The sequence below is a fragment of the Lissotriton vulgaris genome, chromosome 1_1 (genome assembly GCF_964263255.1).
Source record: "Lissotriton vulgaris chromosome 1_1, aLisVul1.2, whole genome shotgun sequence".
In the NCBI taxonomy this organism is placed as follows: Eukaryota; Metazoa; Chordata; class Amphibia; order Caudata; family Salamandridae; genus Lissotriton; species Lissotriton vulgaris.
The window spans coordinates 1,898,693,416-1,898,837,594 of NC_141685.1; the positions used below are offsets into that span (position 1 = coordinate 1,898,693,416).

Here is a 144,179-nt window from a genome sequence, read left to right on the forward strand (position 1 = left end):
ATATACGCTGCCTAATGTAAGGGTTTCCTCCCCAACTTTGCCCTGAATAAAAATGTACCACCCTTGGGTGTCCGACCAGTGTTTCTCATAGATATAGGGGACCCTGTGGTGAATCAATATCGCTACCCCCTCCGAGCCCAGCGTGAAGCCTGAATAAAAAACATGCTGGTACAGGTATCTTTGCAGACACAGGACCTTCGTTCCCAGTAAGTGAGTTTCCTGTAGCAGAAGCAGGTCGGCCCCTGCTCGTTTGGCATAGTAAAGCAAGGCCCTGCTTAGTCTTGTCGAGGGCCCTGTGAGCGTTCCAGCTAACTATGCGTAGAGCACCCGGGGTCACCGGCTTCCCAGTCATTGTGCTGGACATCCCGATAGGCTTGTGCAATTATGGTTGGTGCGTGTTGTGCTACTATATGTCATCATGGACGCTCAATCTAAAAAAAAACCAAACAATGAATGTGGAACCTGAAAATTAAAACAATCACTTCCACCCAACAAGCCCTCCACCCCCAACCCATACCTCAAAAACACTGAAGTGCATGTCGCGGCGGGGTTGGCAGTCCTCTCCCAATGGGGAGCCGAAGGCCTTCCCCGCCAATGGATCCCCAACTGACAGCCCATTACTCGTTGGGCCCGCCCCCCACAGGTGTCAAACTGAAGGGGAAACAGCCCACACAACAACTCCCTCCACCACCCAGATCAAGCAATCACTCAGTTCAAACAAAGGAAGCCCTCTGCACCATTCTGATAGCAAGAGTCAAGGATCCACCTTCTGCTGTCCAGGAGCAGATCCCCCCCCCCCGGGGAGGGGCTCCACAAGATACGAGACTCCGCCGGGATCTAGATCGTGTGTTCCCTCTCCGATGTTGCCCACGGGAACCCTTCGAAGGCACCTCACTCTGAGAGGAGTCCAACTCCAGCCCTGGTGGAGTGTGCACCCGCACTCGTACAGTTTCTTCCGTCCATTTAAATATTTTCTCAGGAGTATAAAAGAAGTGGGTGCATGATTGGAACACTACTCGCAGGCGAACTGGGAATAATAGGGCATAAGGCAGCTTGAGGGCTCTCAGATGGGCTTTGGCGGCCATGAACGACCGGCGTTGCTGCTGCACTAGTCACGTGTAATCTTGGAAGATCAGGATACGATGATTGTCGCACAGTAGTGGTTTCTTAGCCCGGGCCTGCTGCAATATAGCGTCACGATTGTGGTAGTTCATGAGTTTTGCAATCACTGCCCTTGGGCGGGCTCCCACCGGGGGTTTCTGGACAAGCGCCCTGTGGGCCCGTTCCACGACGAGGCATCGGGACATGGCGTCGGGGGGAGCCAACTTTCCAGCCATTGCGTGAGGAAGTGCTCCATACTGCCATTCTCGCAACCCTCCGGAAAGCCAACAAAGAGCAGGTTGTTCCACCTGGTCCGCCCCTCCGCATCCTCGACCCGAATTGCAAGGTCCTTCTGGATGTTTTCCATGTTCGCCACTTTTTGCTTCAGGGCCGTGACGTCGTCCTCCATGCCAGAAATGCAGGTCTCTGTCTCGGTGATGCGGGCCACTGCATTCCGCAGGTCTTGTCGCAATAGCATGACGTTCGAGTCCACCGCGCCAATCTTGGCGTCCAGCATGTCCCTTGATTGGCCATCAAAGCCGCGTTGTCAGGCCTGGTCTCCTGGGACAGTGAATTTATCAATAGGCCCATGCTTGGTGGTGCGGCCGCTGCCCTTGTCTCTTTTCATGGCTACGTGCCACAGGCGCTCCCCAGATCTGAATCAAGCTGAACCAGCTGCCAAATCGGGGACCCCCACCGCATGCTCAGCCTAGCAGGCACTGACCAACTGGAAGAGAGGCAGCCCCGATCTGAGGCCCGCTCACCTCCAACGCTGGTCCCCAGGTACACCCAAGAGTCCATCGAGCACAGTCGTGGGCGTCTTCCCCCAGGCCCCTTCCCGGCTCAATGTACCATCAAGACGAACACCGCCCGGGGGGAACCGCAACCTCCACTGGCACTCACCCCTGCGGCCCGAACCTGCCGCCGATCCCCACAATGAGAAGAAGGGGGTGTTTCCCTCATCTTTGCTGTATAGATGGGTCCCCCGCCACCACAACCGGGCTTCCACTGCTCCCGGGGGACCGGCCGCCCACAAACAGCACTCACAAATGCAGGGATGCAATTGCGGGGCCACGCACCAGCCCCCTCACAGCACACCTCACCCGCACTCGGTCCGCACCAACCGTTGGAGCGTCACGCAGCAGCCACCAGGTCCCGCAGCCGAAGTCTTCGTGTCACCAGGTCCCCGGGCAACGCAGTCCGGGGCCACCCGCACGGTCACGGCTGTCCGTGTTGCCGCAGGAAATTGTTCAGAGGGAGGGGGCCTGCGTCCGCCCCAGAAAATGGTGCCAGGCCACCACTAGTCCATTGCTGATCTCCCCGTAGGTTCACCACGCGGCTCGAGAGCGCTGCCGATCTATGGCCACTGACACAGGCCGAGAAGGGGGGAACGCCCCAGAGGACCGCTCAACAGACCGTGCCTCTGCCTGCTATGCCCCCGTTGCGCACTTCAGCCTCCAGGCTCTACGGCCGCGGGTGGCCACTCCTGCACCAGGGCTCTTCACCACACCAGCACAGCCCAGGCAGCAGCCTCTCGCAGCCCTCCACTCTCTCTGGGGTCGGTTCACCCCCCGACCTCCGCCCGCAGGGATGCCCTCCCAGAGGGCTTCCAAGGCCGTTCTCGGCTCCCCCCAGATAAAGGCACACAGCGTTCGCAGCGCCCCACTATCTCCCGGGGCGCGCTCAACTCCACGCCCCGGTTCCTTCTCATGACACCTGGCCTCTCCTCGTGGAACCCCGATCTCCGGCTCCCGGGCAGCGTAGGTGCTGAGTCTTTGCGTCAGATCACAGCTGGCAACGATAGCGGCTTGAGTGTCACTCCCAAGACCTCAAGGGGGCAAAGGGAGTCAGGATATTAGAAGGATATCTGGCGGGCTGGACGGAGCTCAGCTAGCACAAGTTCGCCATCTCAGCTTGCTTAGGCACGCCCCCTAAATTGTTGCCTGTTTTACTTGATCCAATAACATAAGAATGAGTGGCAAAGGATACCAGTTCTTAATTGTAACATTATTTAAGGCTCTATGATCTATACACACGCGTAATTCTCCGTCCTTCTTCAGTATAAAAAATAAAGAAGATGAAACTGTAGACTTTGAATGTCGAATAAAGCCGTTCGCTAGGTATTCATCCAAATAGTCTTGAAGATGTTAATTTTCTTTTTCTGTAAGAGCATATATCCTACTGCACGTAAGGTAGCACCAGGTACTAAATCAATCCTACAATCAAAATCCCTGTGTGGGGAAAGAGTATTAGCTCTTTTTTTGTCAAACACATCTGTTAAGTCAGAATAGTCTAGTGGTACTCCTTCTAATAATAAAATACTCTGTAATTCGTTTGGAAAGTCATATCTTTGAATTGTGTTTTCTTTCACTGGTTCCTGAAAACAGTGGGTGTTGCACTGTGAGGAAGTAATGTAGTATGTAACAGTTTTAGTTACCCAATCTATACTAGGATTATGTTGTATTAACCTGGGGATTCCTAAAATCAATCTAAATTGAGGAGCATCTATGACATCAAATGTTATATGTTCTCTGTGAATGGGGGAGCTGTCCATTTCCAAAAGTTCTGTCTGATTTCATATTGGACCTGATGTAAGTTCTATACCGTCAACCGCCCGTACTATTTCTGGATGACTTTTGGTCTCAGTCTTTAAACTTAACTTCTTCAGAAATTCAAAATTGCCAGTAGCCCCCGAATCAATAAGAGCGTCAAATTTCCAGGAGCGCAGGGAATTGGCCAAGTCTTTTAATTTTACTTTAATACATAGATGTCGACACCCTAGAGGTGGCCCAGATGAGGCCAAGCTAGAATAGGCACTTGACAAACTGACCTCATCTTTTATCGAGCGTTATAGTTTTCCGATTGAACTTGTGCTAGTGCTACATCTGAAGTCTTCTGTTAATTTTATTGGGACATGTTGGACATTCTTTAATGAAATGTCCTGTCTTGCACAATGGAGACATTGGTTTAACTTTCGCCTCTTTTCTTTTTCCACTTTTGTAAGAGGACCACGGATAGTGCCAATCTGCATAGGTTCTACAGGATCTGATTTGGTAGCTACTTATTTTTGGTTATACAGTTTATCTTTGAACAAAAGCAATTTATGATCGGAATTCCCTCTTTCTCCCTTTCTCTCAGACAATCTGTGATTTCGTTTTTCTACCAAATCTATGCATTCGTTAATATCATCCGGAGGTTCTAAAATCTGCATTACCATGTCTTTTAAGTCTTCTTTTAGTCCTCTATAAAAGAGTGAGACTCTCTTGTCATAAGGCCAATTAGCTTCTTAAACTAAGCGATTGAAACCTGAAATGTAATGAAGTAAAGCAGAAGACCCTTGTTTTAAATTCAGCAGTTCGTTATCTGCTGATTGCACAAATACATGTTTTGCAAAAATCTTTTTCAATGCACGTTCAAAATTTCTGAAATTATACAAAATTGGATTGTCTCTTTCAACCAGAGGGACCAACCAAAGAGCTGCATCCCCTCCTAAATATGACAAAATAAAATCCACTTTGGACGAATCATCTGGCAAGGCTGTAGTTTTGGCAAAAAAATGTAAATGCCATTGATTCATAAAAATGGTGAACTTATTGCAGTCACCATATTCTGGTTGAGCAAGAGGGACAAGCACAGGAGTGGACTACCTGAATCTGTGTAGGCGTACTAGTTGAGGAAGAGGAGGCAGAATCCGTAAAAGTTGGATGAAAGATTGCAGGTTTAAGCACTGGCTTTTGAATTGCTCCTTGCAGGGCTGATAAATCTCTACGTAAATTCGCATTTTTGGCTTTAATATCATTTAACATGGTAGCTATATCTTGCAGGGAAATTTGCAAAGCCGTCCATTGTTTCCAGGCGAAATAGTTATTATGGGCTTAGCCTTCTATCAAGTTACAACGTTGTCTCCTACCTTATCTTGCTTGCGACAACGTAGTTGAATTCGCAGGGATGCAAGGGACCAGCTTCCCAAATAACTAACTTAAAACTTGTGATTATTACTTATTACAAGTTACAAATTTAGGAATAAGGGAGGAGGGCCGGATACTGGACATGGTGGGATTCTTGCTGTCGACCTGCGAAGCAACAAGTGAAGGTCAGGTCAGACTTCTAAGGTTTGCTTTATTCAAAAGCTATCAGTATTCTTTCACATTCTAGAAAGCCCTTTTTAAATCAACTGTTTTTTAGCCTACCTGCGATCAGTACTTGTCTGGCCTGCGTCTCAGTATTTCTTGTGTTGATAGGTGAATCGGAATTTCAGGCAAACCTTATGTTATGCATTATTATTCATGCATAAATGATTGCTGAAGGATAAAATAGGTAAATTACTCCTCTCTCCCAAAAAGCTTGTATCCTCTCTTATCAATCAATCAATCAGAGCACTTGTAAAGGATGCTACTTACCCGTGAGGGTCTCAAGGCACTGGGGGGGAGCTGCTACTGTTCGAAGAGCTAGGTCTTGAGGAGTCTTCTGAATGCGAGTGGGTCTTGGGTCTGTCGTATGTGGGTAGGGCGGGTGTTCCAGGTCTTTGCGGCGAGGTAGGAGAAGGATCTGCCTCTGGAGGTAGTGCGATGGATGCGGGGGACGGCGGCGAGGGCGAGGCTGGAGGATCGGAGCCGGCGGGTGGGGATGTGGAAGCTGAGTCTGCTCTTCAGGTAGGCTGGTCCGGCGTTGTCGAGTGCTTTGTGTGCGTGTGTGAGGAGCTTGAAGGGGATCCTCTTGTCAACGGGGAGCCAGTGTAGGTTTCTCACCTCTTAACCAATAAAACGTACTTAATTAAGACGCAGCTTTTCTTGTAATTGAGTGATGTTGTCTAACAGAGGAAAAGAGAAATAAACAAAACCTACAAAATTCTGAACATACATTGCACTGATAACAAGCTTGAACTCTTTCTGAGAAATATACAAAAAGTCCCATGCAAAAGCCTTTTCTTTTTACAAAGTCTTTCCAAAGTCCATTCGTTTTGCTTTACTGTGATTTTCCATAAATGAGCAATAAACTTGTCCTTCTTTAATTACAGAAGTTCCAAAAATTGTTTTACATGTCTTGACCTTTCTTGCGAAGGGCGCCTGAAATGTTAAAAATTACTTATCTCCTTTCCTTGATTCATTTTTCAGGTCCTGTTGTCGTGAGAAGAGACACACCACAAAGGCCGAAGGTCCAGAACCGCCGAGATCGCTCGAGTTATATAATGTGGTTAATTGAGAGATTTTCAGCACAACTTCAGCCCAGGAAACAAGCGGAAGGCAAAGCGCCTTCCAGAAGGATGGGTGCAGTTTTTATAGCAGGCCGCACTCTAATGTGCTCACAAGCACCGTCACGTTTATGGGCGGTGCGTGTATTAGGCATTTCTCCAAAAGTTTTCTCAGATCACTACAAACCTTTCCATGTTTAAGCGCTATCCATGGGCAGATCTTCAAGAAAGCGTTTCTGCATCTAATATACACATGGTACACAAGAATGCCACACAGATTTTCAAAAGCGCCCCAGGAGATTTTGATAATAAAAAGATGCCTAAAGAAAACATGCAGTTCAAATCATTGAATAACAAACCTACGTGAATACATGCAAATGTTTACCAAGCACAGTAAGTATCCACTAAACATACTGACTAAAGGGAGTGCTGGTGCACGGGAAAGGGGTGGGTTTTTTCCCTAACAAGCAGAGCTGGTTCTTGCTCCATGTGTGGCTACGCCATGTGTGCTAACAAGTAATGCTGGTTCCTGCGCCATGTGTGCTATAGTTTAAAGAAGAGAGCCACCCAATAATCCCACCAGGACTGGGTAATATCAGATAGATAAGCAAAATGTCCAGGTAGGAATCATTCGAAATAACCACTTTCCATTTATAAGTGTCACCTAAGTGATCACGTAAATTAGTAGAGTAACCAAAGGGCTTATATCAAAAATATATTCAGTTTATTTTTGATTCTTAATTTTTAGTTTTCAACATATGCAAAAAAATTGTTGAACTGGCAACAGACAGACTAGCATAAAATGTAAACTGATGGTAGTCTACACACACCTACAGCATAGTATGTGGCTATATTCTATAAACCACATCAAAGTAAATATTTACACATAAAAAATTCACAAATCAATTTCAACAGTGAATTATACAGTGTATAGCATGTCAGGTGTCAAGCGTCGACGTTTCGGTCCATGCTGGTCAAGTTGATCCGTTGGACCATCTTCAGGACAAACGTTGCACAGCAATGTCTAATACAAATACAATAATGATAACAATGATAAACCCTGAGGCACACGGAGACCTATATTCAGCCCAAAAAGAAAACCAACACAAAAAACCAACAAAGTGTAAACCAAATCCCGAGTTAGATAATCTCACCGCAAGTAACACTCACAGTAAGCACACATAAGTGCATTCAGGATTAGTGGGGTGAAATATATCTGTGACCAATACCATAGAACTCAACGCATGCAACAGTCGCCGCGTGAAACCACAAGTGAACAAAATAGTGGGCTCATGTATCTATAACTAGTTCCAAAAGTTCTAAAAACCAGAAAAACTGAGCAATACTTACAAGGGACAGAAAAAACGCCACACAGGTCGTTCTGTCAATAAATCAAAACAATAGCACATAAATTTGCAAAAGGGACATTTCTAAAAACTGCAAACTGCAGCGTTACCCTGCACCAATACACCAATATAGCAAATAGCCAGAGACCAACTCACATATGAAGCTGTCGCCACGAGATCTATAAATAAATAACAAGGGGAACATTAACAAATCCGCCTGCACAACCAAGTATGTAGCCAAACAAACAGCGGACCTGGCTTCAAAAACGGGGCAGGAGTGGGGGACTTACTGTAACAGCAGCAATACGCCGGCTCAGAGAGTCCGTGCAGAGTTCCCGGTGAATACTCGGGACGCCAGGGAATCACCACCTCTCACGTGGTTAAGTAAACAATGACGACAACGCGGCCCGTTAGAGCGGCGGCCATCTTAGCCTAGTCAAAAAGGACAGTAGGGTAAACTAAGCATTCTAATGCTAACAAATAAAGAAAGCGATCAATTAAGTGCCGACATCGTGTCTATACTCAAATTACACCCACTGTGATATTTAACGACTAAGATTAAAAATATCAAAAAAGTATATATAGAAGTCGGAACAATTACACCAGCCACATAAAGCTAGTCTAACCTACATAATTGTACAGCAAGTGAGGGCAAAAAGTGACCAATAAGCGGCCACTAGTCATAATTCTTTAAACACCATATACAGGCATGCACTCCAGGCATATAATCAGTCAAGTAAGAGTGGCTAGATTATGCCATTCAATAAGGCTATTCAGCCCATTTTCAACCGTATTACATAGCCAAATCAGTTTGTTTTCTCTTTGTGTTAGTAGTCTTTCAACATTGGGTCTTCTCCTTGTGCCTCTTACACACTCTATTACATACCATTTCATATCAGTAGGAGCATGAGACATGTTAATGAAGTGCTCTACTAGGGGTGCTGTCAAAACTTTACATCTGATACGGGACTGGTGTTGAGTGATCCGTTTTCTTATTTCTTGTGTTGTTTTACCAATGTAATAGAGGTCACATGGGCAATGAATACAATAGACCACATTTTTGGTCAGACAGTTAGAGTGATGTTTAAACAGGAGTGTTTTTCCGTTAATACAGCAAGTTTTTTTGGCCTGGGTGGTAGCGCAAGCAGTGCAGCTGCCACAGGGGAAGTGTCCCACAATAGGAGCCAAACCCCAAATATTTGGAAGGGTGTTGGGTTTAGGTTCAGTATAAGCCCTAACCAGATGATCCCTTAAATTTCTTCCCCTTTTAAATGCGAATCTTGGCATAGACAATTGGGGTTCAGCTTTTTTGATCAAATGCCAATTGCTTCTTATGATTTTGGTTATTGCTGTGGATTCTGTACCAAAAGTCAAGACACATGTAGTCTGCTCAGTATTAGGCTCAGAAATTATCGACTGGTTTTTGTGCAGTAGGGCTTGCCGGTCGTAAAACCAAGCACGCTTCATTGCGTGTTTTACCAGCCGATAGGGATATGCACGCGTCACAAGTTTCTCTTGAAGTACTTTGGCCTCCCGGAAATAATCCTCCCTTCTGGTACAATTCCTCCGGATGCGGAGGAACTGGCCAAAAGGGAGGTTATCCCGTAAACTGCGGGGATGATGGCTGCTATATTTTAGAAGTGTGTTTCGAGCCGTCGGTTTGGTATATAAACAGACGGCCAGTGTCCCATCAACATGCATGATATTTAGATCAAGGAAACTGATGCTGTTAGTATCATTTTCTAAGGTAAACTGTAAATTCTTGTCCTTTGTATTCAGCCATTGATGAAAGTCTTTTAATTCAGATTGTGTGCCATCCCAAACTATACAGACATCGTCGATATACCTTAAGTAGTTTGCCAGATGTGTTACAAAAGGATTGTTGTTAAAAACTACTTGCTCCTCAAAATTTGCAACAAACAAATTCGCTATTGTGGGGGCGAAAACCGCCCCCATGGCCACGCCCTTCAATTGCACAAAAAAATCATTATTAAAGAGGAAATAATTTTCGGACAGTGCAATTCTAGCACACTCAGTGATAAACCAAGTAGGTACTTGGTGGGGCCGTGTACGAGTCTCTAAGATGTTATAAATCATCTCTACTGCTTCTGCCTGTTGTATATTGGTATATAAACTTTCGATGTCCATTGTAGCCAGGATGTTGGATTCTGGACTATAATGGACACCTTCAAGTTTAATAATGACGTCCCTACTGTCCTGAGTGAATGATCTTGTATTCGGGACAAAGGGTTTCAAAAAATGATCCACATATTCTGCCAGTGGTTGCAGTACCGACTGGCAGCCGGCCACTATAGGTCTTCCGGGCGGGTGCTGGCTGTTCTTATGGATCTTGGGAAGCGTGTAAAACGCTGGGATACTGAAATCATCTTTATTCATGTATTCAAACTCCTTTTTACTGATCCATAATCCCTCATAGCCCTTCTTGGTCAAGGTCAGGATAAGTTTACGAATTCTGGTAGTAGGGTCATGGGTGAGTCTTTTATAATGGTCAGGATTGGCAAGTTGTCCCAAGGCCTCTTGATCATATGCGATTTTGTCCTGTAAGATGATCCCACCGCCTTTGTCGGCCGGCTTGACCACTACGTCTTCGCGTTCGGCCAATGTTTTAATGGTAGACATGTCATCCTTAGATAGATTGTACTTGACAAACTTCCTGTTTTGGAAGAGCTGTTCAATTTCCGTCAAGACCACATTCTCAAAAGTAATTATTTCTTTTGGAACCAAATTATTAGCTGGAAAAAATGTTGAGGGACACTTCAGGCCACTAATATTCATAGGCATATTGATGGTAGTGTTACGGAAGAAGTGTTTCAATCTTATGGTTCTGAAGAATCTGTGTGTCTCCACTAGAATAGAAAAAAGGTCATTCCGATTCGTGGGTACAAACGAGAGGCCATGGCTAAGCACTTCAATTTCTTGTGCTATAGAACATCATGACAACTCCCTCCCCGAACAACCTATCTTTGCCTTACTTTTAATCAAATGACTTGATATATTTGCTTATATTTAGGGAACCACTTTTTAGATTTTCCCTTCACAGCGCTTGTGAAATGTAAGCATGGGCGGAAAATCCGTTACGCTCGCGGATTTTGCGGATTTTCGGTAAATTCGCAATCCGCGAATTTCCCGCAAAATCCGCAAATTCGCACGCAGCAGATTTTTTGCTGCGTGCGGTGTAAGTTCGCAATTGCGAACTTACACAAAACCCTCGCGAACTGGCAGAAATCCTTGCGAACTGGCAGAAATCCTTGCGAACACAAAAAAAGCATTCAGCAGGTTCAAAAGTTCAAACTCATCATTAGTAACCATTCCCTGTAGTGCTTCCTGACAAGGGCCCCTCCAGAGTTCAGTTGCTAGTTGCAACAATTATATGACCCTGCTCTGACCCTCACAGCAGGCTCATAGAATAGCTACAAGTAGGCCACAAAGGTCCTGAAAAAAAAAATTGCACTGCAACAGAAAGCAAATTACAGATAAGGAAGCAGGTGCCAGACTGGAATTTTAAAACAGTGACACATTAATAAATCAACCCCAAATTAACTCATGTCAGTTGAAGCAGGCAGGTGTGCTTGCTTTTCCCCCCCCATAATCTACAGTGATGATGACCCAGAGGGTGGCATTGATGCACCAGAGGATGGCATGGGTAAAACAGAGGGTGGCAGGGGTGAAACAGAGGGTTCTGGGAACCTGTGATGATGAACCAGACGTAGAAACAACATAATCGTGACCGTTGCAAGCCGACATGTAAGTCCGCAATTGCGAACTGGTACAAAACCCTCGCGAACTGGCAGAAATCCTTGCGAACTGGCAGAAATCCTTGCGAACACAAAAAAAGCATTCAGCAGGTTCAAAAGTTCAAACTCATCATTAGTAACCATTCCCTGTAGTGCTTCCTGACAAGGGCCCCTCCAGAGTTCAGTTGCTAGTTGCAACAATTATATGACCCTGCTCTGACCCTCACAGCAGGCTCATAGAATAGCTACAAGTAGGCCACAAAGGTCCTGAAAAAAAAAAATTGCACTGCAACAGAAAGCAAATTACAGATAAGGAAGCAGGTGCCAGACTGGAATTTTAAAACAGTGACACATTAATAAATCAACCCCAAATTAACTCATGTCAGTTGAAGCAGGCAGGTGTGCTTGCTTTTCCCCCCCATAATCTACAGTGATGATGACCCAGAGGGTGGCATTGATGCACCAGAGGATGGCATGGGTAAAACAGAGGGTGGCAGGGGTGAAACAGAGGGTTCTGGGAACCTGTGATGATGAACCAGACGTAGAAACAACATAATCGTGACCGTTGCAAGCCGACATGTAAGTCCGCAATTGCGAACTGGTACAAAACCCTCGCGAACTGGCAGAAATCCTTGCGAACTGGCAGAAATCCTTGCGAACACAAAAAAAGCATTCAGCAGGTTCAAAAGTTCAAACTCATCATTAGTAACCATTCCCTGTAGTGCTTCCTGACAAGGGCCCCTCCAGAGTTCAGTTGCTAGTTGCAACAATTATATGACCCTGCTCTGACCCTCACAGCAGGCTCATAGAATAGCTACAAGTAGGCCACAAAGGTCCTGGAAAAAAAAATTGCACTGCAATAGAAAGCAAATTACAGATAAGGAAGCAGGTGCCAGACTGGAATTTTAAAACAGTGACACATTAATAAATCAACCCCAAATTAATTCATGTCACTTGAAGCAGGCAGGTGTGCTTGCTTTTCCCCCCCATAATCTACAGTGATGATGAACCAGAGGGTGGCATTGATGCACCAGAGGATGGCATGGGTAAAACAGAGGGTGGCAGGGGTGAAACAGAGGGTTCTGGGAACCTGTGAGGATGAACCAGACGTAGAAACAACATAATCGTGACCGTTGCGAGCCGACATGTAAGTTCGCAATTGCGAACTGGTACAACACCCTTGCGAACTGGCAGAAATCCTTGCGAACTGGCAGAAATCCTTGCGAACACAAAAAAAAATCCGCAAATTCGCGAGAATTCGCAGATTTTGCGGATTGCGAGTTCGCAAATTCGCAAAATTCGCGAACGCCAGATTCGCAAAATTTGCCCATGCTTAGTGAAATGTCCTGCAAATAAAAAAAGCTTAAAAGGGGTTTTAAGCCTACCCATTGCTAATCTTTACTTAGCATTGATTGACTAATGCATCACTTTCATTTCCTTGATTTCATTGGGCAGCGTCTCATACTTGCACTTTATTTTTGTTTTTCCAGTCTTCCATGGAGTTTGGATGATGAACAATTTCCTGTTTGTGGCCAGTGTCCTTCCACTGGCCGCCCACTTGCAGAGGTATGCTTTTTGTTAATTATAAACTAGCTAAGTACTACGAGTGCATGTGTTTTGATGACTTCTACATCCCTCCCTGTCCCTTCCACCCACCACCTGGCCTTATTACCTGCCCTGACCCGTCTACCCCCTGAGGATTAGTTCTTGCAATCCCCTCTCTCTCCCAACTTCTTCTGCTTTGTCCTTGTGCCCCCAGCAACCCATATTATTCTTGTCCCACCTCTGCTGGCTGCCTCATTGTGCTATTATTTTTTCTTTACTTTGCTTTGGCAGCCCAGTCACTACGCTCCTCCAGTGCCCCCCATGTGTTTGAAGGCCCTCTCCCTCCTTCCCCGTACCTCCAACCTGACTCCTGTCCTTGTTACATGCCTGTCACTCCACCCTATTCCTAGCATTCCCCCCTCCTGCTTCGTCCTTTTATGCCCCCTTCTGCTTTGCCCTTGCCATCCTCTCCATCTGTCCCTCGTTCTTCTACTCCCACAATGCTGGCTGCATCATAGCAATTTTATTTTTTCTTTACTTTGCTTCGGCTGCCCAGTCATTACCCTCTTCCAGTGCCCCCATGTGTTTTAAGGCCCTTCACTTCCTCCCTGTCCCATGCACCCCCTCCTGTCCTTCTTACATGCTGCGTCCCTCCTACCCTCTCTTGCTTCATCCATTCATTCCCCTCCCTCCAACCCCTCTCTCTTCATTCTTTCATGGCATCTCTCCCCATCTCTCTTCCACTTCCCCTTGTTTGCCCAAAACCGTAGCGCGTTATTCTTCTACCATACACGCTGGCCGCCTCAAATAGCTGCTATTTTTTCCTTACTTTGTTTCCGCCGCCCAGTCATTACTCTCCTCCTGTACCTCCCTGACTGAGCTGCGAATTGAAGCCCGGGCAGCTCTGGGAAACATAAACTAATATTTAAATGCATATTTTAAGTTCTGACAATTTTGAAAGGTGGGCACAGTTTGGACACGCCGCTGGTATGGCGGTCACGCCGGGCCCCTGCACCCAGGTGGAGGCAGGGAGCGCCGCGCACAGAAGTTACATTGCGCCCTGCCTCCCCTGCCTCCCCTGGGCCCCATACCTGATTGGCTGTCCGGACGTGAACCGAAAGCACTTTCAAGTGCTTCCGGTTCACACGTCTGGTCAACGCCTGGCAGGCCGGTTAGAACCGGCTTGCCTGACTACAGCGGCTTAAAAGGCTGGGGAGCTGAGCGGACCGCCTCTTTTTCACCACTCCCCAGCCTACAGGTCGCGAGCAAGGTCAGGGTCTCAGTCAGAGGCCCAAACTAATCTTTTTCTTTTTTGCTTTGTTTTGTGCTTCTCTCCCTTCTAGGTAATCGAGGAGAAGCAGACGAGGACTCTTTCCTTATCGGCTGGGGAGCAGCTGATTTTTCGGTACACAAGGTGACCGGGCCATTACTTTAAAACTCAAAGTTTTTGGCAAGTATTTTCGGGGAGAGCGTGCAAGGGGTTTCTCTGGTGAGTCGGGAGCAGCGCTCATCAGCTGGAGCACGGCAGAGTGCTTCGCTTTTTTCCTGACCCGCGAGTGCTCTCAGGTAACGCGCTAAAGTTGTTAGCTGAAGGTGGGGAACAGAACTCATTTGCTCCGTTTTTTATTTACACGCAAGTGAATTTAAGATTAGGCGTTGAGGTTTGTGGTTGAACGGAGCAGCGCTCATCAGTCAGAGCGCGGTGGAATGCTCCGCTTATTCTTTGCCCACGAGTGTTCGAGGGATAACACGCTCAGAACAATTTTGCCACCCAATCTTGCTGTCTTTTCTTCCCACTGTAGGGGCAAGTTGTTGGTGCACTGAATGAGCAGGAGCCTCGTTGTTGTCTACCCACCGCTGGGCGAGTTGGAGCAGGCATCAGGCGCTGGAGGGAGAAGATCCTTGGCAATATCCAGAATTTTGTGAGCTAAAGACGCAGGCAATTGTTTCTAGCCACGAGTCAGTACTGGCAGGCCTACACTTCCATCGTCGCCGGGAGCCACACGGGTTAGAGAATACTTACCCGACCCACTAGACTAGCTGGTGGGTGTGGCTATGGTGGCATGGGTGCTGGGGCCGGCCAGGGAGCTGCTACATCTAAAAGGTAAGGGTCCGGGCACTGTCCTAGACCGGAGCGCATTGGGCTGTGGAGTGTGTATCATTGTGGGACTGGTGTTTTGAGGGTGTTGTTTTGTGCCCTAATTGACTGGTTTCTATATTCATTGGCACAGTGTCTGATAGGACCCTCCCCCCATTTATTGTACAGTTGCTATTTTACTGTGCTATCGTGGTCCAGTGCATTGGGGGTGGATATAAAAACGGCCCCTAAATTGAAACGGAATGAACAGTGCTCACGCATGGATATTTTTATGGAAATAATGATGCGTAAACTGGGGGCGGTGGACTCCATGGTGAAGAAAGTTGATGATATGGGACAGGCTTTAGCCGCTTTAAAAGAGAAGGTTGATGGCCAGGAGAGGGCAGAAGATAGGCCCAGACGGATGGGGGAAGCACCTAGGGCAGCCTTTCCACCGGTACCTAAAAGGATTAGACCTAGGAACGGTGGGGCACTGCTACCAAGTGAAGAGGATGGTACAGAGTGGGCCACAGCGCCAGCTCCCAATGGGGAAGTACCAGGGCCTGTGGAGCCCGTACCGCTCTCACATACCAACAGTGATCAGCCTAATGCGGGTGTTGGGGGTGATCAGCCTAGCAATGAGGGGACAGGAGCTCCGGCAGGGGGTCAGCCAAATACACTGTGTGCTCCTCTCTCCACAGAAGGGCAGCCGGGAGCGACGGGGGGGGCACTCCACAGGCCCCGCTGGTCCCCATGACCGGGGACCATCCTGGAGCACGCCAGTTCAGCCCGATTTGGTAGCTAGTCTATGCTTGGCCGAAGCACTCTCCTTTCGTCGCAAGTTGTATCCTTTTCTGGTTGGCAGTGGGATCTGGAAATTCTGCTAATTCAAGTGTCTCTGTTTCTGGGTAACAACTCAGGGCTGGTCGGTCTTTCGTCAGAGCTCTTCTTGGGTGTCCACGTTTTCGGTCGCTGTCAGGGTTGAGGATATCCTTTGACAATGGTGTACATGCAGCCAATTTTGTTTTCCTTCTACTCGAAGTGCAGTTCGGGTAGTGATTAAGACTTGCCAGGGGCCCGTCCACCTGGGTTCCAAGCTTTTCATTCATTGAAAATTTCGGATCAACACGTAGTCCCCAGGTCGGATGTCATGTCCGGGGCCCCTGGATGCGTCTGGTATGGCTTGCTGCACCTGTTGGTGGATAACAGTTAGTGTTTTCGTTAAATTGTGCAGATAATCAGACATTAGGATGTCCGGGACATCATGGATGGATGTCGGCTTTGGCGCGGCCCAAATATTCATAGGCCGGCCGAAGACGACTTCGTTCGGAGTTAGGTGGTGTTTGGTTGGGGTGGAGCGCATTGATAACAATGCCAATGGGAGGGCATCAGGCCATTTCAGTCCTGTGGTGGCAACTATCTTAGCTAGCTTTAGTTTTAGTGTGGCGTTGTGTCGTTCTACCAGGCCTGCAGATTGGGGGTGGAAAACTGCGTGAAATTTCTGTTTTACACCCAACGCTTTCATTATGAGTTGGATAACTTCGGCTATGAAGTGGGGGCCATTGTCACTCCACAAAATTCTACAAAGGCCGTAGCGTGGGAAAAACTCCTCAACAACACCTTGGCAGTAGTGATGGCAATGTTGTCTCGAATGGGGTAAGCTTCCACCCATTTGCTAAACACACACACAATCACTAGCACGTATTTTAGACCATGGCACCTCTCTAGCTGAATGTAATCCATTTGGATGATTTCAAAGGGATGGTCAGGGAACCCCAAACCCTCCCCGAGGTACTACAGTCCCTTTCCCTGGATTGTGTTGTAGGCATATCATGCACTGCTGAACTAGGCGTTTCGCGGCGTCTGATATCTTGTCATTGTGCCATACTCTGGTGATTAGCTCAGTCATAGGGGCAGATCCTATGTGTGCAGGTGAGTGTGCCATGGTCAGTATGGGGATCAAGTAAGCATTGGGCAGCAACCATTTGTCCGTGTCTTTCGTCCACCAGCAGCCTTCACCGTCTTTTAGTCCCACCCGTGCCCATTCAGTCAGTTCATGTGGAGTACTTGTCGATTGGATGTCTTTTATAGTCTCCCTAGCATCTGTCCATTTCTCTGATTGTGACCTGGTCATGTCAATTCGTGTTGTCGTTCTGTTTTCGGCTGTGGTTCGGGCAGTGATGTCGGCCAGTGCATTTCCCTGTCCTACAATGTCCGTCACTTTCTTGTGTGCCTGGCATTTGTTTGGGGAGGAGGAGTGCTTCAGTCAGGGCGGAGACTAGATCTTCGTGTAAGATCGGTGTGCCGTGTGAGGTCAGAAATCCACGTTCCCTCCATAGAAGCCCAAAATGGTGAACCACCCCGAAGGCGAACTGGCTGTCCGTATATATGTTCGCTGTCGTCCCTGCTGCTAAAATACACGCTTGTGTAAGGGCAATTAGTTCTGCCGCCTGGGCGGATCGTTGGGTAATGCAGGCGGTTTCAACAGCAGTTCGGACGGTGGTAACAGCATATGCAGCTGAGGTGGTGCCGTCAGGGAGTTTGATACATGAGCCATCTACCCATAGCTCTTCGTCAGGTTCTGGGAAGGCAGTGTCTCGGAGGTCTACCCTACTCTTAGTCTATTCGTCAGTGAGGGTCACACAGTCATGCAGGGGAGTGACATTGGGGTCGTTCTCAGGTAGTGGTAACAAGGTAGCTGGGTTCAAAGTGGTACATCGCTTCAAGGTAATGTGTGGTGCCAATAGTGTCAGTTCGTATCCAGTCAGTCTTGCGCTGGTCAGGTGTTGAGTCTTGGTCTGGTTCAGGAGGGTGTCAACAGCATGGGGTACTAACACTGTAAGGGGGTTCGAAAGTACAATTCCTTCACTCTGTCGTATTGAGATGGCGGCAGCTGCTACAGCTCGTGGGCAAGCTGGTAAAGCTCTGGCTACGGGGTAAGAGTGGTAGAAAAGTAAGCACAAGGGCGTTGTTTGGGGCCAATGGATTGTGTTAGGACAGATAACATCCCTCCCTTTCGTGGGTGTAGAGGGAGAAGGGTTTGGAGTAGTCTGGAGTTCCTAGAACAGGTGCTGAACAGAGGGCATCTCGTAACTCTTTGAAGGAGGTTTGGCATTCGGGGGTCCAAGGGAGTGGGAAGGGAGTATCTTTGACCAGAAGGGCAAGTAAGGGTTTAACAATGAGACTGAAGTTCGGCAACCACTGTCGGCAGAATGAGGTGAGGCCTACCAGAGCGGACTTGCTTCTGGTTCTTAGGGATGGGGGTTTCCAAAATGGTCTGGATTCTGTCGGGCGTGAGTCTCCTTCCTTCTTTAGACAAGAGGTGGCCTAAGTATGTCACTTGGGGTTTTCAAAACTGTAATTTCTTTCGGGAAACCTTGTGACTATTCTCTGCAAGGAAATGTAGGAGTCGGATGGTAACTGTGACTGCGAGCAGAGTGGTGTCGGCTGCTAGAAGGATGTCATCTACGTACTGTATCAACACCACTCCGTCCGGTAACTGAACTGCATCTAGCTGTCTCTTGAGTGGCTGGCTATAAATGCTCAGACTTTCGGCGTACCCTTGGGGTGCTCTACAAAATCTATATGAGCGGGATTTTAGGGTAAATCCAAAGAGGTAGCGGCTGTCTGGGTGGATGGGTATGGAGAAAAAGGCGTTTTCGAGGTCAATCACGGTGAATGTGGTAGCAGTGGACGGGATCAGGGTTAGAATGGTGGTGATGCCAGAGAATACGGGGTACTGTGGCACAACTATTTTGTTGATCTCTCGTAGGTCAATGATGAAGCGGTACGCTTTCTCATCTCCCTCTCCTTGCCTTTTGATAATCGGTAGATAGGGCTGTTGCAAATGTTGCTGACTACTTCATCTACCACTCCTGCATTCACAAAGGACTGGATAATTTCTACCAATGCTTTCTCGCCTTCGGGTGATATTTTGTACTGCAGTATTTTCGGTAGCGTTGCGTCCTGTCGTACAGTCACATGCACTGGGTCTATCATCATGCGTCCTACGTCTGAGTCTGCCTTTGCCCATAAGTAAGAAGGTAAAGTGTCAAGCAGAGACATGTCGGCATCCGTTATGGAGTACATGTGTCGTGAGGGACAAGGTCTGAGCAGGTTGGGATTGTCGTACAAAATTGTTTCAGCAAGTCAAGACCCATAATGGCATCGGGGGTATTGGAGGAGAGAAGGAATGTCATGTCGGTGACATTATTTTCCAGATCAAAAGGGATTGGTTTGGACAAGGGATTAGTGGAGGGCGTACCATCAAAACCTATTGGTGTTACGTGTGAGCCAGACAAGGGTGCCCTTGGAATCAGTCGTTTGGATAATGCAGTACGTATTGCTCCCGTGTACACCAGAAATGGAGACTTTGTGCCCAGGACCTTAGCGGTGACATAAGGGCCTTGCTGGTCAACATAGAGCTCGACTGGATCCCTCCCTTGCCCTAGGCAGTCCTATGCAAAGTCGTAAGCGTTGTTATAGTCGGATTGTTGGTATTGGTTCTGTCGGGGACGGTCAAAGGTGTTCACTCTATCGGGTTTTTCTTCGCTAGTGTCGTTTGTGTACCCTCGCCCACGCCCTCTATTTCTTGGTCCGTTCGTTAAGTCTCTAGTCTCTTTGTTTCTGTTTATTTCTAGCAGGACCGGGCATTGCGACTTCCAATGTCCGTATGCTTTGCAAAATGCGCATTGGTTCTCGCCTAAATCTCTACGTCCAGTGTAGGTTGTGGGTGCATTATTCATAGAAGGTGGATTTCTGGGGACATTTTGCTGGTAGTTTCCTTTGTAGGGTTCCTTCCCTAAATTTACTCCTTGCAACTGAGCTATCATGACTCGTTCCTTTAACTTTTTCTTCTTTTTCTCTGAGGCTCTATCATTTTCGTTCTTTTGATGTTCATAATATTGGGCCATCTGAAGGATGGCCGCAGGCTTTGAGGCTGCCCAACTACTCTCGCTAGCCTGTAGTTTCTGCGAAACTTCCTGCAACAGACCCTTAACGTAATTTTGCACGAATAAGTGATGTCCGGTTGCAGTAGTCTTGTCCTGACTGCTGTAATCGGAGAACACCGTTTCGAACCATGAGAAATATTCAGAGGCATCTTCTTGGGGTTTCTGGCGGCAAGCTGTTACTATTGACCAGTCTACCTTTTTCTCGGGGATTAGAGTCTTTATTTTCTGCACGATTTTGTCTGGGAGTTCCATTATAGCTTTCAGGGGTTTCTGTCCAGGATCTCGTTGCTTATCTATGACATAGAGTTGCCCCCAGGTATGTCTGAACAGCTCAAGGTGGTCAACTTTCCGGATTTGCTTCCACACATCAGCTGGCAGACATAGCCCAAAGAACAAGTCTATGTCAGCTAGGGTCATGATTGTCGATCCCAAGGCAGTACCTAATTCTGTGTAGAAGGCAGTGGGGTTCTTTCGCAAATCCGGCTAGGATTTAGGGAAGGTCAGGATATCTTGCAGATCCCAGGGTTGGTATACCCAATTGTACACCACCCTACCTTTAGCGTCCTGGTGATTGATATCATCATGAGTTCCCTGACCTCGTGGTGGGACCCAGTAGGGAGCGGCTTCTTTTATGGGCATCATAGTGTCTAACGTTTCTATCGGGGGTTCGATCGTTACCGGGGTTGTACCTTTGGTTATTGGTTGTTGTTCTGTCAGGTGGCGGAAGACCTCTAGCGTATGCGAGAAAAGTTCCGTCACATCACACTCACTCTCATCCCCAATATCTTTTTTCCTGTACAGAGCTGCAAGGCGTTCGGGTCCCTTATCTCTATACCTTTCTTCGTATGAGGTGAGGGTATGGTAGCAAAAATGTACAATAAAGTGTCGTTTATGGTTGTCGACATATGAGTTACATATGTCCGATATATACTCTTCCGTTTCTTTTCGGTCCACTAGTGTTTTAACTATTTTATCAATGCCCGCTCGTTCATTTTTGTTCAAACGGGGAAATCTTGCTGGTTCTTTTTCGGGTTTATCTGAGGCCTCTTTTGATACAACATTTAGTATGAGAGGCTCGGTCGGTGCGGAGGCCGAGGATACTGAGGCCCTGGCACTACCTTCATTTAGGCTCCGGGGTTGTAGGGGCTGTACTAAAGGATGGGTAGGGGCATAAGGAGGGGGCATATAGATGATTGGGGGACCTAAAAGTAAATCATCATCTGCTCTTTGTTTTAATGGGAGTTCAGGGTAAAGCACTGAGGGTGTTCTAACAGGGCATTGGCCCAAGGTTTCTGATTCTTGTTCTCTTTTAACTCTTTCTCTTTCTTTGATTTCCTCTTCTAGCTGTTTACCGGCTAGATGAGCTGCTTTTCGTAGCTCTTTATCGAACCTTGCTTTGTCTCTCTTTTTGCGTTGCGTTGCTTCTTTGCACCACATGCCGAGACTATCAAGCATGGTTGGCGTGGTTTTATTTTTACGATGGGCTATCTCTAGCGCTTCTATTTTATCGAGGTCAAAAGATCTTATCAGTGGCCACTGACTTTCTCGATCCTTTTAAGTGTTTTTATGCCATAACTAACTATAAGCTACGGCGACTAGTCCATATTTCGTAAACATGTCCTTATTAGGGGTGCCTTCCAGTGGAGCTGGATGATCTACCTCTAATAGACGGTCCAGGCTGAACCAACTACCATCAGTGGGGTGAAGATAGGCATGACGTGTATCGGACAAGTGAAGATCTCAAACAATGGTGGACAAAGGTCCGCACTACCTATCCTTCACTATCTGCAAAGACTAGACAGAATATTTCTATTCTTCGTTGTTTGCAAACAGAGAATATCTCAAAAAGAACCAATAAATATATCGAGTAGCAACGAAGGCTAAACGAACCATATAAGTAATACTAGTATTATCAAAAACAATCAATCAGTCAATCAAACAAAAAGAGTCGTGCTGCACGACCTTACCCGGACCGTATGGACAGTTTCTCGTCTTCCCCTTCCAGTGCCCGATCGTCCTCTATTCTCCGTTATTGCAGCGGCACTCCTGAGGGCTCTCAGTCAGGACCGTAGATCACTCGAGAGAGGTCCGTCCAGAACCGGTGAAGTTTGGATGATCGGCTGCCGGACGAGGGTCCTTCGGGCAGGAGCTCTTCCCGATCGTTGCAATCGTTCACTCTGTCGTTAGGACCTCTCTCACTGGACCCAGTGTCGCTGATGGGCCCCACGTTTGGCACGCCAATTGTGGAAAAGCAGTTTTCTGTAGAAGACCTTTAAGTACTGCTTGGCGGTAGTCGCCTCTGAACCATTCAATAATTATCAAATAAAGAGGCGGGCGCTGGAAACTGGAAAGCAGGAAACGGGTTTTTATTTCTCCAAAGCAAAGCAAGTCAGATCGGACAAACAGGGTATCGTCTCGAGGTGCTCTAACTGCATCTTTGTGGCCTGGCCTCTTATACTGTAGTGTATTGCTTTATTGCATGAAGACACATTCTTAACATTACTTTGAAGTACAGTAAGACATCTCCAGAATCCCCGCTGCAGGCCCGTTCCCACACATCAGCAGAGGCCCCCACCCCAATCTCAGCAAGTGATGACTATCATGCAGCTGTACATTCCGTTGGAAACCGAAATGTGCGCAATCGGTCGGATCTCATGGCGTAGTGATACTGATTAATCCCGGCTTCTTTGATGAAAGGTGAGATTTTACAGTAGGGGGGCAATAAACTGCATCCGCAGGGCGAGGTGATGGCCTGGGATCGGGTCATACAGTCGGGTACAGAGGAAGGGGTTATCAAGGGGGCTGTTCGAGCGAAAGGGATGAAAGAGAATGTGGGTCCAGCACAGTAGGAAAAAACAGAGTGCACGTGCTCAGAGACCTAGCTAAAAAGAACCCTCAGGTATTTTTTTAGTTTTGCTTTTTCCACTTTATTAAGGGACTAATTGGTTCAAACTTGCACAACCTTTCAATAGTCCGGGAAAATTATCACGTTTTCTAAACACTGGTTTTAATAGAGTTAGAGCTACCCTCCTATTAAATTAATTTTGAGGAGTAGTCCTCACTCTTTTTAACTCACTTTCACTTTCCCTAGCAAATAATGAGAACCCAATGAAGACAACCGGCTACCAGTGTTTCACTGGGGCCTGAGGGTTCTTTTTAGCTAGGTCTCTGAGCACGTGCACTCTGTTTTTTCCTACTGATAATAATATTCTCTTCTGAAGGTTCAGTAGTGCCTGAATAGATCCTTTGCTTGCCTACTGTGTTGGATGTTTGTATTAACACTCTCTCGTTGTTTGAAATATTGATTTGATAAGGGGCATGGGAGTGTTTATTCCGACCCTTACTCTCTTGTTGATGGAATTATTACTATATTCATAATGCCTGTAGTACCCCAAAGTGGCCTGCAGCCATGCCTCAATGTGCAAAGCTACCCAGGAACAAATACTGTGTTCAGCGTCTTCAAACAGGCATTTAATGAACATGAAGGTTCTTCACTCTGGCTCATTTGACAGGACGTTAACTGACTGATCCAGATTCTTCTATAGCGATGGCTACAAAGGTTATTTCTTATGTCAGTCTGAGGGTTTGCTGAGGCCTAGTCGAGTTTATGACTTAGGATTTGCAGGGTCTTCAACATTTTTCATTGCATTGCAGCTGGGTCGCTATTGGGCAGATGCAAAGTGGGGATGCTGACAAGGGCCAAAATATTAAGGCATGGTTTGAACAGGATGGCATTCAATGGTAACTGTCTGCCATCCACTAACCTACTGAGCAGATGGATGGATGAAGAATTCAAAGCTGGCCACCTCATAGCACTATCATTTTATTTAGTGTCAGCCGTGATGCACACAGCCCAAGCTGCTGTACAATATGTTTAAAAACATTGACAAAGTCAATAGAGTTTGCATAGGTGAAACCTATTGGCTTTGTCAATGCTTGTTTCTTTTGCTTCCACCCTTCCTTTGAGTGTATGTGTGTTCTTGCTCTCTCTCCCTCTCTGGTGTGAGCTGCTTCCCCATTCATGTGTCATCACCTCCCTGCACTTCCACATCCATCTCCCTATCACTACTACCTTTGTCCGACTCACAATTAAAAAGTGTGAGTGGTGTGAAATGGCAGTACCTGGGAAGATCATAATTTACGATCCAAGGCGGAGAAGATACTGGTCGACTAAGGAGTTCGGTCAGAAGCTCCGAACCCTCCGGAAAACCCACCAGAAGAAAATGCGCATTAAAAAAATTAAAATAAGTATTTTACACTCCATTTTTAGGTCTCGGCTAGTATAGGCTGCGCACATGCGTAGTCTCGCTGGCGAGATTTTATGTTTTAGAGTTACCTTTCACTAGTGAGGTTAAGCCCCGCCCCTCTTTTCCATTGCTGGTATCACCGTTCATTCTAAAAGGTGGCCAGCCATTGGAAAAGAGGTATTAGTGACGTACTCTTTTCTCTTTTGAAGCAGTCCCACTTGGACTGGCTTCCTTGACTTACGTGTGTGGTAAAATGTTTCTTATCTTCTTTATGGGTTGAAACAGATGGCCCCATAAAGAAGATAATAAACCTTTTACCACACACATAAGTCAGGCAAGCCCTTCCAAGTGGGAGGCCATGTTTGAACGTGTGTTGGATTGTTTCAATAAAAATATTTCTATCATGCAAGTTTTCTTCTCATTTGTTTTCTTTGGTATTTTTATATTAACATCACTGCTATTCTTTATAATACGGCGATATGAGTCCTCTATTTCCAGTTTATGATCAGAAACCTTCCTTAGAATACATGGATTTACATTGACTTGGATCTGATTGTTTCTCGCTTTTGTGTAACCGTTCCGGCTCTCATTCTTGGTATGACATACGCATAATTTGGTGAGTTTTTTGCTATTCGGTAATGCCGCTGTCGGAGGTGCTTAAAGTATTGTAGTCCGTTGTTGAATATCGGCACATACAGTTCTTTACGCATGCGTCGCGTTATCAGCCTCAAGCGTGGAGAAGATTACGGGAGTTGATTGTCGTCCCTGTTTCACTTGTTTGTAAAGGTAAGTATACCTCTGCAAGATTGATTCATTGCATTGTAAGGTTCAACGATTGGCTTTTAAACACCTTTATGGTAATCTTGCAGATTTGCCTGTACTTCATAGTCGCAACATCAGGTTAGTGGAGAGGCTTTTTGTAAAACAGCAAGTTATGGGTTTGTCATTATCCATGAATGGTAGAGTAGAACGACCTGTGTTTTCATTACAGATTTGTTGACTGATTGGTAAACACCATTGAAGTGTCTGTCTATTTTTTACGAGCACTTTCATTACAAACATTTGGGATATAGTCGGGCGCACTCAACATTTTGGTGTTATGCAGTGGCAGCGTTGTGCACAGCAGTTATAAGCGCTTTCTTTTATATTTTCTCACCCTTTCACTAACCAAAAACAGAACTCTTTTTAGCACTTGATTACTAGCCTTTAGACACTCTGAGTAGAGTGAATCTAAAGTAAGCAAGCATGTAGCATGTACCCCGTTATTGACTGCTTTACTTGAACATGGCCTTCTACTGCTTGTTTTACAAGAAATGGAAACCTGTGAGAGGCAGCTACCTCTCACAGGTTTCCATACATATGCTGGCAGCCAGGTGTAAGGGTATGAATATTAATGAAGCAGGAGGTTTTGCAGCCTCTCCCGAACATGCAGTGGTATATGTTAGTACATCAGTTGCATCGTGAATACAGGGCACAGCTGCACGACCCATAGGCGCGGTGAGCTTAAATTTTAGTTGAAGCATATATTTTCATGTCAAAGATTGCACAGCATGAGACACCATCTTTCAGTGGCCCTTCCATTGCATGCCTCAATGATGGCAAGAGAGGGTTCAGGAATTAGAATAAGGAAGTGCATCTTCAACAGGACTAACGGGTCAGCTGTAGGAACAGAATTAAAACAAGCATTGAAAATGCAATAGGTCTTGCCTTTTATTACGTTAAAGCCATTTGCTTTGCTATACAATACCATTAGCAACGCAAATGGGCTCAAAGGCGAGACCTATTGCATCTTTAATGCTTGTTGCAAGGAGTTGCTATGCTGGTACAAGCAGTGGAAATAGGAAGACAGAGAAGGCAGAGAAAAGAGTGAAGCGGAAAATAAAACTGAATTCGTACCTGGGCGTCTGGCGGTGGGCGCGGGGTCATTGAGAGTCACAAGTCGTCCCAGAGCCCACGGAGGTCTGTTGTTGCCATTGGAGTTGAGAAATCAAGGAGTGGGATGCAGAGTCATCGTGAGTCGACCCAACACCCTTGGAAATTCCCGGTAGCCCTCAGCAGCCACTGGAGTCGAGGGAAACGGGCGGAAACACTGCAACGAAGGAAGATGGAGTGGAGAGAGTGGAGCCAGAGGAGGAGCAACGCTGTTGCACGAATGCAGGCAGCAGTGTTTGGGCAAAAGCTGCCACGGCATGCAAAAACAAAAGGAAGGCAGCGGCGAGAGTGCCGCTCCGAGGAAAAACATCGGTATCACCAGGAGGGAGGCAGGATTGTAGCAGTAATCTTGGCACTGAGGAAGGAGTACCAGCAAGAAGTGTGGCTGGAATCATCAGGAGACAGAAGGAGCCCCGGAACCAAAAGTTGAGGGGGAGTGAGAGGGGAGAGGGATAGGGTTTTGCTATACTGAGCGGGGAGGTTGGAGAGCTAAATATCAAATCAACTTGGAGGGGTCAAACTGCCTAGTACACGCTGAAGGGGCAGCTGAGGAAAGAAGTGTTGAAGAGGGCAGGGGAGCAAAAGAAACAACAGCCCCCACCCAACCCACACCCACACAACCCTCATAAGAAATAGGGCAAGTAAAAAAGGGGGAAGTTGGTTATTATTTAAGGAGTAGGCAGTTGCTAACCAAGGAACCACAAATCCTTCTAATGGAGAGACGGAACATAGAGACCGTAACTCCAAAAAGCACAAAAAAAAGAAGACTCCTGAAGCTGGGAAGATACAGCCCCCATTGTTCAGAGCAAGCCAAGTAAAATTAAAAATACCGGGCTTAAAAAATTAACAGAAAATAACGCCTTACTTAAGGTCCTTTTTTAAAGTCCAAGACAAACAGAAATTTAATAACACAGATCTGGAAAAGGGCCAGAAGGAGAGCATTTGCGAGGATGAAGCAAACACAGCAAGAGTGAATGGCAACAGGTTCAGCGTACTGATGGCAGTAGACCAGCAGGAATCAGCTATAGAACTGACTAAGGAAACACAGGCAGAGAAGGAGGACAGAGAACGTGGATAAGCACAGCCCAGCCCACAGACAAATCCGAGAACCAGCAAAGCCATGCGCAAGCAACCAGCATGGAAATAATGATGGAGATGATGATGATGAAAGAGATGAGGTCCAACTTTGCAACCTCAGAGAAAAATCAAGCAAAAAATCAGGCTTATCGACAGGGTAACATCGGTGACATTAGAAGTAGAGGTGCTGAACAAGAAAGTCGAGACAAACAAAAAAGAAACTGACCTACTGAAAGCTAAAGAAAACGAGATCAGGGACAAAATGGAGTCTCTGGAAAATCAAGGAGGAGGAACAATCTTAGAAATAGTAATTTTCCAGAAGACCTGGAGGGGGTGGATATCAAAAACTTTACAATCAAGTTACTGGAAGATATAATCCCCTGGACAAAGACGGCAGACCTCTCAGGAGACATCCAAAGAATCCAAGAGACACATTTGGGAAAGAAAAAAGAAAAAACCCAAGGAAAATCTTGGTGATTTTCAAAACATATAAGCTAAAAGAGAGGATCCTAAGCGAAGGCTTGAAGGTAGGATCATTCACAAGGAATGACTGGTCTTGGGGAATCAGATCTGACATTTCAAAATCAATCCAGGATAGACAGTGAGAGCTGGGGCAGCTTATGCAACAACTTAGAACGCGAGGGGCAACAGTGCAGATGTGTTTTCCGGCCTCATTGAAAATAATATGGGAAACAAATGCATAATATAAGGGACCCCAAGGAGGTGGAGTGTTTTATAGAACGCATCAAAGCGCAACAAAAGGAAAATGTGTAAAATGGAAAAGAGTGCAAGAAAATAAAGCATCATGAGGGTAAGGAACTCAAAATGGCAAATTGATGCCCAAAAGAAGAAAAGAGGAGGCTTCTTCGGGGGGCTGGGGGGGGGGGGGGGCAAGAGAGACACTTAGAAAAAATCTAAAAGAAAAAAAACGCACTAGGTGGGGAGCAAAATTGGAAACAAAAATGAAAAAAAAGAGTCCAAGTTAAAGCAATATAATGGAGGAAGGGGACCAGAAAAACCCATAGGGGACACAAAGGTCTTTGGTCTTTCAACCCAAATTCAACTTAACAAAACCAAAGAAAACAACTCAATGGCAGTAAACATCATGTCATGGAATGTAAATGGCCTTAGGATAAGCAGATGAAGGGCAAAAATCCTAGAATATTTGAATATTGTACACTGTGAGATAATGATACTACAAGAGACACATTTGGTGAAGGAAGAATGGTCAAGAATCCTTAAAAATCAGAAACGGATAGACGAATATGTTTGCACAGACCAGGGGTGCAACGTGAAAGGAGTGGCAATTCTATTTAAAAAATCACTAATGCAAGGATTGAATATGCTGAGGTAGGTCGGAAAGGAAGATGGGCAATAGCGAAAACTCGGACACACAACAACCGTTATACAATAGTAGGATATTATGGCTCTAATATGGATGATTTGGAGCCTCTTCAAAAAGTACATTGCCAACTCCTTACTGCACAAGCACCAATAATAATGGGGGGGGTATTTTAACATAAAAATAGACCCCAAAGAGGATAGATTTCCTGTAAAAAATTGCCTCAATCTACCAAAAATGAGGGAGTGGGTGAGTTTGTGCATTAAAGACCTAGGTATCATAGATATATGGAATGAAAAAGGGGATAAGACACATACGTTTCCCCTGAAAATCAAAAGAGTGGGGGACTCGTCCAGAATCGATAATTTTTTGATTGATAGAAGCCTTTTAAATCACATTAGAAATCTAGAGCATTCACCAGCTCATCTATCAGACCATTCAGCAGTGACGCTACGTCTCATCCTAAAAACTACACCAATCTGCTCAAGATGGACAGCAGACAGGGGTATTCTTTTAGATACAACACAGGTAGAAGCATTAACAAAAGAAACTGAGATATCTTCCAGCTAAACAAAGAAGGGACCACAAAACAAATAGCCTGGGAAGCATATAAGGCCTTTATCAGGGGAAGGATAATGAGTCCAGCAGCATATACAAATAAAAACAAGAGGACCTGTATTAGGGAGCTGGAAAAAGAAATAGCAGATCTGGAGGTGGAGCTAAGAAAAAACATAACAGGGCAGGAGAGAGCTGAGATAACAGGGTAGAGAAAACTGAAAAAGGAGGAATTGGTAGATACCTTAGAAAAAATTGTCAGGGATAGGTGGGAGGCTAGCATGCTTTTACCCCACGAATATGGAGAAAGATACGGAAAACATTTAGCATGGAAGCTTAAAACTGACTTAACACGCAATAGGGTTGCCAGAATACAAAAGGAAGATCAGCAGTTTAGGACAGACAATACTGAGATTAGAGGAGAGTTCGAAAGATTCTTTGACAAACTATATGAAGAAGAAACTGTAGCAACAACGGAACAGATAAACTCCATATTGGATGAAGTACAGGTACCTACCGCAACTGGAGAACAAAGAAGAAAGCTAAATCAAGAGATTTCTAGACAGGAAGTATTAGAAGCAATGAAGAGGCTAAAAAAAGGGGCGGCCGCAGGTCTGGACGTGCTCCCAAACGAGCTTTATATGAATCTGCAGGAAGTATTGGCTATGCCCATGACAAAACTCCTGAATGAGGTTTTCATAAAGAAAGGAGATCTCCACCCTCCTGGAATGACGCAATTATCAGCATCCTTGTAAAACCGGGAAAAAACCCTACTAAATGTGAGTCTTACAGACCAGGCTCACTTTTAAACGGGGACTTCAAGATATATACACAAATACTATCAAAAAGACTAGGAGAAGTAGCAGATTTGGTAGTACATTCTGACAAAAAAGGTTTTATCAAAGAAAGGCAAATAAAAGAACTTACGCATGAGCTCATAAGCGCTATAAATGTAGCAACTCAACACTCAGTCCCCCATCAGTCATTACCTTGGACGCCGCACAGGCATTTTGGTAGGGTCAGCAGGCCTTTTTTAAATGCGACACTTGAAAAATTCGACCTTGGAGAGACCTTTGAAAGCGCTATTAAACAGATCTACAAAAGGCCTTCAGCCAAGGTGCTGGTGAACGATACACTAACGGAAAAGATAACAATAAAGAGGGGCAAAAGACAGGGCTGCCCTCTGTCCCCGTTACTTTTTAATTTTTTTATCAAGCCCTTAGCTTGCCTACTAAGGAAGGAAAAAGATATAATACCATTCACATACCAGGGTTGGGAAAAAAAGGTAGCAATATTTGCAGAGGACCTGATGGTGTTTACCAGCAACTTTTGGTCTCGCTCCCCAAAATCGGAATTTATTTCACAACACTATGGCAGGGTTTCTGGATATCTTGTAAATCAATCAAAGTCTGAGATTCTAGAGTGGAATAACAACTTCCTGAACCCATTAGTGAAGGAAAAAATTAAGTACCTTGGGATAGATATTGCAACAAACATTAAGGAGATAGCAAGTGTAAATTTCGACAGGGTACATAAAGAAGTGAGGAAACTTCTAAAAGTTTGGGGAGGTCTCCCGTTGACATTTATGGGGAGATGAAATATAACTAAAATGGTGATACTCCCAATGTTCACATACTTTTTTAGTACTATCCCACTGGAATTCAAAGTAAATAAGATTTAAAAAAAAGTACAGGGAGAATTAAACAGCTTCATCTGGGCGGCCAAGGGGGCAAGAATTGCCTGGAGGAAGTTAAAAAGAAACAAGGGACAAGGAGGTATCGCAAGCCCGGACAGTCTGGAATATTGCAGGGCGTTTCAATTTAAAAATATCAGGAAATCATTGGACAATTTCTTTTGGGGGGGAATGTATTTATTTGCATTTTCTTAATCATATTACAAAATCACATCAGATATACAAAGCATCTCATTTCTGTTTTCATTACAAGCAGAGCGTAGTCCGACAATATTATCACATAGATAATCAACAGTATCAAATAGTGTCTGTCAACGGGATCCCCCGTCTCCCCTCCTCACCCCAATTCTCCTGCCTCTTCCCGAGTCTATTGCGACTCCGTGAGTACAAGGCCATAATAAGTTAGCCATGGCTTCCATATTTTCCAGAATTTTTTCGGGCACCCCCTTGCTTTATAGGTTGTTTTCTCACCCAGCATATACCTGTCCATCCCTCTTCGCCATTCTTTCAGTGTTGGAATAGTTGCAGCACCCCATGCCCTTACCATGTCTCTTTTGGCTACTACCAGGCCCAGCTGCAGCAACATCAGCTTCACTTTGGGGAGATCAATCTCTACGGCGACCTTTGACCCTGCTCGCAGGCAGGTCGCTCCCCACGCCACCACACGGCCGCCAGCTGCCTCGTGTTCTGCTTTCTGCCGCCCGCTGGTTCCCGCCGTTTCCCGATCCTTTCCCGCTGCTGCGTCCCTGCGGCCCCGCCTCCCTGCTCCCCATTGGCCACACCGCTCTCACCTCCCAGCTGCTCCTCCCTCCCTATCCCCCTCCTAAGGGGGCCGCGCAGTGGTGTAGGAGCGACCTTCGACACTGCTCACAGGCAGGTCACTCCCCATGCCACAACACGTCCGCCAGCTGCCTCGTGTCCTGCTTCCTGCCACCCGCTGGTTCCCACTGTTTCCTGATCCTTTCCTGCCGCTGCGTCCCTGCGGCCCCGCCCCCCTACTTCCCATTGGCCACCCAGCTTCCGCCTCCCAGCTGCTCCTCCCTCCCTATCCCCCTCTTAAGGGGGCCGCACAGTGGTGTAGGAGCGACCTTTGACCCTACTCGCAGGCAGGTCGCTCCCCACGCCACCATTTGGCCGCCAGCTGCCTTGTGTCCTGCTTCCTGCCCCCTGGTGGCTTCTGCCATTTCCCGATCCTTTCCAGCCGTTGCGTCCCTACGGCCCGCCACCCTGCTCCCCATTGGCCATCCAGCTCCTGCCTCCCAGCTGCTCCTCCTTCCCTATCCCCCTCCTAAGGGGGCCATGCAGTGGTGTAGGAGAGACCTTTGACCCTGCTCACAGGCAGGTCGCTCCCCACGACACCACACGACCGCCAGCTGCCTTGTGTCCTGCTTCCTGCCGCCCGCTGGTTCCCGCTGTTTCCCGATCCTTTCCGCCACTGCGTCCCTGCGGCCCCGCCCCCCCTGCTCCCCATTGGCTACCCGCTCCCTCCTCCCAGCTGCTCCTCCCTCCCTATCCCCCTCCTAAGGGGGCCCGCAGTGGCATAGGAGTGACCTTTGACCCTGCTCGCAGGCAGGTCGCTCCCCACACCACGACACGGCCGCCAGCTGCCTCGTGTCCTGCTTCCTGCCACCCGCTGGTTCCCACTGTTTCCTGATCCTTTCCTGCCGCTGCGTCCCTGCGACCCTGCCCCCCTGCTCCCCATTGGCCACCCAGCTTCCCCCTCCCAGCTGCTCCTCCCTCCCTATCCCCCTCTTAAGGGGGCCGCGCAGTGGTGTAGGAGCAACCTTTGACCCTGCTCGCAGGCAGGTCACTCCCCATGCCACCACACGTCCGCCAGCTGCCTCGTGTCCTGCTTCCTGCCACCCGCTGGTTCCCACTGTTTCCTGATCCTTTCCTGCCGCTGCGTCCCTGCGGCCCCTCCCCCCTGCTCCCCATTGGCCATCCAGCTCCTGCCTCCCAGCTCCTCCTCCCTCCATATCCCCCTCCTAAGGGGGCCATGCAGTGGTGTAGGAGAGACCTTTGACCCTGCTCACAGGCAGGTCGCTCCCCACGACACCACACGACCGCCAGCTGCCTTGTGTCCTGCTTCCTGCCGCCCGCTGGTTCCCGCTGTTTCCCGATCCTTTCCGCCACTGCGTCCCTGCGGCCCCGCCCCCCCTGCTCCCCATTGGCTACCCCGCTCCCTCCTCCCAGCTGTTCCTCCCTCCCTATCCCCCTCCTAAGGGGGCCCGCAGTGGCATAGGAGTGACCTTTGACCCTGCTCGCAGGCTGGTCGCTCCCCACGCCACCACACGGCCGCCAGCTGCCTCGTGTCCTGCTTCCTGCCACCCGCTGGTTCCCACTGTTTCCTGATCCTTTCCTGCCGCTGCGTCCCTGCGGCCCTGCCCCCCTGCTCCCCATTGGCCACCCAGCTTCCGCCTCCCAGCTGCTCCTCCCTCCCTATCCCCCTCTTAAGGGGGCCGCGCAGTGGTGTAGGAGCAACCTTTGACCCTGCTCGCAGGCAGGTCACTCCCCATGCCACCACTCGGCCACCAGCTGCCTCGTGTCCTGCTTCCTGCCACCCGCTGGTTCCCACTGTTTCCTGATCCTTTCCTGCCACTGCGTCCCTGCGGCCCCGCCCCCTGCTCCCCATTGGCCACCCAGCTTCCGCCTCCCAACTGCTCCTGCCTCCCTATCCCCCTCCTAAGGGGGCCGCGCAGTGGTGTAGGAGCGACCTTTGACCCTGCTCACAGGCAGGTCGCTCCCCACGACACCACACGACCGCCAGCTGCCTTGTGTCCTGCTTCCTGCCGCCTGCTGGTTTCCGCCATTTCCCGATCCTTTCCCGCCACTGCGTCCCTGCGGCCCGACCCCCTGCTCCCCATTGGCTACCCTGCTCCCACCTCCCAGCTGCTCCTCCCTCCCTATCCCCCTCCTAAGGGGGCAGCGCAGTGGTGTGGGAGCGACCTTTGACCCTGCTCACAGGCAGGTCACTCCCCATGCCCCCACACGGCTGCCAGCTGCCTCGTGTCCTGCTTCCTGCCACCCGCTGGTTCCCACTGTTTCCTGATCCTTTCCTGCCGCTGCGTCCCTGCGGCCCCGCCCACCTGCTCCCCATTGGCCACCCAGTTTCCGCCTCCCAGCTGCTCCTTCCTCCCTATCCCCCTCTTAAGGGGACCGCGCAGCGGTGTAGGTGTGACCTTTGACCCTGTTCGCAGGCAGGTCGCTCCCCACGCCACCATTTGGCCGCCAGCTGCCTTGTGTCCTGCTTCCTGCCGCCCGCTGGTTCCCGCTGTTTCCCGATCCTTTCCGCCACTGCGTCCCTGCGGCCCCGCCCCCCCCTGCTCCCCATTGGCTACCCCGCTCCCGCCTCCCAGCTGCTCCTCCCTCCCTATCACCCTCCTAAGGGGGCCGCGCAGTGGTGTAGAAGCGACCTTTGATCCTGCTCACAGGCAGGTCGCTCCCCACGACACCACACGACTGCCAGCTGCCTTGTGTCCTGCTTCCTGCCGCCCGCTGGTTCCCGCTGTTTCCCGATCCTTTCCGCCACTGCGTCCCTGCGGCCCCGCCCCCCCTGCTCCTCATTGGCTACCCCGCTCCCGCCTCCCAGCTGCTCCTCCCTCCCTATCCCCCGCCTAAGGGGGGCCCGCAGTGGCATCGGAGCGACCTTTGACCCTGCTCGCAGGCAGGTTGCTCCCCACGCCACCACACGGCCGCCAGCTGCCTCGTGTCCTGCTTCCTGCCACCCGCTGGTTCCCACTGAAACGTGGTTCCCCAACTCCAAGGTTGATAGCTGTGGCCATTACGCCACACCCTCCCCCCCAACCTCCAAGAGTCTGTTCATAGAGTAGGCACAGCTTCATATGTAGGCAGCAAATACTAAGGTGTATGTAGTTTCCGAGACTTTCTCGAGGACCAGAGGGACACGGGGTGCTCCGCCATCAGCCCTACCATTCTCTCGTCCTATGATTCACTCTACCACAGGTCCACCACTTTTCCATGCTCCTAACGTGTCAATGACTCTGCCCCAGCCCTGCATTCCTTCAGAGATCCCGACCTGTCAATGTATCTTGCACACGCCACAAGTTTCAGGGCCCCTGGCATGCCTTTGAGGACTTTCAGAAACACCTGCTTTTCTCTTAAATAGATGTTCATCCAGCGGCATATGTCTGTCAATAATGCAGCAGGTGCAGTAGTTCCAGGGCCCAGGGAAGTTAGACACCCACTGCATCCCAATTATTGCTATTTTATTAGTCATCTGAGGACATTCCTTGTGTACATTATGGTGACCCGATAGCACCCTTGCTACACCCTAGCATCATCACCTTCCTAGCACCACTGATGTCACAGTCTGTTCTTCCAAACTAGCTTCCTGACTCCAACCCAGCCCCGATGATCTCTACACACCACCTAAAGGGGAGCCAGCCCAGATGGCAAGTTTTGACTCCTTCAGTCCTGACCTCAAGGAAGCCTGGGGCAACCAGTGCCCTCCCACTCACCCCATGCTTTCCATCAACAAGTCAGTGACAGCCCTCATCCCCGCGGTGTCTCCTTCACTTGCGCGACTTCATCACATGCTGACCTCCTGACCTATACCCCTGTCCCCACTCACCCTCCCCCGGCACTTTCACGGCCACCCGGCTTCCTCACTTACCCTCAGCTTACGATGAGCCGTAGCGCCTCGAGGTTGCAGTGGTAGGCTGCCCACAGGGTGGGTGTCATGCTATCCTCATCGGGGGAGTTGAGGTCTTTGCATGTGTCCTCCTTGAGCAGGTCCAGGTACCCATCCCGGGCCGCCCGGTGGTACTGGTTGTTCATGGTGAGGGATGTGAGGGGCTGCCAGGCTCATGGAGAGAAGCAGTGCCCGTCAGAGGGGCACCCGGGGCCCAAGTGAGCTTGTAGGGGAGCAGAGCTGTGCCTCAGCTCGAAACCATGTCACGCAGCCCATCATAGTGGGGAAAGGGTGGGAAGACGTTTCAACCCGCTAGTGTGTGGTGGGCAGGGACAAACGGGCGGGGCTTCTATGCGAGTTCACATGCCTCTTGTTTATAAAGGGTCAGAGACCGAGCAGAGCAGCTGATGAGGAGTAAGCAGCCTCTTGGTCGCAGGAACTCAATGGCGCTCGAGAAACTCATAGATGCAAAAACCTCCCTCAAGGATTAGAGCAAATTTTCGACGGAAGATATGGGGATAACGCACACTTGCCCATCCTCGACCTTGCTCACTAATTTTTTGGATTGATTAAAACGCTACTGAAGTTAAGCTTCAACTCGGACATGTGCAAATTCGCCCGCGAACTGCGGATTTTTCGGCAATTTTGCGAGATTCGCGGATCGCGAAATTGTCAAAAATCTGCAAATTCCGCGAGCGGAGCAGATTTTCGCCCCATACTTACTCGCAGGCAGGTTGCTTCCCACGCCACCACATGGCCGCCAGCTGCCTCGTGTCTTGCTTCCTGCCGCCCGCTGGCTCCTGCCATTTCCCGATCCTTTCCCGACACTGCGTCCCTGCCACCCCGCTCCAGCTTCCCAGCTGCTCCTCCCTCCCTATCCCCGTCTTAAGGGGGCCACGCAGTGGCGTAGGAGTGACCTTTGACCCCGCTCGCAGGCAGGTCACTTCCAACACCACCACACAGCCGCCAGCTGCCTTGTGTCCTGCTTCCTGCCGCCCGCTGGTTCCCGCCGTTTCCTGATCCTTTCGAGCCGCTGCGGCCCCACCCCCCAGCTCCCCATTCGCCACCCCGCTCCCACCTCCCAGCTCCTCCTCCCTCCCTATGCCCCTCTTACGGAGGCCACGCAGCAGCTATGCTGCTGGCACGCCGAAGGCACGCCACAGACAAACCAATCTGCGCCCGTCTCTGCCTGGACCGCGCCCAGCGCCAGGACCCCTGGACCCCGCGAACCCCACGAACGTCACAACACCAGACTCGGCTATGACACCAGCACCCTCCACGCACTCAACGCCGGCCGAAAACACCAGCTTCCAAGCTGCCCAAAAACGGACTCGCAGACCTTTCTCCTGCCACACCTGCAGCTTCACCTGCGACAGAACCACCAAACCCCCAAGGACTGGACCCAACCACCTCAGCTGCATACTCCTCAACACCCGCTCCGCAGCTCTGGGATCTGTTCGACACCTCTGCCTCAGACGTGGCCTTCCTGACCGAGACCTGGTGGAACGACTCCTCGGCGCCCGGCATCGCCATAGCCATCCGGGACGGCTACAAGATCACCCGCAGGGATTACGGAATCGGAGGAGGAAGGAATAGCCAGTGTCCACAAGTCCACCCTCAAGGTTGTCACCCACGTAGACGACACCCTCAACACTGCCGAACACCTGCACTTCCGGATCCATCACCGACCCCAACAACACCCTCAGAGGAACACTCATCTACAGACCACCCGGACCCTGAGCCCAATTCAGCGACTCCATCGCCGACCTAGCCAGCACCCATGCACTCGCCTCCACCGACTTCATCCTCCTCGGGGACCTGAATTTCCACCTCCAGAACAACAACAACGCAAACTCCACCACCCTGATCGACAACCTCGCCAACCTCGGCCTCAGACAACTCTTCATCGCACCCACCCACGCCGCCGGCCACATGCTGGACCCCATCTTCTCCACAGGCACCCACGCCGCCTTCAACCACACCACCAAACTCCATGGACCAACCACCACTGCATCCATTTCACCTTCAACAAACCAACCACGCACCACCGCATCCAACAGCTACCTCGCCGATGTTGGAGCAAAGTCATCGAAGACCAGCTGATCACCCCCCTCGCCCAAAACCCACCCACCGACCCTACCAACCCAGACTTCGCAGCCCGCAACCTCAGACAGTGGATTGACGACTGCGCCAACACCCTCGCCCCACTCAAGTAACCCTCCAAAAACCACGCCAGCAAGAAAGCCACCTGGTTCACCGACAAGCTGCAGGCCTCCAAACACGCATGCCGGAAAATGGAGAAGATATCGCTCCACGAACACACTCCGGACAACCACGCAGCCCACAAGGATGCCACTCGCAGACATCACCACCTCATCAGATTAGCCAAGAGATCCTCCTTCAAAAACCACCTGGACAACAACGCACATAACAGCAAAAAGCTCTTCAGCATCGTAAAGGAACTCTCCAACCCCCAACGCCAACGCCAATGACATACCACCCTCACAAGAACTGTGCGACTCACTAGCCATCTTCTTCCATCGCAAGATCGCTGACATCCATGACACCTTCAACACCATGACCGTCCAGACTACGCCAGACCCCACCTCCCCTGTGAACACCACCAGCACCAACCCCCTGACCTCCTGGTCCAAAGTTAATGACATGAGACACGCAAGGTCATGAACTCCATCCACTCAGGATCTCCCTCAGAACCGTGCCCACACCACGTATTCAACAAAGCAGACGCTGCCATCGCACCCCAACTACGGAAGGTCATCAACATCTCCTTTGAAACAGCGACGTTCCTGGAAAGCTGGAAACACGCCAAAATCAACTCCCCCCTCAAGAAGCCCAAGGCGGACCCCAAGGACCTAAAAAACTTCCGGCCCATCTCCCTGCTCCCGTTCCCCGTGAAAGTCATCGAGAAAATTGTCAACATGCAACTGGCCCGCCACCTTGAAGACAACAACATCTTAGACCCGTCCCAGTCTGGATTCAGACACAACCACAGCACGAGACAGCCCTCATCGCCGCCACAGATGACATCAGGCACCAACTAGACAATGGCGAAACATCAGCCCTCATCCTCCTGGACCTGTCAGCTGCCTTCGAAACGGTCTGCCATCTCACTCTAAAGACACGCCTCCTAGAAGCCGGAATCCAAGAGAAGGCCCTTGACTGGACCACGTCCTTCCTCTTCGGCGGAACCCAGAGCGTCTGCCTTCCGCCTTCCGCCTTCCGATCTGAGACCACCAACATCCTCTGCGGCATCCCCCAGGGCTAATCCCTCAGCCCGACGCTGTTCAACGTTTACATGGCCCCCCTCGCACAATTGGCCCGCCAGCACGATCTCAACATCATCTCCTACGCCGACGACACCCAGCTCATCCTCTCCCTCACCAAGGACCCGCACACTGCCAAAACCAACCTCCTCGAGGGAATGAAGGCCGTCGCGGACTGGATGAGGAACAGCCGTCTGAAGCTGAACTCGGACAAGACGGAGGTACTCATCCTCTGACCCACCCCCTCGGCCTTGGACGACTCCTGGTGGCTGACCACACTGGGAACAGCACCCACAGACCATGCACGCAGCCTAGGATTCATCCTCGACTCCTCCCTCTCCAAGTCTAAACAGGTCGGCGCTGTCTCCTCCTCCTGCTACAACACCCTCCGCATGCTCCGCAGGATCTACAAGTGGATCCCGACCAAAGCAAGAAGAACGGTGACACAGGCCCTTGTCAGCAGCAGACTGGACTACGGCAACACACTCTACGTAGGAATCCCAGCCAAACACATACGAAGACTACAACGCATCCAAAACGCCTCCACCCGACTGATCGTCAACATCACCCGCCGCAGCCACATCATCCCCACCTGAGACACTTACACTGGCTCCCCATCAACGAGAGGATCACCTTTAAGCTCCTCGCCCACGCACACAAAGTACTCCGCAACGCCGGAACCAGCCTACCTTAGCAGCAGACTCAGCTTCTACACCCCCACCTGCCAGCTCCGCTCCGCCAGCCTCGCCGCTGTCCCCCGCATCCAACGAACAACGTCCAGCGGCAGATCCTTCTCCTACCTCGCCACCAAGACCTGGAACACCCTCCCTACCCACCTACGGCAGACCCAGGACCTTCTCGCCTTCAGAAGACTCCTCAAGACCTGGCTCTTTGAGCAGAAGCGGCACTCCCTCCCCTCAGCGCCTTGAGACCCTCACAGGTAAGTAGCGCGCTTTACAAGTACTTTGATTGATTGATTGATTGTGGGTATACCCAGCAAAATGAACATAGGATCTGGGGGTATTGGTTCTTGCAATATAAGCTCCAGCTCCTTCAGCAGTGTGCCCCAATACAACTGTACAAGTGTACACCCCCAGACTGTGTGAAAGAAGGACCCTTCCATGGTCTTACATTTCAAACAGTTGGAGGATTCCGCTCTGCCTATCTTATATAGTCGGGCTCTGTATACTACATTCTGTGTAAATACTTGAATTGAATAAATCGCAGTCTGGATCCAATAGCTACTTCCCTAGGGTTCATCAGAGCCATTACCCAATATAGGCCGTCTATGTCTCCCCGGTCCGCCTCCCAGTGTAATCTCAGTTTTCGCATTGGTTCTGTTGTGTTGTTCATAATTATCCAATAGGTCCAGGACACTGCTTTTTTCCCAATGTCGTCCATCAAGAGTCGTCCTTCTAATGGGGCATATTCTGGGAGGTCCTCCATGTCAATATATTGTGCCCACCAAGCATGCCTCAGTTGCAGATATTTGAAATGTTGCGTCTTGTTCATTTCATACTCTATCTGGAGGCGCGAGAACATCACCAGCTCCTTACGATATACTATCTCTTTAGGTTGAGAAATGCCCACCAAATCCCATTTCTGAAAGCCTTTCAGCTTGACAAATTTCTTGAGTTGTGTTCCCACCCAGAGCGGGGTTTCCTCGTCACCCGGTCGGCCCATTTCATGGGACCCTCTGCCTTTTTCCTTGCCATTTTCACAATTTGTGTGTCCGGCAACATTTTTGCGACACCCTTGCGTCCGTAAAGATAATGTGAGTATGGCCTGTTGAGGAACTGCGTATGTTCATGCACGTATGTGGGGTGATCCCTATCGCCGAAGGCCCATTCATTAATTAATATCCAAATGAGCTGCCCAGTAATAGGCCAGTAGGTCCGTTAGGGAAATGCCACTGCTGTAATGGTTGCGCTGTAGCTTCCCCAATGCCACTCTAGGGGGTTTCCCTCCCCAGAGGAACTTTCTCAGGATACCATAAATTTCAATGAACACCTCTTCCGGGATTAAATGGTAGGTATTTTGCAAGACATATAAAAATGTTGGTAGGGTTATAATTTTGAAGAGCGCAGCTCTTCCAAGCAGCGTTAGGGGTAATGAAGACCATCGATCCGCAAACGGAATTACCCTAGTACCTTATAAAGGTTCTGCTCCAACGCCAGCTGCTTATCCAACGTGATGTGAATACCTAGATACTTTATCCCGGTGGGTGCGACCTGTAGTTGGCTGGGATAAATAGCATTCTCAACATCCTGCCCTGCTGGATAAACACATGATTTTCCCAATTAATTCTATACCCTGTGTACTTGCCATAGTCCTCACAGCTGGCCATGATATTGGGGAACATCGTTCCAGGGCGTGTAACATATAACAGTATGTCATCAGCATACAGAGAGATGCGTTCATCAAGGTCATCATTGTCATTTACTCGAAAACCAGTTATGAGCGGATGTGCACGAATGACACATGCCAGGGGTTCCAGAACTTTCACGAAAAGCAGAGGGGACAAGGGGCAGCCAAGTCTGGTGCCCCTTTCCATTGGGAATTTCCAGGACATTACCCCATTGACTCTAACCCGTGCTAATGGTCCTTCATACAGAAGGGCTATCCATCTCCTAAACTCTAAACAAAATCACAGCCTATCCAGTACAGCAATGAGAGATGGCCAATGGACCGTGTTGAATGCCGTCTTGGCATCTAGGGACATTAGTTAGAGACTTCTCTAAGATTGAGTCTTGTCGATCTATTGGGCATAAAGCCCGACTGGTCCCTATGGATAATTCCTATATTGACCTGAGTTAATCTATTGGCCAGAATTCTGGCCAAGATCTTAGTCTCCTTATTTATGAGGGAGATGGATCGATACGGACCACATCTCTGTGGCGGCCACCCTTCTTTGGGTAGCACCACAATGGTAGCTGTCCTCAAGTCTTCGGGAAGTGCACCCGTTTTTCGCACCTCCAGGTACATCTGCAGTAGATGCGTGCTAAAAAGTGCCCCATGCTGTTTAAAAAATTCCGGCGGGAGCCCATTAGGACCCACGGACTTACCTGTTTTCATCTGACCTATGGCTTCTACAATTTGTTCTTTCGTCAGCTTTGCCTCCATCGCTTGTGATTCACTGGACTCTAGTCGGGGAAGCCGTACAGACTGTAGGTACGTGTGGATCTGCTCAGTGTCTGCAAGGGGCATTTTGCATAAAAGGCCTCATAATATCCCGCAAAGGCATGCGCTGTCGCATCTGGAGTTACATGGACCTGATCATCCTCCGTCTGTATTTGGGCTACCTGTCTGTTTTCCATCTCTTTCCAGCTGAGCCACGCAATCAGTCTACCTGTTTTATCACTTGCGTCGTACAGTTGTCTATGCATGGCCTGTATTGTGTGTTACACATCCCTTTTGGCTAGTGCAAGATACTCTTACTGCAGGAGCTTCAGCTTTCTTAGCTGGGAGACGCCATCTCCTGTGCTGGCTTGCGATTCAGCCTTTAGGAGCTGCGCTTCAATTCTCGCTACCTCCTCAGTCTCTTTGCGTTTCTTATGTGTGATAATATTTTGGGACCTGTGCCAGAGGACTGCTATATAGGCCTCCCACAGAATAATGGCGGAATCCTCAGACCCTACATTTTCCCAGAAGTATAACTCTGTGTCTACTCTGATCTCTTGGGCCACCTGCGGGTCTTGTATTTCCCACAAATTCAATTTCCATTCTCTGGTTTGGTATTGTGACCGGGCTCCAATTGTTAACCATAAGGGTGAGTGGTCCGAGAGACCCCTTGCTAGATATTCAATCCTTTGTACTTTCCCTACTTCTCCTGTCAAGGTGAATATGTAGTCTAGTCTCGAGAAGGCCTTATGGGCCCCTGAGTAGAAACAGCATGCTTTTGTCTGGGGGTGTTGTCTTTGCCACAGGTCAGTAGGTGTCAGCGTGTCTGCAAATCTTTTGAGTGGGGTTTCCCTGGGGCCCCCTTGATGGACAGTCGTGCGATCCCATGTGGGATCCATCACATCATTAAAGTCCCCTACTATGATGTGGGAACCTGCTTCAAGAAGAATGGCCGCCAGTTTGTCTATCGTCTGCTTCTGTAACCTGGCGGGCGCGGATACGCTAATAAGTGTGATCTGTCTCCTGTCCAAAAAGCCCTAGTACTGCCATATACATCCCATTAGGGTCACTCCAAGTGCGTTCTATCCTAAATGGCGTGTTTTTCCCTATTAGTATGGCGATCCCCCATTGCCCCCGGTGGAGAATCCCGCATGTGCCAGTGTGGTGTAAGGTCAAACGGCCCAAGAAATTGCATTTTGTACCCTTTAGGTGTGTTTCTTGTAAAAGAATCTCATCTGGCTTCAGCCGTTTACCATACGATGCCACCAACCCACGTTTGACCTTATTCCCCATCCCATTGACATTCTATGATAAAACTGAGTATGGGGTATGATTAACTGTCATTCTTTCTAAGTCTTTTCTCCCCCTGCCCCTCCTTCCGCCTGCACTCCCCCCCCCTCTCTGAGTGGTTGCAACTGATACATTCATGCTTGGTACATTCCTATTTTGTTCCAGAAAACTGTAAAAAACTTCCACCTCCATCCCCTCCTCACGGCTCCCACCCCACACTCAACCCTCACCCAATCGACTCTCCCTCGGGTCAACGTAACCAACTTTGTCGCTTGGATCAGGAAAGGGCTGTCGCCCACCACCCAACTGTTAAGCCCTCAAGCTCCACTCCCTCCTCCACCCCCTCTGTCAAATGACTGTACACCTCCCTCACACCCTCAAACAACTAAAAACTCAGTTGAGGCGTCCCAGACTACTTTCAAGGCAGACGGTGTTCCAACAGTGCAAACTGATACATCTATTGATAAAAAATAAAAAGGGGGGAAACTCACACCCACTCAATTACAAACTATACAGAAAACCAAATAAGAGACCAATGATCAACCAAAAGGAGGGGGAGGGGAGGCACAACTGAAAAGAGGAAAGGGAAGAGGGAGGAGGGGAGGTGGGAACCGAGGAAAACACAAAAGGGGGGATAAATCAAATTACTCTCAAATACACCAAGAAGAAAAGCTGCACACTAAGGGAGGCGGAAAAAGCCCATTCAGTTCTCCGAGCTCAACACTGCTCATCATTCGGTTACACCTTTGTGTCCAGTTTGCGTTTCCACGCCAGCTGTCATGTCTGACTCTCCCAGGTTTTCAAGGAGATTAGTGTTCTGCATAAGGGGATGTTCCCCTTCCGAGTCTGTGGTAATATCTTGGTCTGTACAGTCTGCCAAACTCTGTTGAGCTGCTTCATCCCTTACTGGTCTCTCGTGGTGCATGTCTCTGCATGAAGTGCTGTCGGAGTTTGACGCTCTCGGTGTCCAGCCCGTGGCCCCCCCTGGTGTCATATGGAGTTGTTCTGCTAAGAACTCTTTGGGACGCCTCTCTGTCTCTCCATTCAGGCTCTGGGTCAGGGGCCTGTTACTGCGTCTGATTGGGGCCTTCCCGTTGAGCGATTGCTGGGTCCCCGGGGGTCTGAACAACGGGTGTTTCTCCGGTGTTGTGAAGAACATTGTGTTGACCTGATATATCACCTTCAGTTAGGCCAGGAAGAGGAGCATGTAGGTGATTTGCATCTGCCTCAACTTGTCTTTGACCGAATCAAACATTTTACGCTGCTTATGGACTACTCGCGAGTAATCCGGGAACACCATGATTTTGGTGTTCTTCAGCTTGATTTCCCCATTCTTTTGGATACCTTGAAGGACGAGGTCACTGTCTTGGTAGTTGAGGAATTTCGCTATCAGCGGTCTTAGTGTCACCCCTACTGGAGGTCTAACCCCTGGGATGCGGTGAGCCCTCTCAATGATGAAGCACGGCGAGAAGTGTATGCGGCAGTGAGTCCAGTATCCACTGCTTCAGGAAGGCACCGACATCCATACCCTCAATGTTCTCCGGAAAGTCGATAAAGCGGAGGTTGTTCCTCTTGCCCTGTTTTCAGCATCATCCACTCTCCATAGTACATCCTTCATAGCTGTCTTCAATTCTGTGACCTCCTTCGGGAGTGTATGTGTAGTGTCTTCCACCTCTGATATTCTGTGCTCTGCCTGCGTGACTTTTTTGGACATATTCCGTAGATCTTGACGGAGCAAGTTGACATCGATCTTGATGCTGTCAATCTTACCCTCCATCGCCTCCCTAGAGGAGTGGATGGCCTGAAGGAGAACGTTGTTGTCTGGTGCATCCATGGTGGTTGCCGCTGGGGGGTCTGTCCCCAGCAGTGGTATTGCAAATTTGCCCGGTTTCCCCTGTTTCTGCATTTTAGTGTCCTTGTCTCGTGCCATTGATAGTCCCTCTCCTCAGTGCCTGGATTCCGTAACGTCACCGCTGGGTTTCCTCTGGCCTATGTTTAGGGATTCGCCTGGTAATAAGTCTCATGAGGCGCTAGCTATACCGCAGGGTCAGCCACCGTATTCCCCTAGTCTCCACCTGGTAGTCTCTCTCTGGTCTTATGCCCTTCCACTGATGCGCTCTATGGCTGCTGGCCTCATCCGCAGTCCTATGCCAGGTAGGCTATCCACCTCTCCCCCACACCGATTCAGCTGGAGTCCATTAGGTCCTTTGCCATGAGTGCTATCTGGCTGGTGCCCCTTGCAAGGCAGTGGGCGCCTGGCCACAAGAGTTGCTATCCTGTTGTCACGGGAGCCTGCCCAGCCGTACGTTTAAGGGCCTGCAGTCGAACACAGCGCCTGCAGCCCTCTCCCTCAGCTTCTCGCTACGCGCACCGGGGATCAGGCCACGCTGGTGGAACTAAACCTCTCCCTTGGCGTCGAGCATGGAGTGCTGCACATCGGTTGGGGGCACCTCGGCAGATCTCAGCCTCCCACCGTGCCAGGTACCAGGCGGCACTCTTCTGGTAGTGTGGGTCGGCCCTACAACTCCTCCATACACACTTGTCTCACGCAGACACAGCACTGTTCAGGGGCCCATCCCGCTCGGCTCTCCTGTCGCAGAGCCGGAACGCTCACCTGACAACCCTCCGGATGCCGGCTGGACTGCAGCTCGTCGGTCTTGGAGGCTGCCTGCCATCCCCTCTGCTGATGCGCCCTGGGTGTGACTTTTTCTACTGGCAAATGGCCGGAACCGGTTGCGGCTGTCCCCCACCGTCAGCACTGCACACCGTCACCGCGGCAGCCAGGTAATCCAGAAGGGTCTGAGGGGGGGAAGAGAGGCACAGCTCCATCTGCCCTCTGGGTGTTATGGCCATCTCCAGACCGTGGCAGTCCCTCGCTGCCAGCCCCACACACACTCACAGCGGCAGCCCAGGGGGGAAGGGAGGCCCCAATTCGTACACCCGCCGGGCGTTATAGCCGCCTCTGGACCGCTGCTATCTCTCTCCGCCAGTTCTGCACGCACTCACCGCATCTTCCAGGACGCTCCCGCCGCCAACTCCGCGTGCACTTACCGCGGCAGCCCACCTGTTCAGGCGGCTGGGAGGGGGGGAAGAGAGGCAGGGCTCTGTTCGCCTCCGGGTGTTCCCTGTGTCTCAGGGGCACAGTGCAGCTCCTCACCCTCCGGTGCAGGTTATTTTCATTCCTCAGACTGCGCCGATCCTTCCGCCGCCATCTTGTCCTCCATCCGGAGTCTGATCCTCTCGTCGGTTCTCCAGCCACTGCAGCGCCACAAGGTGCCCCGCCGACCCAAACTCATCTAGCACTATGTTCCCCGACACTCTGAGCGGGTGTGCATACTTGTGAAATGAATGTGAGCTCAGGATAATAGCAGGATCACTAGCGGGCTTGCATAGCTCCAGCAGGACACGTCTAGTCCGCCATGCTGCTAGCCACGCCCCCCATTATTGGACAATTTTGACTCATACCCTGTACATCTGCAAGCTCTAGTCAACAAGGATAGTAGTCATTCCTTGTACAAATTTGGTCAGCCCAAATATTTTAAGAAGGTAAAGTTGAAGACCCTTAGATCCGCAGCAAGTCTCTTGTGCCAAATGAGAAGAGTACTGAAAATCTCGTATTATATTAAGTATGCACCAATCTGGGACTCTCCCGGGACCCCAGAATTCCTCAGAGACAGGCTAGCGAATGCCTTGAAAGAAAACAACATCAAGAAATGGGGCCACTTAATAGACCAAAACATTACTGTAGATTGGGAAGTTCTAAACGAGACGACGAAAGCAACACTTTCAAGATTCAAGTACTACCAACTGAATAGCTGGGTCAAGAGCCAGAAAGGTAACCAAACTTGAAATGGGAATATAGAAGAAATAAGATTAACACAAATCGTACTGGTACTGGGCCTTAATTCAAGAAGGGGAAGAAGAGTATAAGATTACGGACGAGATCTGGGGAGAGAACTGCCGGAGCTGGACATCCAACATGAATGGCAAGTATCAATGGCTGAATTGTGAAGTCTGCACCTGTAAGAAAAAATCATTTATTCTCTACACACAGAGCTTACTGGACGCCAAAGACGCTATAAAAGATCAGCAGCCAAAAATCCAGAAGCTGGGACGTGGCCAAGATGGCGACGGAGTAAGACGTGCCTGCGAGCTCCCCGGCACCCCGAGCCTTTCATAGCTTTGTTTAGCTGCACTGGGGCGATTTCAACCCCAGCCTTGACTCTCCTGGGGTCGCTGAGGTGCCCTGAATTCATTTGATCCTTCTCCCATCGAGCTACGATCTAGGAAGGCGGACTTAGCCGAGGTGTTGGAGTGGTGACGCATGAGCGCTGGAGCGGCCTACGGAGCTTCGCCTGGGTTGCATCGGCTCTTAGCACGAGGGGACCCTGAACTCTCGCATGGTGACTAGTGAAACGCTTGCTTTGCGGGTTCCCTCCACTGGGACTATAGCGAACCTGCCTGGTGTCCCGGCGACCCATCTGACTATTGACGCCTGAGCGGAGGTGACGAAGAGGCGCCGACTTGTCTGGCGGCTGCTGGACAGCGCAGAAGGCTGAGGGAAGGAGAGGTGGTGCCATCTTGCCTCTAACCCTCTATGCCCTGGGGGCGATCCAACGGACGTTGTGCGAAACGGCGAGTGCTGCCTTTTGATCGCATCGGCCCCCCGGTGTCTACGGAGCGGAGATCGCGGAAGGTGTGGTGGAGCTTGGCTTGCTACCCGAGACGCTCTAGGAGGTCGCGAGAAGCCTAGTATTAGGTTGTGGCACCACACCATGACGACGAGGCATCGCACGAATAAGACGGGGAAGGATGGTCCTGGTAAAGGGCCATCCGGTCGCCCCCCGGCCCCAGCAAGTCACCGGCCAAGGATGACGGTGAGGGCCCGGTCACGAAGGCCTTCCTGATTGAGCTTTTTGCATCTATCAAAGACGATATCACAGAACTGAAATTGCAACTGGCTTCCGATCTCCGTGAGGTCCGCTGAGACGTGGACGGTATCGGTGAATGGGTGGCGACCCTGGAGGACCACGATCTGGGCCTCAGTGGTGATATCTATCAGCTACAGCAGGACTTGCTCCAGCTCCGCGAGCAAAATTTGGATCTTCAGGCCCACTGCGAGGATTTGAAAAACCGGTCCCGCCGTAATAATATTCGGATCCGAGCGGTGCCCTGGGAAGGAGAAGGTGAGAACCTGCGGGAGTACGTGGAGGCCCTGTTTCTGCAGATCCTGGCAGAGGACGACCGCACGGAGGTCCGCATGGACAGAGTACATCGGGTTGGTCTGCCACGTGGTGCGCGCTCGCCGCCTCCCGACATTCTGGTTTGTGTCCATGATTTTCAACTGAAGGAGACAATCCTTCGGAAGGCGAGGGACACCAACAACTTGCTGTTTCGTGGGCACAGCCCTCAGCTTTTTCAAGACCTGGCGGCTTCCACCTTGCAAAAACGACGGGACTTACGCCCGATCACAGCTTTCCTGAGGGAGCGCGGGGTGTCCTACTCCTGGGGTCACCCCTTTCGGCTCATTTTCAGGTGGCAAAATAGATTGGTGCAAGTGAGGTCTCTAGCAGCCGCCAGGGAACTGCTGGGCATGGAGGAAGCAGCCGCGTCGGCGGGCGCCAGCGCCTCCCCAAGAAGACATCGCCGTTCCCGCTCCCCAGCGTGGCAGAGAGTGGGTCGACATGGAGTGGCAGAGGGTCCGACTTCATCGGCGAGCCAAAGTGAGAGGGGAGAAGTTTTGGCTTCGCTAGCCCTGGTGACTGAGTCGAGCCGGGTGGAAAGCTCATCAGCGGCCTAAGCTTCCCCGACAGCGGCCCGTGGGGGCCGGGGGGGCTCTACCATCTCAGGTACTCTGTGGGACAGTACTCCACTGGAGGGTTACCCCGACCCTGAACTCGAGGGGGGCATTACCAGGGTCTTCTACCCCCGACCCTTAAGGTCATGTCCGACTTTCATTGTTCTTTTTCTAGTTCTGACTCTTTCTCTTTTGTATTTTGTTTTTGAGGCTCCTTTGGACTGTGAGAGGGTTGTTTGGGAAGGGACCCAGTGGTGGTGGCTGGGGATTTGGTGTGACTGCAGTATGTTTGGTTTGATTCTGGCGTGGTGGGGGGCACTGATTAGAGCGGTGGGTGGAGGATGTTCACTAAATGTTGCCTGTTACGATAGGCTCCTGGAATGTTAAAGGCCTTAATTCTCCTCAAAAGCGTCAGAAAGTGTGGAAGTATATTCTTGATCATCATTTAGATGTGGTGGGTCTGCAGGAGTCTCATTTGGCCCGTAAAGATGAATCTAGACTTAAGCACAGGCAATACCCCCTGATTTACAAATCCTCTGCCACTACTAAGCACCGGGGGGTGGCACTTTTGTTCCGCTCTACACTTCAATTTCAGCCCGTGGGGGTGCGGGGTGACAAGGAGGGACGGTGGCTGATGGTGAAGGAGATGCTCCTGGGGAAGCTTTGCACGTGGGTGGTTGTCTATGCACCGAATGCGGGCCAAAATGGGTTCCTTGAGACCTTTCTGAGGGTGGTGGGGGACTTTGGGGAGGGAGCGTTGATAGTGATGGGGGATTTTAATTTGGTTTGGGACAAAAGTCTTGATTGTTCACATCAGCAGAGGACGGAAGCGGGTCTCTTCTCCCCTGAACTGCGCGACACTTTGATCAGTCTGGGCCTTATTGATAGCTGGCGCTCCCTCCACCCCCACACTAGGGATTACACGTTCTATTCCCATGTCCACCACACTTATTCACGTCTCGACCACATTTTTCTACATCAATCTTTGCAGGGCGACTTGCGGGACAGCAAAATATTTCCACTCTCGGTGTCCGATCATAGCCTTTTGGCGACGTGCTTGATCTGGGCCCCGGAGTCGTCCCCTCACCGCAAATGGTACTTCCCTGCCTCTCTTACGCGAGATGAGGAATCCTGCAAGAAACTTAGGGCAGCCATTGGTGAGTTTTTTGAGCTTAACAAAGCTGGAGACACCTCGGTCTTCACCCAATGGGACGCCTTTAAGGCAACGACACGGGACACGTGCATCGCGCTGAACTCCGCCCTGAACAAGCTTAGGCGCGAGGAGAGGGAGGCGCTGGAGGCGGAACTGGCGACGCTGGAAACTGCGCATAGGCAGAATCCTTCTCGAAAGACCCTTCGCCCTCTTGCTGCGGTGCGGGGGAAACTCAGGGCCCACTATAATAATCGGGCCGAATATACCCTCTTGCGCTTACCGCGCCTCTCTTATGCTCAAGGCAACAAAGTGGGGAAACATCTGGCACGGCAGCTCCGTGATAAACGTGAGAGGGAATATGTGGGTGGCATTCGGACGCCTTCCGGCGCTGTGGAACATAGGGATGCGGTCAAAGCCGAGCTTTTTGGCGACTTGTATGCCGCCCTCTACTCGGCAGACCACCTGGCGCCGGAGTAAGACGTGCCTGCGAGCTCCTCCGGCACCCCGAGCCTTTCATAGCTTTGTTTAGCTGCACTGGGGCGATTTCAACCCCGGCCTTGACTCTCCTGGGGTCGCTGAGGTGCCCTGAATTCGTTTGATCCTTCTCCCGTCGAGCTACGATCTAGGAAGGCGGACTTAGCCGAGGTGTTGGAGTGGTGACGCATGAGCGCTGGAGCGGCCTACGGAGCTTCGCCTGGGTTGCATCGGCTCTAAGCACGAGGGGACCCTGAACTCTCGCACGGTGACTAGTGAAACGCTTGCTTTGCGGGTTCCCTCCACTGGGACTATAGCGAACCTGCCTGGTGTCCCGACGACCCATCTGACTATTGACGCCTGAGCGGAGGTGACGAAGAGGCGCCGACTTGTCTGGCGGCTGCTGGACAGCGCAGAAGGCTGAGGGAAGGAGAGGTGGTGCCATCTTGCCTCTAACCCTCTATGCCCTGGGGGCGATCCAACGGACGTTGTGCGACACAGCGAGTGCTGCCTTTTGATCGCATCGTCCCCCCGGTGTCTACAGAGCGGAGATCGCGGAAGGTGTGGTGGAGCTTGGCTTGCTACCCGAGACGCTCTAGGAGGTCGCGAGAAGCCTAGTATTAGGTTGTGGCACCACACCATGACGACGAGGCATCGCACGAATAAGACGGGGAAGGATGGTCCTGGTAAAGGGCCATCCGGTTCGCCCCCTGGCCCTAGCAAGTCACCGGCCAAGGATGACGGTGAGGGCCCGGTCACGAAGGCCTTCCTGATTGAGCTTTTTGCATCTATCAAAGACGATATCACAGAACTGAAATCGCAACTGGCTTCCGATCTCCGTGAGGTCCGCTGAGACTTGGACGGTATCGGTGAATGGGTGGCGACCCTGGAGGACCACGATCTGGGCCTCAGTGGTGATATCCATCAGCTACAGCAGGACTTGCTCCAGCTCCGCGAGCAAAATTTGGATCTTCAGGCCCACTGCGAGGATTTGGAAAACCGGTCCCGCCGTAATAACATTCGGATCCGAGCGGTGCCCTGGGAAGGAGAAGGTGAGAACCTGCGGGAGTACGTGGAGGCCCTGTTTCTGCAGATCCTGGCAGAGGACGACCGCACGGAGGTCCGCATGGACAGAGTACATCGGGTTGGTCTGCCACGTGGTGCGCGCTCGCCGCCTCCCGACATTCTGGTTTGTGTCCATGATTTTCAACTGAAGGAGACAATCCTTCGGAAGGCGAGGGACACCAACAACTTGCTGTTTCGTGGGCACAGCCCTCAGCTTTTTGAAGACCTGGCGGCTTCCACCTTGCAAAAACGACGGGACTTCCGCCCGATCACAGCTTTCCTGAGGGAGCGCGGGGTGTCCTACTCCTGGGGTCACCCCTTTCGGCTCATTTTCAGGTGGCAAAATAGATTGGTGCAAGTGAGGTCTCTAGCAGCCGCCAGGGAACTGCTGGGCATGGAGGAAGCAGCCGCGTCGGCGGGCGCCAGCGCCTCCCCAAGAAGACGTCGCCGTTCCCGCTCCCCAGCGTGGCAGAGAGTGGGTCGACATGGAGTGGCAGAGGTTCTGACTCCATCGGCGAGCCAAAGTGAGAGGGGAGAAGTTTTGGCTTCGCTAGCCCTGGTGACTGAGTCGAGCCGGGTGGAAAGCTCATCAGCGGCCTAAGCTTCCCCGACAGCGGCCCGTGGGGGCCGGGGGGGCTCTACCATCTCAGGTACTCTGTGGGACAGTACTCCACTGGAGGGTTACCCCGACCCTGAACTCGAGGGGGGCATTACCAGGGTCTTCTACCCCCGACCCTTAAGGTCATGTCCGACTTTCATTGTTCTTTTTCTAGTTCTGACTCTTTCTCTTTTGTATTTTGTTTTTGAGGCTCCTTTGGACTGTGGGAGGGTTGTTTGGGAAGGGACCCAGTGGTGGTGGCTGGGGATTTGGTGTGACTGCAGTATGTTTGGTTTGATTCTGGCGTGGTGGGGGGCACTGATTAGAGCGGTGGGTGGAGGATGTTCACTAAATGTTGCCTGTTACGATAGGCTCCTGGAATGTTAAAGGCCTTAATTCTCCTCAAAAGCGTCAGAAAGTGTGGAAGTATATTCTTGATCATCATTTAGATGTGGTGGGTCTGCAGGAGTCTCATTTGGCCCGTAAAGATGAATCTAGACTTAAGCACAGGCAATACCCCCTGATTTACAAATCCTCTGCCACTACTAAGCACCGGGGGGTGGCACTTTTGTTCCGCTCTACACTTCAATTTCAGCCCGTGGGGGTGCGGGGTGACAAGGAGGGACGGTGGCTGATGGTGAAGGAGATGCTCCTGGGGAAGCTTTGCACGTGGGTGGTTGTCTATGCACCGAATGCGGGCCAAAATGGGTTCCTTGAGACTTTTCTGAGGGTGGTGGGGGACTTTGGGGAGGGAGCGTTGATAGTGATGGGGGATTTTAATTTGGTTTGGGACAAAAGTCTTGATTGTTCACATCAGCAGAGGACGGAAGCGGGTCTCTTCTCCCCTGAACTGCACGACACTTTGATCAGTCTGGGCCTTATTGATAGCTGGCGCTCCCTCCACCCCCACACTAGGGATTACACGATCTACTCCCATGTCCACCACACTTATTCACGTCTCGACCACATTTTTCTACATCAATCTTTGCAGGGCGACTTGCGGGACAGCAAAATATTTCCACTCTCGGTGTCCGATCATAGCCTTTTGGCGACGTGCTTGATCTGGGCCCCGGAGTCGTCCCCTCACCGCAAATGGTACTTCCCTGCCTCTCTTACGCGAGATGAGGAATCCTGCAAGAAACTTAGGGCAGCCATTGGTGAGTTTTTTGAGCTTAACAAAGCTGGAGACACCTCGGTCTTCACCCAATGGGACGCCTTTAAGGCGACGACACGGGGCACGTGCATCGCGCTGAACTCCGCCCTGAACAAGCTTAGGCGCGAGGAGAGGGAGGCGCTGGAGGCGGAACTGGCGACGCTGGAAACTGCGCATAGGCAGAATCCTTCTCGAAAGACCCTTCGCCCTCTTGCTGCGGTGCGGGGGAAACTCAGGGCCCACTATAATAATCGGGCCGAATATACCCTCTTGCGCTTACCGCGCCTCTCTTATGCTCAAGGCAACAAAGTGGGGAAACATCTGGCACGGCAGCTCCGTGATAAACGTGAGAGGGAATATGTGGGTGGCATTCGGACGCCTTCCGGCGCTGTGGAACATAGGGATGCGGTCAAAGCCGAGCTTTTCGGCGACTTTTATGCCGCCCTCTACTCGGCAGACCACCTGGCGCCGGCCGATCAGCGGGAATATTTAGAGGCTCTGCCGCTCCCGCAGGTCTCCAAGGAATGGAACGAACTTTTGGAGGCCCCCTTCACTAGAGAGGAGGTGTTGACCGCCATTCGGTCCCTTAAACCGCAGAAGGCACCGGGCCCGGACGGCTTCACGGCTTCCTTCTATCAGACGTTTGCGTCCGAGCTGGGGGATTATTTGGTGACTCTTTTCCACAGCATGAGGGAGGTGGGCCAAACTACGGGCACTATGGTGGAAGCAATGATCTCGATTATTCCCAAAGCCGAGAAGGACCTCTCTAAATGTGAATCGTACCGGCCCATAGCCCTGTTAAACGTAGATGCTAAACTGTACTCTTGTATCTTAGCTGCCCGGCTCCAGGACCTCATGCCTGCCCTCATTCATCCCGATCAATCGGGCTTCATAAAGGGTCGCCAGACCCATGACAACACCAGACGGCTGATCCATCTGATCGAGAAAGCTAATCGCTTTAAGATCCCAGCGGTCTTGGTAGGCCTCGATGCTGAAAAGGCGTTCGATCGGGTGGATTGGAACTTCCTCTTTAGTACCTTGCAGGCCTTTGGTTTTTCCCCTAAATTTATAGATATGCTTCGGGCCAATTACCATGGTCCGCGCTCGAGGGTGATGGTGAATGGTCATGTTTCACCCTTCTTTGCACATTCCCGGGGTACGAGGCAAGGCTGCCCCCTATCTCCTCTACTTTTTGCGCTCAGCATCGAGCCTCTTGCCCTTAGGGTGCGGGAGGACCCGGATATTGTTGGTCTCCCCTTTTCGGGGGAACAGCACAAAATATCTCTCTTTGCTGATGACGTCCTATTGTCACTAGCTGACCCGGGGACTTCCCTCCCGCGTGTACAAGACTTGCTTTCCCAGTTCGAAATGGTGGCGGGTTTTCGGGTCAATCCTGGCAAATCCTACATCCTCAATCTCACGCTGCCGCCCACTGAGGTAGTTCGCATCCGACCGCTCACGCCCCTGTCATGGTCTAGCTCCTCCATACAGTATCTTGGGGTCCGGCTGACCTCGTCCGTCACTACCCTATATGCGGCCAACTTCCCTCCTCTGCTGACTCAGATACAGGCCGAGCTTAATCGTTGGAAGCCCATGTTTATCTCCTGGTTGGGACGCGTGCATGCCATTAAGATGACGATGCACCCCAAGCTCCTTTACCTGTTCCAAGCTCTCCCTATTACCTTGGAGGGTTTTTTTTTTAGGCGTCTTAAATCTATGATTCTGCGCTATATCTGGCAGGGAGGCCGCGCTAGACTTTCTTTTCTTACTCTACGCCGGCCATTGAGGAGGGGCGGGGCTGGCCTCCCAGACATGCATCTTTATTATAAGGCGGCGCAACTCCGGGTGCTGGCCGAGTGGACCCAAATGGAGTCGGAGAAGCACTGGTTACATATGGACAGGAGTGAGGCGGGACGATCCATATGGGACCTGGTTTGGAAGGCGAAGGGGGACCGGCCGCGCAACGCCTACATTAGCACCCCTACGAGTACTACTCTGAAGGTCTGGGACTCGGTCTCTGGAGACGAGAGGTGGACCTCCTTCCCCTCCCCTTCACGCCTATTCACTTTAACCCAGCCTTTCCGCTGGCTCTTGTTGAGGGGCCCTTTGATGGGTGGAGGGCGGGGGGTTGCCACGCACTCACACACCTGTTCCATGGGTATGAGCCGCTTACCTTCCATAATTGCATGCGTGACTACGCGGTGCCGCCTACTGAGCGTTACCAACACGCCCAACTGCTTCACTGGGCATTGTCACCTGAGGTACGGGATGCTGCGACGAGGCCTCCCACGGAGTTCGAATCTTACATCACTCGCACATCCTCTATGAAAGGGGTGATTTCATTCCTCTATGATTTGCTATTGACCACTGCTATCTCGCCTCGCCCTAGATACATGGGTTTGTGGGAGGAGCACCTGGGGCGAGATATCTCCGACGAGGAGTGGTCCCGCCTCTGGCGTGATCTACACAAATTCAATCATTCTATTGATCTTCGGGAGGCCCATATGAAGACTATGCTAGATTGGTATCTGTACCCGACCCGATTGAAAAAGATTTTTCCCTCTGCATCAGATAGGTGTTGGCGGGGCTGTGGTTTCCTTGGGGACTTTCGCCATATCTGGTGGGACTGCCCCATCATACGCCCCTACTGGGAGGAGATACTGTCTTATATCAAGGAAATCCTGGGCTACCCGATTCCAGATTCCATGGGCTTTGTACTCCTGGGCCTTCGGGACCCGCTTTTGGAGCACCAGACCAGGGCAGACAAACAAATCCTTTGGCTTTGCATAGGTGCGGCCAAGTTAACCTTGGCTGCGGCGTGGAAGAAGAAGGAGGCCCCTGCTCTTTCCCTCTGGTTTGCTAAGTTGTGGAGGTTGTTGAGTGTGGAGCGTATGGCTGACATTTTCAGAAATGACTTTAAAAACTTTACTTTCAGGTGGGGCTCATTAGTCCGCTTTCTTTCTCAAGGGTTGCCGTCAGCGGTCTGCCCACCCTCCATACGCACCTTACACCTGTTTCAGGTGTGAAGACTGCTTGAGCGAACGCATGCTGCTAGGCTGCCACCACTGGGGGGAGGGGGGTTGCTGAAAGGTTGGAGCCTCTGGGGGGGATTTGGTTAGTTTCTCTTTTTCAGAGGGGGATGGGGTTTTTTGTTTTTTCCATGTTCGACCTCGCCGCAATGTCTTCCTCATGGCCAAGACACAAGGAGGCGCTATTGGACTTGGTCGACTAAGCCTCTGACTTGGACAGCTTTGCCCGGTGCCAGTGAGGGTTGTGCCCCCTCTTGGACTTCCCGGGGGGTTCGATGCTGTTCCGGGCGGACTTTTGAGCCTTATCTTGCCTTGAGCGGTCACGTATGACCCTTCGTCACTATTACTGCTGCTTGGTCATGTTGAATTAGCCCCTGCGAGGGCTCTTCTTTGCATTTCATGTGTTTCCATCCTTTCTCTCTTCTGTTATTTCTGTCTTCCAGTTTTCTCAATAAAAATATCTTTAAAAAAAATCCAGAAGCTGCCCTAAGTGTGGGGAAGTTGGCGCAGATGACCTTCACATGTTTCAGGAGTGCCCCCAACTCATGGAATTCTGGAGAGAGACGGGTAAGACCATATCCAAGATGTTGGGTCAACAGGTGGAGGTGCGTATAGACCTGGTCATCTTTGGAGTAAGTCAACAAAACACGATTAACAATAAATTAGGTAAAGATCAGGAAAATATTCTCTTCATATTGATACTTTTAGCAAGAAGAGAAATGTGTATTAAATTGGTGAAGAATATATCTCCAACACATAGTGAGTGGCTGGCCTCAGTACAAAGGATAAGCAAATTGGATAGAAGCGGGAATGCGGGTAAAAGGCATGCAGTCTGGAATATTTGGGAAAAGTATAACCAAGCAAGTTAATGAAGGGAAATTCATGACGAGGTCCAATGATTAGTCAATGCAATAAAGCTATCAAGTGGAAACTTGAAGGAGTGGTCAGAGTGACTAGGTCCGCCCAGATTCGATTTGCACTGGAACTGGACAAAAAGGGGTCTGAAAGAAAAGGGAAAGAGAGAAACCGCCATGCATATGATGTGTTTACCCAGGAGAGATGCCGTTAGACGGACAGAAGGCTCACGGAGCCCCCAACACCTCCAAATCGAAAATATTGCTGAATGAAGACTAAAAAAAAAAAAAAAAATAGAAAAAAAAAGCAAGGGCAGTAACTGGCAATGCTTCTCTGACCTGAGTTGCAGCAACTTCGACAGCTCTTTAATCTCTTTCCGCAATTTGGGAGTCACTTTACTCTTTTAGTAAGGCATAGTTCCGGACACGTATTTTTTAACATGTGTTTTTTTACGAGAATAAGATCAGCTTTTATTCTTGGATACGTGTAGCATGTATATAGTTAATTATGAGGAGGTCAGTAGAATGTTGTGACTTAGTCCCCTTCGAATAGTTCTTAAGGGACATGTACCTAGTTCTCTTGTTCTTTAAGAAAATCGTTCAAATCTGTGCTAAGGTACTTTTAATGTTTTTATTATATGGAACCAGTGAATATTTGTAATGGTTTTTATTAATCACACACATATATAATTCTTTTATTAATTCATACCACCTCCCTCCCTCACTACTCCATTGTTGGCCCTCTACCACATTGTTGCTCACTGCAGGTCATCAGATGCATTCTGTGATTGTGGAACACTTAGAGCCTAGTGTGCATGTGCAAAACTCTCATTTGATATCTGCCCTGATGTCTACAAAAATAATTTGTGGTGCAGTGCTACTTTTTGGGAGGAAATTCCCACATAGGATGTGCATTTAATGCTAGCTGGGCTTATATTGAAAGGAAAGGTGCAATGACTGATTTCTCATTGCCTTACATATTGCTACGCCTATTTTATTACATTTTGTATTTTGTATTCTATAGGTTAAATGATGTGCTTTGATTGTCAAATTTTCCAGGTGATAGTGTAACTCACACATCAGAGCTGTGTACATTGTGTCAGCATAGGCAGAGTGAGAAACAACACCTTATCTTAGTTGATATGATTGAGTGCTGCTCTCTTCCTTTGATGTAATTCAGTGCAGGAACTTTGGTTGCCACAAATGTTACTACATCTACTCTGTGGTGGTTTCTTAGCAAGGGTTCTTGAACTGGGTACCAATTGTGTAACACTTGTCCCCACATCTCTGCCTTTTCATAGGATCAAAAAATACATATAATGTTGTTATTGAACTGCTATGAATCCAAATAAAATGAGACCATAGAAAGTTGACAAGTTAAGTGCTGCTTTAGATACAATGGCATCAATTTCATTCAAACCTTTTATCTTTTCATGCCATTACTTGAGCAATTCAGAGGCAGATGGTATTTTTATTAAGTCTTGCACCAGACAGCTTTTAGCTGTGTGTAGGTGAAAGCAACATGTGGACCTGTCAAAACCCTCAGTAAGTTGACCAAGGCTTCTCTGCCCTCCTCCTGTCTAGGACACATCAGGGTCTCCTCACTGCGAGTTTGGAGGAAATATAGGACACAGTACATATGTGCAATGTACTCATGATTATGGGTAGATTTAACTGTGCTAATGTCATGACAGGACATCACACACATCATGAGGCTAGCATCATTAAGACCCATTCAACAAACTCAAATGCTTCAGAAGGCTGGAACTTTCTGTTTAGGCTGCTCGAGTTCTAGAAATCTCAGCAGCCATTTTGTTTGTCACAGTATAAAATGCCATATCCTGAGCCTCGTCTTGCTCAGTAACTGAAAAGCCACAGATTGTATCACATGGCCCACGTGGAGAGAACACTAACTTCAGCTGCTGGATTCCAAAAGGAGCCACCCACAGTTGTGGAAAATAACGAAATTGATGTACATAAGCAGCGTTCATTTGCCCTTTCCCATTCCCTTCCCTGTACGTTAACCGCACCACTCCGCCAGTAAAAGCCCGTGCCCACATGTACCTGATAGCCATTTTTAGGCACCATGGCCTTTTGCCCGCTCATTGGAATCCCCGGCTTCCCTCCTGCGCGTATTTGAAACCCCCCCCCCCTCTCACATGCATAGACCATGAAACCCTCTCCCTCTGCGCGACCCTGCTATGAAAAGCAATCCTCTTGCTTGACCCACGCAAAGTCCCCCATTTCCTCTTGAAGAAGCATCCCTCGCCTCAGCTGACATAACCCCCCCCAGCTGTATCTGACTACCCCCGTTCTCTCATGTACAGGTCATAAGACCTCTCTCTCTCTGCGACTCTGTCCCTGTGCGCACCCTGGCTCCCTCCTTCTCCCTCACATGGGCAAGTCATAAACCTTCTTCTTCTGCAAGACCCTGTCCTTGGGAGTCACGGCCGCGCCTGACCAACACCTCCTTTTCTTTCATGAATAACCCCTCTGTTAGTAAACCCCCCTCCGCGATGGACTATCCACACACGTCCGAGGCCATCACCTAAGCCGGGAGACACTGTTTACTGCCCCTTATTGTATGAAATCGCTCCTCCTCAAAGGACCCACTATTGATCCTGGCCTCCCCACCCCCTGGGCTACGATCAGGCGCACATATCCCAAGAATCGACGGAACACTCAGCTGCTTGATTACCCCCTCCTCTTATCAGCAGGTCAAGGGCTTCTATTGTGGATACATGTGGGGTGGGATTGACACGAGGATTAGGGGAATGTCGTTCTCTTGTTTCACAATGCCGTTGTTGCAATAAGGAATGTTTTGTAAGGTATAAAAGGCGATGCCTCTGAGAACTTGGCAGAGCACCTCCCGAAAGACACTGTGTTTCGTGTCCGAAATGACAGGCTCTCCTCATGAGTAATAAATCCTGTTCTTGCGATTCCTGCTTCCAGCGCCCGTCTCTTTATTTGGTAACTACTCAGAATGGGAACTAAGAGGCGACTTGCGCCAGCAGCCCGGGCATCGATACTAATATGGGCTCACTTTCCACAATTGGCGTCCCAACGCGGGGTCCATCAGTGACATAAGGTCCAGTAAGAGAGATCCAGACGATGAGGTGAACATCTAAATAATTGGAGTATACCTGCCTTGAGAGGGCCCTCGTCCGGCTGCCGATTGAATGAACTTCGCCGATTCTGAACGGACCTCTCTCGAGTGACCTATTGTCCTGACTGGAATCCCACAGGAATGCTGCATGGAGTAAGAGAACGATCGGGCGCTGGAGGAGGAAGGCGAAGAACTGTTCGTATGGTCCGGTCCGGGTAAGATTAAGTAGGGCGTTTTTACGACTGATTGGTAGGATGGTTTTATCCATCTGATTGTTTGATTGATTGTATTGGAATCGGTATTTGAATACTGACATTGTTGTTATTGGTTCATTTAGCTTTGGATGCTACTTGAAATATTGGTTCTCTTCTTGAGAACGAGACATTCTCTGTTTGCAAACAGCGGCGAATAGGAACGTTCGTCTCTCTTTGCAGATAGAGAAGGGTAGGTAATGCAGACTTTTGTCCCCGTTGTAATCCGTCATGCCTACCTTTCTCCCCACTGATTGTTTGATATCGATTAATAATCGATTGTTGCTCTTTGAGATCTTCCCTGTCCACAAACAGAGGCGAATAGGAATATTCTGTCTCCTTTTGCAGATAGCGAAGGGCAGGTAATGCAGACGTTTGTCCCCGTTGTAATCCGTCATGCCTGTTTTTCTCCCCACTGATTGATTGATTGACTGGACATTGTTGTCCAAGGAATTGTTCGTTTGAGGTATTTTCTGTTTGCAAATAACGTGGAATAGAAATATTCTGTCTAGTCTTTGCAAGTAGTAAAGGGTAGGTTATGCCCCTTTATGATTCGTCAGGCCTACCCACTCCCCACTGATTGACTATTTATTGGGGGTAGCTCAGCTGGTCCGCCCAGGAGGCTGCCCTACTGGAGGGACATATGCTCCCCACTCATTGACCATTTATTGGAGGTAGGCCATCTGGTCCGTCCAGGAGGCTACCCCAGTGATTGGAGGTACATCATTTCGGTCCGTCCAGGATGATACCATAATGAAGGGACATGTGTTCCCCACTGATCGACAATCTAGTTCCACCCGGACCATTTATTGGAGGTAACTCATCTGGTCCGTCCAGGAGTACCCCTAATGAAAGGACATGTAAAAATGAAGTGATCACCGTACCCTATTAACAGAAAACTTTAGCTCGAAACACACTAAGGAAAGGAAGGAAAATAAAAGAAATCGGGCTAAGTCAGTAACCCCCTGATGAGCTTTCGACTTCACTAAAAATAAGAAACATTAGAAACAGTTTATAAATAAGAAATATAAAATGGCGAAAAGTTTGAGAGCAAAGACAGCCACGAGGTAGCGAGGCTCCACTGCCTATTCCTGCTCCCAACATGTCTGCCTCATTGTCTGCCACGCCCAAATAACGGTAACATGAAATAGATACAAATCAATAAAACACCTACCCCCATTCCGGAAAACTCCCGAAGTGCAACAGGTCCGCGATTACGCCCATCCGGAAGGCGAGGCCTCAGCGCGTACAGAGCAGGGCCTGGCGGGCCGCCATCGGAAGAGGAGGCTGTAGGGCGGACGGCCCGAAAAATCGTAAAGGTCTCTCCTTTTCCCCTCTTCTGCTGCCCTGCAGGCCACGGGGGGGATGTCTTGCCTCAGCCACCGACCCCCCCCCCCCCTCTCTTGCCTGATCCGGCCATCATCGAAGACCGGAGCCAAGGCGAGGTCGGCAGCGTTTTTTCAATTATGTCTTGGACAACTCTGGAGAGTTGCAGGTAGTCCCGCCACAGCGGCAACCCGTGAGAGTTCCAGGTAGTCCCGCCACAAGCGGCAACCCCTGACAGTTGCAGGTAGTCCCGCCACATGAAGGGGGGGATGTCTTGCCTCAGCCACCGACCCCCCCCCCCATCTCCATTACCTGGCACGGCCAATACCGAAGCGCTGGAGCCGAAGAACGGCGCGGGGTCACTGGAAGGGGGAGGCGGCGCGAACGAGCCTCCCCCACCTCCCTCCAGGTGGAGGCTTCCAGCGACACCCCAACGCTCCTGCTTAAAGAGGGTCCATATCAAAAAGCGGTTCTTTGCCCGGGACGGGCACACGCCCTGTGTCTCCTCAACCTTGAAGATTCTAAAAGAGCCAGGGGGGCCGACCTCTCCACAAGGCGCCCCCCCCCGCCCCCCGTCCTCCAATGGAGCCACGAGACGTCGGCGCACTCCTGCCGGCGCCAGCCTCAGTTTGGAAATGGCTAAAAAGGCAGCAAAGATACAGACTTGTTCAGTTCCGGTGGAACACCAGAATGACTCGGTAGGAAAGATTGTTGCCGCCCTCCCCACTTTTTGACTGATGGTCTATTTTGCTAGACTGTTACCCCAGTGCGAAAAACTTTTTGAACTACCAAAAGAAGTTCTGATCCAACCACGAGTCAGTAGAGGCAATCTGACTATACTGGGACTTGCCTGACCTCGCCCAAAATGGCGCCGATACAAAATAAGACTTTTAAAAATCCTTGTTGCACCCTGGTTGCTCAGCTTTGATGCCCCAAGATATGTATGCAGTTTTTGGACAATGAAAAGTAGATAAGATGGATATTGAGTATGTGCTTGGAAAAGAAAGCGATATAAGATGGATATGGATTATGTGCTGGGACGATGAACTGATTTAGAGTGGGTACTAATTATGTGTTGGAAGCAATGAATTGGTATGAAATAGGCACTGATTGGGCACTCGAACAATGAATTGATATACGCTAAGTCTTGAGTAAATAGTAGGATAATGCGATGATGTTATTGAAAGCTTGACACGCATTATACTTGCCCCTTAAGAAAGTTCGATATGATTTTCATTGCACTGCTGCACTTTATGAAATAAATGGCCACCGACTTCGATTCCTCTTATGCACAGTTCCAGTCTGCTCCGTAGCCGGCCCACTGGGTTGAAGGCCCGTATTTGTGCACCAACCTTTTCATTAAAATCTTTGAACACGCGAATATTATCGTAGCGTTTGTATTTATGAATGTTATTGAAATGTATGGCTACTGTCACCGACATAAGTAAAATACATGCAGTACGATTAAGGTTGAAGGTTAAAAAGGCCCGATACTTAGCAGCTACATTATGTGTCACAGACAGCCGGAAAAGTGTTTTAGACGCCCTTAAAACGATACCAAAGAAATGCCACTTGACCACCACCCTTGCACATGACCTAAAAGGCCACGATCAAGTGATTCATGTAGATACGCAGACCATCAATGATTATCTATCTAACACTACTGGTCCCTCTGGGCTTAAACGCCGAGATGGTAGAGAATGCACCCCGTGGAGATAGGTCGAGTATGTGGTAGGTAAAAACATTTTCGGATCTATGCTCGTTGATGTGTTTTGAATGCTGCCCCCACCCCCTTCTTCTCCTCCATTCTGCAGGTCGCGTTGGAACGTCGGCTGAAGTATGGAAGAGCGATGATCGAACGACCGACGATAAGGGAAGGAGGGGATTTGAGCATAGTACTTATGCTAGACTTAGATATGACTGCTCCTCCTTAGAACGTAGCGACTGGGAGGATGGACTGACATAGAAACTTGACGAGTACTGTATGACGGAAATTGACTCGAAATTAACACGTTAGATAATGCAACTATGATATATAACTAGATAGGGAAAGGACAAGGAAAAGTCCCGGGGTAAGGGTTACCCTGGCACCCCCCGTCTGGGAAGGTAGAAATGTTGTTGATGTTCGAAATGTACCACCTCCTTCTCACACTCTTATAGACATAACCAAGCTGTCCGACTATCCTCCTGATCAATACCCTCTGTTGCCTTAGCCTGGAGAACTTCCCACCAAAAGAAGGAACTCAAAAGTGGGTTTAAGATCCAACCATGGGCAATAGCCTGACCAGGTTAATTTCCGACCGGCTGACCGAGGTGTAAGTATTAGTAATTGAGAACGCTCGCAAAAATAGCAAGCGAGAGGAAAAAGGAGGAATAGGTAAAAAGAACTCAGCCCGTAGATAAATAGGATATTAAAGATGCGCAGCATGCGAAAAGAGATCTTTTTGGCCAATAACTGTTCTATGTCTTGTCATGAATCTCTTTGTATGTAATACATGTACTGTCTTCCTTTGTCTGAAGTTTTGTGTGCATGTACTGTATGGGTTTATGTCTCCCCTCTGTTTGCGTCTCTTTGTTACCTGACCCCTGCTGTTCTGTGTTGTGAGCACACTAAATGACCTATTTTCGTACACGTCTCTCTCTCTCTCTCTCTCTCTTTCTCCCCCTCTGTCTCTCTCTCTCTCTCTCTCTCTCTCTCTCTCTCTCTCTCTCTCTCTACATGTCATACGTGTACTGAATGGCTCGTTTAGGTTGCGGATGACTCTCACTCTCTACGAGAGTCCCCCCCTGTTCCATCTTCCTTTTTGTGATAAAATTGTGCATCGCTGGCACCGGTTTGATTGGATACTTATTGAACGCGAAGGTGTTCAGCGAAATTGACAGGAACTAAAATGATTGTATCTCGCCATATTACTACCTCTCCTTTCTGCAAAATGAATAAAACTCGAATTGGCTAAGAAAGAAAGGACAGGTAAGACGACTGAGGTTCCCCAATCTGACCTTTTATAGGGGAACTATATGTTAATGGCACCTTATTTTTAGTTCATTAGAGACAAGCGCCAACGTCTAGATTGACCCCCAATGCCCAGATTGCCCCACCCCCTTTTGCACCCAAGCGCGAATGCCCGAGGCGTCCCCGCCCCACTTGATTGATCCCAGCTGCTGTCCCCGATATATATAATGGCCATGAGTACCTGTCGCCCCTCGAGAGAAAATTGTTTAATCCTGTCTCTCGATGATTGCACCCTCGCTCTGTTTAAAAGAGTTAGCCAGCTCTAAAGGGAAATGTAAGATTGTTAAAGCTCGGGTTAAAAGGATGAGTCTCCCCTGAATGTTGCCAATTCCGGAGTTTTTTATGAAATACGCAAGTGATAGGAGTCTGACCTCTGTCCATATGTGTCATGAATGAACGCCGATTAGACTTGGTACAAACACAGTAGAAATACCCCCATACTTACTTCACGGTAATAGACTTCTGACTATGATCAATGAGCATAACACCCAGGTGCTAGGATTGCGGGTGGAATTCGAATGTAAAAATCTCGTCTCCTGTCAGTTCTCTAAAAACTTGTTTTTACCCCTTCAAAGATATACGACCATCGGAGGAGAAGGGTCGGACGTGACATACAGCCTGGCTGCAGATCATGGGACACATGCGACCTCGACCAGAGGTGGAGCCACAGCACAGCAGGAATACGGGACGAGGCGGCACTCTCCAATGTGGTAAACGAAAGGATGAAAGGCTGTCCTGAAGCCCTCTGTCCGCCTACCCACGCGTGCCTGAAGCCTCCGACCCCCTTTTCAAGCCCGGTTGATGGGCCTGCCCGCTTGTTACCCATTGCTCCCTTGGTCCCTTTGGTGTGTCCCAGGAGATCTGACCCCACTCCGCTCTCTTTCTCTCTCCCATCGACTGCTGAACCATACCCCCTTTTCCACGTGACTTTTTGTCGAAAGGAAGAACAGCATTTAGGTGGAAATGGGGTTACGCCACAGGAATATAGGTGCCGAGCATAAGGCGCCGCTAAAAGGATTGGTTAGGGAACAGGACTGTGGTCTAACAGCAGAGGACTGACCGCACCCTGCAACGCGTAAGGATGGATCCGAGCTGGACCTATAGCTCCACCGCCGGTGCTCAACAGCGCCAACGAAAGGACACGGACTAGAGCCTACCAGTGATGGCTCACTGCTAAAAAGACACTGTGACGAAGAGATCTTATTTGGACTGAATTCCTCCCTCAATTACTTGGTCAAAATGTTCATTGGTCACATTTCTGAGAAAGTCAGAAGCATTTATGCTATGTAGTACGTTAGGAACCCAACAAGTGCAATTTCCTATGTGCTGCCTTCTGCCAATCACACCAACTGTTCATGATTGTATGCAATATGTTAGTATTGACAAATGCCGTTTTCGTCAACCACACCTGTTTATATGTACGCCCATTTACTAGGAAGAATAGGGAAAATGAACTTTGTTATGTAAAAAGCGGCGACTGTGGAAAATAACGAAATTGATGTACATAAGCAGCGTTCATTTCCCCTTTCCCATTCCCTTCCCTGTACGTTAACCGCACCACTCCGCCAGTAAAAGCCCGTGCCCACATGTACCTGATAGCCATTTTTAGGCACCATGGCCTTTTGCCCGCTCATTGGAATCCCCGGCTTCCCTCCTGCGCGTATTTGAAACCCCCCCCCTCTCACATGCATAGACCATGAAACCCTCTCCCTCTGCGCGACCCTGCTATGAAAAGCAATCCTCTTGCTTGACCCACGCAAAGTCCCCCATTTCCTCTTGAAGAAGCATCCCTCGCCTCAGCTGACATAACCCCCCCCAGCTGTATCTGACTACCCCCGTTCTCTCATGTACAGGTCATAAGACCTCTCTCTCTGTGCGACTCTGTCCCTGTGCGCACCCTGGCTCCCTCCTTCTCCCTCACATGGACAAGTCATAAACCTTCTTCTTCTGCAAGACCCTGTCCTTGGGAGTCACGGCCGCGCCTGACCAACACCTCCTTTTCTTTCATGAATAACCCCTCTGTTAGTAAACCCCCCCTCCGCGATGGACTATCCACACACGTCCGAGGCCATCACCTAAGCCGGGAGACACTGTTTACTGCCCCTTATTGTATGAAATCGCTCCTCCTCAAAGGACCCACTATTGATCCTGGCCTCCCCACCCCCTGGGCTACGATCAGGCGCACATATCCCAAGAATCGACGGAACACTCAGCTGCTTGATTACCCCCTCCTCTTATCAGCAGGTCAAGGGCTTCTATTGTGGATACATGTGGGGTGGGATTGACACGAGGATTAGGGGAATGTCGTTCTCTTGTTTCACAATGCCGTTGTTGCAATAAGGAATGTTTTGTAAGGTATAAAAGGCGATGCCTCTGAGAACTTGGCAGAGCACCTCCCGAAAGACACTGTGTTTCGTGTCCGAAATGACAGGCTCTCCTCATGAGTAATAAATCCTGTTCTTGCGATTCCTGCTTCCAGCGCCCATCTCTTTATTTGGTAACTACTCAGAATGGGAACTAAGAGGCGACTTGCGCCAGCAGCCCGGGCATCGATACTAATATGGGCTCACTTTCCACACAGTTCCTGAGCTACTCCCATAACCAAGAAACATTAAGGAAGGATTTAGGGGCAGATTTATGTTGGGAATGCGCCACGTTTGCATCACGCAACTGCGGCGTAAACGTGGCGCATCCCTACGACCCATTTACAACGTGACGCATCTAGGCAGATGCGTCACGTTGTAAAGCCCTGCGCCACTTGTGGGCGTTCCGGCGCAGGGTGGGCGTTCCGGGGCAGGTGCGCCTCGCAAAAGTGGCTGAGTGAAATCTATAACATTGCACTCAGTCACTTTCAGGCCAATGCTGCGTCAAAACCCTGCGCCTGCTTGAAGCAGGCGTAGGTCTTGACGCAGCATTGTAAAGATGGGGCACCCCCGAGCCTTGCTGGAGCTGCATCGCGCTTGCGACACAACTCCAGCAATGTGCAACGTTTACGGCACAGATGCGTCACGCATCTGTGCCGTTTTTGCCCCATGGTGCGCCGCATTGTAAATGCGGCGCACCATGGGTGGCGGAGCAGCGGCGCAAAATAACTGGCGCATCCCTGGGGATGCGCCAGTTATCATAAATCTGCCCCTTAATTTCTATGCAAATTCACGCACAAGTAGAGAATGCACAATGTGCACCGACAACAAAAGGTGAGAAAATGAATTGAACGTAAAGTCACACTCATGAGTAGACTTTAGTTTATTGAAACAAGTAAGGTGCACCAAACGGACTATTAGAAAAAGGCCCGCCGCAATAAAAAAGAAGTGGAATGCGGTGATAAGCTGCGATTGAAAATGAAAGGCGAATTCCACACGAACGTAGGTAAACACGGCTTATCCTTGTAAAAGCCGGTTACTATCAGACTACCGATTTAGTAAGCTATCCAAAAATTGGTCAAAAGACTTGGCAAACGATTCCATATTTAAAAAAGAAGAAAGCTCCTGTGGTTATGGAACAAGAGCTCACTAAGACGAAGAGATTGGGTGAGCAAACTAGCTTTCTAGCACAAGGGTTAGGAATGCACATCAATACATTAGGTCAACAATAGAAGCAAAAGTCATCAATCATTGTGGAGAAATTGCTATTACTGTTTTCCACATACATGTAATCTTTATTTATTCTTGTTCACTACACAGTTGCAGTGCCCTGCAAGTGTGAAGGAAGAAGCGCATCATCCAAGACTGGTCAGGCATTTAAGTAGAGGTGGACAAAGACAGTCTGCTTTCTGTCCCCTACATCCCTTCTCCCCCCTTCCCCTCGATGTTCTGGGCATTGAGCATTAAACTGCTCATTCCATAGAGCTCTGTAGGGCATTGAAAGTCTACTCATCATTCTTGCTAACGTGCCTGCCTGATTGTGCTCAACTGTACCTGCATATATTTATGTTTTTTAACCCTTGTACCTAAAAGCTGCATTTGCTCACTGTTTGGGATCGTTTTTGGTTACATACGCTTCAAGTTTCCTCAAACCCGGTCTGCTTTCGTGTTATTGCCGCCATTTGCTGTGTTGTTGTTGTTTTGCCCTGAGACCGCCCCCTCCACCACGCACCCGCCTCCCATCGGATCCTCCCTCCCACTTTGTGTTTAGGCTCACCCCTGTCCACCATAGCGCTGTGATCGCCTCAACCTCGTTGAGAACGGTCGCTCCCTCCTGCCCTCGCTGACTCCTACCCAGAGCTGCCTGGTATCGTAGACATTGCGCTGCTGAGCCCTCCTGACGCTGCTCTTCACTTTCACTTTTTGCCTACATAGCGCTGCTGCCCTCGCTTAGCGCTCGAACGTGCCTGCCTGATTGTGCTCAACTGTACCTGCATATATTTATGTTTTTTAACCCTTGTACCTAAAAGCTGCATTTGCTCACTGTTTGGGATCGTTTTTGGTTACATACGCTCCAAGTTTCCTCAAACCCGGTCTGCTTTCGTGTTATTGCCGCCATTTGCTGTGTTGTTGTTGTTTTGCCCTGAGACCGCCCCCTCCACCACGCACCCGCCTCCCATCGGATCCTCCCTCGCCCCTCCCCTTCCCACTGCCCATTTATGACAGAAGCACTTGCGCGCAGCGTTAACGCGCAGCGACCGCGTCCCATTCGCGCCGAAGGTGCGCCAAAGGTAAGCCCGTCTACGCCCGTCCGCGCCTGGACCGCGCCCAGCGCCATACCCCCTGGTCCCTGTCCCTCCCTCCCTCCCCTCCCGCACTACGTACGATGCCACCACTCTCCTAGCCCTTAACCCCGGCCGCTGCCCCAACTGCATCCAAGCCGCCCCTGGACACACCCATGGACCCTTCTCGTGCAACTCCTGCAAGTTCGACGGCAACAAAACCATCTCCGCATCCTCCAACGCCACACAGAGACCTGACACCAACCACCTAAAATGCATCCTGCTCAACACCCGCTCAGTCCACAGACATGCCATCGACCTCTGGAATCTACTAGACACCATCTCACCGGACGTCGCCTTCCTAACAGAAACAAGGATGAACGCCTCCTCAGCCCCAGACATCACCATTGCCATCCCAGAAGGATACAAGATCATCCGTAAAGACCGCGTCAAGCACACAGGAGGAGGCATTGCCATCGTCCATAAGAATTCCATCCGCATCTCAACCAGCTCAGACGTCAACCTTGCCAGCGCCGAGCACCTTCACTTCCAAATCCACACCGACCCCAAGACCACACTCAGAGGCACCCTCCTCTACCGGCCCCCGGGACCCCGTGCACAATTCAACAACGACATCGCTGACTTTATCACCCCACACGCCCTCCCCTCCGAGGACTACATCCTATTGGGAGACCTCAATTTTCACCTGGAAAAGAGCAATGACAACAGCGCCACCACACTTCTGGACAACCTCGCCAACCTTGGACTCAAACAACTTGTTACTTCCCCCACCCACATCGCTGGGCACACACTCGACCCTATCTTCACCTCCAGCAAACATGTCTCTTTCAGCCACACCACAGCTCTTCGTTGGACGGACCACAGCTGCGTTCACTTTACCTACAGTAAGACAACAATCCACAACCACCCTCAACCCACCCTGCGTAGAAACTGGAACAAACTCACCATCGACCAGATCGCCTCATCGCTCCTTCAAAACCCTCCTGTCCACTCTTCAAACCCCGACCAAGCAGCCATTAACTTCACCCAATGGCTATCCAACAGCGCCGACATTCTAGCACCGTTGAAAAAACGCCAAATCAAGCTAGGCAGCAAGAAAGCCTCCTGGTTCAACGATGATCTTAAGAAATCCAAGAAACTCTGTCGCTCCCTCGAGAAGGCCTGGAAAAAAGACCCAAACACCAGCACCAAGGACGCCTTCAAAAACGCCACCCGCATACACCACCAACTTATCCGGTCTGCCAAGAAAGCCGCTCTCAAAGACCGACTACATAACAACGCCCACAACAGCAAGGAATTATTCAGTATCGTAAAAGAATTTACCAACCCATCAGCCAACTTCAACGACATCACCCCCTCCCAAGCCCTATGCGACTCACTAGCTTCCTTCTTCCACAACAAAATCGCAGACATTCACAACAGTTTCAACAACCGACCCGGAGACCAACCCATTCAACCTACTGCAGGACCTTCACCTAACTTGAGCACCCTTAACGACTGGAACTCAATCTCAACTGAGGACACCATCCGACTGATGAACTCCATCCACTCAGGATCCCCAACTGACCCATGCCCTCACCACATCTTCAACAAAGCAGACTCCATCATAGCTCCACACCTCCGAGACGTCATCAACTGCTCCCTCAACTCCGCCACCTTCCCGGAAAGCTGGAAACACGCAGAACTCAGCGCCCTTCTGAAAAAACCCACAGCTGACCCCACCGAACTCAAAAACTACCGCCCCATCTCGCTTCTTCCTTTCCCGGCCAAAGTCATCGAGAAAGCTGTCAACAACCAGCTCGCCGCCTTCCTCGAAAGCAACAAATCCCTCGACCCCGCACAGTCCGGATTCCGAGCCAAACACAGCACTGAGACCGCACTCATCGCAGCAACAGACGACATCCGAACTCTATTGGACAATGGAGACACAGTCGCCCTCATCCTCCTCGACCTCTCCGCAGCCTTCGACACAGTCTGTCATAGCACCCTGTTACAACGCCTCAGAAACATCGGAATCCAAGGAAAAGCACTGGAATGGATCACCTCATTCCTCACCGGAAGAACTCAGAGAGTCAGGCTCCCTCCATTCAAGTCAGAGGCCTCTGAAGTCATCTGCGGTGTGCCACAAGGATCCTCACTCAGCCCCACCCTCTTCAACGTATACATGAGCCCCCTCGCAGCCATCGCTCGCCAACACAACCTCAACATCATCTCCTACGCTGACGACACTCAACTGATCCTCTCACTCACCAAAGACCCTAACACCGCCAAAAATAACTTACACAAAGGAATGAAAGAAGTAGCCGAGTGGATGAAGCACAGCCGTCTGAAACTTAACTCAGACAAAACAGAAGTCCTCATCTTAGGTACCTCCCCCTCCGCCTGGGATGACTCTTGGTGGCCTGAAGCCCTTGGAAAAGCACCCATCCTGACGGACCACGCACGGAACCTGGGCGTCATTCTCGACTCCTCACTCTCGATGACCAGACAAGCCAACGCCGTCTCATCATCTTGCTTCAACATTCTTCGCATGCTCAAAAAGACATTTCGCTGGATCCCCACCGAAACTAGAAAAACGGTCACTCACGCACTGGTCACGAGCCGCCTGGACTATGGAAACACCCTATACGCCGGTACCTCCGCAAAAATCCAGAAAAAACTCCAACGCATCCAGAACGCCTCAGCCAGGCTCATACTAGACATCCCGCGTAAAGAACACATCTCTGGTCACCTGAAAAACCTCCACTGGCTCCCCGTAAATAAGAGGATTACTTTCCGCCTCTTAACCCACGCACACAAAGCACTTTACGAACTTGGACCCGAATGCCTCAACACACGACTGTCCTTCTACACCCCCTCCTGCCAGCTACGATCCTCCAACCAAGCCCTTGCCACTGTACCTCGCATCAACAAAACCACCATGGGAGGTAGATCCTTCTCCTACCTGGCAGCTAAAACCTGGAACTCTCTTCCCACTCAACTACGCCTTACTCAGAACCACCTAGCATTCAGAAAACAACTTAAAACCTGGATATTCGACAAGTAACTCCCCCCCCCCTTCCTCAAGCGCCTTGAGACCCTATGGGTATGTAGCGCGCTATACAAATCCTTGACTTGACTTGACTTGAATGCATGCGTCTGGAATGGAAAATCAGGAAAGAATTAATTTCAGTTTATAGGCAGGTTGGAGAACTAGCTTGTAAAGGAATGGGAGATTCAGTCAAGAAAGTTCCATTGAAACCATGGACTGTGACACCACCATTTCTTGGGTCCCTCAGTTCCAAAAGTCATTCTCTAACATCAGGTGCCTCTACCATACCTGGGAGTGCTGCTGTCCCCGCTTACCAATGACTCCTTCTGTTAACCCTTGCCACCAATTCATGTCGGCTAACCTCCTCAAATATCTTCGGCTACTCCTGAACGGTATTATGGGACCCTAAAAAATGAGCAATTTATATTGACCAATGTAAATTACCCTTTCTCTGCCAGCCAGCAGCTTTTCCTGATGAGCAGTTGAAAACGGCCATTGTATTTTCCTACTTGGGCAGTAATGTTGTCACCTCGCTCATCCCTTTGATAGAAAAAAATGATCCTGTGCTATACAATTTTGAAACCCTCTGCACTGAGATGCGGACATTATTTGGCAGAAAATATCATGTCTTATCCTTAGACAAAGAGCTACTTACCTTGAAACAAGGGCCACAAGATTTACCCACATACATTACCACCTTCAACAGGAAACTGAATGGCTGAAGGATAAAAAGGGCATCTCTATTCTACCAATGTCTCCAGGGGGTAATTAAAAGATGTCTTAGATGACTGGTTGTGAGGAGCTAATTGAGCTAACACTGCAGTTAGATAACTGCCTTTCAGGACGACTGCATGATAAGTCTTGGAGTGAGTCCCATGTCATCATAGTCACGCCAAGTAGCCCCTAACAGACAATGTAGGTGAAACCAATGGATTATAACCTAAGTAAGTCGTGGTATTCGCAGGCCACTATTGTCAGAAGAAACGAGATAGCAGAAGAAAATTAAAGCTATATATGTACTGTGGCCATAGTGACATTTAATAAAAGATTGTAAAAGCACGCAAAATAATATGGAACAAAAGCCAGTGAGTACGAGTCAGGCAGTTGTGCTACCCAATAAACCAGAAGAAAAGACAAATTCGGAAAACTAATCCCCTCACAATAACCAGAGCTTCCTTATGCAGGAGAACAAACCTCTGTGACCTCAGTTTACCTAGCAAACATCCTACAAAATACTATGGTTCGTTAATGAAATGGTAGTTCTTTTTCTTGCCCAAAGGGAGAAAAATACAAGTCTTGGCATTATTAGATTCAGGAGCCACAGGAAACCTTATTGACCAAACATTAACCAGAGAGCTAGGAATACCATGTGTTAAGAAAAGTGTCCCAGAGCCTGTTAAGGCTGTTATTGGCTCCAACACATTACCACACAGGAGAATTAGTTATGACAATAAGTACATCACACCAAGAACAAATCCAAATCTAAATTATTGACATACTTCAATGTAGACTCTATTTACTGATGCCATGGCTAGCCCTCCCTGACCCCATTGTACTTTGGGTCACATGCTCTGTGCAATTAAACTCAGATTACTGTCAGACACATTGTGTTCAAGGAGCAGAATGAACCCTGCAAAAAGAGGGACATGCAAAATTGCTAATTTATGGTAACATAAATGAATAATCTGCTGTGTAGCAACATTATCTCAATGCTATGAAAACTACAGAGAAGTATTTGACAAACAGAAGGCAAGTGAACTTCCCCCAGCAGGTAAAATGACTGCCATATTGATTTGATGCTCGGGGTGGTAATCCCCTGCAGTTGAATCGATGCATTAAGCGAACCAGAGAAGCAACATTTTTTAACCTACCCCGAGGAAAATCTAGCCTTTGGGTTTATTCGAACCTGAAGGTCCCCAGTTTCATTCCCACTCTTTTTTGTACCCTAATAAGAAGGGGAGTTCCAGGCCGGTACCTATTATAGGACTATAAACAGGATAACTGTGATAAACGATCCCCCTTACCATTGATACCAGTATTAACTGGATCAAGAACTTAAGAAGTGATATTTACCAAGTTAGATCGCTGGGGCGCATACCATCTTGTCAGAGTTCGTAAGGGCGTGAAATGGAAGACTGCATTTAGGACCAAGTTTGGGCTTTTTGAGTAACAGGTCATGCAACCTGGCAGGCTTCCAATACATCATGGAAGATGTACTGAAAGACTATTGTTATGTCTTTTGCATCATCTATACTGACAATATCCTAAATTATTCAGGCACTCTGTAGGAGCATTTAGATCATGTATAGGCTATTCTAGAGAGATTACAAGAGTAGCAATTGTTTTCAAAGTTGAAAAAGTGCCTGTTCCATGTCTCTCAAATAGAGTTCCTAGGTTACATCATTATCCCAAACAGTGCTCAAATGGATAATGGTAAGGATTTCGCGATCCTACAGTGTCCCTCACCCACCAGTGTAAAAACTCTACATTAATTCAATTACATTTTATAGGTTTAGACCCCCTCGGAGATCAACAATTTGAAATAAATATACAATCCATACATTTTTGTATCATTTTCAGCTATAAAGCTTGATAGCATTTTTTTTAAAATATAGATAAAAAAGATTTTATAGATTGTACCCTACAAAGTTTCCTAGGCTTCGCGAACTTTAACAGACAATTTATTAAAGACTTTTCTTTAGTGGTCCATCTGATGACCAAGCTTGTGCATAAGTGAGTACCATTTAAATGGTCTATGGGGCAGAGGAGAGGGTTCCTCATCTCAAGAAGTGTTTTAATCAAGCCCTTTTCCTATGTCACCCAATGTGAGCCTACCCTTTATCATAGAAGCCAATGCCTCTTATTTCGGCATAGTAGCAGTGCTGTTCCAGGGACACCTTGACACGGAGCATCTCCACCCAGTGGCATTTTACTCTTGTAAGTTCTCTTGATAAGGAGCTTTTGGCTATAAAAAGAGCTTTCGAGGAGTCGTGCCATTAATTGATGGGTTTCATGTGGTTACTATCAAAATTTACTCGTCTTGACACCTCACCAGCTATGCTGGTCCCCATTTTTCTCAGACTTTAATTTTACCATTTCCTACCAACCCAAGACTCAAAATGGTAAAGTGGACAGCTTGTCTAGATCATATGCCCCAACAGATGAAACCTGATATCAATCCTCCCAATATTTAGCAAGAAACATACAAAAATAATGTTACAGATGACCAAGTCATATGTTTTTTCTCCAGGAACCTGTAAACAGAACAAAAGACTCTAATAACCCCAATGCAAACCAAAGAACGGACACAGGGTAGATCCAATAGATATGAAAAGGAAGGATTGCTTTATCAGGATCACAACCGATATATACTCGTATCTTGATCTTCAGGAACATGTTATTAATTGGTATCACAACACTGATTTGGCAGGTCTCTTAAGGATACAAAAAACACATCCCTTATACTACATTATTTTTGGTGTTCCACCGTCAGAACAGATGCAGAGCATTATATAGATATTTGCTTAATTTGTGGGTAATTAAAGGATAATCATTAAGAAAAGTTGGCTTCTTACATACTATTCCCATATTGTATTTACTCGGGCACCCCGTTTCAATAGATTTTGTGATAGATTTGCCCCTTAGCAATGGCCATATGTTAATTATTTTAGTCATAGATCGTCTAACTAAAATGGGACACATCATAGCTCTATCAAAACTCACTAGTGCTCCAGAATTAACTTAAATGTTTTTTCAACTCATTGTTATATCACACGGTGTCCTTCGAGTGACCATCACTGATCTGGGAACACAATTCACCTCACGTTTTTGTCAACATCTATGCAAAAACCTTCAGATTGACACTAAGCTCTCCACAAGCTCTCATCCAGAGACAGATGGAATGACCAAACTGTTAAATCAGACCTTTGGATAATACTTACAATGCCCTGTATTACAGTATGGTAATGATTGGTCAAATATTTTTTGGATGGTTAAATTTGTGTATAATAACACTGCACATTGGAATATTCCCACTTTTATTGTTTGATTGGGTTTCATCCAAATATTCTACCCTTAACGTTGCCAGAAAAGTGCTCAGTATTTTCGGTGGAGGAAAATCCTAATCATTTAACTAACATCCTAACTTTAGCAAAATAATGCATACAAGAAGTCTAAAGAACCATTCAGAAGTATGTTGATAAAAAGCGATCTAAAGAACCTATGTATCAAATAGGAAACTGAGTTTGGTTGGCAACCAAACATTTAAATATTCACGGGAACCACAAGCTAAAACCCCATTGTTTAGGACCCTTCCTTGTTTGTGACATTCTCCATGCAGTAACAGATAAGCTAAAACTCCCTTCCACTATGGGGATATTTCTACTGTTTCTTGCATTCTTACTGAAACTCTCAGATCTAAAGCAACAATACATTCACGACCTACCCCAAAGATAATAGAGAGTGAACAAGAATAAGATGTTAAATAAATTCTTGACTCTAAGAAAAAAACAAGACTGAGTGTTCTACCTAGCTAACTGCAAGGGATATGGTCTGGAGAACCATCTTGGTAATGGCAGAACTCCTACTGCACAAACCTCAGTTCGTTAAAAGGTTTAATAAAACACACCCAACAAAAGCCACACCGCTGCCAAGATGGTGGACCTTGAGGGGGTAATACTTTTGTAACCCTCAGGAACCTGACCAAGACTTCTCCGCCTGTCTAGTTCACATCTAGGTCTCCTCAGTGTGAGTTTAGAGGGGGGCCATTGCCAGTGAGCTGGGGACACCAACCTGTGGACGCCGCTCTCACTCCAGAGCCCCCGCAGCACTTCCTGACCCCCTGCACAGGAGCACCGGGCTACTGGTGGTGCTCGCCTGCCGGGACTACATCCCCCAACACCACTTGCGGCTTGGACGCCGCTGACGCTGTTCCTGCACCTGCCGGTGCATAAAGTCACTGGGGAGCTCCGGGGGAGTGGGGGCCATTGCCAGTGAGCTGGGGACACAAACCTGTGGACGCTGCTCTCGCTCCAGAGCCGCCGCTGCACTTCCTGACCCCCTGCACAGAAGCACCAGGCTACTCGTGGTGCTCGCCTGCCGGGACTACATCCCCCAACACCACTTGCGGCTTGGACGCCACCGACACTGTTCCTGCACCCGCCGGCGCATGTAGTCACTGGGGAGCTCCGGGGGAGCGGGGGCCATTGCCAGTGAGCTGGGGACACCAAACTGTGGACGCCGCTCTCGCTCCAGAGCCGCCGCAGCACTTCCTGACCCCCTGCACAGGAGCACCGGGCTACTCGTGGTGCTTGCCTGCCGGGACTATATCCCCCAACACTACTTGCGGCTTGGACGCCGCCGACGCTGTTCCTGCACCCGCCGGCGCATAAAGTCACTGGGGAGCTCCCGCGTCACGGGACGCTCGCGGGTGGCACCAGGAGAAGCCCGGGACAAGGGCGGGACAGTCTGTGGCAGTCCGGGGCAGGACAAGGCTGGGCAGGGCCACCCCCTTTGGCCTTTCCTTTCAGGTTCGATTCATTGTATATGTTATACCCCACTAATTAGCAATAGGCGTATTCTATTTAGTCCTTTGAAGCAATCATTTGTATATGAGTAGTATCGTGTTTTTATTGAGAAGGTTTAGTGTGGCTCACTGGTTAGAGGCGGCAGACCCGAGAGCAGAGGACGGCCCGGGACCAGGGTTCGATTCCTGGCGCGGCAGGTTTCTAGACCAGGGTCAGCGGACTCGATAATTCTCTCGCCTCGGTGCCCACTCTGATCAGCGATCACACTCGGCAACTCTGGGCATTAGCTTGCCTCATCTTCACTAACGGCCCCACCAGACCGCCGGGTATGCCTGGTCTCACCCTGGAGATACCCATTAAGGGACCATCTCTCAGGGAAGCCAGGAAGGGTTTCGCAGCGGTCGAAGCGCCTTGGGACCCTCCCGGTAAGTAGTGCGCTATATAAATGCCTATACATACATACATACATTTTTATTTGGAGGTGTATGGTTTTTATTATTTGATTGTGCCATTACCTAAATATACCTATATCCATCGCTGAAAAATGGGGAAGAATACCCCCATTCAATCAGTCTCTAATGGGAAACAAAGGGTAGCTCCTAATCCCCCCTTACCTAGTCTGACAGCAATAGACCGAATGTTGCAAAAGACCATTGGGGTGGTCGCTTCCGCAATTAAAAGCACAGAAAGACGTCTTTCATTTCCATCTGGTACTCTCCTGCCTCTACCCAACACAAATATTTCAATGCTAATTACTAATTCCCAGGATTCCATATTAGCTCCATCCTTTGTTGCTTTGCCTGGGGCACATCCTATCACACCAACAAATGAGATATTTCTTGGGGTGTCCCCTGATGCTACTGAACTTTTGCCTCCGACATCAAGGCTATCTATGACCCCTACAATATTTACCAGAATCAGATAGGTGACCCTATTCCTCTAAATGAGGATATTTTAGATAAGTAGAGGCATGGTATCTCTGGGAGCCCAACTTCTGTCCTGGACATTAGTGATAGCCCGTGTGTGAGGACTAGAGGGAAGAAGGCTAGACATAAGCAAAAACATATCATTAGGGAAAGGCAATCTACTAAAAGTAGCAAAAGGAATACCAACAATAGACAAAAAAAAATTGTTGAAAAGTCAAATGGGAGTTGAGTAAGTGAGGAGAATAATCAACTTGAAACTGTACTTCCACCTATTATCGTTAGGGACTCAACAAAAGAAGACCCCTTCTGGGAAAGAATGGAAACCCTTTTAATGACTTTCCTAGAACCTATCACCCTAAAGGTTAAGAATATAGAAACAAGGTTGGCCAATATTGAGGGAAAGCTTGACAAGAAGCAGAGACCAACTGAGGAAAATTCAACTCTTAAATTACCTCAACTTAGTGCCACTTGCTCGAATGCAAATTCTAAAACTATTACACCGGCCTTAGTAACTCATATTCCAGCTCCAGCTAAAGCTAAAAAACCCAATCCAAAGCCTACTGGTCGACCAGAGTACAAAAACTCAAGAGGGGATATTGCATCTAATACCAACGGGCCATCTGCCTCAACCTTAGTAGCTTCTAATGCATCTCCCTATGTACCACCTCATCAAAATGGAAGAGCAGAGGATACATTTGAGACAAGAGTAATTCCAAACTTACCTAATTTAAATTTGCCCCCAGAAGCAACACCATATACTGTGGTCTTAGCAAATGTTCCATCATTACCCCCAATACTTTTGAACATTGGGCGACCCTAAGAAATAAATCTCTTTATTTCCTATCTTCTAGGATTGGTTTTAAAAATCACCTGTTCGCTGAGTTCAAAATGACCAGAAGAGTGAGATGGGTAGGCACCTCAAATAAAATGTTGAGGGGTGACTGTGTGGTTCTATCCTTCCGGTCCCCACAACTGGTCCATACTCTTCTCGAGAGAGGAGCCATGGGGACACTTGATCCACACTCTGTTAATATTCTTCCCCTTGGTTACTTTTATTCTCCGCCTCGACCAATTAGGTGTCCTGCTCCTCCCTGCCCGCCTTTGAACTTGGAAGAACCATGGGGTAGAAGATATGGTATCCCAACATTTAATTTTTATGAAACTCTTAGCGGTCTGGAAAATAATGATTGACTACAGCTAGATACTATTACCTCTAGTGTGCCAGATATAGAGTCAGACCCTATCTCCTACTCTTGTAAAAGATAAAACATGGGTGCAACTGGGGAGAAACTATCATGTGCAGTCTCAGCCATATCTGAGGCTCTAGAATTTGCGGGGGTGTTCTGACAGCAGATGAGGGCATAGGGGGGTGAATTGATCAAATGGTCCCCTTCTTACAAACTGGCCCCACCATTGTGACTCCTGCTCTCCCGTCCATTCCCCTGAAAGACCCATCGGTGTTTAAAATTTCAGCATGGAATATTGCCGGTATTAGATCAAAAATCACTAATTCAATTTGGTGGGATTTTATCCAAACACAAGACTTGCTCTGTTTCCAGGAAACCTGGAGTCTTGAGTCTGTACATCTGAACGGCTACAGGACCTTCCATACTCCGGCCCTTGCTGTTTTGAATGGAAGAGCAAAGGGTGGTTTGAGTGTTTATTTGTCCAACAAGTTAGATCTTGTAAGAGTTATTGAACCTGTCACAGACATTTATTTCCAACTCTTAGTACTTGTTTTGGTCTGCGATACTCCAATTGCTATTGTCAATCTATATAACAATATTCCTCTCGGTGATGTATCTATTGTTTTAAGTCAATTGAATAAAGCATTGTTTAACCGCATCCATGCGGCGCGAATTCCCCGCCCATGCTGACTCCGCCTTGCGCGGGCGGAGTCATGACGGAACGGTTCCGTCATCAGCACAGCTCAGCCGATGCTGATGACGGAACCGTTCTGTCATCAGCATCGAAGGGGTTAAACAGGAAAATATTTTTAAGCACAAATTGATAATAATTATGCTTGGGGATTTCAACAGTAATTTGTGTGATGCAACCCAGGATAATAGGTGTAGCCTAGCACAGGATGATGGTGAAGGCCGGCTACATTTTAATCATTCCTCCTTAGGGGAACAGTTTATTAGTTTGCTAGCTAAATTTGATCTGGGGTTTGCAAATGAACTGTGTACTTTACCCTCTGTTTCATCTTCAACATTTAATGGTAGGGGTTGCTCTACAATTATAGATTATATTACTGTTTCCAACAAATATGGCACTAGAATCCACTCTTTTAGTGTCTCTGATATAGCATTGAGTGATCATTTCCCGCTCTGTGTGGCCGTCCTGCTACCTACTACATCCACTCTGATTAATGAAAAAGAAAGTGACAGTCTGGACATGAATGTAGCTATTGGTAGCGTCAATGGATATACGCTAACATGGGCCATGGTGAATGAGACAGAGATAATTAAATTAGTGGTTGATAAATGCTTTTAAGAAATAATGACGTGCCTAAGGGTAGACTCACCCCCTGAAATTCTTCTTGTATCCTTCCTTTCAATCTCGAACAAAATTAAGGCTTCCCTTACGAGGCAATTTAAGAACCAAAAAAAGGAGGATGGTTGGTTTGACTCCATGTACTAGGGCTTATGCGCTCCTAAAGAAGGAGCTGCATAAAAAACCTAGATGTCCTGGGGAGGTTAGTAGATGTAGGAAGGAATATAAAACAGCCATTCAAGACAGGAAGAATACTCTGAGGACTGAAGCTTGGGAAGCTCTACACGAGGGCAAAACAGGGTAACTTGTTTTTGGCCTTCGTTGATCTCTCGGCCGCTTTTGATTGTGTGGTCCATTCTAAGCTGTGGATACTACTAGAACAACTTGGGGTTGAAGATAACATTATTTATTATCTTAAACGTTTTTACAGCGACGCTTCAGCCCGCGTTCGCTTTTGCCTAAAGAGAGAACGCACTGAAAAAATTCCAATTAGGAGTGGGGTCAGGCAGGGTTGTGTCCTGGCCCCTTTCCTTTTTAATTTGTATATAAATGGATTGGAAGAAGTTCTGAAGTTCTGTGCAAAGATAGTTTGGATCCCCCATATGTAGGTGGCTGCCCAATCCCAACGCTTTTGTACGCGGATGACGCAGTTCTTATGTCGCGTACTCAAGTGGGTTTACAGCGTGTGGTTGATAGCTTTTCCCGCTTTATGAATGAGCTGGGCCTAAAAGTCAATACATCAAAAACATTCACTATGTATTGTGGTAGGCAATGTAAACCTACGAGGCCCATATTTATAGCATGGACAGAAGCTCGAATTCGCCAAGCAGTTTTCTTACCTTGGGATACTCTTCGCTCAGAATGAGATGTGGTCGCAAGCTGTGTCAGCAAAAAAACTTGAGCTGATCCGATCGACTGCTGCTCTCAAAATCTTCTCAAATAAATTAGGGACTAGACAACCTGTAGAACTAAATAAAATCTACCAAGCTAGGTGTGTGGCTGGTGCTACATATGGTAGTGGGGTTTGGGGTTTTGCAAACCCCGCACCCATCCAGACGGCTGAAAATCCTTTTTTAAAGTATATCCTGGTGCTCCCTAAAAGCTCTCCTAATTATAACTGCAATGCAGAACTGGGTCTTGCTTACATATCCGACTTAATTAAACTCGAGCCTGTGCTATTATGGCACAGGCTCTGGACGCAAGAAGCAACACACCTAAATAGAGATGTTATGACAGACATTTTAAAATTAGAGGGAGCCACAAGGATATTGGGAGAGAGGATAATTTTTTTAATCCTACCAATGTTTCAGCTATCTCACGGAAAGATTTGAAGAGGCAGGGCCTAGCTTTTCTGGATTCTCAAAGAATTGCAACAGAGGTCCTAAAACCTTTTGTTCTGCAGCATCATATGGTTTTAACGACTTTTAACATTCAGCCTTATTTAATCTATGTATCTAATAATTATGAGCGCTTTTTACTTTCACGCTTTAGATTTGGTATTTTTCGCAGAATAATTAGTTTTCCTATGATTAATAATTGGATGCATGATTTACCTCCCTGCCCCAGTGACAATATTTCACCCCAGAGTACTATTCATAGTACTATTCATGTTTTTCTTTTCTGTAAATTCTATGATGCAATAAGAAAGAATGTTTTATTACCTTTTTTAAGAGAATTAGGACACTGTCAGTGTCGTGTGGCTATGCTTAATATTCAATGTCTTGACAATCACCTATGTGTAGCAACATCAACACTGTATTTAAAAAATGTGATGCGCAGTAGGAAAAGCATGACTATTTAAACGCACTTTAAATCTTACATTTTCCTCGAGTTTGAATCCCTTGAAATTGATGAATTCCTGTATTGTTAATATGTATCTTTTAATATTGTAATGAAATGTGTTTCTTTTTATTTGTACTTTTATGATTGCTTATAACAATCGAATAAAGATATTTTGTTTGATTAATTGATAGAGGAAAGACAGGTTAGTGTACAAAACTAAATAGGGGGTTAGCGCAACAGACTGATGGTTATAGGTATATTTTATTGTGTAAATACTATGACATCATACACACATAAATAGCCTAGGATCATTAAGGCCCATTCAACAAATTTGAATCCTTCAGAAGGCCTGGAGCTTTCTGCTTAGGTGCGTGAGATCTAGAAATCTCGGCGGCCACATTGTTTGGCACAGTGTACAAGGCCGCACCCGAGCAGCACCTTGCCCAGCAACTGAAAAGTCACAGATTAAGCTTCATGTCTTGTCCTCCAGAGAACATTTAACTCAACTGCTGGAATCCAAGGAGGACCCCGGGTCCAATCCTCCTTTTCCGCTCCACTTCCGCATTTCCTGAGGTGCTCCCTTGAACCTGAAAAAGAGAAAGAAAAGATTAAGTAAGACTTTCATTTCTACATGAGCTCGCGCACAAGTAGGGAATGCACAATGCACACTGATAACAAAAGGTGAGGACATTGATTGAAAATTGTTATGCTATGAAGCACGCTTCAATTTATCGAAACGTGCAGTGTGCGCCAGAAGGGACTCTTAGAAAAAGGCATGCCTCAATAAAAAGAGAAGTGGAAAGTGATAAGGTGTGATTAAAAATTAAAGATGAATTCCACACTAACCTAGGTAAACCGGGCGCATGCTTGTAAAATCAAATTACTAGGATGCTAGTAGTAAGCGCTATCCAAATACGAGTCAAAAGACTTCACAAACAATTCCATGTATAAAAGAGAAGAAAGCGCCAATGGTGACGGAACCAGAGGCTGAGTCCACAATGGTTGTAAAAGCAAGAGCTCAGTAAGAAGACAAGGATGGGTAAACAAACCGTTCAATGGCACATGGGTTAGGAATGCACACCAGTACATTAGGCAAACAATAGAAGCCAAAGCAATCATTCATTTTGAAGAAATAGTTTTTACTGTTTGCCACATAGATGTAATCTTTATTTATTTATTTATTTATTCTTGTTTACTGTAAATGTATTTATACTTGTAAAGCGCACTATCACCTGACAGGCATCTTGACGCTGTATACCGCTGTGGAACCCGTCCTGGTTTTCCCTGTGAGATGCTCCCTACTGGGTACCCCCAAGGTGAAACCAGGCATCCCAGCGCTTTAGGGCCGTTGGGGAGATTAAGCAAGCTATTGCCCAGAGTTGCAGAGTGGGGACCCATGATTAGAGTAGGCACTAAGGCAAGAATGATGGTGTCCGTGGACAGTGAGCCCAAGACCCTGCCGCGTCGGGAATTGAACCCTGGTCCCGGCCAGACCTCTGCATCAGTGTCTGCCGCTCTAACCATTGAGCCACACTTCTCCACATTGAGCCACACTTCTCCTACTACATAGTTGCAGTGCCCCAGAAGCCTGAAGGAAGAGAGGTATCCTCCAAGACAGGTCAGACATTTAGGCAGAGGTGGGCAGAGGTCTTGCAACACCAGCATGGATCTCTCATATCCCTTCCCCCCTTCCCCTTGGTGTTCTCAGCATTGTGCATTGAACCGCTCATACCGCAGAGCATAGTTGGGCATCAGAGGTCTACTCATCGCTCTTGCTCAGTTTGGAAACTACAGCTGAGTGCAACTATAGACTTGTGTTGTGACAGGACCATACCAAAAACGTACTTTGGGCTTAGAACCCGCCCTTGCTGACCGACGGTTGACTTTATTTTGTCACTGTTATTTGTTTGCTTCTTATTGGAGGACTTTTCTTCATCCTGTGTTTGCCCCTCCCTTGGAGCACAGCCTCTTTATCATACTTCAGATTAGCAGACTTGTATCCTCTCACTCCTCACATTTTGAGATCTACTATGTTTCTTTTTCATTGAGGGAGTGCATTTGTTTTCATGCTGTCTTCTTTGTGTGATGCTTACCCCCACAAATACCTGCCCCCGTGCTCCGAGTTCCTCCCCTTGTAAAATCACAGGGTATGACTTAATGGGTTGGTTTTGTTTTAGCTCCTTCATTCTACATATTGCACAATATGTAGAATGGCATGCACAGGTTTTTATGGTGCTGGGAGTGGGTTAGACTGCTTCTCTCACTTAGTTGGCTTTGAGGCATAAGGTGCAAATAGCATGAATGAAAAGGAGGTCTCTTCTCCTGGAGTCCCATAAATGTGCTCCCTGTGCTAGTCCTAGGAGCAAATGGCTGCAGCATGTTTCAGTTCTGAGTCTTTTGGAAAGTAAATTTGTCCCTGGCAAGCACTTCCCTAACTGTCTTATTCTTTGTAAGTTGCGTTGAGACTTTCCTCAGTGAAAAGTATTTAAAAATGAAACCATGCCATTTATTAAGATCGAAAATAATGAATTCATTTTACAGTTTTCAGAGGCATTAACATGTGTTTGCTTTCCTCCAGCATTTTGAAAGCTTTTTCTTTTACACTTTTAAACAATGCCTTACAAACAGGAATTGGCATATCCAATAGATTGGCACTAATTATAAAGGTGAGACCTTGCAAATACTGTGAAATCCCCGCCCCCTTCCTACCTCCTTTTCACCTCCTGTCCCCAATCGCTCACAAACAACTTGGCTCCAGTGTAAAGGGTGATTCAGCTGAGATGGGTTAGAAGTGGAGATGTTTGTGTTCAGAGGCCAGCCACTGGTCATATGTAAACAGCCAGGGACTAACCTTTGAACAAAAAAGGGCCTCTTGTTGCCTCACTTTACACACCAACGCAACAAGGACACCAAGGCCCACATTGGCTAACATTTTGAGTTGGAGTTGCGAAACTTTTTGAATGCTGCCCGACACAAAATGCATTTCTGGATTAACCAAGCCACTCAAAGCCTGATGTGAGTGGCTTAGTAAACAAACAGTATGGTACAGCCCAGTTACCTCGCTGCATTGCACTGGGTAACAGATTAGTAAATCTGGGCCCCAGAAGTAGCTACAGCGAGTCTACTGTCAGAGCAAAGGCCACTCCAGCTCATGCTCCACATAGTACCACACAGTCCTTCCCTCCCATCAGGGGCGGCTCTAAGCTCATGGTGGCCCTGGGCAGGAAGCATAGGTAGGGGGCCCCGGAAGAGGGCATCCGGGCGGGGCAGAGCGTGGAGGCCATTGAAGAGGTTGGGGTTCAGGGTGTTTGGAAGTGGAACAGAGCCGGAGGCCGCCAAATCCCTGCCAGGGGCCGCCACGCAAATATGTATCCATCCTCAGAGGATTATTATATTAAGAATATATATTGGCGTGGCGGCCCCTGGGGTTTGGAGGCCCTGTGCAGGTGCACAGCTTGCACATGCCTAAGGCCGCCTCTGCTCCCATTTTGCATTGCAATGCTGTGCCAATGAGGTGCTGATGCCAAAGTACAACGGCTTGTGTGGCCATAAACCGAAGCAGGGCCTGTGTCATCCCTGCAGTAATGGTAATGAGCCTCATGTCACACACGTGTGGTACCAGCCACATAGAGGGATGTCATCTTGCTCCAGTGGAGGTGTTGTTATAGGCTGTTGAAATAGACTTAAGTGGTGAACGGGTGGGCAAAGAAAGGTACAGGACATGGAAGACTGGTAGAATAAGAATAGGCGATGATTGCTACCTCTTTGTACCCCTCCACCAAGTTTCCTTCTGCTCTCCTACACACCCGTGCCTCCACTTGTTGCATGCTCCTCTCACCCCGGCGCTGCCTTCACTTGCTGCCAGTGCTTCCCTGTGCCCACCTATGCCTACGTCCCTGGTGTCCGCGTCTTGTAAGTCTGTCTTTGAAGTAGCGGTTCGAAGCAGCATAAAGTCCTGACTGCCTGGACTTAGGTGGTGGAAGCTGCAAGTCATCAGGACCCAGCTGGGGACAGGGTGAGGGGTTGGTTGGCAGAACGGTGGTCTGAATGAGTAAGCATCACAGCCCATGTTCTCAGAGATAGGTAAGTTAGAATGTATTTTTGCGGTCTAAGGAGAGATCACAGTTGTATTTCTTCAAACGAATCCCACCATGTTCACATGTGAGATTCTGAGGTGCACACCACGTTTGGAGGTAACGTTTCTTTTCTTTAGATATTCTTAGTGTGTCATACAACGGAAACTATTCACCTTTAGGAAAAAAATGAAGGCGCAGGTGTTTCCTATACTTTCTTCTGCAGGCAGAATCGTCTTCGGTAAAATAGTGGCGTGACCAGGCTCGCGTGAATCCGCTTTCTTCTCATCATTCAAGTGCGCGCCTCTTCGGAGGCCAAGCAGTGGGGATTGTTTGTATACATTTTCGTTTAGGATTACGGTACTCGCAGTTCAACAATTAATTTACTATTAGTGACCCATTGTCAGCTTTTCTCTGAGTTCTTCAGAAAAACATAGCATTCTGGGTTATTTGAGGTGCATTTATTATATACAACAAAGGCCAGGTGGTTGTAGGGCAAGGCCCCCAGCCCACCTTTTATATTCGTAGAAACGGTTTTGTGACTCTTAACAAATCAGCTCTTTTCATTTCAGTTTTTTTAAATGTGTGCATTTATAATTCTAACTTCACGTGTGGTTTTATACCATAGGTGATAAACAGACTTAAGCAAATGTAAATGTACTTTCAATTTTTTAACACACTCATTCAAAAGTACCTAAAACCACTATGAGGCCTGTCACCAAAGCGCATCGGTCTTTACAAAGATAGTACTTGTCTGGTTCTGTCAGGGGTTACCAACACTATGACGACCAACCGGTCCTGTTTTATATACATATATATATACACACAACTGCCCCCCCAACCCCTAAATATTGTGCAAGTACCCTTACAACAAATTATATGGACACAGCCAAACTATGCACTTATAACACTGAGCACAGACCTGACCAGTACAACACAATACAACATCTTTTTTGACCGAAAAAGGCGCACAAAATAACAGATCAACAACTGCAGGCGTGTTGAACATGAACACTTTTGCTGAAGATGAACAGTGCCCAGGAATATGTCCTGTTAACGAACTTTCATGAAGCTGAACACCAATTGCGAATGATGATGAAGATGGATCCCCATACCTGCTGTCTAACACCATTAGCTCATGCTAACCTTTACTTCCTGCCCTCAAAGATTAGTAAAGGTCCTAATGCTAAGGCGCATTCGAGAGACCCAGAAAACATGCATAGAAAACTATACATGCCCTCGGGTGACTGCTGCGCTATGAAAATATAAAAAATCAATCAATCACAATACAGCTCTCAGAAGATTAAAGCATTAGCACAAAATGTAACTCATATAGTCAAGAACAGCAGCACGCCACCAGGATCAGGCACTCAGAGGGCACATCACAAGATATTCACAGAAAGTTCTAACCTCATGTTTACCATTACTTAGCCCACAAATAGGAAACTGCATAATACCACAACATCTGATAATGGCACTTGTTCCATAAGCAGTGAGCAGCAAGTGAATGAACTCACGGAGCCACAGGACACAGTGTATCTTCCAAGATGGTGAGAGTTCTAAAAACAAAGGAGGATATTAACAAGGGGGCGATAGGCAATTTTCGCCGCTTTAGCGGCCGTTTTTGGCCGCGAACCGGCGATAATACTATCCCCCTATTAGCAAGCTGTCGCTAACAGCAGTTAGCAACAGTTTGTAGGCGATAGCGAGCGGTTTGGGGCCCGCTTTGCATGTCAGCGATATTTATCGCTAATGACATGCAAAGTGGGCGTACCCAACCTGTTAGCGACTGAAAGCAGTCGCTAACATCGCTATCGCCTACTAGCAACACAGGCGTAGCAATGGAAATATTTGCGTTAAGCGCAAATATTTTCAAAAACTAACATCTGCTCAGACCAGTTCTTAGCCAATTATATCCAATGGGAGGTGGATATAATGGCTAAGACCCTGTTACCGATAATGCGTGAATATCGCTGTATTCTCAGCGATATTCATGGATTTTGCCGCTATAGCCGGGAATTTTATCGCTTTTGAGATAAACGTTGCTAATAGCACGTTATCTCAGCGAGAAAATCCTGTGAAGCGCTGTGTTAAAAAAATTAGATTCCACCTGTTCAAAAGGATACCTGGCCCAGTGGCCCAGCTAATCCTTTGTATACATCAGAGAGGGTACTGGTCTGAAATGTAGAGGAGGTGGTGTTTGAACTACTGTCCTGAAGCACAGCAGATTTATAGGTCAAAATGTAGACACTACAAAACCATCAGGCTAAAGCTTTTCATTATAGGACATTGTTTTGTGACCATCTTGGCTCCAACTATGATGGTCAGAAAAGTGGCATATCCCTCCTGGCTAGCAAACGCTGCTCTTCCCTCACAACATCTCACTCCTTTCTTTACGAACAAGGTCTGTCTCCCATATGCAGAATTTAATTTGTAAGTTGATTTTTAATATAATAAATAAATGTGTCCAAAGTTTTGTTTAAAAGCCTGTGGTCAGCCCTATGGAAAGTCAGAGGTGCCGAATACACAGCTTGAGTAGTCTTTATTCCCCTTCATGCCTCTTTCATCCACTCCCTGCCCCTCTTATCTTATTCTTGCGGGTTCTTTTTTATCCCTGCCTTCTCTTTTGTCACTATTTTCAGTCTTTCTCTTCTTCCCTCTTTCCCCACTTTGTGTTTTTCTCTGTCTTGCTCTGGATCAAAGTCTGTTGAGAAAAAATATCTGCCAGTTCCCAAAAAGAAGTGTGAGTGGGCTCCACCTGCAACTACTGGCTTAAATTAGACACTGCTGTATGACAATATTAGAAGTGACATTCATCAAAGAAACATTCAGTGTAAATATACATCATTCTGCAGAATGTGCACATACTGGAGACAATTCCCCCATTCAGGACTCCAAAACATAACTGATGCTAATTTCACTTAAATTGGGTTCTAGAAATGACATTGACCCTGCAAGGATTCTGCATGAATTGACGCACTGGTCATTCGAGCCCTCAATGTCACCTTAAACAATTCTTTTACCTCAGGATCATCTCCTTGCAACTTTAAAGTGTGTTGAAGCCTTTAGTCAATACACCTAGCTTGGACCTCATGCTGGTGTGTAAAAATAGACCAAATTGTTTGCTCTCCAATGATTCTGAGTTTGGTGGAAAAATACTTGGCTAATTGTCTTTCTAACTTCTTAAAAGGGTCATAATTTACTGGATGCAGTTCAGACTAGTTTCCGCTGAGGCATTGGTGTGGAGACAGTACTAGAAGATCTGAGAAGGAGCTTTGAAGATCTGAGAAGGAGCCTTGATGAACAGAGAATCTTGTTTAAATGCATGTGTGTGGTTCACCAGGCCCTCCACAGCACTGGTGATCCTGCAATTCAGGCCCAAATCTCAGCACATTTTCTGCCTGATCCCTCCACTTAACCTCTGTTGCTATAGCTTTGGTTTCATGCTTCGGGCTTTCTCATTTTGATGGCAGATCTATATCAGTCTTGGCGCCAAAATCATAGTATCAACTGCTTAACACCTTGGCTGCTAGGGGTTTTCCCCTCCTGCGCTGGATATGCATGATCCCCATTGTTCATGACAAGGTCAGCTCGTCATAAGCACAGCGCAGGTAACACCCATGAGGAGCTGACCTTGTCATGAGCATGGAAGGGGTTAATCTGAGATTCATTCAAATTACAGCATGTATCATAAAGATTTAAGGCTCATCTTTTCACCTAAGATTGCGCTTACTTTTGGGAGCTATCTATAACTTGCTTCGTCAGTGCCAAGATACCCTTGGGTGCACCAGAGTTTGCATATTAGAATGGCGTTACATCTAAAATCCACCTCCTAAAAGCCAATTTTTCTTTTGCTACTGGGACCCACCAGATTACCATTACCCTGGATAATTAAAGAAACAGATAATTTAAGAACCGTATGTACCTGTAATGACGAGGGTCTGATTATTGTCTTAATTTGTTGTGACAAGACCCATTATTTATTTCATCACATTGATTCTTTCATTTGTTGCAGATAATAGAAAATGAGACACATTACGATATGACTCATTTTCTATTATTCAAATGAGAGTCGTCGAGCAGAGATGAGGATTGCTGTGTTTTTACAATGAAATTATTGTTGACAACATTTCTAGTATGTTCCATTGAGATTCCTGCCTGTTATTAAGCATTTTGCAGTCACTTATAACATATCCTTCTGTATCATTGCAAAACTCAATACACAAGAGAGTAGATCAAGTCTGAAGGTGGTGTGTGTATGGACATGCGACTGTGAAGCAATAGGATGTGGTTGCAGATGGCACAAAGAACTGATAAGTCACAGAGGTTTGAATAAATCCCATCAGACCACCCAGTTGGTGGAATATCATCATATGGGAGTTGATGATTACTCAAAACCTCTCCTGACCATATTAGTGTCAGGATAACATAGAAAGTCTATGTGAGTCGTTCCTCAACTAAATAGTGTTAATAAAGTGCAGTGCTCAAATTATCGTTGTGACTAAAATTGATTACTTAGACTCAGAATAAAGTTTTCAATTGTAGATCTAGGTATCAAAAGTTTAAAAACACGCCGAGTAGTTGCAAATGGATACTACCCCTATGGCGCTGAGTGAGACGGTCGACATGTTTCAGCCTGTAGGGGAACTACCCCGGCTTTCTTCAGGACCTTTTATACAAAGATGCTACTACAACCAACATTGCTGGAATGTGAGGAACAGTAAGGAGATTGCGCTCAAGAGAAGTCACATATCTACCAGGAACTTTGCTCTCCAATGTTCGCTGGAGGAAGGGGGACAAGGCTTCTTCCTATCAAAGGATAAAAGACAATACAACAAATCAGGATGAAGTCACCTGCTTGTATCCACATGAATATACAGAACACAGCACAAAACAACACACCTGCGTGAACAATTTATATTCCGCATTATAAAGACAAAAAGCATAATAGCTTCATCACACAGAGGCTTTTCCTCATAGTGATACTCACCCAGCTTTGTGTGGGTGATGACCTCACCTCACCCGGCAACCGCTCGGGAGAATGAGGCCCCGCTCTGTAGTGTAGAAAAAAGGGCATAATAAGTGCATAATCTTCTATGCCCAGCCAAAAGTGCTTCTACACAAAAACCCAACAATCGTGTGATAGAAACCCAAATATCAGACCACAAAATTATCTACACAGAGGTTTAGCAATGAAACAATTAGAGGCTCCAAATGCCAAAAGGTTAAGAGATATTGCAGGTTCACTATACGGGCACTACTAGATGCCTCTAGATTGTCACCTATCAAGCACAATAAAGGTACTCTACATATAACACAAGGATTTCAGATGTAGTTGTGATATTAGTTACAGACCAATATTCTTTGGACATGTTATAGGTAATATTGGTGGAGAGGCCCTATTGGTCTGGATTATCTCATTATTTGCAATATACGTCAAATGCCCCTTAATATGAAGCATGGATATAAGGGTGTGAAGGCAATATATGCCGGTACCAATTGCAATAACTTCCAAATGAGGACACAGTTGGTGCAACAAACGAGTGCTGCTTCTTCTTACCTGCCCGTCGGTACCTCTTGTGTGAACCGAGCGGAAGTGGAGGTGTTTCACACTCCGCCCGCCCTCCTTATGTAGGAGGACAATGACTGGTTAATTAGTTCCATGGAGACTAGTTTCGCGCCCAAACACCCGCGAGGCGGGACGCAATTGTGCAGAATCTATTAGATAATCCCCCAAGGAAGACGTGTCTCATAGAGGACACCGGAAAAGCACCGCTGCGCCGGGTCCAGGGACCGATGTGTGTCGCTGCGCATGAGCGTAGCGGGAGCCGCTATTCACCAGCGCATGCGCACTAGACGTAGAATCGCAGTACCATGACTGCCTCCAAAGCCCCCGTCCTTCTACGAGCCCGCACTGTCCCGAGGGTGACAGAACTTGAGCGTCAATAAAAGGAAGTAAAAGGGGGCCGTGTTAGTACATTATATAACAGGGGAGACATATCTGTAAGTCTCCAAAAGGCATACGAGATGTATACGCAGGCCTAACTCAGAAGCACTGCCCCTATGATATAATTGTATCAGGCGGCAAACACACTACTAGTGGAAAAGAAAAAATCAGCTTGACTACGCCTTTTCCCAAAACTGCAAGTATCGTAATTACTGTTTATCAAAGCACTCGGTGAGGCTCGTATAATTAACGGTATGTTAGGATTAGGTTCACAAGAGGATTAGAGGGCCAGGAAAGGTTAAAACAGGTCAGTATAGGGTAACTATCACAATAGAGTTGGGTGAGCTGCAAATGTATACAAGGTGCGTATACATAACAAAATGACCCGCAGCAAGAAGCTGCGCATAATACTCAAAAAAACACAGTGGGGGGGTCAAGGGGAAAATTTAACGACCTGTCTACTCGCTCCCCATATTCAATACACAATACACAAGAGAGTAGATCAAGTCTGAAGGTGGTGTGTGTATGGACATGCGACTGTGAAGCAATAGGATGTGGTTGCAGATGGCACAAAGAACTGATAAGTCACAGAGGTTCGAATAAATCCCATCAGACCACCCAGTTGGTGGAATATCATCATATGGGAGTTGATGATTATTCAAAACCTCTCCTGACCATATTAGTGTCAGGATAACATAGAAAGTCTATGTGAGTCGTTCCTCAACTAAATAGTGTTAATAAAGTGCAGTGCTCAAATTATCGTGGTGACTAAAATTGATTACTTAGACTCAGAATAAAGTTTTCAATTGTAGATCTAGGTATCAAAAGTTTAAAAACACGCCGAGTAGTTGCAAATGGATACTACCCCTATGGCGCTGAGTGAGACGGTCGACATGTTTCAGCCTGTAGGGGAACTACCCCGGCTTTCTTCAGGACCTTTTATACAAAGATGCTACTACAACCAACATTGCTGGAATGTGAGGAACAGTAAGGAGATTGCGCTCAAGAGAAGTCACATATCTACCAGGAACTTTGCTCTCCAATGTTCGCTGGAGGAAGGGGGACAAGGCTTTTTCCTATCAAAGGATAAAAGACAATACAACAAATCAGGATGAAGTCACCTGCTTGTATCCACATGAATATACAGAACACAGCACAAAACAACACACCTGCGTGAACAATTTATATTCCGCATTATAAAGACAAAAAGCATAATAGCTTCATCACACAGAGGCTTTTCCTCATAGTGATACTCACCCAGCTTTGTGTGGGTGATGACCTCACCTCACCCGGCAACCGCTCGGGAGAATGAGGCCCCGCTCTGTAGTGTAGAAAAAAGGGCATAATAAGTGCATAATCTTCTATGCCCAGCCAAAAGTGCTTCTACACAAAAACCCAACAATCGTGTGATAGAAACCCAAATATCAGACCACAAAATTATCTACACAGAGGTTTAGCAATGAAACAATTAGAGGCTCCAAATGCCAAAAGGTTAAGAGATATTGCAGGTTCACTATACGGGCACTACTAGATGCCTCTAGATTGTCACCTATCAAGCACAATAAAGGTACTCTACATATAACACAAGGATTTCAGATGTAGTCGTGATATTAGTTACAGACCAATATTCTTTGGACATGTTATAGGTAATATTGGTGGAGAGGCCCTATTGGTCTGGATTATCTCATTATTTGCAATATACATCAAATGCCCCTTAATATGAAGCATGGATATAAGGGTGTGAAGGCAATATATGCCGGTACCAATTGCAATAACTTCCAAATGATGACACAGTTGGTGCAACAAACGAGTGCTGCTTCTTCTTACCTGCCCGTCGGTACCTCTTGTGTGAACCGAGCCGAAGTGGAGGTGTTTCTCACTCCGCCCGCCCTCCTTATGTAGGAGGACAATGACTGGTTAATTAGTTCCATGGAGACTAGTTTCGCGCCCAAACACCCGCGAGGCGGGACGCAATTGTGCAGAATCTATTAGATAATCCCCCAAGGAAGACGTGTCTCGTAGAGGACACCGGAAAAGCAACGCTGCGCCGGGTCCAGGGACCGATGTGTGTCGCTGCGCATGAGCGTAGCGGGAGCCGCTATTCACCAGCGCATGCGCACTAGACGTAGAATCGCAGTACCATGACTGCCTCCAAAGCCCCCGTCCTTCTACGAACCCGCACTGTCCCGAGGGTGACAGAACTTGAGCGTCAATAAAAGGAAGTAAAAGGGGGCCGTGTTAGTACATTATATAACAGGGGAGACATATCTGTAAGTCTCCAAAAGGCATACGAGATGTATACGCAGGCCTAACTCATCAATTTCTTCTACAGGCAGCTGACACATGTTTGAACCTCTTTATGCTTTGTGACTTGGGCATTTTAAAGGTTGAAATATAAAGGAAATACAGTGTCAAATAAGAATTTTCACCCAATTTGTGAGATTGGCTTCACCAAGAAATAACTTGATTGGCATGTTACGCCCACTCCACTCGCTTTGTATTCAGGAACAGGACTCCTTCAAAGCTTTATGCCTTAGTCGTAGAGCGTGCTGCAACAATTTACCAGTTTTTTACAGTATATCTTACATGATACAACCAACCTAGGACACTTTGTTCACAAAACATTAAAGGCGTCGCTGATCTCTCAATAATTCTTTCTCCACCACTGGGTTTCTGGTGCCAGGAGAATTTGTTCAGGTTATTGTGTGTCTTACAAGACTCCTTTGACATAATATAACATACACAAACACTTGAATTGCACTGGATGCTTTGGAAGAGTGATTCTAGCAAAAGATATTTAGAAAATTATTACATCGCATTGAATCCTCTGTACCTGCTAGACTCCTTTTACTCTCTGATCCACAGAAAATCCCTTCACCACCTGTACCTGCTATATCTTCCCTGTACCTTCCTCCTGTACTTACGGGCCCCTGAAAGTGCAGTCTTTTTTCTCCCCATACATTTAAGTCTTCTTTACTCCCCTCATGTAACTGCAGTCCTACTCCATACCATTTCTAGTACCCTGTTCTACCCTATCGTACCGTATGTAGGTATAGTTCTGTTATAAATAGGTTAGGTAGGCAGCAAGACACGTCTTCAGGTAGTTAAGATATATTTATTAAGTTAGACAAGTTAAGACGGCAGAAAACAGCAGAGCAGTAAACCTCACAGCTGACCAGACCAACTGCCAAGGCTGGAATCCACACACACCAGATAGAACACTCTAAGGTTAGAAGATAGAAACACTAAGAAAAGACTACAGACACCAAGTAGCCATATTGAACCCAGTAAGAATATACAACACCATATTCTCCACATACTCTATGGTTCCCTGAACTCTCCTTTCTTCCTGTAAATGCAGTTCTCCTCTCTGGTCCTGGTACCTTCTTCCCCCAGTTACCTGCAGTCCTCCCGTACCTCCTTTGGACTCTGATACACCCCTTTCCTTATATCCTGCCCCTATATCTGCAGTTATACACAGCTGCTGCCAATCTACCTTCTGGTCCCCTTCTCCTTCCCTCCTATCCAGTGCCCATTGTGTCTTCCCTGTATCTCCATCATACAGCAGGGGTACTTATTGCATGCCGTCTCTCACACACTCTAGAGAAAGGTTATCCTCCTGAACTTTGTGGTCAAGCACCCTTTCACAGCTCTATTTTACTTTCTCCTCTGATCACTAACTTTTACTAGGCTGAGATTCCACCTCACTCCTTCTGACCCTTTCCAGCCCTAGTGAGACTGCTATTAGAGTCTTCCAGTGCCATGGCATCCTCCATACTTCCCTGCCTGCTAGGGTCTAAGGTCTTCGCAGGCGCCAAGGGCTAAAACCCAGACGCAAAAACTACAAACTGTGAAGCTCTCTCTGCCTTTCCGGAGCTGGGACCATCAGCCACATTGCCAGTTTGCTCCACTGGCATTTGCTGGTACATGGAAGTCAGCCCAGAAAGCAAGCACAAAAAGACAACCCTCTTGTCTACCCCATGTTCTGCTATGTAGCTGATCTAATTCTCCCATGTCCCAGTAGAGCCTCGAAGGCCCTTTGTCGTCTCAGGGTTAAAACTGCTCCCCAGGTCCTCCCACTTGGGCTGTCTCACCTTGGGATGTACCATAGGTCCTGTTGACTTCCTATGTGGTTCCCAACACACCACTACTGTAGAATACAGGTTGTTAGGCTGGCTATGTTGACCCTCAATGTGTTGGAGAGCTATCTGTCAAAGGGTCAAAGTCCTTACAGCCCTATAGAGAGCTGCTCAGGCTCCTATTTAGCTTCTCTTGCCCCACACAGAAGCACCCTTCCCTACATGGGCCAGCCCACCTCTCTCATTCTCTAGCACCCAGAGTGGCACAAAGCAGCAAGCCAGATTCACACCAGGAAGGCTGAGTCACCTTGTGACAAAAGTGCGGACAGAGTTTGGGAGCTGGGTGGCAAGATACCACATCAGGAAGAGCGTGCTTTCTGGTGGGGATACATTTAAACAGTACGCCAGGTCAGTGGTAAGGGGGCGGACCATAGAGATTGTGTTACCTCCAACCATCGAGATGGCAAGGGAGTGTTTGGGTGCCTCCTACCCCTGCGGGATAGTAGACACTGTGATCTATCATGTGTGACTCCTCTTCACAGTTTGACATGTTATCTGTAACTATTTACTTACCAATATGAGTCATCCATATTCGTTCTGTGTGAGGCTAAAACCCAAGGTGTTTTTTCCACATCAGTTTTCTACAAAACCCAAGCACTGATTAAGTCATTCTTTCTGTTAAATGTGCTAAGAAGGGGCAGACTATGGGGGCTCAGGCTAGCCCAGTGATTGAAAAAGTGAGAAATTAGTAGTCTTACAGGCTCAAGGTAAGAACCAAAAAAAACTGGAGAGCAGTGCGCCCTGAAAGGCCAGCTGAGGGCTCGAGGCCTGCAGATTTGAGAGGTGCTGGAGGATGGAGTTGCCTATTCAGGACGCTTGGTGACCGGCTGGAGGGCCACTCCCGCAATCCTTTCAGGCACCACCAGGCAACCGTGGACTACATAATGAAGCATCAACAGGATTTTTAGCCTTCTGTGGAAGGTAATGTGCCTTTTGATAGACGTGTTGCCAACATGAAGAAGACAAAGACCTTTGCTGGCAATGATGCAATTGTAGGATACCATCAGGTGAAGTTTGTGATACACCAGCCTTGTGCCCAGGAGTTTCATATTGTCACTATCAGGACCATTACAACTGTGTAAGGCATCTCCTTGACAACTCAGAGACGCCTGCCTACCTTCAGACTCAGATGCTTTAAAATGGAATGAGAGAAACCATTAGCAGAGCCTTGGCAACAGAGGATTGGGTTGAGTGCTGGATGAGGCAGTGTACAAAGTAAATTGAAAATCGATACTTTTATAGCGCACTACTCACCCGCAAGGGTCTCAAGGCGCTTGTACGAATACCACTGTGGAACCCATCCTGGCTTTCCCTGTGAGGGGTCCACTCCTGGGCACCCCCAAGGTGGAGGCCAGGCATCCTTAGCGTTTTGGAGATTAAGCAAGCTATTGCCCAGAGTTGCAGAGTGGGACTCTATGATTGGAATAGGCACCGAGGCGAGAATTATCAGGTCCGTGGAATTTTGAGCCCAAGAACCACCGAGGCGGGGAATTGAACCCTGGTCCTGGGCCGGACCTCTGCATCAGGGTCTGCCGCTCTAATCATTGAGCCACACTTCTCCGCAAAGTATGCAATGCTACAGGCTACTCGGATGATAACCTTATCCTTCAGGACATTAAAGCTGAGAGCTATGATGTTGAGTCTGCTGTCTTCCCCATTTTAAACTCTGAGGTTAAATCTGTAAAGCAGCATGTCAAACGTCTTTCACCGCCCAGCTTTTTGCAAAGATGGTGTAAGAGCAATTGGAAACGTCAGAAACCTGTGGCAGGGTCAGAACAAAGAGTTAGAAACAAACATTCGGATGGGAGATCTAGACCAATAGTTTCACTGGCCAGCTACAGTGAAGAAGGTGCAGCACACCGAAGCAGACCTCAGAAGCTAACCAACAGACGGTGGAAAGAGCAGCAGCGCCAAGAGAAGAAGCGACGGCCGGTGGAGAGACATTGGCAAAGGGTATTGGAATACCGCAGTAATATTGTGGACAATGCACTGGGCCAGATGTTCAGTCAAGGACAGGTGACTCTGGTTAAAACCTTTTCAGTACTCCCCACATGATCACATTGGGCTTGGAGAAACCTACTTTTTTTTAACAGACTACAAAAGATTAAATGGAGAGCCTCCTAATAACCCATTCAACGTGTCTGGCTCTCTGACAAGACCCCAACATCTGTTTAGAAGATACGACACAGCCTCAGGTCAGCCAGGTGCCATTGTGACCACCTGGGATTTCACTTCTAACTTTCTATGTTTGCATTCGTTTAAATTATATTTTCATTCTTCTCTATGGGAATGTGATTATGCTGTATTTCATAATTTTATGGAGACAGTCACTGCTGACTGATGTGGCCGTTCACATGAAAAAATCCCCCTATACAAGCGAACAGTGTTTACCATGGCAAAAACGTGCTTCGCAGAGGTCTGAGCATTTTTCAGGCACCATGGGTTTTATCACATTGTCAACCATTAGCTTGGCCTGGCAATTCTGGCTCAACTACTGCCACGAATAGCTGCTCGTTCTTGAGTCATAGGTGCAGAGCAGCGTTCTGTGTCTAAAACTGTGGTTCTTGGAGATTAGTAGTACATGTTCATAAACTACTCGACTGCGATCACAAACCTCGGACTACGTGGGTCCACGTTGATGCCAGTTCTGTGCTGGAAACTCCAGATGTGGCAGCGAAATCGCATTCCACACTTCATTTATTAAAAAAAACAGTCTCATGCATTGTTTCCAGGAAACGTAATACTGTGTTCACAGCCTGCTGGCGGAGATGCCAAAAGAGAACTTGGTAACATAATAAAATGGAGTGCTAATCTACATAAACTGCATTTATAATCTATAAAGTGTTATGTATGATTCTGAAAAAGCCCCTTAGGACAAGCTACCATATGACCAAGCACCACCCTTCTCGTGAGCTCCTTTATGCCTCTCTTGGCATTTCCAAGAACCCCACATGGACACATGCCTCTCCGAGGATGCTGAGTTCTGCCTCTCCTACACTATTTAATATTTTACACCCATGTAAAATTAAGTAAAGCATGTAACTCATATCTGTTGATGAGAAAAGTCCTCCCCTTCTAAACCCATGTGTAAATCAAGGTATGTGTTACAGGTAATAATTTTCCATGTTTTCTCTCTATCTCTCTCTCTCTTCCTCTCTCACCATCATTCATACTCTTACCTACATACACACAACAAAGTCCTTGTCATGCTACACTTCAACATGAAGCCTTATATCCCCCAATCACACCTCTCTGACAACAACTGCATCACCCTATGCTGCCTCCAAAATCCGAGCAGCCTCCCTGCTAAACTCACTTCACTGGAACGCCCATGGGTTGTCTTTCGTGCCACTCGGAGAGCTCATGCTCGCACTGAAAGGACATGTGTGCAACATGATGCACAAGGTGGTTAGCCACCATTAAGTTCCTTTTTATGCGCTTTTCTTTCATATTCCGATTCATACACTGTTGTCCTTCAGTAAAATCTAATTGGTATTTCTATTAACTGCATGTATTGCCGTAGTACTGCCTTTGAAGCTACTTTCACCATTTCAGCGGGAATTAAATATATTACAAAACTAATTAATAAACTCTTACTTCCGTCCACTATTTATGAGACCAGGCAACACTGCGAACCGGCAGCCCTTCCACCCTTGACAGCTTCACAGGAAGAGATTTCACTTAACTGTACACATCTGCAATGTTTGATTGTTTATTTTGTAATTAATGTTTATGGAAATCCAGAGGCCGCAGCAGGGCCGGACTGGCTACCGGGCATTTTGGCATTCTGCAGAGCTGGGGGCTGATGCCACTGCGGTGGGGGCTAATATCGTAGATGGAGACCTCTGTGTGCTTCGAAATAGGAATTGCTATAACCAACTATCCCAATATAGAACCCGTGTTGCAGCCACCCAAATCGCTATGTGGGCATATATTTCCCGAAGTTCTCTTTAGTTGGTCTGGTGCTCGCCAAGACCACCTGCTTTTAGTAAAAGTATTGATAATATGTTTACTCATAGTAACTTTGAGAAAGCGCTCTTCATTCATTGGCCCGTTGTGTGCTTTTCTTCTGTCCATTACGGCATACACCATGGGACAAATAGGTCACCCACTTCAGCCACTGTCTGACGTCACTGAGAGCCAGCACTCTGTGTGAGACTGTGATGAGTGTGCTGCACATGTTCTTGTTTTTGGAGTTGGGACATGCATACAAGTTTGCCTGTGAAAGCGTACAATTTACATACATGAACAATGGCTGTATCCCATAGCATGATGCAAACAGAAGAGAACACTGAACAGAGGTTAGTTTATCTTGGGCCCAATATCTCATGAACTTTCAAAAATGATTATGATATATTGACCAAACTGTGCTCAGTGGGAATAAATAAGTCTCTGATGGATAGGACCTTTTGAAAATGAATTTGTATGGATCTCACCAGTGCCACATGAGTGTAGTTTTATGTTTCATTCATATTTGAAAGCATGCACAAAAAAGCATTAGCAATGCAATAGGTCTCGCATTTATGACAGTTTTACAAATGCGACACCTATTGCATTACAAATGCTAGTTTTCATAAACTCCAGTGTGGTGCTCTAACTTTAACGTTTACTGCTCCCCTTTCTTTAGATGAGCTGTGTCTTAAGAAAGGGGTGTGGCCGACATTAAAGTCAAAGCGCAGGTGCTTTTACCCAAAAAAGTATTTGTTTGACAAGTTGACAAACAAAGGCTTTTTTTTGTAAAAGCGCCCCATGCCCCACTTTTACTTTAATGGCGGCCGCACCCCTTCCCTTAGACTCGGCTTGTTTAAGGAAAGGGGCACGGCCGACATACAAGGGTAAGTGCGGCATAGGGCAGTAAAAAAAAAAAGAATTTAATGAAAGTAAAAAGAAAACATCCAGGCACTTTTTGCTCAGCACATAAAGCAAAGGCACTGCTGCCACTATAAGTGTGGTGGGCCATGTAAGAAAAATAATAAAGCCTTACGAGAAAGCATGTCCTGCCTGCAACAGCTGGCATCCGAAAAACATTAAATGAAATAGTGCTCGAAGGCTGTAATTAAAGCCAACTGAACAACAACACGTGTATAAGGGGGTGTTGCCATGGTAGGTTACAAATGAAGACAAGGTTGTACTAAGGAAAGACTAACAAGTCTGTGGTCAGGTAGAGGGATCTCTTGTGGATGATGGAGATGCCTCCTACTGGCCAGATGTGATGGTCCTTGTGGATGATCTTGTAGCTGTTGGGGATAGCGGTGGCAGTGTCTGGCGCTGAGCTGGATTTCGTCCATGTTTCAGTCAGGAAGGTGATGTCGGGTGAGGTGGTGTCAAGGACGTCCCAGATCTCAGTGGCATGTGTGTGGAAAGACTAGAATCCATACAAAGGTTAAAGTAATACATTACAAAAAAACAAAATTTAACTAATATTGAAAGTAATCCCAACATTATACGGCTTCCGGCATGCCGCAATTGTTTGTATGGCTCCCATGATGCACGCATGCCAGTAATTCATGGCTGTTAGATTAATTCGTTCCCGACAAGTCCTTCAGGTGGATATTAGTCCGTGTCAAGAGTTGGCAGTTGTTGTTGTGTCCAGGGTTGAGATCGTGGAGGATGCTAGCGTCATAGACTTGGTGGGTAGGAGGACCAGGGAATGTGCCGCTGGGCATGGTCAGGTCACAGACAGGCACAGACGGGCTTGCCTTTGGCATGCTAGCTGCACACCAGCTGCGCAGCCGTCATTAGGGTGTGTGAAGGAGGAGAGTTGGTCATCTGGAAGGTGGGAAACAGGGAGCAGGAAAAATGGCACGCTGGAGATGGGAGGGGATGTGGGGGTCAGCAGCAGTGGAAAAAGCAGGGAAAGCCCTGGACGGCAAGAAAAAAAGGCAACAACAGTAAAGAGGCAAAAGGAAAAAACTGAGAAGAAAGGAAGAAGGGAAAAAAGGCACAAATGATAGGAGGAAAAGAAAAGACAGAGCAAAGAAAAGACAGAAGCAGCAGATGGAATGAGGGACAGAGGACAGAACAGCAGAAGAGCAGAATGCTCTCCCACTGGACCACAAGGGATGAGGTGCAGGCTGGAGCCTGCGGGTGGAGGAGGGCCTCAAACACACAGCCCACAATGGTCAGAGGGCACTCAGGGGGCAGCTACTTAGCGGTGGAGACCCACGGGGAGAGCAGTGACACTGACCAGGTCAGTGGGCTTGCTCTCCTTGCTGTTCGGAGGCTGCCATTAAGGAGTCTGGGGAAGGACTGGTCAGCCGGGAGATGGGAAGCAGGGAGGGGAGAAAAGGGAGCACAGGGGAGGCCATGTGGGTCAGCAGCAGCAGAAAAACAGGAAAGCTCTGGAGGGCAAGAAAAAGAAACAACAAGAATAAAGAGACAGGAAAAAACTGCGAAAAAGGCAAGAAGAGAAAAAAGGCACAAAGAGTAGGAGGAAAGGAAAAGAGAGAGCAAAGAAAAGAGAAGCAGCAGAGGGATAGAGGGCAGAACAGGAGAAGAGCAGAATGCTCTCCCACTGAACCACCAGGAATGAGGCGCAGGCAGGAGCCTGCGGGTGGCGGAGGGCCTCAAACACCCCACCCAGAAGGGTCAGAGCGCATTCAGGGGGCAGCTACTTAGTGGTGGAGCTGCACGGAGAGAGCAGTGACACTGACCAGGTCAGTTAGCTTGCTCTCATTGCTGCCTAGCGGCTATCATTAAGGAGTGTGAGGGGAGAAGGCTGTTTAGCTGGGAGGCAGGAAGCAGGGTGTGGGGAAAAGGGCGCGCTGGTGGAGTGAGGCGCAATGGGGGTCAGCAGTGGCAAGAAAACAGGAAAGCGCTGGAGGGCAAGAAGAAGAGGCAACAAGAGTAAAGAGGCAAAAAAGAAAAATAAGAGAAAAAGGCAAAAAGAGAAAGAATGCACAAAGAGTAGGAAGAAAAGGGAGAGCAAAGAAAAGACAGAAGCAGCCAGCAGAGGGACAGAGGGCAGAACAGCAGAAGAGCAGATAGCTCTCCCACTGGACCACCAGGGAGGAGGTATAGGCAGGAGCCTGCGGGTGGAGAAGGGCATCGAACACCTGACCCAGAAGGGTCAGGGTGCACTCAGGGGGCAGCTACTTAGTGATTGAGTTGCATGGGGAGCAGTGACACCGACCAGGTCATAATGCGTTAATGGATTACCTGTGTTGGTCACTAAGCCCATTAGGGAGACTCAACTGTAGCACAGACAATAACACAGATGAACAATTGGGATTCTTTGTCAGATTTGAAAACAACACAAATAAAAACTATGCTCCACGGAGCTATAATGACAGAGTATTTGTGAGGAAATGTCGCCCCGAAGGGCTTGATAGTTACTAATAAACCCAGAATCAATTTACAAGACATGGCATTTCGAAAAGACTTGTCACTCATCTTGTGGAAATGCCCTAGAGACTGGCTGATATTAATCATAAAAACAGCCTACAAGTTATCTGATGCCATGGTAGTAAAAATGCAAATGTCAATCACAATGTTCAAAAAGAAACTGGGAGAGGTCTACAAGGGCCTTACTGAGTTTATGGATTCTCTAACACTCAAAAAGTAAAAACGTTTCAAAAGGATCTGTCTAAATTCTCGCACGAGAAGGTGTATCAATGTGCTAATGCGGACTATGCACAAAGAGACTGAGAGTCCTCTTTCTTGTCTGATGACAGCAAGGGTTCAACAGGGACAGATGGTTCCTCCAGAAGATCAGCCATCAACCTCAAAGACGAGGGAGACGGAAAAGGAATTTCAGAATGAATCAGAGGGCACAGGGAGCATATATGAGAGACAATCTCCCAAGTCCAGAAATGGGGATGGCCACCTATGTCTTCCCACAATACCCACCACGACAAGGCTTCCTGTTGCACCCACAGCCTTTTTAAAGAGGGGCCACAGATGGGGGGAGGCAGGAACAGGGAACAAAAGGTGGCCTGGAAAGACCAAGAAATAGACACATGAAAATTAAACACAGGGGAACCCCAACCAGGGACAAGCAAGAAGTAAGAGAAAATGTTATAAAACTTTACCGGTGACAGATTCACAGAGACAGGTCCTTAATAAAGGCCTGAGTTTTGTACCAAACCGAAGGATGAGATTTTCCAACTTAAAATTCAAACAGCAGAGTTCTTTAAAAAAATAAGACTACAAGCTTTCTTTGCTAATAGAGAGAATCAGGGGGATAGGGCTGATACAAAAGGCACTAAAACTGGTCTACGAAAACAATCCACCTTCACACAACCAGTTCAACAGCTACCATAAGAGGTGGCGGATTTCGAGCAGCTGATCAATATAGGTCCTAAACACCTGAGACAGACACAACGGCCCCATTGCAGGTGGAGGGATAGTGAATATGCCCAAGACGATGTACCACGCAAAATGTATGAAACTCCTAGAGAACAAAAAACACTCTGAAAAACTGACAAAGAATCACACCTGACATAATGGAGGAAATCACCTTCCTAGTGAGAGAAGGACAAGAGAATGGATGGATCACAAGACAATTTAGTCCTTTTTTTGTGGAAAAAGAACCCAAAGCACCATATTTTTACATTCTGCCCAAAGTACATAAAAACAAATTTCCCCCCTCCAGGTCAACCGATAGTATCAGACATAGGATCCGCATTGGAGCCTCTGTCCCAATTTTGTGATTTCTTTTGGAAAACTTTGGTCACAGAAATGCCTTCATATCTGAAAGACACAAAGGATACCCTTATAAAACTGAAGGACATGCCTTTGGATCAAGAAAGGGAGTTAATATTGACCCTAGATGTGAAATTCCTGTATACTAATATTACAAAAAAGCCACTCTAGAGGTCATTGAAAATATTCTCACACCAAGACAGGAAAACCAACAAACACCAGTAGGTTTTATTCTGAATTATACACATATGGTACTGGCTCTTAACATTTTTGAGTATGAGGGAGAATGTTTCCTACAGGCACATGGGACTTCCATAGGGAGAACTTGTGCCCCAAGTGTTGCATGACTTTACGTATTCGATTTCGAAAGTAAAAACATCTATGTGACTGAGAACCCTTTCCACAACCAGATTAGATTGTTGAAAAGGTACATTGACAATATCTTGGGGATATAGAGGAGCACCATAGAAGTTCACTTGGGCTTAACAATCTGGATCAGTTTCTAAAACTTACGATGACCATGAGCGAAAAAGAGATTTACGGATCTAACATGACTGGGGCCATTTGAGAATGGAGGTTTGTTATAAACCTACAGACAGAAATAGCTTCCTAAGATTTTTAAGCTATCACCCCGCGCACTAAGGGAAGGTCTACAAATAGGACATTTTCTGAGGCTATGACAAAATTGCACAGAAACCAGAAAATATAATGAACACACAGAAAAGAGCTTTGAATAACAAAGTCCTATTAGAAACATACACTGCATTGTTATATGATATGCATGAGACTGACATTATATATGTCACCAAAGGCAAGAGTTAGTCTTCTCACCCTAATCACTTGTCTGTTGTTAATTAATTAGCGTCATATATTGTTACATATTTTAAACGCTTTTGGTAAAAGCAACCATCTCTCTGGTCGAATATTGTGCAAAGTTAAGTCAACTGTAACTCCTTGTTCACCTTTTCATGAACAACAATGTATTTATTTATTTATTAATATTATTGTTATTATTAATGAATATTTATAGAGCCCCTGGCTACTCTTAGGCATCCCTGCACTATAATTGATAAGCAAAGCAAAAAGGATGAACTGCTTACGGCAGGCTCTGGAAGAGCCAGGTCTTCAGCTGCCTCCGGAAGGAGAGATGGTGAATGGTTGAGCGCAGCTAGACGAGGAGAGTGTTCCATAATTTAGCAGAGTTTTGGGAAAATGTGTGACTGTCTAATCGTGCTCTATTAATTTGTGGTACCACTGCCAGAAACCGGCTGGCTGAACGGAGACATCTTGTGGGGCGGTAAAAGGTCATAAGAGAGTGGTTTATCTTAGAACTTAATCCGTTCGCTTATTGGCAGCCAGTGAAGTTTTTTTAGAACCGGCTTAACTGATTGCGGTTTGGGAATGTGATAAAGCAGCCTGGCTGCACAATTCTGTACTACCTGCAGTTTCCTTATACTGGCCTTTGTTGTGCCTAGGTGTAGTAATTAAGCAGGCAAAGTCCATTTCAAAGAGAATAAGTTTATTCCAGATACAGCTTAGACAACCACGATCATCCAAGTCCAGCTTCCCTCTACCCAACCACCACATAGAGAACCCTGGCTGGCAAAGGTACAATAACAATTCCATAAGAGCATTCTAACAGAGAATACTACACACCATCCCCCTTTTAAAAAACAAAAACAAAAAAAATGATAAAAAACAGAAAGAAAACAAACTAATGAACAAAATCGTGCAGTTTGATAGAAGCATGTTTGATAAATTAATGAACAAAATCACGCAGTTTGATAGGAACATGTTTGATACGAGAACTCTTCCTTAAGTTAGTATTACTTGAATCTGCAGAAACATTATCCTAATTGTCACAAGATTCTCTAGATATAGGATTTTGAACAACACCTGCCTCAGAAGAAATAGAAACAGAATTATCTTGAACTGGTAAATCATAGCCAAAAGTGTCTAACATGGCAGGATAGATGTTGTAACTATCACAAGGTTTGTTTTGAGAAACATTCTTCATACTTGAAGCTTTGCATAACGAAATGCGCCTAAAATTCCAAATTTTACCACCTTGTACTCTCACCGCCTTACTAAAAACTTCCACAACTTTGCAAGGATCAGACCACTTTTCCCATTTATTACCAATAACACCACCGAACTTGACACAAACAAAATCACCTACTTTAATCTTAGACCCATGACTAGATACTTGTAAGGAATTGCCTCTCATTTTTTCTTGATACTTCATAACTTTATCTCTAACTTGAGAGATATCGAATGAAGATTCACCAGAAACTTTAGTTTTCATCCACCACGGTAAAAGCCTAGATCCCAGTTTCCTACCTTGCAACATCTCAAAAGGAGACAACCCAGTCACAGAATTGGGAGAAATCCGGTATGACAACATGGTAGTAAGTAACGCTTTTCTCCAATCTAAACCACTTTTTACTGCAAGTTGGATAGATTCTTTAATGACTCTGTTAAAGCGCTCAATTTGACCATTGGCTTGAGGGTTGTAATTGGACGCTCTTTTATGAACCATACCACACCGTTCCATAAATAAACCAAATTCTCGACTGATGAACTGAGGACCATTATCTGAAACTATTTCTGCAGGGATGCCCTCTCTCCAAAAAACTTTGTCCAAAAACACAATAACCTGGGAAGAACCAACCTTATCCACCACTTTCAACTCAGGCCATTTATAAAAATAGTCAATCAATACCAACGCAAAAACCTCCTTGTTGGTAGAAAAATTTAACGGACCAATTATGTAGATACCAAGTTTTTTCCAAGGACTGACAACAAACTCAATGGGTGAAACATCAACAACTAGAGATTTAACAGATTTATCACTCTTGGCACAAGGAGAACACGAATTGACCCATCTGTCAACCATCCTGTCAATCCCAGGCCACCAATAAAATTCCAGAATACACCTTTTTGTACTAGACATACCCATATGACCCTCATGTGCTATGGAAATGATTTTCTCTCTCAACTTAGATGGGGGAACTATCTTGTCTCCCCTAGTTACAAAACCCTGGTCAAACATGACTTCATCTTTTATTTTACAAAAATATACTAAGTCACCAGTAAAGTTTCGTTCTTCAGGCCAACCCAGTTGCAAAAATTTCACAACATTGGACAAATAACTATCTTGACACATTGCAACATTCCACTCTGTTTCAGAAATACTATTGGACAAAACCTTGGAATTCTCACCGTTAACATCATCAATAGAAAATGCAACATCACAATCAACTCCAATACTGGCGATGTCCAGAGAGTTGGATAACGGTAACCGAGACATACAGTCTGCATGTACATTCAGACGACCGGGAACATATTCAACTACACATTAAAATTCCTGCAATTTGGCAGCTAAACGTGCTAAGAGTCAAAGTCCTGCCACTGCCAGCTACCAACAAATTTATTAACGGTTTATGGTCAGTTCTTAAACAAAATCTAGTGCCCCACAAAAATTGTCAAAAATGTTGCACAGCCCTAGTGCACGCTAACAATTTTTTTTCAATGGTGGAATAGTTGAACTCTGCACCCGCAGTGTCCTTGAAGCATAAGAAACTATATATTCTTCACCAGGATTCCTTTGTATTAGAACGGAACCTAGTCCAACATTACCAGTATCTACAGAAACAATACAATCTTTGCCAATTTCAAAGGGCCTTATAAACAGGGGGGTTAACAATTTCTCTTTTGAGCAACTCAAAAGCGGACTGTTGTTCTTTGTTCCATACAAATTTCACATCTTTTTTCAATAGAACTCTCAAGCTATGGACTTTTGAGGAATAATCCTGTACAAATTTACTATAAAATTCTGTAAATCCTAAAAATGAAACAAGTTGTTCTTTTGTTGATGGAGAGGGAGGATTGGATATACTCTTAATATGATCAAACTTAGGTTTAATACCTAGGAAGGAAATTTCATGACCAAGATATTCAACTTTACTTTACCTAAATTTACATTTAGAAAATTTCAAGGTTAGGCCTTTTTCTTATTTACATTGCAATACTTTCTCCAAGTTTTGATCATGATCTTCAAAATCCTTACCATAAATTAAAATGTCATCCTGGAATGTAATGGCACCAGAACAACCCTCAAGAACTTCCTTCATCAGTCTCTGGAAAACAGATGCCGCACTGGCCAAACCAAATGGCATACGGCAAAACTGAAATATGCCCTCGGGTGTCATAAAGGTAGTCAGAAATTTGGATTAATTGTGAAGAACTACTTGATGATACGAACTAGCTAGATCTATGGTAGAAAACACACTGGCCCCTGATAATGTAGAGATTAAATCATGGATATGAGGTACAGGATGTCTATTAATCCAAATTTCTTTGTTTAGACTCAAAAGGTCAACACATAGACGAAGTTCGGCATTGCCTTTGAGTGATAAAACAACTGGCGAAACCCAAGGAGAAGATTCAGTAGGTTCAATGATATTCTTGGATACTAAATCAGACAGAATTAATTTCAATTTATCACGGTATGCCAGTGGTACATTCCTGACTCTATGTCTAACGGGAATGGCTCCCTCCTTGAGAATGATCTTGTGTTGAAAATGAACAAATTTACCTAAACCATCAATGAAGATTGAGGGGAATTTATTTTTGATTTTAATTGTGAACTCATCATTCTCAGGAGGTACAACATACACAGGTGGCGTGGCATTAGGGTCAAGCTTAATGCCCATTTCATGTTGGTGGGGCCAACCAAGAATCGACACTCCTTTGGTAGCAACATAAACTTTTCCTCTAGTTTTTCTGTTTTTGAATTCCAAATCAGCCCACATAAAGCCATCAAGATTAAATGTGTGGCCCGAATAACCACCTGGTTGAATATCTGGAGGTAATAATTTAGTGGCACTCCAGAATTTATCAAATATGTTTCTGCCTATGATACTGTACCAAGCACAAGAATAAATTAACATAGAAATTTCTTTCCCATTAATGAAGATAATATCACTTGGGAAGCTCTTGCATTCTGTGTCTCCGACATACAATAGACTATTAATTTCAGAAAATTCAGGATCATCACTCTCTCCACATGCTACCAGATTTACCTTCTGTGAACATCTGCACATCTTGCTAAAGTGACCCGTTTTTTTACATTTTACACAGACTTTATTCTTTGCAGGACAGCCTTTGTAACTACCTACATGGTCAGTGCCACCACATCTGTAACAAACGACATGAGTTTTCTTCCCAAAAATGTTTTGGTCTTTTACAAAAGTCTCTTTTTTAACTGGACCATAAAATATTGTAATATTAGACTGGTCTTTCACTACTGCTACTTCTGGAATTATATTTTTGTTCTTAACTACCTGTCCCCTAATCTCATTCACAAATATTTCAGATTGTTCAATACCCTTTGCAATATTAAGTACCGCACTTAAAGAAGATTCAGTGCCCATCCATAAACATTCTTGGATCTTCTTACTTTTAGTCTTTATCATGATGTGATCTCTAAGTACCTGTTCAAAATTAATTGTTTCAAATGCACACGAACCAGCCAAGGTACGTAATGCAGCGACATAATCCTCAATGGATTTGTCCTCTTTTTGTGCACGGGAGTACAATTTAAATCTTTCCATCACAGTGTTAATTTTCCTGCCAAATCTTAGACTCATTTGCTTAATAGTGATTTCAAAAATATTAATATCACCACCACTTTCTATAGGAGGCAAATGTGCTAATTCTTTTAATCCTGCCCCACCTAGACAATTTCTCAACAATGCGAGTTTTCTTTTAGGAGTACAACCACCTTCTTCTAAAACATCAACATAAGCTAAAAACATTGGGTACCATAAATCCCATTCCATTTTAGGTTCACCAGCTATTGGTAAAAAATGCGGAGGAGCAACTATATTCGACATTTTGGGAAAATGAAATAGAAATAACTTCAAAATATAAATTATACTCTAATGAAAAAGAAATAATAAGTCAAACGATGAGGCCACGTGTTAAAATAACAATTTAAAATAATAAAAGTAGTCACCGCAGTCTATGATGTGAATTGTGTTCACTGTAGGCATGGGCGGAAAATCCGTTCCGCTCGCGGATTTTGCGGATTTTCGGGAAATCCGCAATCCGCGAGATTCGCGAATCTCCCGCAAAATCCACAAATCCGCGAGCAGCGGATTTTGCTCGCACTGCTCGCACTGTTCGCGTGAGTTCGCGCCCCGCGAATAAGTGCAAAATTGCAGAAATACGATCTTAGCAAAACTGAAAGTAACTACTTACCAGGTTCAAAAGTTCAGGCTCATCATTAGTAGCCATTTCCTGTAGTGCTTCCTGAGGGGCCCCTCCAGAGTTCAGTTGCCAGTTGAAACTATTATGTGACCCTGCTCTGAACCTCAGAATAGTTACACATATGCCACAAAGGTCCTGAATTACAGCTAAGGGAGACAAGCAGGAGCCAGGCTGGAAGTTAAAATCCATTAATCAGCCCCTAATTCATTATTGTCAGTTGGGGCAGGGCAGGTGTTGTAACTAATTTTGCAACAATGAAAGCACTTAGCAAGTGCAAAAGATCACTAATCAGGGCGCACTAAGGAAGCAGGTGCCAGCTAAAAAAATATTCTGTGACACATTAATCAGCCCCAAATTAATTCAGGTCACTTGAGGCAGGGAAGGTGTGCTTTGCTTTGCTGAAAATAATGTACACTGGACAACCAGAGGGTGTGGTGATGAAACAGAGGGTGGCATGGGTGGGCCAGAGGGTGGCATGAGTAGTCAGAGAGTGGCAGTGGTGACAGAGAGTGGCAGTGATGAAGAAGAGTGTCCCAAACAGGCTGGACACGTAGAAACAACAAGTTCGCAAAACTTGCGACCCGACAGGTAAGTTCGCAAATTGTAAAAACCCTCGCGAACTGGCAGAAACACGGGCGAACACAAAAAAAAAAAATCCGCAAATTCGCGGGAATTCGCGGATTTTGCGGATTGCGAATCCGCAAATCCGCAAAATTCGCGAACGCGAGATCCGCAAAATTCGCTCATGCTTAGTTCACTGCCAATAGTTATCATGATGTGATGTTTTCCAAACCAGTTTTGCTGCTTTCCGATATTCACTACGATGTTCTGTGGTCTTAGATGGTGAATCAACACCCGGTAGAAATTCGCAACGTTTAAAGCTTTAAAACGAGTAAAAAAAAACAACTTGTGGATAGTTTCCGACGCGCGTTGTATCCGTCGTTATGGAGATGATAGCACAACAATAAAACAAAATGGCCACTGGACGTAATGTGTGATGCGTCACTGGCTTGAGGACCTATCACGCAAGACTGCCATACAAAATGCTGACACGTAGTGACATTATTTGGTTACGCGCTGCAGTAGAATCTTCAAACGTGAAAACGCCAGAGATAGATGCGTGTTCCAAGCGCACTCCGGTAAGTTTTTAAAAGATGCGCTGTTGTATCATTAATGAACGAGGGAGCCAAAAGTTAATTTACATACAATAAAAATATAGCCAGTGATACAATCGAGACGTAACTCCAACTTTTGAAGAGCATAAATACCCATTAAATCCAAAATAAGCAGTATGAGGATGAGATAGTAATGGATATTTTCCTTGCATACGGCATTCTTTCGAAATAAAATGAAGAAACTGCAATATCTCCCGCTGGTGCGATCAAAGCACGACGTTACACAACTGCCGCAGGTGCAATCATGGCACTAAATAATAAAAAATACCTTAAAATGAGTGAACGCTGTCTGGAAAGTTCTCTTGTAAATTCTTCCTTAAGTGAAGTCCTTCTTGATATCCCAATCGTCGCCAAGTTATGTAGTAATTAAGCAGGCAAAGTCCATTTCAAAGAGAATACATTTATTCCAGATACATCTTAGACAACCACGATCATCAAAGTCCAGCTTCCCTCTGCCCAACCACCACATACAGAACCCTGGCTGGCAAAGGTACAATAACAATTCTATAAGAGCATTCTAACAGAGAATACTACATTAGGTAGAGGGAATTTCCGTAATCTAGCCGTGAGAACACCAATGACTGGACTATAACTCTTCGTGCCGGAACTGGGAGCAGTGGGAGAATTTTCCACGGCATTCTAATAATGCCAAAACTTGATGCGGCTAGCTTGATTGCTTGGCTATTAAAATTGAGAGATTTATTTTATGTTATGTTATCCATTTTGTAAAGCGCACAGCTGCCCCAGCTAAGGGGCGTCCCGGCGCTACCACATGAGGATACGATAACAATGTGGGCCAGCCTAAAAGAATTAATAGAAAGACTAGGGTGATGGGAACAAAAAGGTCTTAATAGCCTTTCTGAAGGACGTCAAACATCGATAGCGCGGATGTGAACCGGAAGAGAATTCCATAGCTTAGGCGCAAGGTATCGGAAGGCCCGCCCACCTGTCCTGGAAAGCCTGATTCTAGGCACCGTTGCTAAGTATAGCTCTGCTAAGCGAAGGGGGCGCGAGTCTAGCCAGACTCCTAAACTCTTGATCTTACCTTTGGGGGTTGACAGTAGACCAAGACATTTAGGCCAGCTTAGTCTCACTAATTCTGCTGAAGTACAGGGGTAGTTACCTAGGATCATCAACTCAGTCTTGTCTCCATTGAGCTTGAGACAAGACTGGTCCAGCCACGTGGCCACAGCTTCCATAAAGGATTCAAGATTAATTAGTGTGCTCTTTGGATGCTTTAATGCTACTATCAATTGTGTGTCATCCGCATAGGTAATAATTTGAATCACATATGGTAGGCCTAGCTCGGGGAGTGGTTTGAGATAAATATTAAACAGGGTGGGACTCAATGATGAGCCCTGGGGAACTCCACACAAGAGTGGCAGACATTTGGAGGTGTAATTCCCCTCGAACACCTGAAATACTCTCTCCTCCAGGAAAGATTTAATCCATGCCAAGGCCTTGCCTGAGACTCCCAAAATTTTGAGCCTGTCAAATAAGATGTTATTATTGATCGTATCTAATGCGGAGCTTAGGCCAAGTAAAATGACTGCCACTGCCCCTCCCTGATTGAGGATTTTCCTGGATTCCTCCACAACTGCTAGCAGAGCTGTCTCAGTCCCATGGTTAGGATGGTAGCCTGTCTGGGTGGTGTTCTGAGAGGATTTTGTTTACATGTTTTTCAAGTATTTTGCTGGTCTTGGGAGCAGGGAGACCGGGCGGTGGTTACTCCATACCTTCGGTTCAAGGTTGGGTTTTTCAAAAGAGCTCTTATTATGGGATGCTTCCATGACAGAGGTACCTGGCCACAGGATAAAGAGGAATGTAGTACCTCCAGCAAAACTGGAAGAACAGCTTCTTCTACCTTGCAGAGTTTATGAAGGGAGGCCGGGTCCAGAGGGTAACCCGATTTGACCTGGGCGAAGAGCTGTGTTAATATGGCCAGGTCCAAGATTGGAAGATCTTCCAGACGGGGGATAGTGTCACTAGGGGGTCTGTTTCCTGGTCCGCCTTGTACTGTAACTTGAGGGAATGTGTTATAAATATCTAAAGAATTGTTATTAAAAAAAACTCTGCAAGTTTGTTGCATCGGTCCTGTGCGTAGTCTGAGGTAAGGTCTGGTGAAGGACGCCTAGTGAATTTTTTGTGTGATTTGAAATATTTCCCTGGGCGCATTTCGCAGCTGCTAATATTTTGTCCTCAAAGTATAAGTCTTGCATTCGTTTTTATTTCCGATCGATAGAATTTGATAGCCTCTCTGTATGTCTGTTTTGTTCAGCGTTAAAGTCTTTCCTCCAGGCTCTCTCTAATTTGTTGCAGTTTTGTTTAAGTTCTCTCAATTTGGGTGAATACCATGGGGTCTGTTTTTCCTGAGGCTTTTCCTGAATCCATTTATGTGGGATCATAGCATCCAAAGAGGATATGATCCAGCAATTATAGTTATCTGGCGCTATAGTAGGGATGCACCCAGTTCTTACAGGTTTGTGTTCCCGCCATCTGATGTGGGGTGTTCCAAGTAATCGGTATCAAAAAGTGATCTAACCATGGTATCGGGACAGGGTTTTCTGTGCAGAGCTGTGTGTAATTTGAAAAGACTGGGACCAAGGTATGGCCTTTTTCGTGTGTAGGGCTTGTCACTTTTGGTAATAGCTAATGGCCAATAGGTTTTGTGTGAGAACTACTGAATCCACCTTAAGAAGGTTCTCTAAGTGTAAGTTAAGATCGCCTAATAAGGTCAAATTAGGATACGTTCTTGCTAGTCTAGTGGCAGCATCTGTTAGGGATTTTATAAACTGTCCGCACGGAGCAGGGGGACGGTAGAACAAGATCCCTGAAAGAGTGAGGGTTGGTGCGAAGGAGATCGAAAACAACATACTTTCGCTGTCTGATATAGTATCCGTCCCTATACGCCCCCTCAAGTGATCTTTCAGAATGATGGAGATGCCTCCACCTTTTTTCAGCTCCCTATCTAGTCTCAAGATGTGGTAGCCCGGTGTCAAAGCTTGTATCACATCTGGTTCAGAGTCCTTGTGTAGCAAGTTTCTGTTAAAGACAGGACTTCTGGCTGTTCCTCGAGCAATAGAATATTAATTTCCGACACATGTTTTGGGAGGGATCGGCAATTGAGGAGCAACATTTTGTGTTCACTCTGTCATTCTGTTGTGGACTGTGATAGTGTGATATTCGCAGAGTCAAAAGAGCAATAAGCACAGGATGCAGGGCCATTTGTGATGCTAATGGAATGTGTGCATCCGTCTCTGAGTGGAATTCACATTCTATACAATTGGGAGGCCGAGTACCCTGCCGGGTGCAGATGAGCTTGCCTTCGGCTGCGCGTCCGTTCTTCCATGCAACTTAAGTAGTTGCCTCTGCTTTCACCTGCCTGCCTGGGCCCTGCGTCCTCCGGCCACCTCCCTCCGCACAATCGGAACTTCCACGGTGGACCAGGGAGCCGGCTCGAAGTAGAGCCTAAAAGGTACAGTGCGCTTTTGTTAAAAATACCATCAAGATTAAAATCTGAAATCTGTGTTAAAAATGCCCCCAAAGTGCAAAGGACTATGTGCTGTCATTCTCGTTCTATCTGGTCACTTACTTGTCCTTCTTTACCTCAAAGGTTATCACTAATTATGCTACCAATTGATAGGTAGGTCCTCTGGTTGTATCTAAGCCCACCAGGGACTTACTAACTGCATTGTAGGGGGCATAGGCATGCCCCTGACAAAGGCCTTAGACCAACGGCTGATTAGAGATAGAAACATGTTTGCATAATTGTTTTTACAGGTCATTAAATCTAAGTATGCCTCTTATATTTACCCTTTGGTTATCTTTTAATCAGCTAGGGATATCACCAAATTATAGGATACTTTAGTGGATTATCTCATGATTTTTTTAAAGTCAGAAACTGGACCTAAATCATTGTCATGAGAGGAGACAATCTAAGAACTCCCTCAGAAAAGCCACATTCTGAGGTTGAGTCCGCCCTGGTAGTAACCTATATTGATCTTACCAGGGTGGGACGAGGTGGCAAATAATGAAGCATGTCACTTTACATGAGTGAGACATCCTCGCCCAGTTCCTGGAATTGCCTTGAATGTAGGTAACAAACAACTAGCAGCACAAAGAGAACTCAATGGGTCTCTGCTATTAACCCATTGACTTACTTATTAAGAAAACAGCATTTCTCTGAGGGTATCATACCAATTTTTGTGTTTGAGCCCATTTACAAAACTGTAGTGACTCTTTTTTACCAGATGAGTTTCTGATGTCTTAGGTAATCCCCCACTTTTAGGTGTTTCCCACTTCATGAACAGTTCTACTTTACTTAAACCAACTCCAAGAACTAACCATCCATAATGTTCACAATTCAAATTCTCCAAATCATTCTATGCATTCTTATTTTTTTCCTTAGTTGCATCTTTCTGCCCTAAAACAATCCTGAGATGCGTGTACCTCTTTCTACAGAATGCAGCACAGTTCTGTTTGTTTGGTTGTCTTGGGGTCTCTGTATGTATACATGTTGTCACAGTACTGTCTAGATTTACTCACTGTCCTTCACTTCTATTCTCACTTTATGCACTTTGATATGTTTGTGTGCACTGTTCTATCTTCACTTAGAGAGAGCGACCAATGATGAGAAGTGGGTATACCGTGCACTGCTAAACCGGCAACCCCCTCGGGTGTTACGACCGTGAGGCACTCTCTCTATTCTCTACACTTTTCTGTTCCCAGTAAGTGTTGGCCTGTGTTTTTACATTAATTGAGACATCCTGACCTGAGGATTAGTGTTATTATACACACCCAGGGTATAGAAACAGATCGTTTACCCTTGTTTTGGTCTAGAAGCTGGATGTTTTGTTGGTTGAGGTAGGGCTACATTTTGAATAATTGTGATTAAGTGGGGGGCAGCCTTACCCATTACCTTCCCCCTACACCCCTTGAGATTAACTGTTCTTTTTGTGCAAGAAATTAATGTGGGTATTGAAGCCTCAAGTAGTTATCGCACCGCATTTGTACTGATTCGAGCAGCAGAAATTCGATGCTCCAAACAAATATGTATTGGAGAAATAGCCAATTGTGGTCTCTCACATTATATTATTCAATCCCTCCAGCAAAGCGTTTTTCGGGGTTAGTAAAAGAAATATCCCCGAGTACTACAGGAGCCTTTCACGTACTGGGTCTCCCTATTTGTGTTCGTCCGCCTCAATAGGTCAGATAAAAACATATACTTTTAATTTTATCCGTCTGCCTTCCTTATTCTGTGACTTATGTGAAATCAGGGAATACCCACACTTCACCCATAAAATGACTCCCTACCGCAGAGTAACAAAAGGTAGTGATTTGCACTGCCTTGCATTAAAGTAGATTTATCAAGCCATCCAGGGCCATTCAAGGGTGCCTTGTATGGCTTTATGTATGTCACCCTTGCACCCCCTTGTATGTCACAAGGGTTAAGCGAAACCTTGATAAATCTGGCTCCCTGTCTCTGCCTCTTTGTCACTCCACTTTCTCTCTCTCTCTCTCTCTCCCCCTCTTCATTATAAGTCAGCAGGAGTGCCATGAAGCTAATCCTATTGACCTCCACAGAGTGGTCATTCTTTCTAATTATAACAGAAATTGCTGCACCCCATTCAGTGGGGAAAAGGTAAATGGGATGAGAGAAAACACTGGTGTGAGGCTTGTCATGCTTCCTTTGGAATTTGCTTATGAAACTCTGCAAAGAAACAATACCAAATTAGACAAAAAGCCTTGTAACATTAAATCCACAAGCAATCCTTTTATCTAATTATCTCATGTACAAGTGCTCTAACTCAGCATTTTCTGCACTAAAACGTAATGTACTTTTCTCTCTGGAAATATAGTAAAATACAATAGTTATTGTTTGTTTTCTTGCAAATCCTTGCATTATAGTGCTTTTCGTACGACTCCTATGGGCTTAATGAAAGTTCTATGCACATGCGTCTATAATCGGCTCCAGTCCAGGAAAGAATGACGACTTGTACAATGTAGACAATGAAACAAGGGAGGCGCAAAGTGCAAAATATGATTGTGCCAAAAACGTGATTGAAAATCCTGAACATAAAAATGTATTCTAATCTACAAAGCCTTGAAAATAGCAATGAGCATGGAAATGATAGTGCAAAAAGTAGGCAGTCAAAAGTTCCAATTAGACTCTTCTACCACAAAACATTGACTACACGATTATCCTCTGATGACTGCCAGACACAAACTGCTTTGAGAAGCAATGAGACTCTGACTTCAGTCTCCTTTTATATGATTTCAAGTCAAGATGGCCACTGAAAGGAAATTGATCATTAGTTAAGAGGGGTGTGAGCGCCACTCAAGAAAAGTGACACCAAAATGCCAAAAATCCAGTGGAGCCAGAAGTAACAGTTTTTTAAGCTATCAGTAGAAATAGGTCTAAAAAGCACAAAACATCAATCAGAGTTATCTGGTCGTGCTGGACCAGGTTTTAGTCAAAAGTTAAGGATGATTGCGATAGAGTGCGGGCTTGATTCAGGGATAAGGTGCATCCCGGGGAAAAGTTTATCTCCTATCTTAGTCCTGTTTCTGAGAAGCTCTCACCGATTAGGTGTATTGTATGGCGGTTGTGCTGCAGGCTGGATTTAGGGAGGGGGTCATTGACAGCAGGTTGCTGAAGTCTTAAGTCTCCGACAGAACTTCGCATTGACTGGGGGACGAAGGGGTGGTCCTTGTTGGTGTGAAGAGCTGGTCAATAATCAGAACTTCACATTGTCAATCGCATGGCTGATTTGTAGATATCTAAAGGTCTCCGTAGGGGCGAGGTGGTATTTTGCTTGTAGGTCTGTGAACGTGGCTTTCTTACCCTTAAACCAAAGGTCCCCAACCCTGGAAATTTCAATCATGTCCCACTTATCGAATCTCGGGCATTTACTAAGGTGTCCTAGGAGATCAGGCTCGAACAGCAGAGTTGCCTTTGTGAGACAGTTCTGCCATCCTAACTTGCGTAGTACCATGTGCCACGCCTCGACCGTACGGGCCGTGGGGCCTGTCAGATGCAATTTGCCATGATTGGTGCAGCGAGCCCTGTTATATACCCCCTTTCCCATCAGCCAGTGGTCTGTGCGGAAATTGTTGTCGTCATGAGATCCAAATGCTCATCTATTGATGGGGCCAGTTGCAACGCTCGGTAGTAAAGACGCATGTCTGGCAAACCTATACCCCCGTCATACCACCCCATGGTAAGTTTAGTTATGGCAATTCTTGGGGGCCGACCGTCCCAGAGCAACTCCCGCACCACCCCTTCGATTTGAGAAAAATAGGAGTCAGGGATCGGGTACGGGGCATTTTCAAGGGCATATAGAAAGCACGGGAGAGCAAGTATCTTAAACAGGGAGGTTTGTCCCAACAACAACAGGGGCAGTGACCTCCAATGCATGACGTCTGATCTCAGATGTTTCAGGGGCTTCTTGAGGATCCGTTCATAGAAAAGATTCTCTTCTGACATGAGGAATATGCCCAGGTATATGAAGCTCCGGTCCGCCACTGGGATATCATAACCCCTTGGGCTGGGCAGGGGTTCACTCCAGAGGGCTTACATTTGCGATTTGGACCAATTAATCCGATAACCAGAGTGTGCCTCGAATATGTGGAAGATATGAAGAGCCCGACGTATAGATCGTGCCGGTGTGGCCGGATACAATAATATATCGTCCGCGTAGAGCGATATATGATCTTCATGATCGTGGGTCCATTTGATGCTCCTAATCTCGGGGTCACCCCTCACCCAGACTGCCAGGGATTCCAGCACCATGGCAATAAGGAGTGGCGACAGCAGGCAACCTTGTCTCGTGCCCCGTTGGAGGGGGAAAGAGGTAGAGCGGTGGTCATTTGCTGAGACATGCACCATGGGCTGGCCATATAACAACCAGATCCACCGAATGAGTTTAGGGCCCAATCCCATACGGGCAAGCACTGCAAAGAGATATTCACATTCAACTGCATCAAACGCTATAGTGGCGTCAAGTGACAGTAAGATTGCTTCTTCTTCGAGGGTATCAACCAGTCCCAGCACCCCATTCACACGACGGAGATTCCTGGCGGTATTCTTACTCGGCATGAAGCCTGACTGATCTAGATGGATCAGGTCGGGGAGATAGGGGAGTAGGCGATTGGCCACCAGCTTAGCAAGGATTTTCGCTTCTACCGGCAAAAGCGAGATAGGGCGGTACGATTTTCATTCTTCTGCTGGTTTGCCAGGCTTATGGTTCACCACAATCGCAGCATCACGGATTTCAGGTGCAGATGGCCCAGTTCGTAGTATTCGTTATATAGGTTCAGCAAGTGGGGCACCCCCTTCACAGCCATAGGTTTGAGGAGTTTGATGGACAAACCATTAGGGCCCATTGTTTTGCCCGACCTGACGTCTTCAATTGCTTTTTGGACTTCAGCCACTGAGAGGTCAGCTTCGAGTGACTCGCAATCTTGCAGCGATAAACACGCCACATTTATAGTGGCTAGGAGTCCTGCAGTCCACTGGGCCTGAGAGTTCTGTGGGACCTGGTAGACATCTTCAAAATGCGTGGCAAACACGTCAGCAATCCCCTGGGGGTCCATGAGGAGCGTGCCATCTGGGCCCGTTATCACCTTAACCCACCTTGTCGCCTGTTCTCTGCGTTCCAGCCACGCAAGAAGCTTACTCGTGTGCTCCCCTTGCTCATATATACAGTGACGTGTGGCCAGGGATCGCAGGGTAGCATCCTCTAGCAAGATTTGATTTTAGTTGTGTCTCTTGAGGCCAATACTATGTTGAGTCTCAGGAGTCGGGTTAGTGGTAAGGGCCCTTTCTAATTGTAAAATGTCAGTTTCCAACTCAGTCACCCTCTTCCTACGTTCATTTTCATGACCCACCTCCGCGACAATGCAATCCCTTTAATTACCGCACCATATGCCCTTAAAGTGTGACCGCCAACTCGACTGACCCCACGTTTTCTGTAAAGTAAAAGTCGGTGTTTTGATGAAGTCCCTCCCTAATGTGGGGAACCCTCAACGCCCACGCCTGTATTCTAATTAACCCCCATTTTTCATTAAATTTGTACCACACCAGTAAGGCCTCATCTAGGTCACCAACAGCATCCCTTAGGTAGAGCAATATGTTTTTGGAGTAATATGTGATCATGCAAATGTAATGCCTTATCTTAATACTATATCTATCAACAGTTTTAACAATCCTGCTGTCAAGAATTCCATAGCGAGGAGGAACAGCAAAGGAGAAAATGTGTGCACCCCTGTTAATTGACCATGATTCACACACAATTTTCCATGTTGTAATCCCAGCTGTTGCTTACAAATTCAGCAGTCGAATCTACCTCAGTAATCCTGCACTAAAGCCCATCTCCCCAGTATTAAATAAGAGATACTCCCAGGTTAAGGTTTCAAAAGCCTTCTCCACGTCTATGGAGGCCACTGCCATAAGCACCTCAGTGAGCAGGCACTCCATCATACCTTGAAAAGGCACCTCATGTTCTTCCTCTGTTTTTGAATGACATGGGTTCCAACTGACCAGTATGTATCAATGTAGGACAGAGTAGGGGGCTCCTGTTGACAAAACGTTTGCAAAATATCTTCAGTCTAGGTTTAGCATGCAGATAGGGTGGTATGATGTTATATCTGAGCTATCTAGGTGCAGTTTATTCAGTGTCACAATTATTACATGCCTAGTAGAGTGCAGGATGCCTCCCTGCTCGAAAACCTCTGAGTACATGGCTAACAGTCTTGAAGCACTGAAGTTATGTAGAATTCTGCAGTGAGTCAGTCATTGTTCAGAGTCTTATCAGTCACCACATACTTTAATTGTCATTCACATCTTTCCAAGTACCAGAAAAGCATTCAGTTCCCCTGTTACCAGATGTGAGACTTCATTCAACCCTAAACAGCAACATTATTCAATAGGTTGCTCATTTATGCCTATGTGAGGGTCTCTAATAAAGGTGCTACAGTAAGCTGACGTTCCATCATTTATCTGCATTTAGGTGCTAACCATCAAAACTCCAGTGGTTTTGAACCCAGTGATTCGTCAGTGTGTGAAATGTTCATGAGGCAGCTAGGTCAACATGCGTTTTGTTGCATTTTCTAGGCTATCTAGCCAAACATTGCCTGTAATCAAATAGTTGAAGACGTCCACACACTCTTTTTATGTGGTTTATTTTGTGTGTTTTCAATGTTTGGCGCCTCGCCACTGTTTCCAGTTCCAACTTTCTAAATCCCCTTTCAACTTGAAAATATCTATGATCAACACCGATCGCACCCCATGTGGTTGACATACATATGCCTCGTATAAGTACCTTAAAGGCATCCGAGTGCAACAAGGTATCTCCAGTCAGGCCTGCATTCTCAGTAAAGTACTAGTTAATGTGTTCCATAGTAGTACTAAAATGGGAAGAGTCTGTCAATAAGGCAGCCTGTAGCTCAGCTTCAAAGTGTCTTATGAAAGCTGTGTTGGGTGTTATGTTTAAATATTCACATGCATTGCCTTAGAAACATGCACTTATATGGATGGTGGTCATTATATACAATGGTGGCACATGCTTTTTTCCTATCTTAATATGAGGTTTATCCGCACGATTCATAAATTAATCATGTGAGAATTCCATTTAATTCAATTATTGTGTTATTTTGTCTATCAAATCTGTTTTTGAAATGCATGACACCTTTCTCAAACAATCTTTACAAAACTGTACAGAATTGTGTTATTCTCCAACCTTACATGTCCAACAGCAATTTTGATGCAGAGTCTGCTGCTTATATAAAAGTGGCAAGTGCAATTACAATTATTAGTGAAAGCTACAAGGGTAATAATGAGTCCGTGCTAACCAAATTTTCTTCTCTTTTCCCTGCCTTCTTAGGTTACATTACCATGGGGTATTCACTTCTTTCCAAATTCAATTGAAATGTGTGTGTCATGTATGCTTTCCTTACACATATGTGCACAAATTACACTGTTGCATACATGATGCATTTACCATGCATATGATATACTGTGTATCTAGAATGAGCACTGTTTTATTCAGCTCCTTATTATCATAAAAATAAAATGCCTGATGAGAGACGCCAAGTACTTTTAGACAACACGAAAGAAACAAGATGGCGCTCATATCATTTTTTTATGTTTTGCTCAGTGGTGCTTTAGCTCCCTAAGGAGGAAAATATTAAATTGGCATTATCAGACTGAGATCCGGGTAATGACGATACATTATACCTGTGGTTCTAGTTTACATGGAAACTGATTAACAATGTAAAATCCCAATGAAACCAAACTGAGCCTACTGATTGAAGCATGAAAATGAATTTTAAGGCATATGTGGCATTTCTCAGAGGAGGATGCTGTTGCCCACATCCAACTCGTAAACTGGTTGTGCCTTAAATTCTTGCTTCTGTCCATGTACCTGGAGGCTGTGTTCCAGTAGATTATTTCTACCGCATTTGCCAGTGCTGTCCCACTCTTGAACAAGTGCCCACTAACAATGATCTTGACTTGAAGTCCTGGGTCAGAATATCATTCATACCTATGGCTGGGATTTCCTCAACGGAGGCAACTTTCAGAACACATTCCTATAGCGGGAAGGTTCTCTCACTCTCAGAGACTCTTTGTTGTATTTATATGGAAAAGGTCACCTGTTTTACTGACAAGCATGTATGGTTGAATGCAGTTCAATTGGCTACAGTGAAAATGTGGAATAATGGGCATGATTGGGTCTGGGAAAGAAGGAAGCCAAGCCTCTGACTTCTGACTTAACTGTAGGGGCCAATGTATGGACCCATGCCATGGCCCTGCTCAAGCAGCTAGAGGGCCTTATTATAAGTTTGCCTTTCCAAGTACGAATGTACTCGCAGTGGTGGTCCGACTACCACCACCACTGTGGGTCCAGTCGCCGTATTTCGAGTGTGGCATTTGGACTACCACAGGACAACTGCCTCCGCTAGGTTCCAGGATGCCACGGCGGTGGCATGGCAGAAAGGAGCAGGAATATGCTGGTAGGTGCTGCTGTGGCACCGCTGAGCATATTCTCAGTTGCATTTCCACCGCTCATTTCATGAAAAAGGTGGCAGAGATGGAACTAATGGGACGCCAACAGGGCCCCCTGCCAATTCTGGGCCTGGGGGTGGATTTTTGGGGGGCACATACAATTGCACCCCATTTCTGCACTGTGTGGCATGCATGACATTGTACATACTACACCATGGAGGAACGTGCTGCAGGAGCTGTCACAGCGGCAGTCTGCTGTTAAGGTTGTCCTATGAGCCTCAGACAGCTGCCGCTGTGAGACCGCCGCAGCCCTGGATTCAACTCAGAATCCGGCAGGCAGGCGCACCACGGGCTTGGCGGTCCTCCTTAAAGTGCAGCAGTGGTGGTGCTGCAGGAGGACTGCTTACCTAGCAATAAGGCCCTAAGACTTGTGGCAGATTTACCAAGACTTTGCACCTCTGAAAAGTAACTCAAGTGGCGAAAAGTCTTGATATGGTATTTACTTTTCTGTGCAAAACATTTTTTGCTCTGGAAATGTGCCCTTTTTTGCGCACAAATATCGTTTTGCTGCGCTATACGCTACTTTGCGTCAAGGAAGGGTTCCATGGGTTGTACTTAGGCACTCCAGGGCAGCCTCTCTGGTTTATGATGCAAAACACTATCTACTTCAATTCTTAAATGAACTTTGTGTCAAAAAATAACATGTAAGCACACGGTACGAGAATTAGTTTTATTTCTCCTTACATTTCACACATTTTATATGTGCTGCACTCTAAATTCCACATCCAATGTGCCAATTGTTAAATACATGTCTTGGCTTAAGATTTTGTACTGAAAGGGTACCTTTCTAGTCATAAACTTATGATAGACAGCACACACAGACCTTTGCACTATGGTACATAGGTGTGCACTTGGCACTAGCCATCCTTAAAGAGCATTTGTAAAGGGGGAAAGAGAGGCAGCAAATCTTAAAGAGCGTCTGTGAAGGAGGGAAAGAGAGGCAGCAAGCCATATTTAATAAATATGTGTCTGCTCTTTCCCCCAGTACAATACAGCGCAGCTACATTGGTTGCTTCTCTGAGTTGCACTATTTTTGTGTTATAAAACTACCCATTGCGGTTTTTGTGTACAGTCAGTTGGCAACGATCCCTTGGTCTATTCACTTTCCTGAAAATCTTGATGAGTAGAACTTTCTTGCCATCTAAGACCTTAAAAATATCCCTTGTGAATGAAAATCTCTGCCTTACTGCATGTGCCGTAACTTTATGTTTTCCTTAACTGCGCATGCACAGTTTAGAGTTCTCGGGCCTCTAGTCATCTTCACAGTGCTGCTTGCAATAGAGAGTAAGAAAGGCGGAGACAACAAAGAGCTGAGAAGTTAGCGGCTAGGGCGTGGGTTTAATGGAAAATAAGGTCAGCAGACACAGTGAAGGACAATATTTTCTTCGTATGACAATTAGCTTAGTATCGCCCCGAGCCGGATTTAAGTCTATCTCTATAGTTAAGATAGCGTGCACACATTCTGAAGGTTTAACTGCACTTCAAGGGGCTGGTAGACAAAGGTTAAACCCATTGTGGAATTCTGTCATCATGTGTGCTATAAACAGCAAGTTAAATGGGATCTTTTATTTTAAACTATTAAAGGGAAGCCAGAAAATGGAAGACAAGTAACGACTTCTCAATTAAAGCACAATAAACACAGAGAGCAAGCATATTGTTGGCAGCTATTTATGTATTGAGAGGAAAATTATGCTTATTTTAAGACACACACATAGGAGTTGGCTAGTGAGCCACCAAATGAAACTTTAGCAACATGTGGTAGACTTGCTTTGTCAGAAATGAAAATAACCTTTCCTTTCAATCACATTCCTCTTCCTTGCAAAGCTTTACAGTGCACTTCTCCTAAGACACTGGGATATTAATTAAGAACAGATTGTAGATTTTGAGACATATTTGGCAGGCCGCTCCCAGGTCTCTGGGCCAGGCACTGCACGTGGGCGAGTAAGGGGAAAGAACTGAACCATATGGAAACGAGTCAGCAATGCTTGAGTTGGTTCGTGTTTTTCACACACCCAGTCACTCACACATATTTATGCATGTCTACGTGTGGGCATGTTAAACCACACTGTGGGGACAGGATCAATTCTTACATTGTTGGTAGGTAACCTCAGACAATCACCTTCTCTGTGAAAACTGCTGCACTTCGGGGACCCGTCTCCGTAGGATATTTGGGTACTTTCAAACAAGTGCGTCAGAGCTTACAATGCAGGTATATTTTCTTTCGTCCACTGTCTAACCATGCTTGAAGCTACAATTGTAAACATTCACTTTTTCATTGCTGTCAATAGCTAGTCTTCATGCATAGAGGTATGTCATGTTATGTGTGACCTCCTGGACACAAATGTTTTTCGTCTTTATAATTGTGTGTTTTCTGGATGGACTTGTTCGTAGTTTGTAACTCTTACACTGTGTACCTTGTTGCTGAGATAGTCAATAAGAATATAATACTATATTTGAATGAAGTTTCAGTGAAATATTTGAGTGCTAAATATTTTTTTCTCATGCTCATTTTCACTCTTTTATCGATAAAACGTAATTACGGTTTGTGGAGTATGCATTGAATTTCCAGTTTAAAGTGGCTAAAATGCATTTCTTAAAATGTAATAGCATGTCAATATTGAGACTAACGATACTTCAAGGCATCCTTCATTGACAATGGTGGGGGCACCACAATCAGATAGAACTATACATCTAATTTTCACTATTTGTAGAATACAAGCCACACAGCACTGTTCATTTAAAAGCAAAGTGCTGTATCATGTGGCTTTTAAGTACTTTTGGTTGTCATGCCAACCCTGCTATACACATTAAATCCTACTGATCATGTTTTACTCACATCATCCCACAACTACTACAGTTCTACGTGACTTCCTTGACAGGATGCTCACTCGGCTGTGCATACGACCTCACTAAAGTAAGTCACTCACTGTAGCAAACTCACATTCTGCAGAATTTTAAAAGAACCTTAAACTCCAGCACCAAATGTGTAAGCCCCAGGGCACACTAGCTTGCACATTCTCTCACCTCTGGACCAGGGTTTTTGACAGCTCCACCTCAAGCTTCAGTAAGTGTCCCCAAAGTACATGACCATGATCTAGGAAAGGAAGTCATGCATTGATCAGCATGTATTACACAATTATACCATGAAAACACTGTTCTGATCACACCTACTGGTTTCCCTCTGAGAGTTTCACACTGGAGTGTGTGATAAAAGACAGTGGTCAAGCCATCATCAACACGAAAAAACATTATAACTTGTCCTTCTTTGATTAATTCCTCAATATAGTTCCACACCTACAGCCTTAGCGGTAGACTGCAATATGTGTGTAGACAATAAGAAGAAGAAACCATGCTATCGTTCAAATGGCAAAACACCCTGATCTGTGAAGCTAGCCACATCCTGGACTTGATTGTCATATACAATCTTGATGTCACCGGCACAGAAATACAGCAAATGAGCTGGTGTGACCATATTATTGTCTTAGTCCTTCTGACAGTCCACTACCGCCTCCAAGTACCACAGCAAAGCAGAAGACCGGGCAAAAATCTAGTTATATCCTTGATACCTTTGATACTGCACAATATGTAGCCAATCCTTGCTTATTACTGAAAACCAATATAACAGCCACATTGAACACAACCACACCCATGCAAATAGAACAGATTTTGTAATCCAACACTACTATCCTGCCATGATTAGGCCATATCCTAAAAAAACCAAATTGCAGAATAAGCTATGAGATTGGTAAGCCACAGTGCAGTAGCCGCATAACAGATAAAATCCTTGTGCATTAAATGAGCCACGAACCGGATCATAGAGATATCCCACATAATGCCAGAGTTGTTCTAAATCTTCTCGTTAGCAGCTTAAGCATTTATTAGGGAAGAATCCCCTATATCCTGCATGTGACATAGCAATAACTTCCTAAAGGGCTTCAATATGACAATTGCAAACATTTGCATTCCCTTAAAATAACAGTGAATTGTTTCCATTACCCTCAAGGTGCTGATGATGGGCTTACATCATGGGCCAACATTTTTACCAGATTTGGGTGTAAGGCTTGTAGATTGTGGCATGCCAAGTTTCAAACTAAATATAAGCAGTTTTTAGATGCTTGCCCCTTCTTTACATCAAGTGTAAGGCGGCTCTTCTCAATTAATGGTTTTGTGCTTAACCACTAATTATCCCATTAGCTATGACTATGGCTTTTTTCCTACCTTTTCCAAACACACATTTAACATGCTACTAAGTTTGGGCTTGTGCTGACAGCATATTGTGTGTTAACACACCCTTAGCATGCTACTAGCTTTGGGCTTGTGCTGACAGCATTTTATGTAAAGTTTTATCTGAACCTGTAAGCCCCTGTATCTGTAAACGTCTTGACTTTGCACTGTGTTGAGTGTACTGCTTACGGGAGCAGCACCTGTTACACATGGTTTGATTGAAGCATCTAGACCAAACTTGGTAACACAGTTTCATTGTATTTTATATCCTGCTTCAGCTTTGCTGCTGCTGTTTCCTATTCCTTGCTTGTCTTATCCCCTCTAATAAGGTATGTTATGCTACCAGAAAGAGCATCAGATAATAGAGCATTGGTTTCTATTCATAATGCGTTTTTAACGTACGCACAGTGTGATATCATAAGATAAAACCCTTGACAAGGGGACGTGTGATTATATTGATCTATGCACTCCCCTTGAACAGCCAGGTTCTTTGTGCATGCTCTCTGCTCTTACGATAATGCAATCACGATCGATACTACCACTTAAAAGAAATTGCATGTTTAAAAAATACATATATTGACCACAAAATTTCAACAGACATGCTCTTTCGTGTAAAATGTAAAGAAAATGCAGAAAATCAATAGTGAGCCGTTTACAGGCCTGTACATTACATTTGAGGAGTCTGGTTTACGTGCGCAGAAAATAATCTGTTTATATTAAAAGTACAATGTGTTTTTTAATGGATTGAGGTCTAGCTGCTGCCGTTCCTACTTCAAAAGAGGAGCTCTAAATGAATATTGAAATTATTTGTCGTAACTTCATAAAACAGTGTGGCTGAGGGTGTTTGGAGCATCAAGTGCAGAAGATAGAATGAGACAGTGGACCGTAGCTGATATGAGAATATACATATATTTGTAGCTTCAAAGTTATTATCATAGTAAACATATCAGTGTCCATGATATCAGCAAAAAAACATATCCAGGCAAGTATAGATGTACCAGTTTAAACTCGACCCACACAAACACTAAAATAAGCACAGTTTGATATTTCAAAAGTAATTGTGGCCAATTTAGTTTACTTTCACCGCAGTAAATTCCATTGTTTCAGTTGTCATGAGTTCATTTGCCAGCACTCCCTGTTTTAGTAGCATCTGGTCGAATGTATTTATTTTGGCAATCTAAGTAAAGCCCTTTTCAAAGCCTCCTTTCCTTTTCCTTCTCCGCTCCCACAAAGTGCTCGATTGCGTTACTCTTAGTTTAGCAACAGAACCATTAGTAGAGGAACGTGGACAAGATGAGCATGAAATATGAGTGTAAACATCACTCGTGGCTAGCACCAAAAGCAAACGTCAACACGGTCACCTTACCCCTGAGCAAGCTACACATCCGGGCCTTACCATTTGCTTGGAACAAAATAAGTTTGTACATAAAGCTGACTTTATGAGGACTTTTGAGAGGATTTTAGAATGTTCAGTCATCAGTACCCATCATGGATCAATATTTCTGAACTTTAAAGTATAGGTAAAGGTGAGGTAAAGTAAAATTATTATACAGATTTCTCAATTTCTAGCAACTAGTAGAAAGTTTATCCTCCTTTACATCATTGCTTCTATGTCTGGAGTCATCCCTTACTGGTACAACAAAGGAAGTAGGGTCAGAAAGATCGCCCCTCAAAAGTGGTAGCAGCCCGCATTGGTTAAGCATTACTGACCAGTGACAATAGGGGACCCAGTTGGATGCATGCCACCCTAATGAAAGAACGTTCCAAATTTGGAGACATTGAATACTCTTACAGGTCACTACGGTTAGGACACTAGTTGGATTGAGTGACATTATACATCCTGTTTGTCCCAGAGTATTCAATGGCAAACATCTAGCAGTGAAAAATGTCTGTGTGTATTTGATAAAAGACTCAACGTTCAAAAACAAATTAATGCATTGAAATGTGCAATTTCAATGGAGACTTTGTTTGCGATGTGTTAGTTTAACCCTGAACAAGACTTAAAGACTCTTGTTGAATTCCTAGTATTGTTAAGGATAGACTGTGTTATTTTCCCCTCACTCAGATTCATTCATTCATCAGTCTTGTTCATTTAGTAAGCTCCCACTTCTTGAAATCTGACCCGTTTTTCAGTTACTGGGGGCCCCTCTGGCTTCATGTATTGGAAGTTCAAGAATTTTGCACGTATCTAGACTCATATTTGACTTTTTCACGTGGAGGCAGCTGTATTTACCCAGGCAGGCGCAGGTGTCTATCCTTGCTATAACTAACACTAATTGCTGGAAGGCCTTTTCATTTCTAGTATATCCTTAATCTTCCAGTTTTTTTAATAATAATATCTTGGAGGTGATGGTCTAGTGGTGACCGAGTACATCTTGCAATGTTGTAGGGACAGAACACCAGTACCAATGTGTGTGTTAAGAAGAAGCTTTCCACACGGAAGTAGATTAATCCCTTTATTGAAATTACTGATACACAAAGCAACCCTCCAATGGTCACTTTCAGACACGATTTCCTCAGACCACAAAGTTCCAACTGTCATTGGCATATGGAATGTGACACATAAAAGAGTGACTTTGGATAAGGGTGATAAGGGAACAGAGTTTGCATCGATTACGTATGCATAATTGAGTGGATAGTTCACGGGTAGTGCTGCGCAGTCGCCTTTTACGGTCGTTTTTACTGCCAGCATGGTTTCCCCGTCTATGTATTTTTCTGTACGCTTTTTTGTGGCTACGGAAGCCGGTTTAGTTGCTTCCGCTACAGCTGTATTAGCCAATGAATTCCCTGCAACGTGAACGCCATCACGTTGAAGACTCTGTGCGTGTATCACGTGAGTCTTTTGTAGTTCTTTCTGTAAAAGAACTACCTGTTCCCAAAGCATTTTATGCTTTATTGTGGCACCTGTGTCATCTTTGTAATCGTTTTCAATCCAACTCTGCAGTTTATTATTGTAAGAGTTGACGCAAAAATGAGAATCGCACACGATAAGTGTCGGGAATTCACGTTCTGCATTTTCGAGCGCCATCTTTAAAGATCTGATTTCAGCTCTCTGAGCCGAACAGTTTCTTAATGATTCAGTTTTTGTTACTTCCGGTCTGAATTTACCCCACAGCCAACGACCTTTAACAATCGCACAGGCTGCATCGTAGGATTTGCTCTCTACGTTGAAATGCTGTACAAATCTATCTGTATAGATTATACAGGCGTACTGTGGGAGAGGTAGAATTTCGATTGGCAGAGGATATTCTTTTTCATATTCTAAATCATTCAGTTCTTCGAATTGCGGGGCGAAATAGTATTTCACATCTTCCCCTCCTAGAGAATCTATACACTGTATCCATTTCGGATCCAGTGACACTGTAGGCAGGTTTACTGGGCTGAATAGCGCCTCGAAGGCGGATTCCGCTGTGAGGATATTAATCCGTTTGCCGTGTGCTAGTTCTCTTTCATTTGCTAATGTAATTTGCACTGCTTTCACAGTTCTTTCTGTGTGACTGAATGTTTTTTCTACTTGTGTGTACAGGTGAGATTTAATTGAAATTGGTACCTTTTCTCCCTCATTAGAGGTCAGGTACGTGAATCCGCATCCTCCTGGGATGACTCGGATTACAAGATCGCGTGTGTTGTCACGTGTGTCTAATTTTGTTTTTGCTAACATGTCTGTTTGCAGTAATCACAACATTTCTGTGTGTTTTTGAGTCCAATTGATTTGTTTAAAATCAGGTTTAATTAGTTCGTAGAGAGGTTTAACCCTCTCTGCGTAATTTAAAATGTATGTTCTTCCGAAATTCAGAAAACCTAGTATGGATTGTAAATTCTTCAGCGTTTTTGGAGCTTGGAGTACAGCGCACTTCTCTAAGAAGTTGTCCGCTAGGCTTTTTTCCTTCACTTGATAATTCGTATCCTAAAAATAATACTGTCAGATGGGCAATTCGAGACTTTTTAAAGTTGAATTTGTAACCCTCTGCTGCGAACCCAAGTATAATGGTGTTCACTCTTTTCAAGTGAGTATCCAAGTCGTCGTCTGTGAGATAAATATCATCTACGTAAGATAATGCCTCATCGTCATATATTTGTAGTAACTCTGTTACCCTAGCTGAGAATAGTCCTGGGCTGTTCTTGAACCCCTGTGGGAGTCGACAGAATTTTTTTCTGCGACCCAAATGCTGAGAAAGCGGTCAAGTATCTGCTTTCTGGTGCAATGTTTTGACAAAAGAAACCATTAGATATGTCTAATGTCGTTTTATATTTTTTCCTAACTATGTTATTCATTAGGGCTGCACTATGCGAGTTTTGTACTGCAAATGTTTTACAACATGCATTAAGGTGTCTGTAGTCCAAAACTAGACGATATGAATTGTCTGGCTTGGAGACAGGAAACAAAGGATTGTTCATTTGAGAGGTGCATGTTTCAATCACCCCCTGGTATTCAAGTTGATCTAAGATCTCCCTGACTTGCTTTTTAGCTTCTTGCTTAATGGGATACTGCCGTTGGGCAGTTGGTTCACTTTTTAACTGGATTTTGTGAGGAGGTGAGTCCTCATCCCATCCTACATGATTTTTATATAATGCCGGTGCCTGGGCTACTGCCCATTTCCTTGCATATGTATATTTTTTGTGAATCGGAATGTGATTCGAGAAGGTAGACATAATCATTTCTTCGCCACGAGGGCACTCCCTGACAAACTCTGGGGGCCAATCTTTTTCAGCTAACAGAATATCATAGCCTTTTGAGAGTTTATCCCAAAATAGACCCCTTATTTTCCTAGTCTTATCACCCTCTATATGCAATGTTATTTCGTATATTTTATGGGGCTCGCTAAGTCTGGTGTCGGCAGTTTCAACCTGAATGTATTCATTCGTGTCCACTGTCTCCAGATGACTCATCAAGATCTTGCGGGCTATACTGATTTCTGCTGCACTGTCCAACATTGTCAATGCCCACTCCCCATTTTTCAACTGTGTCCTCAGTATTCTCGGCATGGTTGATTACTCTAATACTGGCTACCTTCTTTTTTGGAAATTGAGATTTTGTTCTCTGAGCAGGTTCCTTGTCTTTGTACTTGGTGTGCTCTCCTGGGTTTGACCGTCCTCTTCTTTCCGATTTCTGCGAAAAAGATCGAGAGGGATGTGTATCAATACTTTGATATCTATCAGGTTTTTTCAAATTATCCCTATTTCTAAGGTTATATCTTTTCTCAGAGGGCTCCCTCTGGGGAGACTGGTGTTCTCGAGTCGGAGTTCTTTCCCTCCGTCGAGGAGACCTTCCTCTGGACTGGAAAACTTTTTCCTTGGGAGTGGATTGTTTATTTCCATCCCAGCTCTTTTTAGGAGTGTTTGAATTATTTTTAATAAATAATTTTTCAGGATTTTCGAGCAGTTGGGGCTTTACTGGTTTCCCACCCAAGCTGTCTCTACCTAATTCTTCATAGCATTTTTCTATGATTCTGGCAAGCTCAATTGGCTGATCTGTTATATCTGTTTCCTTCAACTTCTGTCGGATCGCCACAGATGCTGCTTCTCCCTTTATATTGGCTAATAATATAGCCGAGACCTGCTTGAAGTCTTTCAGTAATTTCATACCAAGATTTAAAGCTGGCTCTGGACCGTATTCATTTTGAATCTGTTTTAGCACTTCTGGTATTACCGCCATAGAAGGAAAACCGTGTGTTTTTGTGTAAATGGAAGCAAAGACTGTACCCCACGTGTCGCAGTCCTCCACGTGTGGTGGGATTCCCATAGGAAGGCAGATGGTCAAGATTCTGTGTTTCTCTACAGGGGTAGTATCTGGAAATACTGCCTCTATTTGAGTGATTTTCTGTGCTAACCAGAAAGGAATTTGTTCCCGTTTTACGGGTGTTTTACCAAGACATGACTGCATGTTTTGTGGTGTAATTTTATTAGTGTTCCCCTGATGGGGGGTCAGCTGTGGTATATTAACAGCTGGTTGGACTGTTGCAGTCCGCATTACATATTGGACTAATTGCCTATGTATTTTTATTAATGTTTTTAGCTGTACTAACAGCTCTTCTCTAGACATTTTTGCAATGTCCGGGTGTGGTGTGTAGCTGGCTAGAACCGGCCACGTTGCTCCTGGTCTACCAAGTGGACCGAGCCTGGTAATATGATCATTATGTTTTAGGGCGCCATTAAACCAGAGCAGGTGCTCTTGGAATTTTAGTGGGATTTCAGTCTCCTCGAAAGGAGCATACTCTTACGGAGGTTTCTCTATTTTGTAATAGTGAAACTCTTTTGTTCTAGCGTTTGCCACTGGAAAGTTTATCCATGAATAGAATACCTCTGTCTGCCGATATTCGTGTGCCTCTATCACGAAAATTACTGTACCACCTTGTGGTGTCAGTCCGTTCTCTATAAGTTTTAAAGTTATAGATTTTCTTAAATGTGCCGGGATGATTATTGCACCCCGTACTGTTTCGTCTGGACCCTGCTGAGTCACATCTGCTGCGGCCCCAGTGGTTCAGTTTTCTCCTGGCATTGTATAAATGCAAGGTTTGCAGAGTAGGTCTCCAAGGAGACAAAGATTAGGTGCACAATATTTTGGAACACTGTATCCTTCAACGTTGCATAAACCAGAGCTTTACATAGGAATCTCTTCCTACTGAGTTCGGGCGGATTTTAACCTTTCACCCACTCCAGACGTCTATTGGAGTATTTACGGGAGAAAGGGGTCTGTGTGAAATATGCACGACTGAGTTACTCTAACGTCTTGCGTTAGTTTATCGCCTTACCAAACGTTGGGCGCCATGTAGCGTAGTTCCTATTTTCCCAATAGGCCCTGCGCATTGGAATAACATAAACAGTAGTATCGACGTAGAAGTGCGGATCTTCCAGGCCTCTACTGACTATGCTAAACTTAATTGGGTTTGTTACCAACTAGCTCAGAGGTCACTGGAAACTTTCTTGACTGAAATAGGAAGTGATCAGCTTCCCTGGCACAGACAAGAAGGGATTCAGTTTTCCAACAACCGTGCAACATGACAACTTTGCTCCTCAGATCAAGAGTCAATCTCTAGGTTGTGTGAAACAATAGACAGTTATTTTACTCAGTCAGGTTGGTGCAGTTTACTTTCAGAATATGTAGAGAATAGAGAGACGGGCGTTTGTCAATAAAAGGTAACATTTATTGAACAGTCTTTCTTCTCGTACAAGAGAAATGAATTGTCACAATTGCAAGACTTGTTATGATAAAAAGTACGTACACAGTAAGATAAGTATTGCGAGATAATACTGTAAAAGCATTGATATGGTTTCTTAGCCATACAATGGTTTAAAAGTAATAAAACATATATACATTCATATATACATTAGGCTAAAATACTCAACTGGTGCTTCTAACTACGCCTACCCCAGTGTACCTGACCTAAGCCTAATACTTGGGAGGGGAGTAAGTAAGTAGCTTTAAGTTAAGTTGGTTTTGCCAAGGTTTGCTTCAAGAATTCTCTTCTAAGGGTTTAGTCAACCCCATACCTCTGGAATAGAATGATGGAGGTCTGGTATCTCCCTCAGGGCTCGATATCCTAGTCACCCGCAAGGGTAGACTAGAAACGCCGGAGCTGGATTTCTCTGCAGGAGAAAGACAGCGTCTCTTCTTCAGCGCGTCGAGGAGGAGGAGGGGCAGCGTCCGCGGGCAGCTTGCATCTGCTGGGCTCTTTGCAGGGGACGGCTGTTCAGCTCCTAAGTTCACCACACCATCGTTCGCTAGTTAGCAGCGATAGCAGTAGCGATAGCAGCTATGGTATCATCAGCATGACAGCTTCTTCAGCTTCAGCGAAGATAGCAGCGATGGCATTGAGGCAGCTAGCGTTTGCTTAAGGCAACGTTGGTAATATTTATACCTGAAAGGTGCCTTGTTTGACGTAAGTTTTTGGACATAAGACGTCAATAAAGATGTCACTAGGAAGTGATCGTCTATCAGTGCTCATTAGAGTTCTATTACTAATCAAAACACAGCAAGCGGGGATTTCCAGGTTTGCTGAGTTTTTATCTTGTTGAAGAACTCAGAGTGTTAATCTAGGAATCTCAGATAGTAACTTCTGCTCTGTCATTGCACTAATTGGTTGCAAAGGAAGTGGCAGAGAAAGCTATTCTGGAATGTGGCTCTGTTCGTGTGAGGCCAGAGATGAGTTTCTGAATATTGCACTTGAACGGTTATGCCAATATAGGGAATACATGGATTTATAGCCGAATAGGGGCATAAGGTCACAGTATCGATCAGGATCCTAGATTAGAATGCCACAACAGGGTCATCCTCAACACCACCACCCTGAATTGAAAAGTGGATACTTCAACTGCAAGAGGATTGATTCTCCCAAGTATACCAGCCAGGGTCTCAAAATCGGGCGGACTTTCTCTCGAGACATGCAAGACCTGCAACAGCGAGGGAGATGTCGGATGCTGATGATGTAAAGGAGTATTTTAGGTTGGTGGTTGAATGAACCAGGCCTCTGTCCGTCTCCCTTGAGGAGATAGTTACAGCTATATGGGCTGATGAATGTTTAAAAATGGCTGTCTCTGCTGTAACTTTAGGAAATTGTCACACTCTTACTCGAAATATTTTGCATCGTACTGAAGAGGCGGGAACCATGTTAACATCTCTGCATAATGTCCATTATAAACTGATGGTGTCATCTGCAGGGTGCTTATTGAGAGGTTCTCGTCTCGTGATTCCAGTGTTATTGCAACTGCAAGTAGTTGACTTTGCTCATATAGTCCACCAGAGGATCGTCACACAAAGTCAAGATTCCAGTGCAAGGTATGGTTCCCGGGTCTGGATGACAGGGTGGAACGCACAGTGCAGCAGTACTCCATGTGTCAGGCCACTGGTCAGGATGACTCACTAGCTCCTCTCATCACTGAAGACATTCCCTCCATTCCATGGCATAGAGCTGGCATGGACTTTGGAAGTATGCCAGATGGTCGTCACATGCTGGAGATCATTGATGACTTTTCAAAATATTCGGAGGTGGAGACCCTCGAATCCGTGACCGCAAACCAAACCATCCCTCGGTTTGGTAAAGTTATGGCCACCTATGGCCTGTTGAAGGAACTTAGAACTGACAATGGTACCCTTGTTTCCAGTCAGGAAGTTGCTAACTGCCTGGCATCCTGAGGAATCCATCATAGGAAGATTATGTTACGAGGGCCACAGGCAAATGGGGCGGCAGAACGTTTTATGCAGACCCTTAATAAGGTCTTGAGAATTTCACTGGTGAAGGGACAAAACCTTGAGTGTGCATTATATGTCTTTCTTCATGAATATAGACTCACTCCACATGCCACAACTAAGATTTCTCCCAGTACTCTTTGCATGAACCAAAATGTTGGCGTATGGAAATCCTCATGTTGATGCACCCTCTATGATCCATGGTCAGGTTGGTGATGCTTTGAGCTGGCAAGAGGTGCAAAATGACAAAATGTCCAGGAATTGACATGCTCAGAGGAGGCAGTTTCAAGTTGGTGAATGGCAGCTGGTAAAAAAATCGGCATTCTGGGAGTAAGTTCTTATTGCCTTTTGAGGTGGACCCCTGGAGAGTGAGTGCTGTGAAAGGAACTATGCTCACCACCCGTAAAGGTTGTGAAGTCATCATAAGAAATGTGTCATTCTTCAAGAGATATTGAGGACCAAGTGATACTGATATTTGTGGTGGACCTGATCCTGAAGGTGAAGATGGGAGCATGTACGTGTCGCAGAGGGATGGCTTGGAAGAGACACAGCTGCTACCTTTTAGCATGGCGTAAACCTCTTGATATTTCCCTATACGTGCAACCAGTTGGTACTTTATGTTTCCAGCCATTGAGCTAATCAGCTGTTCTTGCTGAATCAGTGGTCTAAAGATAGCCTTTCGTTGATAGAATTTTTGTCTGATTTGATTGTCTGCTCATCGTGCCTATCAAAAGCTCCTAATATTTCACTGACTCACATGCAAATAATGTTGTTTCCTTTTACAATTATGCATCCTCAGATTCCATGCAATCTATAACAAAACTTCCTATGTATTCACAGGAAATTTGACCTTGCCTTGAAACTTCAATTTGTTACCTGTCATTTTCTTTCAAATGGCCCTCTATTTTAGTCCCATCCTTGCCATGCCTCGTCTTTATGAGCACAGCTCTAAGCCACATGCATGTTTGTCTTAATTCTCATTATTGCACTGTGGAAGATTAGCCACAACTCATTTTAAAGATCACAACCTCTCCTTTGAAAGTCATACCCCTGCAAAGTAAATTTAATTAGTCCTCTTGCTCATGTAATTAATAAAACAAATCTTGTGCATGAATTGGCATACCCCCTCTCCCACTTAAGATCATGCTTAACTCCTTTTAATTTAATATAACACATAGAAACTGAAGTAAATACACAAGAGCACAAAACTAAACATAATAACCAATAACCACTGGAAAAACAAATCCTAGGCTTTTGGAACAGAGTTCCGCTCTATGTAAAGTGTTTTAATGTCTTGCCAAGGGTAGTACGTGGTATAAAAATGTAATTACACTACAATATATAACCATTCGGGCCCCCACCAATACTCATACCATACCCTCAGTGGTTAAGAAGTCCATTGTAGTTCATATAGGCCACATAATAATTCCTTTAAACTACTTGACATTCCTACGCTCGCATAAGATAAAATTGCTATGGGTTCTGTCCATCTTCAAGTAATGTACCAGTCCACAGCATTAAACCACCAATCACCAAATATACATACGTTGAATAAATGAAGAGATCTGCCACAAGTAGCGAACAACTGAGGACTGTAATTGAGTCTAACACTACATTTCACAACCAGCTACACATTATGACAGTTTTTTGACACTTCATAATGAAAATCAGCTATGTGATGATATTAACAAAGTCTATCCTAGACTATTTCTCCGCCAATTCTCCCTCCAACCTATTCCTGCTCAGGACCACAAACTTTAAACACAATATCTCAGAATGGACATTTCAGTGAAGTAACCAGCTAAATAGACTATGATCATAAACAATACCATAAAGGGATATGCAGAGCTGATATAAGATGGCATCTTAATGAACACCATAAACTGTATGCCTTTCTCTCACACTCCTTCATTCATAACTACTATTTAATGATGCGTCCTATAACACGATAACCATATCTGTGATTATCACCCTTAACAAGGAAGCACTTACAACATATGATCAAAGTAAGGACAACATGCTTCCAACCACCAACCACAGAGGAAAGTCACAGCCTTACAGGGGAAACTTAAGGCGATTAATAACAACCGAGCGGAACTCTCCCTCTTACGCTTGCACAGAACCTCCTATGACCAGGATAATAAGATTGGGGCCCACCTCTCCAGGCAGCTAAGAGTGAAAAATGAGAAAGAGCACATAGGGGACATCTACGATAAGCACAACACAATTGTGGGTCAAGACACTGGGAATGCCCAGGTATTTGGGAAATTCTACTGGGATCTGTATACAGCGGAACCAGCTTTGGAAGCCGCACAGGCTGAATACTTACATAATATTGCGCTCCCCCAAGTTTCGAGAACACAGAACGCTCTACTTAGCAGCTTGATCACAGGGGAGGAAGTCCGTGGCGCCTTAAAAAGTCTGAAATGCCACAAATCTCTGGGGTCTGATGGGCTGACAGCCCAATTTTACTAAGCCTACTCGGCGGAGTTAGTCCCACAGTTGGTGACGTTGTTTAACTACATGGTGGGCGAGGGTAAGGTGACGGAGTCTATGGGTGAAGCTCAATGTTGGTCAGTGTAGCATGCTACCCATTTAGGCAAGTGCATAAGCACCCCATGTAGGGGTAGTAAGCACTATATGTTTTGTAATACAATACAGCACAATACTTATCCCTTGATCTGCCCCTGCATTCTGAGAAGGAAATGATGCAGTCTCAAGCTACATGCAAGCAGTAAAATGTGAAATCCCTAGGATACAGGAGACGTGAAATCCTAAAGACACATATTTTTACCGGACCACTGACATAATATCGAGGGACATAATATCGACTATCAAGAATATCGTTGACAAAATATCTACAGATAGAATATCGCGTTTGTATCTACAAACAGGTAAGTACAAAAATATTGAGTTAAAAATATCGTTTACTAAAATATAGTTTATAAAAATATCCACTTTATTAAAAACAATGTTAAATTAAATTAATATTAAAAATTAATTACTACAATATACTTAAAAATACTTATAATAATTAAATAATTAATGATTTATAAAAACAATTTTTTACATCATATTTGGTAAAACATATATATATAGTAACATAATATAATTAAATAACATCCAATATTATTACCGTACAATAGCGTAAGTGTAAAAATTACTATTCCCACTCCAGAGAGTGCAACAGTAGGGAAAGTGTTGGATAGCGTAGGGATAAAAATTACTATTCCCACTCCAAAGAGTACAACAGTAGGGAAAGCGTTGGATAGCGTAGGGGTTAAAATTACTATTCCCACTCCAGTGGGTGCAACAGTAGGGAAAGCGTTGGATAGCGTAGGGGTAAACATTACTATTCCCACTCCAGTGGGTCCAGTGGGTGCAACAGTAGGGAAAGCGTTGGATAGCGTAGGGGAAAAATTACTATTCCCACTCCATAGACTGCAACAGTAGGGAAAGCGTTGGATAGCGTAGGGGTAAAAATTACTATTCCCACTCCAAAGAGTGCAACAGTAAGGAAAGCATTGGATAGCGTAGGGGTTAAAATTACTATTCCCACTCCCGAGAGTGCAACAGTAGGGAAAGTAAATACTTCATATATTATTTAAAAAAGATAAATTAATATCTAGAAAAAATTAATTAAAAGTTATTACCAATTTAATATAATATAAAAATTAACCTATCAAAATTACTAATTGACATTAATTATTACAATTAGTTACCTATTAATACAAATTAATTACAAATTAACAAATAATTATTTAACAATTAAAAATTAATTAACAATTAATTCAAATTAAATACAATTAAATACATTTAATTATTTAATTAATTATAAATAAATTACTTCCCACCCTATTCCCCTATAAACCCACAACCCGCTACAGAAAATAAATTAGTAAAATTAACATAATTAGCAAGTATTCAATTAAATTAAATTAATTGGCAATTAAAATTGTATTAATTACACATAAACACTTAATTGACAATTAATTCTAAATAAATACCAATAATTAATTTTACATATTTAATTAATTATAATTAAATTACTTCCCACCCAATTCCCCTATAAACCCACAACCCGCTACAGAAAATAAATTAGTAAAATTAACATAATTAGCAACTAATCAATTAATTAAAATTAATTGGCAATTAAAATTTAATTAATTACCAAATATAAATTAAATAACAATTAATTAAATATAATACCAATAAATAAATTTACATATTTAATTAATTATAATTAAATTACTTCCCACCCTCTTCCCCTATAAACCCACAACCCGCTACAGAATTAAATTACGCAAAAATTAAAAAACACACAATTCATTATTTTAAAATTAAATATAACATAAATACACACTTTTCACACATATAATAACATAGAAAACACTATAAAAAATTCGATATTATTAAAAATGTGATAATTGTAATAACCTATATTATATACTTCGATATTTTAACTTTCTATATTTTTAACATTCGATATTACATTATTTACCTTAAAAACTATATTTTTGCTGTCTATATTCTGTCCATTCGATATTTTGCCCAATCTATATTTAAAACTCGATATTATGTCCAATCGATATTTTGTCCTCGATATTTTGACTGTTTACCATTTTTACCACTTCATATTCTTAATCGTTTGTGTACCCTTAGGCTTAGGGCCCCATTAGGATGGCGGGCGGATTGCCCCCGCCAGGCTGGCGGTAGCCACCGCCAGCCTGGCGGGGGAAATCCGCCCTCCATCCTTCCCTGTATTCCCCCCCGCCATATTAGAATGGCGGGGGGACCACGGCGGAGGAAAACACCGCCCGCCACTTTTCCGCCCCGGTCGCCTTGCGGCCGGGGCGGAAAACGAGTAACATGCAGGCGGTGTCTGTCAGACACCGCCCGCAATATTACATTGGGCATTTTACAATGCCTTTCCGTGGTGGCAATTGCGTTGGGCCCCCAGAGTGAAGGCCAAAGGGGGGTGGCACACGGGGGGGTACCTGTAGTACCCCCCTGCATTTACATAATCAAAGCGGTAGGCACCGCGCGGTGCC

The 144,179-nt window shown here is 46.2% G+C and overlaps 1 pseudogene; it reads left to right on the forward strand.

Annotated features, from left to right (window-relative positions):
- Window positions 1-45,278: 45,278 nt before the first annotated feature.
- LOC147751361 (OTU domain-containing protein 3-like) lies at window positions 45,279-99,617 on the forward strand (annotated as a pseudogene).
- The last annotated feature ends 44,562 nt before the right edge of the window (window positions 99,618-144,179 follow it).